The following is a 137,663-nucleotide window of genomic DNA, read 5'->3' as shown; positions in this document are numbered from 1 at the left end:
ACACACATTGCCACAATTTTTAAGCATTTTAGCACCATCCATTTGCTGCTTGAACGTGAATATCTGTAGTACCCCGCAATATTTTCGATTATAATGCAATTGAATGCAAAGGTGCAACGAGCTGGACAAGCATGACGAAAATAATCCCCGGAGAAGGGAAACGAGAGGGACAAATGTCCCTTTTGTTCCGCTTGAACATCTGCATTTAATTGCAATATAATCATAACCTTCAAATGCAAGCGTTTCACCCTTGTTGGTGTTAGACTGGTGGCAGCTGATAAAACCTGTTCGCTCTACTGACGTCTAACCTCTGGTTAGCTCAGTTGGTAGAGCGCTACACTGGAAATGGGGAGGTCCCGCGTTGGATACCCGGACCAGGCGGATTTTTTCGGTCGCGCACCAGTAACCTAACTGTGTTTTGAGATTTGCGTTTGTCCTTTGACCCTCTTGTTCCCCTCCTCGAGGGATTATTTCCGTCATATTTTCGATGCCCCTATAAGCGGGGAACCGCTCTTTGTATATTTAAAAACAGCGCGTTGGAGGACGGCCGAAGAAAGGGTAGATGTGGCGGCATCTGGTACCTAGAGACTGAACTAAACTCTATCGCAAAGGATGGTTTGTGCACTTCTTGGCAGACGGCGCTACGAGCCGAAGTCACCTCCCATTGCGGGTATCTGCCTCAGGCTATACTCAGGCGCCGTGATACTCTAGGGTGCTGGCGCTGCATGTTAGCGCGTCGGCAACGGCGCTGATTTGGTCGCCATATGCCCCAAACTCTGGCAGCGCCTTAGTACCTTTAAAGGCCCTTAATCACCTAAATTCAATCATTGATTGCGCTGCTATTTTGTCAAGATTAAAAAAATTAATAAATGCTCTGTTGAAATTTCCTAACTCACCGGATTGTATGGAACTGCTATTCCGAATAATGTAGTAAACAAACGCGATAAAAAAAAAAATCTTAGTTTACTAGAATTTTAAAATAATATAAACCTGACACAAAGGAACATGAAGTCTTACGGAAAACCTAACACAGGAGAAATGTAGCTGAAATACAAGAAGCGGTGCTGAAGTAATGCATCCAATTTCATTGCACATGAAGCACAGCGTATTTATTATTGACATAAGAATGAATTATTGATACATATTTTTGCAATCAATTTACAGTAATGCCTCTATTGTTATCTATTTTTAGTCATCGCTGTCTAACATGCGATGAATTGTTCCGGTCTCGTTGCAATGCTGTATTATACATCGGCCATTGTCGCGTAAAGTGTCAGCTCGTCGTCGTTCGAAAAATGTCACTTTTATTCGGACCGTTGCGGACGCAGTCACAATAAAATAAAAATACGATTTGTTTATTAAACTGGAGTTCTTATGCCAGCATGTAGCTTCGTGTAAGTTTGTAAATTACCTATAGATTTTTTTTTTTACAGCTGTGATGCTTGGTTTACAAAAAGCGCATTCCTACACACATAAAAAAAAAGAGCGAAGTGCCCAGCCAGTCAGTATCTGAGAACAACATGTCGTGGTTTTGAAGGCTTCACCCTCGCCTGAGAGCAGACGTGGTTCCGTGGAGGGTGTCATGCTCAGAAGAGGCAATCATGTCATAAAGCCACGTAACATAGCAATCACAAAAGAGGTGAACCAAAATAACGTCGTCCTTTATTACGAAACTCGGTATTTCACACATTAAAATAAAAAAGCTCATACCATAAACAAATTTTTGCTGTTGTTGTCAATTTGTAGCGAGCATTGATTATATTTGACGGGAGCCCATAAAAACTTTTATGTTTTGCTCGTTTTTTTTTTTTTCTTATTGCAGCGCGCGTCAAACAGTTCATAAAATATCACTTTTTTTTTTCGTTTATATCAAGAAATCCAAACTCCCGAAGGCATACATAAACCTGTTTGTAGCTGTCTTCGTTATAGACCTCATACCTCGTTTTTTAAGGGATGGTTCGTCGGCGCTGCGTGCCCGTTGACAACGCGTAGTTTGAAGCAATAACGCCGAAATAAGCCACCACTTGCGGCTATTTTTAAAGTCATACAGGCGCACGTAAATTGTCATTCCCAGATTTTTTTTTTTTGAGGGGGGGGGGGGGGGGGCAAGGTGCGCCGTAATGACCAGTGCTCGTAATTGTTTTCCTCTTTTGTTTTTTTTATGGTTTTACACGCGAGCATCCTTCCTTATGCAGTGAGCAAATTTTCAAGAAGAAAATGTCAAACCATGCTTTCCTAAGAAAATGTAAGGCTTCACGTGTCGTCATGTTTGCGAGTTTAACGACCTCCCTGGAAATACTGCAGTCCTTAAAAACATTTTTTTTTCTGTCTAACTTGTAGAAAAAACCCAGACGCAAACGGCAAGATGGCAAACATTTGTGCTGTTTTTGTTGCGCCCTCCCCCTCCCCCCCCCCCCCCCCCAGACCTAGGCTTTAATCGGTACTAACCTGACGACGCGCTATAAAAAAAAGTGTATGCTATTAGTGGAGGTGCACATCGTGGTAATAACTGCTGTGTTCAACAGCATATTTAATAAAAAAACACGCATCATCTGCAAAAAAACAACAACAACATAGAGTTTCCTAATGACAAAGCGTGATAGGAACAAAATGTAAAACATAGAGCTCCGCTGAGACAATTATTCGCATCTGTCCGGCCAGTGTCACGTTACAACTACATCCAAATAATATCACCAAAACCTCATTTATTCGTACCGATTTATTCTCACCCGTCTCGAAATCTCCCAGATTTCTGTAGCTTGTGCATTTGACCACTGAAAAACAAGGGCTTCAAATCCTTACATCTAGTGATTCTAGCCTTCACGACCGTTTACGAGAAACGTGACGTTGATGTCAAAAATACGGCCCATGATTTTATTCGACGCATTGCGAGAGTCATATCAACGACGGAACGAAAAACTGGCCCGTCTCAGATCAGTTGAAACGGTGCCTGGCCGTGCTTAGAAATATAACCCTAACACTTCTTGGCATGTATCTCGCGTATTTTTTCCTTTTTTTTCTTTTTATGGGCGATTTTATTTTTGCATGGTTATGTTAAGAGAGAATTACCTCTAACATTTTATGCAATCTACATGTAAATTTTCATGAAAAATAAATACGGCCAAAATGTTAGGAAATAAACCCCGATGAAATGAGTGCCAAGACCAGCCAACAGATGGCACGAGCGATCTTACTGGCGGGCATAACAGCGAATTCTATCCAAAGAGCTCGTGCCCTGGCGGTAATAGTGTCCGGTGACACAGGCTGCTACCCTAAGAGCCATGCGGGTTCCCAACGTATTACGACCATTTCGGCAGACGCTGGGAAAAACCATCTTGCTCCAGACCGAAACGTATCTTAACCATTCTTAAGAAACGGCACTTTGACATTTTTTTCAAAGATTCTTAGATAAACTTTGTATGTTTCCCACAGCTTTCTTCTCACCTTCATTATATTGAAGAAATAGTAATATAATACTTAAACACAAAGTCTAGAAAAGCATAGTAGTTCTAATAGTAATTCAGTGTCTTGGTAACAGCTCTTAAACTCCACCACCCTAAAGTACCCTGCGATAACATTAAGGCGAGAAAAAAAAATTATACTGATAGACAGATATATGAAAAGCTGCAGCCCTTCTTTTTTAAGGCACATTGCGTAGGCGCTATAAAAAATCGCTGCCAGTTCTCTTATCCCAGTTATCTCAACAAGACGGCATGCTAGCAACGTTACTTTGATCTCGTAAGAGGTGTACACTTTTATTTTGCCGGTTTAACTGTTAAGCCATGCGATGCATCAATGTACCACTAGCAAGGCAAAACATCTGCCCTTTCCTCGTCATAGACTAAACAGTGTTTGGTACAGAGTTAGATTGTATGAAAAAAAGTGCGACAATTTTTACCGAAATAACGAAAATACTTTTTTTTCTCTCTCAAATAATTTTGAAAAGACTTTCCTTGTTTGGAATCGTACTTGTCTACGTGAACGAGCTTCCTTATAAAGTCAACAGAGGAAACATTTCTTCCGCGTATATGGCCAAAAATATATTCACCAAACTATACTGCACAAATTTGAGACAGATCGGTTTGGTTGGGCTCGAACCAGACACAATACCAAACAGAACTAAGAATCCAGAAATAAAAAGATGCAAGGAATTGAAAGCAGAGTCCTCCAGAGTTCCCTCTCCAACGCCGTTGCGGTCATCCCGGAGCCCCTGACATCTTGTTCAAAAGGCAGATCCTCCACTGCCCAGGTACGCAAGGACCACCCGCGCGGAAAGGACGCTCGTTCGGAAACAAGAACCGGCGTCGTCATCTTGCTGGCGTCCCGTTCCCGTCGCTGCCTTCATTCATCCAGTACAAGCACGCGGTAAAAGAAAGAAAAAACAGCCAAACGTGGCGTTTCCCAAGAAACCAGACAAATCCCAGAGAAGAAGGACGGGTAGAGAGGCTGCCCTCTCTAGAATCGAGAGAGTGAAACGAAAGAGAAATTCAGCGCCTAAACATAGCTCCGGGTAGACGCCAAAGTGGGTCAGGCGGTCCCCTGGTTCTACGTGCCTCTGGACAACGAGGAAGGCAGGTCCTCGCCGCTTCCCTTCCCGGTGAGTCTCGCCCTCCGATCGCACCCCCCTCCCCTCCGGGCGACTGATAAGCGCCGCTATCAGGAAGCCCGAGATGCATACACGCGTATATAGACACTCGCGCACGCACACACAGACGCTTCCCATTCCTTCTGCCCCCCCCCCCCCCCTCCCCTCTTCACAGCCCCCGGCGCGTGTGCCTTTGGATGTGGTACAACAGCGCCAAATTAAAGAGCGCGCCGGGAAGTGCGCGTCCCCGTGTAGACAGCGGCGCAGGCAAGGTCCCCTTCCCGTCCTCCGCTGAGCTTTCTTGCCCGTTTTACTTTCTACGCCGACGCTTTGTGTCCACGAGCGGGTTCGGACGGCGGCAGGTCCGTGCACGCGCCCGAATGGCTTCCGTTTTTGCTGGCGTAAAGTCGATGACGAGGTGCTGGTCACCCTGGCGTTGTTCAATACTTTAGGAAAATATGCTGAATCACGGCCGTCCTCAGTCTCTAGTTCGGCGTTGGTATATCCCCGCAGGCTCAAAAAAATTAGCAAAAAGATACTGTAGTGATCATCTTAGATCGCTTTTTTTTTTATATATAAGTTTAGACATTTCTGAAGTATTTTGTGTTTTATATACGCTGCCGTGGCCTTTGCCACGTACACACGGGTTTATTCGCAGCGCATCTGTCGCTGCATAATATACTGAACGCATTGTATACGTAACAAATTTCAATTCATCTTTTTTTTTTTAAGGAAAGTTGGAAACATCTAAGGTTTTATATTTACGATTTGTGCCCTTCTGCAATTCTAGTATTACATTTCTAGGGATCTGCGTGTTTTAACCGAAGTTATTTAATTCAAAGACATTAAAATATTACCAAGCGAAGGAGTGTGCATATTCTCACCCTTTTAATTTGGACATTCAAGTCGTGTCTGAGCCTACATTGGGCTGTTTGTACAATCGGATAATCACACAACCTTCTCAGTCTTATTTACGATGGTCTATGACTATGTCTTTCCCAAACTGTAAAAGACGGGGATGTATTGAATATCCACATAATGAGTAATTAAACCTAGTAGCGAACTCTGCAGAATGACCTTCTAAATTTTTATCCATTGAATCTAAGCGTATTTTGTAGTTTGTATATGTGTTTCCCTTTCAAAGTAACCTCTAGGGTATAGGAGTTATGATTTCCATGCTCTGATGCTATAAATACACAAGACGAATTCTACCGGTCACGATCCCCCCCCGTACGAAGACATTTCCGGGTACGCTCGTGATATACGAAGAGACGGGAAACTCACAGTTAATGTTATGTAAGTAATGACCGGTATAATTGAATCAAACCTGTATTTTTGTTGAAAAAATGCGAACTTTTCTGGCGAAACTTTAACCTGCAACATATTTCACATGCTTAGGTCTGCCGACCTAAGCATGTGATGTCAGGTGTAGTAGCACCATTCACATCCTGCGCGCTTAGAAAAAACAAAACCAAAAAGGTTTATATACAGACCTTTACTTCTACTTTACTACATTCAGAATACGCATATACTGTATTTTACACCCTTCCAATAAACTACTAAATTGTTTTTGGTAGAACCCCATAGGACTGATTATTTCGCGATAAATGAAAGAACGGGTCAGCATCCATAACATTGAAAGTGAAAATAATGTTTAGAATTCGAATCTTTTCATATCTTACATGCACTGCCAGAACCAAAATGTATTTATAGCTGAAATAGCTGACTCATATACCCACCTGCTGAATAAGATTATTTTTGATAAAGCTTACTTTTTTTTCTTTAAAGGCAATGTATTGCAGCAGCAAATAAGTTAACCAAAATCATATACTTGAAAACAAACAATCAGGGGTTTTAAATTTGCAGATAAAGTTCATTTATTTCTTAAAGTTTAAGAAAAGAACCACGTTTGACTGCGTTAGCATCTGCAATATTCAGAGCCCAGGTATAAATACAGATATAGATTTAAAACGTTATTCATATCAGAAAAATTCCATTTTCTATCATGTTTGAAGTTATGGTGCTATCTCTGAGATCAATGATGGATTTAAGGTTCGTCATTTACTGAATCAGTCCCAGCACATTCGTATTCAATCAAAAGAGTACGTATAAAAGCTATCTTTATGTGCGATTACCCCAGGGTACCATAACTGAACATTTTATGACTGCCTTTTGGGAAATATATTTAATATACGAACAATCTTAGTTCTGTCATGCATATTTCAACGGAACATTCTCATAGGAAAAAAGATCGGGTACCGCATGGCGACTTTAATTATTCTGCAGCCTTATTCAACGTTTTGGAGTACTTTTGAGTATACACGGTATGTCACCTAGTACAGTACAATGCAGGGCTCGGCAATATGAAAAATCCTGAAGTAGTCTTTCAAGTAATTAGGTATAATCTAAGCTATTTATCCTTCAAGAAAAGCTTGTAATGCTTAGTAATAAAAATACAGAGTACAGCTTAATATTTAAAAAATGAAATGCTCATTGAAGGTTTTAATTAGTTGCTTTTGACACTCAAGGAAATTAGACGTTCATGATATTTATATATTTTACCAAGGTTAATATTGCATTTTTCAGGTTGTGAATGTACTGGGAGAGTAGTCTGAAATGGCTTTCAATAGCACCTTGCTTTTTGGTCAAACTGGACTTCATAGGACATTTAACTTCAAATTCTTCTAAAATGTGACAGCAAAGACGATCCTGGCTGCATGCGAACACTTTGAGTTACCGCAGAAAGGACGTTCTCGAAGCATTACAGGCGCCATGCGGGGCCAACTTCGAGGATTTACAGATGGGGTGTCCCGGGCAATCCTACAAGCAAACACAAGGCAATCCAGATGCGTGGAACCCATCATTTTGTGGAATCCTGCTGGTAATGAAGGCACTAAAAATAAAAGTAAAAATAAAAAAAAGAACTTTGAATCCGGTGGTCGGGAGTGCGTACTTCAGACATTCACTGGACTCGTGGGCTCAAAACTACTCAGACGTTCCAGCCGCATTCCTTTCCCTCTCCTGGTCATCTCTTGAAACAAGTTCTCTCCCCTCCTTCCCTTTCCCTCGTGAGCCCAGACCAAGACTGCTCTCCGAATCTAGGAAACTAGGTCGAGGAATTGGGGTCAACTTTGCCAACCTCTCCACAGCTTTCCCTTTCAATGCCTTCTCTCTCTCTCTCTCTTTCTCTCTTCTCTCGTCTTTCCCTTTGTCTTATTATTTTCATCTTTCCATTTTTTGCTATCCAATGTCTTGGCGAAGGTCTATGATCTGTGGAAATTCTTGACGCTTTCTACTCTTTGGAATTTTTCTTCGTTTGCTGCGCCGCCTCTTTCCTACCGTTTGCGTAGCACCGATTGGTTCGGCCACAACATCAGCCACTGCCGCCTCTCCCCCTCCTAAGCCGCCGCTCTCTCAGCAACCTCCGTCGCCGATGTTCCCTCGGGCACTTTCTCTTGTTCTTGGCGTCTACCGCTGAGCAGGCATCTTTCTTTTCTTGGTTGCCTGGGTGCACTTGTGCACCACCGCGTGTTCGCGGCGTCTCGCTTTGCCGGAGAGAAAGCGAGCTGCGAAAATTTCATCGGTTGGCTGATTTTTGAGTCTCTTCTCTCTCTTTAGGTTTCTTTTGGGTTGCATGGTCACTCTGTGACTTCGCAGTCTAGCAGTCTACCTGTCTTCCTTCCTGCCTTTTTTTTGTTTTGCTTATTATTGTTGCAGTGTTAGCGCTTGTCTTCTTCTTCCTGTGCTTAACCGTGTTTCATGGGTTGACGTCGCTTTGCGTTGTAGCCCACGACGTGTCCAGGAAAATTTGTATGAGGACCTGTATAAATTTTGATGCTTTGTGGCAAAGGGCATAGTATATGAGGTGTCTTAAACTGGGTAAAGAATGGTCCTTTTTGTTTTTATCCAGACTTACCCCCCCCCCCCCCCCAAATATACTTCTGCTGTGAATTTCTAGCTTCCATGCCTTGTGAATTGTTTCATGACGATATTTATCAAGGAGGTCTGTTTTATAACCACTTATGGTACTTATGGTAGTTTTGTATTGACCATAACCACTTATGGTAATTGTAAAAAAATTAACTACGTAAATATTCACTGAAAACATTTTCCCCGTGAAACGCTTAACGCAACTCATAGGCGGTTTGAGTCATCATCGCCAGCTTTCCATCGCTAGATGATTCCAAACAGTATGCTGCACCTCGTGAAGAAACAAACAGTATTTCTGAATGTCAGGAGTCTTGTTATGGGGGGACAGCTTACTATAAGGACTGATCTTACCCCTGATTTATTTTAACTGAGCAATTTATGGTATTTAAATGCTAGCGTTTCAATGATGTGTTATTTGACCCAGTAGAATTTTATGGTGACATAACGTTAAGCTACAACTCCAGGCCACAATATTAAAAATCGAATATCTCAAAAGCGATGTGCCTGCACATAATTAAAGATATTCCCGCAAATGTTTTAAATTAAACGACTTATAAGCATCCCAGGTGGTATTGTTGTTGTGCATTCAATTTGAAATATGAAGGGGAAAAAAAAGTCGCTCCTTGCCGTACTAGCGTGGGAAAGGCAGTGGTAACATATAATGCGATGTGTTAGCGTGGATAAACTGCATACATGCGGAGACTGGATGGCACGAAGCGGCCATGTATCGTGCCAGGTAAGCGCGTGAGCGCTCCGTGGACATCTTACTTGTGGACGACATTTTCTGTGGTTGCAGTATAATTGCGACTTTCTCAGAGCCTGTTGCAGTGTGAGACGCAGTAGACGGAGCGTGCGGAAGACAGAACAATTTTAACGCAGCAACGCGGAGCAGAGCCCTGGTACCAGCTTCAGGCAAAAGAGAACCAAACCCACGGAACTACCTCAACCCGTTGCGGTAGAAATCTGCCGTTTTTGTTTTTCTGTCTTTTTTTTTTCAATTTTGTGTTGCGCTTTTTCTTTGGGGAAGTCCGGAGCGCGTTCGTTTCACAGAGCAGAGCGGCGCAGTATGTCTGAACGCGTGATGTTTTACCCCCGTCGGGAGTAACACGGAGGCACTCGAGGAGGAGGTTCGTCCGGCACTGGTCTCCAATCAGAGAGGAGACGAGCTTTACGTCAGGATTCGGCTGGCCGTCGGCTTCCGTTGCTGGCACCTAACCGGATATGGTTAGGTGCCAGTCATATACCACAATTCTGTGTTAGAAACAACGTAACCCTATGCCGTGGCATTGCCATCTACTGCCCATATTGTATATATTGGGAATCTAGCGACAGGGCTAAGTCCAAAGCAAAGGCTTCAGTCGTATTCCTGGTAGGCCTGCACTTGCCGTATGCTCTATAGCTATTCGCAACTCCAACTCCCTTTAGATGGCGGGCGGGAATTCCAAGATGGCGGAATAGACGGGGATAGATTCTCCAGGCTTTCCCGTGCGCCTGCTCACTGACGCTGGTCTGTACGCTAAAAATAATGCATTTGTCTACAAATGCATGCGGCCGGGGTAGAAGCACATTACAGGTGACGGAGATGTTGATGTGCGTTAGAAAAACCAGTATGTGGATATCAAAACCATTCGGGAACCTCATCTTGCGAAGCTTTGTGCAGGGCGAGCGCGTTTTGGACACCGGCCACGTCACTGTTTGTGGCAAATTATTTTTGAGGGTGACACAGATATTATGGTGTTTGCGCTTTGCCTGGCCATTGGTGTTCTGAAAAGTAAGTCAGGCACGGTGACCGTCATGCTCCAGAAGAGCAGCGTTCTCGATATTGATGTCTTCGTGTCACATGGTTCATAACTCGCTGCTCACTGTTACGGTTTTAAGCCGGGGCCACGCTGCTCGTACATCATACAAAAGACAGTCCGCAAACACAAGTCACCGCAATGTCCGTGGTTCGAATGCCGCGTGTCAAGCCTCCTCCTTGAACTCATTGTCATACGGCATTCGAAGCAGGGATTCGCAGTGACTCGGTGCCCTTTGTATGATGTGTAAGCAGTGTGACCCCGGCTTTAGTGTATGGCAACATGTGATCAAACTACGTTATGGCTATTAATATGAAGTTTTAAGATAGCGTGATTGCAGACTACCGTACAGTGTAGCATTGCACCCGGAAGCTCACGCTGGGGATTTGGAGTATAATCTTCAGCGCGCGACAAGAGCTTTGCCGTGCTCACGGTAGCCTGCGGTGACGCTATGCTAAAACTGTCTATTAACGTGATCGGCGTGTTTACCTGGTTTTATATAATGCTATACCAAGAATGAATATTTTATTATACCAAACATTCGTGTATACCATGTTATTTGCAACGTTGCGGCCCGCTTCGCCAAAACTACCAGTTCTGAGCTCTCGTCACGAACGGCTGGCTAACATAGACGCAATAAAAGGCTTCGAGCAATTTTTTATTTGTTTTTGTAACTACCTGAAAGCAAGTACGCGTATTCTGTCTTTTGAAATTGTTTGGAGCAAACGGTCATGTTCCTTGTAACGGCCTTAAAACGCGAAACCACTTCCGATGTCTATTGTTCGACACACCGTTGCGCGACCAGTTTTTCCCTACTTAGGGCAAAGAATAGATTTTCGTAGACTGTACGCGCTAGAGATCTACATCACTAGCGGGAGCATTGGCCGTCACGTCGAGTGCAGCTTGAGCTGGCGACCACAAGACTAGAAATCCGCGGCTTATGCGATACGCGAAGAGTCCCTAATGAAATTAGACATCCCAGTCCCTTCGTGCAACGCTGTTACGAGGCGAAACAGAATCCTTATTCTCCTGTTTTCGTTGAAATTTCTTCGCGCACGGCGACCAGAACCATGCGGTGATAGAAGCAGCAAGGCACTAAGGACTCTGCCACCGTCTCCGCGCCGCCGCCGCCAGTGTCGCCACTGTCCCTGCTTCTCTGGTTCTCCGTTAGTCCGAAAGGGGGCGAGCGGCGGGCTGGAGTTGCGAAACATTGGGAGACATGTGCGTACAGTGCAAGGGCCGCCTAAAATGTTTATGAAATTCAACCGAAAGGTTTCAGAAGTACAACCTGCCCCCCCCCCCCCCCCCATTTTTTTTTTTTAACGACAAAATTAATTTACTAATTCCCGAAGGCTTACTTTCTTCCCAAAGAAAGAAATTAGCAGTCCGAACCGGATGCCACAGTTTTGAAAGTAACCGTTATGTTATTCAAAAGTTATAAGTTATTTTCAAAAAAGTTTCAATGAAGTAATGTTGCCCATTTTCGGTAACTGATGTCATTCAACTCAATGTATTCGGGAGCTCCGTCGGCTGCGATTTTCCCATTAAACATTTCAGAAAATCACTCACAACGTTTAAATGCGGTAACAGTTGGCTGTGGAACTTTGGCATCTCGATCGCTATCGCTTTATTTTGGTGGAGAATGTGCACTCGGCAATACGTAGTTTATCTTTGCGGTAAAGATAAAAACACTATTTTTTTTAGGCACTCTGTACTGATTCAGATGCCCAATATGCCTCGAAGCAACTATCCATCCGGGATTTACGCGAACGCACTCCTGCTCTTCCAAACATCAAGGCATCTTTACTTTACAGTTGTCGCTCAACGAGTCCTGTCGAAGCTGGGGAGGACACCACGTACCAAAAACAAAAAGCCTTCCTTAATATTTTTTTTCGCCCATTCCTTACATCAGTGGTTCTTAAATGGGGGTCCGGTGACCCTTTGGGGTCCGCGACAGTATTCTGGGGATCTGGGAAGCCCAGCCTCGTCAGTCAAGCCCGTCAGTAAAAGTTGAATTTGTTTTAGATTGAGAGGAAAAATTCCAATTTTCGAGTAAGTTTTCTCGTGTGCATGTCAATGAGAGAAGTCTACCGCGCACTAGCCCTTAATTATATTCATTTATTAAATAATTATTATATGCATATGTATATATTCCTGACGAAGACGTGCCTCAAGTCGAAACGTCGATTAAAATCCACCTGGTTTGTTTTCTAGCGTCACCCTGCATCTCTCTCTCTCTATATATATATATATCTTCCCCTCAAAACACACGGGGTGGTCCATCATCTCCGCCGATCCAGAAGTATTCCGCGAATCGTCAATGGTTAGGAACCACTCCACTGCCTTACATGGTTGTAAATTCCGGTCTACGCCTTTCGCATTCTCCCCCCCCCCCCCCTTTTTTTTTTCTTTCTTCTTCTTCTTTTACAGCGGCTATTGTCGCCATTTAATCAAGCGATGGGAACACGCGAAAATATGCTCTGCAAACCATGCTCCTCTTTGTTTCTTTCTCAGGCCCGAGAAAGGAGCACGGAACGACTGAGCACGCGCACTGGGCTAATCGCGTGTGTTTCGGCTTCCTACGCGACCGCTTCCTCATTTTGCGAGTGTGACGAAAGCCAGGAAACTGAGTCGCAACTTCCGAATTAGTTCTCCATTAGTCTTTTCGGACGTCCCCCGTTTCGGCCGGCGCATACTTGAAGCGGGCCGAGTATTTTAGGAGGCACTTTCAGGATGAGTGCATCGGTTCGGGTGACGTGACCCATAAAGCCATCCGCGCGACCATGTGACGACATCCAGTTCACGAACCGCCACCGCAGCTTCGAAAGCAAATATTTTCGTCTTTGAACGTGGCCATAGGTAAGGTAAATGTTTCCGTATGCAATTTTTTTTTAATTTTTTAGGGGGGGGGGGGGGGGGGGCGTTTAAATTTATTGACACGGCGCAGTATAAGACGCTATTGTGAAACTACGTTTGTGCACTCCATTTTTTGCTGTCAATTGTCTTGTATCGGGGTATTAGAGGTTTACTAATTATTCGTTTCTTGCATTCTAGGACTTTATATCGCTAAGCCAGTGCGGAGAATATGGAAATTTCACTAAATGGTTAAGATATGACTTTCTGTGGAATAGTTTTAGGGTATTGGTAATTTGCATATATTTTGCAGGCACGTGTTGCGAGAATAAACAAGGCTCTAACACTAGCTTCATAATACATATGTTTTCTAACTCAGTGGTATGGTTATAAGGTGGTGTATCAACACCAGGAGACATTTGAACATGATATTCGACTAGGACATGTATTCGGCTTTACAGTGATTCACTGAGGGGTGGCGTTTCTTCATCCTTATTGAAATATTCTGGAAGCAAAAATTGGTTTTGGAGATTCACGACTGTTTCGGCGATTCTTAAGGTGTTTACACTTGCAAGATTGCGCGGCCTTTTTTTTTTTCTAAGAAATAACAAAGTTTAATGAGAAATAGTAAATTTTAATTTAGATGTTTGTTATATATGATACCCACGCTATCACGAATCTCAGAAATGTTAAGCTATTGATTATGATGGTCAGAAACTCAAAATGTTGCATAGGTGGCTAAAAGCAGTCAATGCAAAAAACAGGAAAAAAAAATATTTCCACTGTAGGAATAAGTATGCACTTCTGAGGCTCGAACTGGAATAATTAATACTGTATTATATTCATCTATAGTGCTTTTAATAAGCCTAACGATTTTTAGAGTTCTTCGGCTGAAACAATGTTTACAGTGTTTTGCTAGAACAATCGGGAGATGTGCCGCAAGTGTCGAATACCTTAGTATTTTGGGAATAAGCAGTCAGGTATATTTAAACTCACGTGGTCCTGCAGATGTCTTTTAGAGAAACGACTATAACAATGGCCTCCCCATAAAATCTTGCAACATTGAATGTAGGAATACAAAAACGTGAATTCAAACTAGGAGAACGTTGCGTATGTTGGTTGCATAATTTGTCTTGCAACATTCCTTTAGACTACGGCAGTGTATCGCAGTAGCGAAATCCAATGCCATTTATAATTGGAAGTATATGATGTAGTCTTTTTACATTACTAGAGAAAACACAGGTCATTCAGGATATTATTGACGATTCCTATGAGAGAATCTATTAAGAAGTTACCGTTTCGTGTGCATTTCACATACGATGCGCATTAAGTAGAATCGCACAGAAAGGACGTCATGGTATAATGATTCGATTGCGATACTTCCCCGCTTCCTCCTCTTCCCCTTCTACCCAGTCCATCGTTGCCTGTTTCCTCCTCCCCTAGGGTGTGGAGGATCTTCTGCCTTGCAGAATTTTGTGTCTGTTCGTAGGCCTTTAAGTAGAATCGCGCAGGAAGGACGTCATGACAAAATGATTCGATTGCGATACTCCTAGTGCAATCTCATGTTGCGTATAGTTGCCTCTGTGCATCGGCCTATTTGACTGGACGCCGAATATTCACAAAAGCTGCATGGCCTTCGAACATCTGGAAACATTCTTTCAGACTGTGACTTATCAAAGATGCTGACACAAAGGCAGAGCCTGCAAATGTAGATATTACTTAAGCTGCAGCAGGCTCAAACAAGCTGCACGCGTCACTCAGCACCATCTCTAGTTCCGCAACTTTCTAAGCATTGTTGAAATAAGCATGATTTGTCTCGCTAATATGCAAGCTTATAAGAATTAAACTATTAGAAGCATCGAATCAAAACAAATAGATTGATATCATAAGTGAACGTTGTTAAGCCTTTACTGGGTATCGTCAGTTCATTGAACTTTCATATAGGTCATTGGAGAGCAATCTTAAAAATCTCATCGCATAATGTAATCGTGTGATCATGATGATATTCTTTAGTTTACAAATAAAACAATACAAACGAATCATTTTGGGTGATCCCAACATCCGCTCGTCAACCGGTCGGGGTGAAACAATGCGGTGATCGTAACATGATATGTAAAAAAATATATAATTATAAATTGAAAAAAAACAACAACAAAACAAAGAAAAAACGAAAAAAAAAAACGCCCAAGTAAAACGACCGGATAGCATTGCGAGTGCGCACCGAATGTTTCTGAGGAAGCTGTGTCCGGAACTGGCGTTATCATTACCTGCGCAGTACCAGCGGAACATTTGAGCATTCGAATTGAGAAGGCGTCAAAGCGATGTATTTTTTTCCAGTTTTCGCTCGCTTCCGTTAAGGGGGCCTAAAAACAGAAAAAAAATAACAAGAAAGAAACAATGAAGCAAAAGCGAAAGGGGTCTGGAAAACACCCGAAGTAGCGCGAAAGCGCCGTTGACCCACATAGCCGGGAATCGGAACCGAGCGCAGAACGCGGAAGTGCATGACCTCCATATGATGTCAGCTGAATCACAAGACGCTAACCAGAAGAAAACCGGCAGGAATACAGCCGCCCAGGAACAAAAAGAAAAATCCCAACAAATCACCGCTGAGTCAGATCGACGACACCGACAGAAGGAACGGCCCTTTATTTGGCACGAGTTTGCTTCCACCAACGAATCCCCGTCGCGGTTGTGATCTTGACCTCAAGATACAGTGCATATAATCCGGACCGTCTTAGTTGTATTGTATTTAATATTATTACATATTTTCAAGTGTCGTATAAGATGAGACCCATATAGGGATAACACGGATCCTGAGCAGGACCCTACGAAACCTATGTTTTGTGCTGTACTTGACTAGATGATGTAAGGCGCAATTACCAAATGCTTTTAATTGGAGAAGTTATAATGTGCGTGCGAAAATGAATGTTGACCATGATTCGAGATATTATTAGCAATATAATAGATGAACTAAACACAGCGCCTTCGGGTTTTAAAATATGTCTGATTTATGTTTAATCGAAAGATACTAGTTATAATAACACAAGAAAGCCAAGGGAGAGATATAGGTACAGTATACACACCCACTACAGACCTTTAAATTTTACAGGGTTGTTCTTGTTGGCCTCGTTGTTCTTGCAGGACTAGAACGCCTATACGCCGATCCTAAGCAGAGCCAAGAGATTGTCCTAACAGTGCCTGTAGCGTAATTGAGTCATGGAGGATTCCTAGAGAAGTAACGCGTGGGGCCGTCGTGACTTGTGCTCAGCGCAACAAGTGTGCCTGCTTTTTTTAGCAGATCCAACACGTTGACTGCTATAAAAGACTATGCGGAGTGCAAGTTCGTCTGCTTCGAGCTCAGGAGTTGCGGTAACGTCAGGTCGACGCCGAGCTCTTATTGGCTGACTGAAAAAAATATAGTGCGTAGATCTCTTGGCATGTAGCACTAAGGTTTACCCAGCAGGCACGTAGCCAGAGGGGGGGGGGGGGGGGGCATGGGGCCCGGGCCCCCCTTCCTCCCGAAATCTTTAATTTCGCTGGGACCTCCTCTCCCCCCTCCCTCTCATATAGCATATTGTCACGGGCGGCCCCTCCCCCTCCCCCCCCCCCCCCCCCTTACCTCCCGAAACAAAATCCTGGTTACGTGCCTGCTACCCAGTATCCTTTCAATCAAAGGCAATCCGAGTTTGGCATCGTTCTGACGTCACCAAAACTTCTGCGCAAAAAGCAGACGACTTGCTGTCCACATAAGGTCGCCGAGGGTATTGCGCACCTAAATCTTCGGACTGGGTCTTCGCTAACACAATATCTACCAAAAAACAAAGAGCTACGCAGGACACTCGTAAAGAAGCAGCAATTACGCAAAGATATTTCGGACACTCCGTTGAATAGGGGTAAGCCGTTTGACCCGCGCGAGACCCCACTTTACCTTCAAACGGAAAACGTTTATTTTCTTTACACGAGACGTTATCATATCGCGACCTGAATGTACTGTAAGTACCTGACCGGCCCGATGAGTATACGATGTGGAATTCATCGCGTGCCTTTCCGCTTAGAATTATTGTGTGAAAAAGGGGCCTTTCGCTCGATAGACAGCGCCCCTACAGGATGGTTTCACGCGACATACTCTCTGCTCACATCCTCGCCAGACGCCATGCTGATGCACTTTAGCCGTATGTTTTTTTTTTTTTTTCCAACTGGGTCGGATTTTCTGGTGTCATAATCGACAGCGTCTGCCGAAGTTGTCGGCGGCGCAAAACAGGAGTATCTGACACTCCAGTTTCATTTATACTGGTTTTTATTTGGACTTAAGATGGCGATCGAGAAGACGACCGGTCGGCGGTCACAAAGACTCTAGTATGGATGCTGCCCGAGCGACCCTGAAACAAAACAAATGGCAATAATCTTGAATTTATGCAACCCAAATACGTCCCCGAATGTATTTACGAGTTTTGACTTCGACGGAGCCACTTACCATGCTGTAACTTTTTGCCAACACCAAAAATGACGCCTATAACTAAGTGTCTGCGTAAACGAACATGGCGGAAGGAGGTTTACCTTTAGGGAAAAGGTGTTTCGTCGTATCGCTTTGTGATGAAGCTAAAACTGAAAATGAACGCACTAAAACAAAGGGTGCACACGCGAGACGACACGAGATGTACTGCGCGATGTCTGTCCTCGTATTTGAGGATTGTGGGATTTTCATAGTGATTAACGCATACCAACTCACTCGACCTTTTTCTCTGTAGTGGCTGCAAAGTTCCAATTCTCGCCTTCCAATGTAAAGACATCAAACCAAAGAGGCTTCATTTTTCGAACGCTGGGCTGTGATGTTTAATTATTTGTAATCTCTTTTATCCTGAGCAATTTAGAGATGTTCTACAAGCTAGTGACATGATGCTAAAGAAATCAGGTTTTCATAGTAATAAAGGAGGATTTTACATCATATATTCATATTAAGCTAGACGTATTTTAAATAAAGCATTTATTTACGGAAAACGCGGTGCTAACGCAAGCCAAACAAATGTATGCAAATCCTCAGGCTCTTCAGATATTATGCGCTCAATCCCCACTCGTGCCACTTTCGGTGCGTGGGAGCATTTTATATGGACATATCCATTCGTATAATTACTGCTACCTTTAGCACGTGTAAGACCCCGGGGTAATCGACGCACTTCTCGAGCCAAATATTTCCTCTAGAGCGGCGCAAAAACTGAACCTAATCTCAGGGACACTGACCTTTTTGTGTTAATCAAGGTAATCGCGCCTTAGAAATGGAGGTCACCCAAAAACACAACAATGTCTTGAACTCATTTCACGGCGAAATATGAATAGTAGATGTTTCGCCTAAAATAGATTCAACATATTAATGGCCATATTCGACTTAGTAATCCGAAATTACTGCACATAACTTTTTTTTTCTTCTAGAAGTTATAAAATTTTCAAACTTAGAGTTCTCCGTTTGTTCCGTTTTTTTCCCCTTGTAATGTGAGGGGTTTTACGGGCAACTGTGTAAACACGACGCCAGATGTTGTAATTCAGTAGAGCCCGTTCCCGGCGGGATATTATAAGCTTGAGGGTGTGAAGTTAATGCTAAACATGCTAGCCCCAGAAGAACGAATAAAAATGCCCAGTATGCTGCTCTTGTTTCTTTCTTGTATTTTTTTTTAATGCCTGCTTGATGTGCAAGTTTTAAAACGTTTCGCGCGTACCTGCGCGAAACCGGGTTGCATGCCTACCTATAATCTTTACTTCCCTAACCCTATCCCCCTTTCCTGATGCCCCGTGGCAAAACTGACGCAATAAAAAAAAAAAAAAAGTGAGACATTACCCCTCTAGAAAATGCGGGAAAATTTGAACATTGGTCTTGGCATATCCTTCATTTGCCGTTTATTTTTGAATTTCGCGATAATAAACAGGGCGCCGAAAGTCCGAAATTTTGTTCTTATATTGGGGACCTGGAAAAACCGTCAGAGACCGCAGAGTAGCTACAAGCTGTCCTGTATTCATTATCCCATCAACAGTGCGCTAATCCGTGACATCTTGTCCCTCCAAAACAAGTTCGCGCCACACTCCGTTTTATACCAAGTCCGACAGCAACCGATGCTATGCGGAGGGCAAGTCGTCTGCTTCTTGCGAAGGGGCTGAGTTGAAGTCAGAACGAAGCGGAGTTCGGATTGGCTTTGATTGAAAGGATAGTGGGTAGACCTCTATGCTAGATGCCTTGAGATCTACCCACTATTTTTTTTTTTCTTTTTGATCAGCCACTAAATGTTTGGCGTGGTGACGTCATCGCAACCGCCGTGCAAGAAGCAGACGAACTTGCGCTCCGTATATGGAGCGCAAGTTCGTCTGCTTCTATGGATCGGATGGAGGCAATCAAACGGCTCCAAAGGTGCATTGTCACGAGATTCGTCCCATCCATGCGTTTGCTGTCATCGGCTGGACCAATCACGTACAGTGAATTCTCACTAATCCATCGTTCTGTTTTTTCATGCATGATTGGTTTGATCGGTGATAGGAAATGCACAAAGACAACGAGTGTCTTGACAATGCATTTTTTGCCGCTGTTTGATTTGCTCCATACGGTCGCATACGTCGCGCTTGGACTTCGTGTGAAACCAGGTATAAAGGTATCCCGCGTTGTCGTAATCAGCCACGCGACGGACGCTCGCGCCAACAAATCTGGGCGGCCGATTCCTCCAAGAAGTTCGTCCACCGTGACGTCGTCCACTGTGCGTCGCCGTTGCCGCCCGTCGTGGTCGTTGTCGTTGGCCGGCAGCGTTCGCTCGCTCACGGGCACGACGACAGTCCCGTCCGGCCAAGTGTTCTTTCCGCGCTCCAGTTGCAGCGGCGAGCTGCTGCACCGTCTGCCTGGTTTACCGACGTCACGTAGAAAGGGAAGAAGGCGACCGGACTGCCGACAGTCTCGCCGGTCAGCCCACCGCTGGCTCGGGGGACGAAGCGGGTCAGGCAGTCGGAACAAGATAGTCAAGTTCAATTTCAGGGACGCCGGCCTGCTTTCTGTGGGCCGCCATTGACACCGCTTGGACGGACAAGGAGGACTGGTATTAGCTTCGGTTCCTTACCTCCAATCGCGATAACGAGTAGCGATAAGAATACGATGATATGGATTAACTCTATAACTATTCTAGTGCTTTTTTTATAGGTTCGTACGCGGAATGGGTGTAAGAGTTCAGAGAAACAAGACTGCGAAATGTTTCCTTAGCCTCAGATTTTATCAAATGAAGAAGTAGACTGGTGTACAAGCAATAACATATGTTGGTTAAAGAATGAAGGAACCGGAGGCAGTTGATTTAGGGCTTTCGATAATACATTAATCTTGTAATGCAGGGAAGGAGAGTGAGATATTATTTGTGTAAAAGTCTGCAGAACACAATAGTTTTTTAAAGGAATCTTTTTCTTTTTTAGTTAACGGGGAATTGCACAAAACTGAGCCAAGTGTGGTTAGTTTCACGACCGAACTCAAATTTCTTTCACTGGTTTCTTCGTTGGCTGAGAACTGAACGGCGCTTTCAAATCCGAATTATAGACTTGACGAATTTAAGCCTTTTTGTATTGGCAATTCAAGCACATTTTCCTTACTTTGCTGAGTACTGTCTGAATTGAATTCCACGAAATTAACGAGCAAGCACAAAACTGTTTTTATACCAAGCAAAATTGCACGCATTGTTAGCCGCTGGTACACCTACATAACCAATTTTGAATTAGTGAATACAATTTCAGGTAAACACAAGATAACTAAGGATGATCTCCCTTCGAAGGCTTAAAGTGTTAGTTCAAAATTTTGCAAAAAGCAAAAGCAAAGAGCGTTAATCCATTTAACTGTACGATGATTAAGGTGCGTGAAGTCTTTTATTCGTATTAATGTATTCACTTATAATATAATGGCAGACGACCTAAGACTCGCCGCATCCTAAAAGTTGTATAAAGGACTCATACAACCCTGAATGCAGATCGTCATTTGCAGCCTTATGCATTCTAACCGCAGAGCAGATTAAAAATTGGGAAGACTAATGAAGTCTGGTGGTTTGCTACATGACATGATGATGTAACTAGTACTTATTGACAAGCCACTACTGATTTTGTGACGCCTGAAAACTTTCATGGGCCCGTAGATGGGGCGTTTTTTCTATAAGTCTTTAAGCTTAATTGAAAAGACACAAAAACAAAACAAAAATATATAGGTATTGTCCACAGCGTGAAAGATGTTTTGTATTGATGAATAAAGATGAGGAAAAATCCTTTACAACGAGGTCGACGACATGTTACAGAAAAATAACCGATGATTTTAAACAACAGCAACGTCGAAACGATTATAAAGGAGTTATTAATAATGTTTGAAAGGATTCATGAAGGGTCTAACAGTAGGACGTTAATAACCTGTCAATATGTTTAATTGCGATTACCTTTTTGGACATACAAATGTTTTCTGCAAAAGATATGCAATGTTCGGATGATCGTTTTATTTTATGGTTACTTGGAAACATATAAGTTTTCAATCAATCACCGTTTTAGAATGAGCACTAATTGTAAAACAAATCCACCTTGTTGATTTTGCTGACGTAGTCAACATTAAAATGAGTTTGTATATTCTTTTAGCGTCGGTAACTTGATAAACCATTAATATACTCTAAAACCTTTCGACCGATGAATAAGAACTTCTCGGTGTAGCGTAAACAAAAATATATATTTTTAATTGAAAGCATTAAGCAGGTTCTGTAGATAATAAACTGAAAATAAACTCAAAGAAATCTTTAAAGTAAATGAACTTTTTATTGGTCCTAACCACTGGAATTGTCACGTTCTTTGTCGTATGATGACGTCTTATTCAATTTGTTTTTATCGAAGAATGTCTGTTAGCGGCATATGTAAGCAAAAAAGGAAGAAAAGAAAACTGAGGAACAAAAGAAGGTGGGAAGAAGTTAGAGATGCAAAGTCACGCGACATAAGCGCCTGAGGTTTTGGTAGTCCTCTCCCGGCATATGGCTACTGCATACGCTCCAATCTAAACAGAGCAAAATTTGAATAATGACGAAAAATGCAATAAAGATCAAATAAAACAGCTGCGCGAACGTAGATTATAATATCGACAACAAGAAAAAGAAACAAAAGCACATATAGGGGGAAAAGAATAACTTTGGCATAAGCCTTCCATGGGCCCACCTGCAGCTACTAAGCTACCAGAACAAAATGTTTTTCGAGAAATTCAATAGATAAAAAAGGGCCGATTGACGATGACATTTAAAAACGAGAAATGTGGGTACCGTTTCAGCCTTCCCATGCTATCTCGCATCAGTCGATCTCCCTGGACTACTAGCTCTGGCAGCATTTTTATATGCTTAATTGCATAACAATAACTGATGTTTTTTTAGAGCATGAGAAGTACTGCAATTTAATGGTTACAAAATGCCTTGCGTATTTCAAATCTATCTCCGCGTTGCGCCTTAAAGTCAACAATAGTTTTAGAAAGTCGAGCTCGTTTTGCCACGCTTTCAGGGCTAAAAATTTAACGCTCGGGTTTTTCCTTTTATTAATATATTAGCTTTATAGGATGTTCAACCCGCTTCGAGCAACACCCGAGGCGATAACATGCAACACATACAAACTAGAAATAGACGGAAGTTGCGTGGAAGTTATGAATCCCTCCACGGTCTTGGTGGGTTGCTTGCGACAGGGCCGGAGGCTTGGGGGCGGGGGGAGACTAAGAGCGTCCAAAACGTTTTACGACATAGGCGCGTGGGACCACGTCATGAACTTCCGTGAGCGGCAGCGAAACCCGATTTAGACCGGAGGAACTTTTTTACTATTGTCGTTTTCATCCAGTTCTCTCTCTATTTTTTTTACTTGTTCACTTCTTTTATTTGGCCGCCCGGGGATACATACACACTCGCACGAACACACTCACACACATATGCACTCACGCACGCACATAGACACGCACACAAGCTCATTGAGCACGAATACGCACGCACAAACCTACACACATGCACAGACATGAAGACAAATGCACACACACGCGCACTGAACATAGACACGCACACACACACGAGCCGACACATACACTCTGGCAAGATGGCACCTGAAGGGGAAGCGTCGGGCATGGGCTGAGGAAATTACGAACCCACAGCGTATACGCCTGCGCTGAAGGCATTCTGAAATGAGGAAACGTTCGGCGTCCTGCTGCTACTCGGACGACGCTGAAATATTTGTTATGTTGACCCCGTCGCCGCCTTCCATCGGATGTTCACATCTTAAGTTCAAGGGGCGGTCACTTGTTTCCCCTCTTTGAATAGGCTGCGTTGATGAAGAGTATATTGTGTGAAACAAACGATTGCGTCGCTGGATATCACTCGGATCAGGGCGCCGCTTGTTTCTTGTTACTAAGGGAAGTGGCACCGAAATAGAAAGAAATGCTGGCTCTCTTATGTTCACGGTTGTTCAAAAGCTACAGATAAGACTCTTCTCTTTTGTAAGCAAATTTTATAACCTATGAACGACAATCACACTTCACTGTAAATATATAAAATATTTCTTCGAAATCTGAATAGAAAATAAAATAGCACACGAGTGAAAATATATAAATTTGCATCGCCATTAAATGGTTACATTTTACAGCGATGAAAATGACAACGAAAATGCCTATAAGCTTTAGCATATGTACCGTGGGTTGCACATTTTACTGTAAATTACCGCTGTTATCCCGACGTTTTATCGTCTCCGAGAAATGTAATGGGGAATTTGCCAAAACCCTAGAATAAACATTTCCAGTTCTTTCCAATCGAGAAAGACCCCCTTTTTCCATGCGATTTGTTGAGAAAATAAAAATAAAAAAGACACCGGTACACTTTAATTTTTTTCCATTTAATTGTTTCAAAACTATGGCAATTACGGTCGTAAACATAAGTATACAATAAAATTATTTTGGAGCATTTGGAAAACTTGTTTACTCTATTATCTCTTGGTAAGCATTCTAAAAAAACTCCCGTGCGTGTACTCTCTCATCGAACACTCGAAGCGCCGACAACTGAGGTCTGCCCAGGCGATGAAGGGACCAAATGCGCTTAGTTCCACAATTGATGTCTGTGACTGTCACAGTGAATATTGAAATGTTTACTGTCACAGTGAACATTTCAAAAAGCATACGCGAATATTTGTGAAAATATGAGCATACAAATCGAAAGGCACGTCCAATCGTTCTGGCTTTTCCGCTAACACTGAGATGCCAATAAGTTTTGTTTGGTCGCGATCATGAGCGATTTCCAAGGACTTGAATAAAAATTGTTCAGTTGTCACAGCAATACGATATATTATAACGCACATCGTCTTCAACCGCTACTGACTTGTCGACATCAAGTTTCAGCATGACACGAATCATGCAAAAAGACGATGACTGAGATTTACACAGTGAGACCAGCGAAAACGAGGCACTTATATCGTTCTAACATAAAAACGTTACCTGAGCTGCGACACAGATCCCGACGTTTCCCACGAACAAAAATCTAATAGAAGTCAAAGTTTGGGAATGAAACATTTTCCGTATTCCTTTCTTTGTAAGGCTCTTCTATACACATTTTTTCGTTTACTTTTATCCACAGCCCCCTGGTAGACATATATGGCATGGGCGATGAAAAAAAGAAAGAATACATCATTTTAACTTGGTAAAAGCATAGAGGTGAGGCAAAACAAAAATGTGTGAGTGTTACCTTTATAGTTATCCTGGATGTCTTCTATGAGCGTGGCGACGGCAAAACTTTGTTTTAGCCGATACTGAAAGTAACGGCATTCAAGATGGCTGCGCCCTTTTGGAAAAGTTGTATACATCGCAACAATGAGTTCTACGCAAAGCATATGTGAAAATATAAGTGCCGCTTTTTCCCTAGGTAGCCAGTAAGTAAAGAAAGTATATAAGGCAACCGCAAGCACCTCTACTTTTTGGAATCTTTGTGGCCGTAAGACTTTTCTCTTTAGGTTTTCGATGTGGTTCTTTGGTGCGAGATTTTTAAAGCGATAAGATTAGGGAGCTCGTGTCGCGCCGACCTCAATGGCGTGCCAGAGAAGCTGGTGGCGTCACAGAAAAGTTGCGAAAAGTCTGATTGGTCGATAGAGTCACGACGTCACAGCCACATGACCTAGCTAATCGGTCAGGCAATGATTTGTCTATCAAAATATTTATGTCATATTTGTAGAATTACCCGAGTCTTTGGTGTCATTTTTCTGTCGTCACCGTAGACTCGGGTAATTCTACAATCATGAACTTACACCAGCTCACGTGCGGCCTCACGTTTGGTTTGTTAAGTCATATCTTGGACAGAAATGTTCATCTCCTGTACAGAGCGTAGCGTTATGGGCTACACAACCTAAAGTAATTGGTGTTGTCAACTCACTACAGTAGTTCTGAGGCTAGTGTTCTCTCGTGATAGAGCGTTTTGAATACTTTCTGCAGATCGGCTAAGTGAAGGCGTTACCGTAAAGAAGAAAAATAAATAAACTAATAAACGATTGACTGCCAGAGCCTCCGTGACCCGATTGTGCGAAACAAGAAAAAAATAAAAATAAAAATTTCTTTTCGAGCGATACGGCCTAATCCATTCCAATCGCCAAAGGTTTCCTCCATTGCGTCAATGCCAGCGTGTTGCAAAACGAAGACAAAGAAAAGGGGCGAACGTTCTCTGGGCTACCAGAATACCGGAGTGCGCTCCACCAGAAAGAACAAAACCTTGCCGACCAACCAAAGTCGGTAGTCCCACATACACCCGGAAAGAGCGAGAGAGAGGGCCTGGACTTTGGCGGGAAGCGAATAACGGCCTTCCTGTCGCCTGAGCAACAAGAGCGCGGTCCACAACATCATCAACAGTAACACGCTACCGAGGGACGGAAACGACCCGCGAACAGCGAACACCTTTGTATTTCCGAACGCCCAAACCTCGGCGTGTTTACTTGTTCCTTTTACGAAGCCGTCCTGCTGGCCATAGAAATGGAACAAAGATTATACGCCCCCGTCCCGACAGGCATGAGTGACTAGGTAAAGCTACCAGAAGAATGTCTAGCGCCGCTGCCGGCATCCCTCGGTTGAAAAGGACAACTGCTAATGCGGCTGTTGATGGCGCTTTCGTAGCTCAGTCCCTTGCATGAGGTCGCGGAGGAGGTCTGACCAAAGCGGGGCGGACTAAGAAAGATCTCCGGAGAAAAAAAAAAAAAAAAAGACGAATTGAGGAGGACTAAGTTTCGTCACGAATTCTCGATTTCGGTTAAACAATTAGGAATATTATACGTATCAATGAACGATCAAAAGGATTAAGTGTTTGACTATGCGGAGCAAGATTAGCTCTATGTTTATAGATATTGGGATGGATATCAAGTTAGAAATAAAACTTTCATTTCTCCTTTTAGACTCATAGAACGATATTTTATGCCTCTGGAAGCCATGTTTCAAATGTTATATGTGTGCCCGTTACATGTCTTACGCAATCGCGCAAAATATCTATTCTGTGTTATAAGGAAACCTTTCCTTGAGTAGAACGAGGAAGGAATCACTTCTCATTGACATTGCGGTTGAACGAGGGGAAAAAATCAAAAGTCTTAATTATGAACGTTTTTGCACAGATCTTTTAAGTATAGTCACTTGTATTCAGATGTTATTCTATGGGGGAAAATATTCAGAATTACTTATGAACGGTTTCTAGAGCTGGTAGTGTAAGCCACTCGTGCTGTTTGACAAAATAAAAAGGAAACAAAATGAAAACCTAGCCATCTCAAAAATTCCCAAAAGCATGGGTATCCGGCAACATTCGAAACGATATCAAGAAAAGATAAGTTTAGTCAAAATAAAGGTAGGCTGAATGTTGCCCGGAAAAAGGAACGATAAAAAGCATGTAGTTTAAAACACGCCGTTGCCTAAGAAGAAATTGTAGCTAAGCCGGTTGACTGATCATTAGCTCACGGAACGAAATCGTGAGAGGCAAATTCGTCGTCACGTCTTCGTTCTATCGCCTTTGTATTTGTTAGTATTTTTCGAACGTTCCTCGGGGATGCTGCAAGATCGACGTGGCGAAAAAGAAGACCGCGAAGGACGAACGAGATGGAGCTCACGTACGCATCTTCACAACGTAAGAGTTCCTCTTTATTTTATTTTCTTTCTTTTATTTCATATCGTTGTCTCTCGTCGTCGCTTCCCTCAGTCTCGCGTGTGAAGATAAACAAACAAAAATTCTTATGGGCGTAGGTGATCTAAGCAACAGAGAGGGAGGAGGAGACTAAAGGGAGAGGGCGAGAGTTGCAGGCCCGGAAAATGTAAACCAAGTTGAAATAAAGCTTGGAGGAGGAAGCTGAAATATTCCGAACTTTGGAAGCGAGAGACCCCCTAAGCCAGGTGTAAAAAGGTATAAAAAAAAAAAAAAAAAAAGAGAACGAAAGCAACGTGTGCTACGGAGCGAAGATTGCAATAAAAAATAAATCCGAGGAGAAAGTGAGAGAAAGTGAACGAGCGGCAGGAGGGAAGGGGACGATAATCATGGTGGCCTACAGCCCGAGGAAAGAAACTCGCCGTTGCTAACTTTCTATTTTAGGCGAGTTCCCAGCGGCGAAAAAAAGAAAAAAAAACCACCAGCAACGAAAACTTTCTCCGGCTTTCTCCTTCTCGCCGCCATCTTGCATTTTCTCCTTTCTCGGTTTCGTTTCGGGCGAAACTTCTCGCTAACGGGACGCCGAGAGACGGCGGCGAGAGTCAATGAGGAAGCCGAAAGGGCCTATCGAGAGTCGTGGGGGAGGGGGTCGCCTTCGGCAGTGACGTCACGCCCTGTCGACCGTATTGGCCGTCGAGCAGTCACGTGCCACGTGTGCGTCTCGGACAGACAGTGGTGCTGCTCCCGTTTGGAGGATTACATCAATGCTTTTAGTACGGTCCACAGTGCGTTTCCTCAGGGTGGTGGCGGAGTAGCCCCGACGACTCGGCGGAACGTTGTCTCGGGGGGGGGTCGCACATCCGAGGCCACGAACATTGCGCACACCACGCAAGCTGCCAGGAACCCGGAGACTTCCTGTGCGCATGTCTCCTCCAAGCTGTCCCTTGCCCAACCGGGGTCCGCGATCGCCGGCCACTGCCTGCCGAACAAGTTGCACTGTCTGCCATTCGGTTTCCTCCAGGTGTTAGATTGGCGTTCCGGCCAACACGTGCACCCCTGACCGGATTCCGGATATCTGGATCTTCGCCGAGTTGGACTTCACCGCGCGGTGCCAGCGAACTTGCCTAGGCGGGACGCCGCCGGTTCTGGAGCTGGATCAGCAGTGAGGGTCGATGCAATGTGCCGAGGAGTTCCAGCTCTGCCTGAATGGCCACCAGCGTCCGCCGTGTCCACGGACGTGCGGCGTCGTACGCAGCTGCTGAGCGGACCCGTGGTCGTCTTCGGCCCAGTTTTCTTCTCACCGGGCACACTGCAGGAACTCGACAGTAGGACGGCGCCCATGTGACTCCCAGTCGGCTCTTCGGTCTCTAGTGTGTTTCGTCGGGTACTACCGTTGTGTGCGTCGGTCTAGCCGCAGTTACGGCCGACGATGTGTGTGCCCGTCCGGTTGGCGTTCCCGGGATAACATTGCGCGGCGCTTAGGAGGTCGCGCTCGAGTCGTCGACCACGGACAATCGGCCGACGGGCGGGGCGCCCGCCCTGACCAGACACTGCCCAGCCATGTCGGTGGGCGGCGAGGCGACTCTGTTCCCCATGACCTTGACAGGGTTCCTACCCTTCTCGTCGCACAGGGTCTTGTGGTCCCTGACCCTACTACTCTCGTGTATCGTGCCAGTGGCTGTGCACATCGCGCGGCGGCGCCGCATCGCCGAGCTCATCTCCAAGATCCCGGGGCCCACGGCGGCGCATCCTATCCTCGGCAACTTGGACGTGCTGTACGAGCTCAAAAAGTACAGGCACCTTCTGGCTCCGCACATACGTAAGTAGGCTTAGCGGCCACGGGCTGCGGGACCTTCTCGTTAGTGTTACTAACCTGTGTCTTGACTCGCGTTGTGTGTCCTGTTTGGCACGACGTCCCGTGGGTGGCATCAGAACCTTGTGTGGAAGAAAGTATGGTTCTGTGGATACCTCGTGGAATTTAGTAAGACTTGTCCCTAACCCACTTGAAATACTTCAGAGTTCTCTCCTTGAACAGAGACGTGTGCTGTGAGCAACAAGAGGGATTCATCTTCACGTTGAATTTCTTTGAGGCTTGAGCGTGCCATCTAGGTATTTTCCCAAAACCATATACTTTAAAGCTTTCAAACTATTGAATTCCAGCCTTCATCTACGACGTTTTGGTAGGGTCACGTGTTATTCGATGGAAAGTTGAACCTGCACTGACACGACAGGTCCCGCCAAACTCTAGGAACACAACCCGGTAGGGAAGTCGGCCACGACTTCCCCAAGAAGAGCCGAACGTCCGAACAGAGCTCACGCTTTCGTCGATTCCGTCAGCGGGCACGTCTCGCCAGCTACGTGCGCTCGATGGCGATCGCACAGTCAACAAAACCGAGACGACATAAAAAGGCGTCAAACCCTTTCCTTCGAGCCAAAGCTAAAAGGGCTCCAGCGCGCAGCGGCAGCAGCAGCCAAGAGCGTTTGCCGCGCTCTCCCTTCCTCGTGGATACCCGCGGTGTCCCGGTTTCGTAGGCACAGCGGCAGCCACCCAGTTGTCTTTGGGTCCTACGCATGACGGTCGGCGGCTGCTGCGAAGCGGCCAGCCGAGCAGAGGATCCGTTCGCAGCAAGAAAAAGCAGGAAGCGGCGGCTCTCCCCGCTCTCTTGCGAGTGCCTGCAGTGGCCTGATGCCGGGGAGCAAAGCTTTATCTACTGTTCCTGTACCGAGTTGCTCGGTCGGTCCACCCGTTCCTCGGGCGCTGCAGCGAAGCGCTCTGAGCGAGGCAGCCCAAAACGAGTTCCTTCTGTGCACGGCTCGAGAAGAGTGCAATGCGCTCGACTGCTTTACTGGCGCTCTGCGTGGGAAGCTCGGTGTGCGCTCATATTGGCCGTTCGACCTGGGACAAAGGTCGTGAACTGGCGCGGTAGGCCTTCGTTTTTCTTGTGGCTGTGGAGAGGTCGCTGCGCTGCAGCAGAAAGAGGCGCATAATGAGTGACAAACGAACAAATGCAAAAGAAACCGCGTTAAAATGCTTTTAATAACACAGCGACAAAGTACCTAGGTAGTAGGTATTCAGTATTTTGTAGTTACTCCTAATGGGCATTTGAACATGGTGCTCTTTGGAGGCGGCAGAAGATAACACTTGGATGTTAAAAGGGTCAATAAGTGGTTGATCGAAATGTCTTCACAAATCGGTTAAGGCAGAAAGGAACCTGCTAAGAAATCAATCATGAACTTAGCTGAAGGCAATAGTGCTTAGTTCTCAACAATTGGGGGGATACTGTCCATAAAATATTTCGAACATGGGATTGGAGGAAACGAAACAAAATTATTCTTTCGTAAGAATATATCTTTTTTTATATTCGATCACCAAGAAAGATCACTAAGATAAGAAAAAATAACATAAGTCAAAGACAACACCTATAATAACGTAAGGGAGTTATCTCATCATCCTTTTCAGTTATGTATTAGCCTTTCGCAAATATGTAATAGTTGAAGACTGCGTTGTGTTCGGCTATAAATATTCCACATAACTGTTCTTTGGCAATCTATTGTCGTGCTCTTATAGCGTTACGAAAAACCCTGGAACCGATATTAGATAAAAGTTTATTTCGCTGGTGTTTTTTTATGGATGATATAAAAGAAACATATATTCTTGAAATGTATTATTTCGTTTAATTAAAAAGTTAAAAATAAGCCACAAACTTCATGCAAGCAGATTAAGCGCCCAATATTCTTCTATTGTGCAGTCTCACGAAGTTTCATTTTGACATGTCTGGTAAAAGTGGTATGCGTTAACGTGCATTTCTTTAGGATTGTGCACTCATCCGAGTATACAGTCATACGATGTACAAAAATGTACACCATATTGCGTATACTTTGATTATAGACTATTTCTAGTTCATTGGTGAAAGTACACTTGAACATTAAACCTTTGTTTCCTTGGAAAAGATGTAAAATGTTTTCCATTGTACTAATTTTGAAAGACAAGTAGAGGATTTAACAAGAAACTAATATGTACACACAGCTCATTTATGTTTTGGCAGGCACAAAAACGACACTTTTGCGACATTCATTGACTTTTGAGAAACTGAGTTTAAAAAGTTTATTAAGTCTGCAAAAATGAATGATATGTTCAATTGTGACTGCTTTTTATTCATATTTCTTATATTTAAACTATCGAACTTTGTGTACAACAGCACGCAAGGTGGCGTATGTAAGTCCTAAAGAAATAAATTTGTATCTTAATTTTTTTTTTCTTGTATCATAACAACCAAAACAACTGTAGTCACACTGGTCGGGCTAATTTCCTGCCTTCGGGGCTACGTGCTATTTCCCCAAAAGCGCGTACCTTTGATTTCATCCATCGTCTTGGCCATTCGAAATACGCCCTAATATTTTAAGCATACAGAACATAACAGCGGTGCCTTTCTACAACAGGTTTACATAAAACTACATTGACTCGTAAAAGAAAGGTCACATAAGTACATAAAATGATCTGAATTGATAACCTTCTTGGTTGGGGTGTCTTGTTGTTTAAGAGAGCTAAGAATACCACTTCCAGGGTCAACGGAAGGAACTCTTAACCGACTTGGTGCTCAAAAGCTGATATTATAGCATCGGTGTTGGCAAAAGCTTGCATCTCATTTAATTATTACTAGTTTAGCAACAGTGAAATATATTATCAGGCACAAACGTATCCCTGATAATGCTTTATATTATTCGAGCGTTTGCAAAGATGATAACCTATATACGTATATTAGAGATCCTGCACGAAGCATAATGCTGTAGCGTGAAAAGATCGTGACAATGCAGCAGGAAACTACCTTGACTGCTGTCATTAACCGTTCAAGTTGAGCAGGCCAAATAAGTCGGGGATGACGCAAATGGTTGTTGAGAACGCTGCCTCTATTCCTAGGAAGCCCCAGTACCTATCAGTGATAAAAAGTTATCACTCAAGGCGTTTGTCCTCCACATAAGTTATTTAATGTTATTTGTTCCCTTAGATAACCCAGCAACTTGTGAAAGGGCTAGCCGCTTTTGCAGTTGTAGATTACAGGTGAAACTGTTACTGATCAATGTGCCAAACAATAGGGCGAAAAAGAGAACAGTACTTTTCGGAAACACCACCGCGCGGTAAGCATAAGTACAAATCAACACACCTGTAGCCGCGACTAATGTAATTTACTTAAACAAATTCCTAATGTCTTCACCTTTTTTTTTTTTGCTTTGTCATCAAAGATTTTTTGCATATAGCTTACTGCATGAAAACGTTTATACGTTGACGCTTTCAGAAATCTTGAGATTCTAAACGCCAAGACTGTCGTTACTGTGATGAACCAGTATACTGGCGATCATTAACTCACAAAATATGCGTTGATAGGAATGACATCCTGATGTCCATAAGAAAATCACCTCCAATATGTTCATATTGATATGGTAAATATCTTCACGCAGTCATACCTCAAGGTGTGGGAGCGCCTGCGCGCTTCCGCAGCTTGAGTGTTGACCAGGAGGTATTTGCGTCCGCGTCCTTCTCTTTTCAAAATGCCACAAGAAAAACGTGAATCGCATGTTAGATGTTTTGATTTAGTGACCTTGATCTGCCAGATAATGAAGAGACTGTTGCACGTGATCGATAAAACTTTTACCTGTACGGTACTAATGTTAGTCTTAGCGTTACCAGGAAAAGTAAACAGCTGGTGAATTTGGCTCATTTCTTAATATGACTGAGAGCGGGGAGTAGAACCTTGGCCTCCAACGAAAACTTTCTAGATTTGATAACGCTTCGGCGTCTTCTGAGCATGCGCGGCTAAAGCACGATGGTAGGCAACGAACGCGGACTGGAGGCGGAGCGCTAGGTACACAAACCATTGGCGACGTGCTCTACCAAAAGCGTCGCAATGGTCGACTTCCTAAGATTTTCGAAAAACTCGCTGCGATTTCTTAAAATAAGACTGCCGCAATTGGCGGCATTGGTTTAAGAAGGCGATGATTCCAAGAATCCATCTTGCTTTCTAGGCACACCATCGAACTTTACATTCGCCCCTGAAGCCAAATAGTCATTGTCACAACTCGTGATGACACGGCGAGGCAAATTCTGGTAGTGACGTCACAGATGGGAACCGTAAAAAAGCCGCACCGAAACATCTCAACGTTAATACGTAATTGCTTCTAGGTTATTCCTTTTCAGTGTTACATTACGGGGTGGCACGTGTCCGTTTTAAGGATCCAGGATTAAAAATAAGATCTAGAGCTGCACAGTTTCTTTTTTTTCCGCGCAGCTCATTTTTCACTTGAGTCAATAGCTGTAACGACAGAAGCCGAGCGAAGGAACTGCGTGCGGCTGTCTTCCTGCATCCGCAAGCTGGCGGCTAGGCGAGAGCAAGAGCGAGATTGCCGACAGCAGTGGTTCGTGAGTTGTGTGTCAGAAACGGTTGTTTGCTCCCACTGGCCTACTTGGGCCCGCGGAGCACTGCTGCCCGAACTGTGTGCATCCGGGTGCACGGTGATGCAGAAAGACCGGCCAAGGCAAGCGGAGCTGTTTGGTTTCGCTTAAAGATACCCTTGCGTTGATGGGAACATTAAATATTATGAGGCTCGTTACGCCCAAAAGGAATTTGGACGAGATTCTGATTTCCTTATCTCAATCCTCTCAATGACCGCGACTATACTCTCTTTTATTTTGCGATGTACCACGACGGACTGTACGAGATATCGGAGCAAATCCACAGCACGGAACGTGTCACGTGACTTAGCGCTCCCTGTATCGCTCCGCCCAACCAGAAGGCCACGTAACACCCTTCGAGCTGTGGATTGGTTCCGATGGATCGTGGAGTCCGCTGCAGTCCATCCCAAGGTGAACCGGACTATAGATATACTGATACTCCGTTATCTACATCGCCTTGGAAAGGATTCGGCGCAACATTGATACTGCAGATTTTGATATCCTAGTTTAAAGCTCGAGAGATTATGCAACCTTCCAAGCTACGCAACCGTGTGAACGAAACGCGAGAAATCGTTGCTCAGGATATCTCTGTCTCTTCACTTGCTTACTTTTAAAAGGAGCCTTATATTGAGTTTTTATATTGCAATTTTTTTTTCGTTGTTGTTGTAGTATAGTTCTGCTCTCGTCCCGAAGTGTCTTTCGAGACTTCTGTGACACTTCAGACATTTTGAATAAACTTTTATGCTGCGGTTGAATATTCTGCAGTTATATATATATAACTTGATCTTTTCAATGCAAGGACCTTCTAAGGGGCTTGTTAAGAACCAAACCCTGATTTCAAATTATCTAAAGCTAGAATACTATAAGCGACTTGTCAGTGGTGACTAAAGCGTGCCATAATGATTAAGGCTACTTTGCGTTAAGGTTTGCTAAAAGGTTGCAGGGTGGTGTCAATTCAGAAGAGGTGACATGGCTGAACTGAAGTTTTGTTTTCGTTTATTTATCTACGCGCACACCCATACTTCATATGTTGTTCAACACACTCACGTGGAAAGTTTACAATATGATCGTGTACACCCTCCCATGAGGTCAGGTGGAACGTCATGGTGTGTAGTGGTTTTTCTTAAACGTTGGTAGTGATATACTTTAATAATCATCTGAGATAAAGAAGGGTGTAAATCAATTATTTTGCATCCTTCTTTATCATATTCACTAACGCGTCATTTCTTATTTATGTTTGTTATGTTGTGTTCTTAATCGTTACTTTTCAATACTTTCCATGTAGACCTACAATTATTAGGAAGTTGAACAATTTACACCTAGCTAGTTACTTTCGGTCCTTGACATTCTAACCCGAAATCCGAGAACAATTTTGCTGACGTGTGAGTGACTGTCGTTGTCAATGTGATGTGGGATTTTCGACGTCAGCGGAACGACACTCAAAATTGTAACCATAACCAGGTTACTGTTGCATGGGCTACCGATTTCCACATGGTGACGGAAGAGTTGATCATCAACCTTATGTTGAAATGCATGTCAAAGGCTTGTTGTTGATTGGGATATCTGCAACTTTTCTCAAATGCCGAAGTCAAAATTACGTCCGCCAGATGCTGGCTGTTATACGTTTGTCATGCAGCAAAGGGAAAATAATATGACGAGGGCCTTCAGACCTTCTTCCGTTGACTGGGTATCAGCATGCCAGGTCATTCTTCCAAATCGTTTATTGTTAATCAAGTCAATTGACAACTTCATTGTAAATTGATACAAATGCGTGATCAATAAAGAAAACAAGTTTAAAGGTGATCGCTCATAATACAGCCGGTTAAACATATCCTGTGGGAGTGCTGCCTCCGATCGAGTTCCTACGTGATGTTTATCTTACAGAACTTAGTCGCTTTTCACATCAGTTTATGGTGCAAACATTAGTGATCCTTCGCAGAAAAAAATGGACTATTTTTCTCGTAGAAGCAAGACAATTAATGTCTAAAAACCAATGTAAGAAAAGGCCTAAGCCTTACAGAGTTGCGGGATGCAATTGATACATCCTAAACATATTTCGCCACTGAAATACAACTACTTTTTTTCAAATTTAGTACCTAGATTCAGAAATACAGCTTACCGAATGTTTATCTATGACGTGAGGCGCTTTACCAGCAGTGTATGTAAACGGGCGTCGCCATTTTTGTGAAAGAAGTAGATCGAGAAATGCGTCACATCCTTGAAAGAAGAAGACCAAAAAAAAAAGCCGCTCCTCAACGGCCAGAGTCGCCTCTGACGAAGAACCAAGTAGGTTCGAAACGTGTAGGGCTCCGACTGATTTAGGACTTGGTTAGTTGCCGTACTTTAATTATATCCATGACGCTATTGCTAAACATTCGTGATGCATCTGTATGGCGACAGTTTCGAAATAGTGTTGTAGAGGTACCTTTGAGTACGTGTATTGCAAAATATAGTTCCATTTCAAAAACAGTACATATATGTAAGTGTTTGAATTGCTTCTATTGCATTCTGTACAGTTTTTTGTTTTTCGTTCCATCCAGCTTTGTATCAGAGCACTGGTCAGACACGGAATGTTACTTTAGGTTGAAGATTGCTAGAACGACACAGAACACAAAGTATCCCTTTCACTGGTTGTTTTAAACACTCAGTGTTTTGTGAAAAGATTCAGATAAAAAATACTCTTCATCTAAACGAACTCTCTAAATAACAGTCCAGATTCCTACACCGGCGGCAATGCACTCTTTAAAAAAAACAAAAAACGACGCCCTTAAGTAAAGCGAATTGGAACAATGTCCGGTCACTGCAACGACGGAACTCTCCGTCCGCAACGATTCCTGCATCTGAAACAGCGAAGGCCTTCCACTTCATTCTTTGCAAGGACGAAGCTGGAGACGAGAAACCGGTCGCCATTATTGAGAACGAGTGTTTTTCTTTGTTTTGTACGTCCAATCCGGTTGGTTCTTTTTTCTTTCTTTTGTTTTTGCTTTCACCTTTTCCTAGCATCTGTCTTGGGAAAGGGAAGCGGCATCAGCAATTCTCGGTCGCTGCCGTGGTTTCCCCTGCCTATTGTCCTAGGTCGGGAAGTGAGTGGTGTCTGTCGAGCTTCCGTGGGAGTACTTCTTTCCGAGACCCGTGTTTTTTCTTTCTTTTGTTTTTTTATGTTTTGTTTCGCGAGAACTGCCAAACCAAGAAACACGCAGATGGGTACAGCACAAACAATGGCAAACTTTCAAGGGTTGCATTTGCTCGTTCTTAAAATAAACAATTACCCACAAGCCGGAGGACACTTCATTCTCCCTGGACTGTGTTTGTCTTACACGGATATACCAAACAAATACATTTCGTCGGCATCTCACATGTTAAGTTCTCGTTTTATACACCCCGCTAGCTGGCACGGAATTGGTCTGATTGTAACGGCAATTTTAAATGAACGGCGTGTTTACTAATCTGGGGTTTAAAGTGCCCGAAGCCTTCTTCAAAAGGAGGGAGTGCGACATTGTTGACTGAGAGAATGCATAGCTCGATCCCAATCGCGGTTCATATGAAGGTGCATACGCAATTCTCGACCACTCTGCACCGGCAGGTTTATGAAGCTGAGGCCATGGCGGCGAGTGCGGTTTGTGATTCAAGTATTGCAAGGTGCCAGAGAATGCGCGAAAGCCGCCACACTCGCTGCTTCATGCTGTTGCCAGTACTGTGCGGTCGACGATCGCCTTTTTGCCTTCCGATGGGTGGCTGCTCTAACTGGACAGAAGACACGTCTTTTGGTATGACGCGTGCACAATACCGGCCCCTCACAACTTCTTGACCTAATTTGATTTCGATATTCTTCCAAGGATAATGTGTAAGAAGAAGCTGCTATAGAGAGGGCAGCAAGCGAAATAAATGAGTGTGATTTATCAGCCTTCAACTATATTGGAAGAGAAGCACTTTAAAACATATAATAAGAAACAAAAATGTTTGGCATGTTTTAGACAGAGGTAAAAATTCTTGCTGCTTACACAGCTTTTGGAGTGACCCAATCAACCAGTCTTCGCTGAAAGCAAAAAAAAAAAAAAATAATAATAATAAAAAAAAAGAAGTTTGCAGTCGTATGCTTGATCGTTAATCAAATATACGGATTACCTACAAGTTATCGCTAAGAGCTGGACTGGACAAAACGAGTTAAATCCTTGAGGAGTTTTCCAAACGAAAAAAATCAAACATAATCAACTCTCAGAGGCATGATGAGAAATACGCCTCCTCCTCCAAAAAAAAAAAGAAAGAACGAGGATAGAGGAGAGAGGCACACAGGACCGGGCGTAACTTGCAACTGAATTTTAATAAAACGCACACATAAAAAAATTAAAACCGCACATGCGAACAAAGGATCCATTTAGATTTTAAAAAGCCAGAAGCCAGACGTCACTGGTGGCAGTCTGAAGCTTGACTGATAAAGGCCTGCTCCTTATCAGAGAAGGCGATAGAGGGAGTGCAGACACAAAGATTCGAACCATGGGCCCTTATCATGAAGGCCTTGTGTATTTCACGCTCCCCAGCTGCGTCTTGAATCTTCCCGCAAACTTATTTCTATGGAACTCCGGCTGGCATTCACAACTTTCGCCGTGCATAGCCAAATGTCTCGAAGCCTTGTCTCTTTAGCTCCATGGCTGTGTGCACGAAGTAGAATAGAATAGTCAAGCGATTTCGCGACGACTATCGACAATTTGTTTGACCGTATACTAAGGTTAAGGGACTGAGACCCTTAACCTTAACCCTAAGCACTTTAGCTCGAAAGATACTTCTATTCTTTTTTTTAATGAATGGGGGAGGGATTTACGAATCTTTTCAGTATTATAATTAGGGAATATCGGTAAATTCCGAAAATTAACCCCCGATTTTGTTTTATCAAAATCGGGCAAAACCGAAAAAATCTGCCCCCATAAAGAGAAATCCAAGCTTCACGGAAAGGAAGCCTTTATTTAAAGCTTTATGTTGTTTTGAGCGAAAACACAGCCTACACTAAACTGCACGGGGGCTGCTTTTTCCTTTGGAACCACACCCCTCATCTCGTTTCCGTCTTTTCTTGGTACCGGGAGGTTTTCAAAGTATTCAGGTCATGCGAATGTTCCCTGAAGGTTTGGTAATCGCATGCCCGTGTCCTATTCTCTTCCTTATAAGCCCCGATAAATATTGATTTGTTATTGCCCAACACCGAATATTGACACCGAAAAACACAGAATCTATAGAAGAAAACAGAACCCGAAAAAACACCCTCGAATTAACAAAAAAAGAAGGAAAACGCGGTACACGTGTTTTCGGGGTTTATTACGACATCAAAACATAAAAGTTCCGTCATCTACTGTAACCTACAAACGAAAAATTGCGCATTGTTGCATTTCTCCCATACAACATCGTGAGAGGGACAGGACACAGACTCTGCTCTTTACACACACTTTGTTCTTTGAGTTTGACCAAATGTCAAAGGTGAAGGAAGCGATGGCTTTTAATAGTGAAAATCGGTAGCCAGGCAGCACCATATTTGACAAAAAGCCGCAAAACTGGATTCTTCATGATTGTACTTAAGGAAGGAAAGCAACAAATTTAATAATTGCATCATAAAATGTTCAGTGCATAAAATATTCAACGGCACTAACTGGAGACACCTGGTGTGTGCGTCGGGTTTCAGTCGGCTGTTTGGGTGAACTTGGATATAATCAACGCTTTGTAATGTCATATTTGATTTGCATATCACCTAAATTACTGCCGCGCTATTGTACTGTGCAAAATGGCATCGATTTAGCTATTAAAAGTTAGCATGCCATTAAACGCAGTTCGCGGGGATGTGTGTTGTCATTTACATAGATGATAGTACTATTGGCAGGTCGGTGCATCTTTTCAAGCGTTAATAGGGACAAAGGTAATTGAGTCAACAAAAAATAAAATAAGTTTACATGTATTCTTTATAATAGAATAACTTGCTTCTCTTACCACTTTATTGGCGTCAGTCACACGATCAGTTCAATGAACCCAATATAAACAGAGTTAGTTAAAAAAAATGTGATCACGCAGGCGCCACCATCATGTGATTCCAACTTTCAGATTTACAGCCGAAATGTTTCTGTGACGTAAATGTTCTACGTTTAAGTTTCCTTTTCACACTACAGTCTAGGGTTAAGTTGCAGCATGGTAAAAACGTAGTTTTCTTGATAAATGAACATGGCAATGACCGCACTAAAACCGGCTTCAACTATAGATGGTAGATTGCTTGACTTGTCGCAACACTCAAGTATCTCTAGAGGGTTAAGTGTTACTTTACCTCGATGAAAAAATTACAGGAAGATCCACTGGTGGAATCTTAGAGAATGTGTTAGTTCAACCCTTGGAAAGGCCAAGCACGTCCCCCTTTGGGAAACGCTAACATTGACTTCTTCACCTTTCTCTTTTGGCTTTCTCTTTTGCTTCTTCTATTTTTTGCTGCCTCTTTCTGGCCTCGTTACGGGGTCATTGTTAGCGCTGTTCAAAGAGGGACGTGTGTGGCGTTTCTCAAGGGTCATGCTAACGTATCCCCTTAGAGTCCACCAATAGATCTTGCTGTAATTTTGTTCACCCCTCTTCTGTACTTTGTCTGTCAGAGTACATCGGCGCCCTTGGATACGGTCATCCATGTCACTGTTGGAAAGAACCAAATACATACTACTCGTGGAAGGGACCAATTCTATATCACTCCTGGAGGTAACCGCATCCATTGTTTTAACTACACACACAGATCACAGCCTACCCACCGCTTCTGCGGAAACCCAGAGCGAAGAACAACCGGTTACGGCAGAGCGTCAACTGAGCACGCACGCCTGCATTCCACTGCACCGCGGAGCAACACCTCCTAGATAACAAAGCCGTAGTGCTGTATGAGATGGCATCATCAGAGAAGGCCAGCGCTGGGCACACATTGGACACGACGATTGCGGCAACGTTGGGCTCAAACTAGACTCAAAGCCGAGCGCTGACCCAGCACTCGTTTCCAATCTCTGCCCAGAGGTGGCCATCTCTGATGACGCCATATCATTCAGCACTACGGCTTTGTTATCTAAGAGGTGTTGCGAGACGCCTCCTCCTCTCTGGCAATTTGCCAGCTGTGCGCGTGACTTTGACGAAAACGAAAGTTCTCGTTTTGACGAAAGCCCGGCGCTGTCCGTCAATTTTTCAGCGCCGGGGAGAGAGGGAGAGAGTGACGCGTGCTGACGTCAGCGCTTCGGACCGATGGGAGCGTCACAGGCATCACCCTTTTTCCCTCCTCTTCCCTTTGTCATGGTGTCTAGCAACCGGGAAAACCGGGAAAACCCGGAATTGTCAGGGGAATTTTAATTACTGGGAAAAATCAGCGAATAGTCAGGCATATTGTCAAAAAACGAACGCAATCAGGGAAACTGAGCCGGAAACGCCATCGATTGCCCTCAGCAAAGACTTGAAGACTTGGAGGCAGAAAAATATGCAATGAATTCTGCTTAGAGCGGAGCGCGAGCTCTGCTCACCCGATGTAGAATGTGCTACTTGATGCAAAGGGAAGAGCCGACAAATTCAGCCCAAGCCTTGGATTGGGTCGGATTGGATTGAGGGCACGACACTAGGCTTGATCGAGTTAGAGCTAAGATTTAGCAAGAAATGGGAAAGCCGCAGACTCCAATCCAATCCAATCATTGAGCCGAAAGTATCCGAAAGTGTGCATCTGGCGGCCATGCGCCATGCTGCCATTCGGTTACTGATGCGTGTGGTTGAGCGTCGTGTTTTCATTGTGTTTCCGGAAGTGGCCTCTTCACTGACGTTGTCGGCGGCAAGAAAGTGTTCGTTTAATCCGGACTGGACGAACACGAATATTTCGGAATATGCAAGTTGGATTAAGGAGGGAGGCTGGTCTTAAACTTTTTTGTTTTTTTATTGTTCATTTATCGTGCTGAAATTTAGTATACTGATTTATTTCTTAGCGGTGATTTCAAATGCGCAATTAGTTTTCGAATAGCTTTACTAGATCCTGAGTTATCAATAAATTTGTCATTTTAATGAGGTCCTCTTTACGGGTCGTTAGCGTAAGAGTTTTCAGAATATATCAGGAATTTTTATAGAATTGCATTCACCAAGACATGTTTTGTGCGATGATGCTATTTTTGTTGCTTTATATATCATACAATAATTTTAATTAATTAGTCTCAAAGAGAGATAGCCTCCCGTTTTATGCAACTTGATTGCAAATGTTTTTTTACGAATGTAATATCATTAAATCAGTCTTAAAATAGCATCACCGCAGAAAACATGTCTTGGTGAATGCAATTCTGTAAACATTTCCAATATATTTTGAACAATTTTATGGTAACGGCCCGTAAGGAGGACCTAATTAAAATTACAAATGTATTAATACCTCAACATCTAGTGGAGCTATCTGAAAACAAATTGCGTATTTGAAATCACCACAGAGAAGTACATCAGTATACTAAATTTCAGCACGATAAATGGAAAATAAAAAAACAAAAGTTAAAGACCAGCCTCCCCCTAAGCCCGTGCTCAATGATGCTCAGAGTGCTCAATGCTCATGCCTTGTGTTGTAATGGTCTTATATGTTTAACCGCCTCCAAAGTGGTCAGGGAATGTAATCTGAAATTGTCAGAAAAAACTGGAAAAATCAGGGAATGTCAAAATAATAATTTGCTAGACACCCTGCTTTTTCCCTGGCGCTGACAAACGAAAGACACCGCAGGGGTTTCGTCAAAACGAGCGTACCAATGCTGACGCATTAAAATCTCCCCCGAAGCGAGCATAACGACGGCTCAAATCTGTTAAAGCCATCGGGCATAGATGGATATTTGAAGCTGTAGATATATATGTGCACCTTATCAAGTCAACATATAGGGTCGATGCTATTCGTTGGATCTCGGAAGAATATTCGTACTCGAAGAAGAGTAACGGCAGACACACTAATGCTAGCACTAAAGGGACACCAGACACTATCGCTCACGCTTTGCCTTCTTTGCTTAGGAAGCAAAACCTGGAAGGAAACCACATTTTGAGGGAAGCTTTCTTTCTTCAACTCTTAAGATCAGGAGTACAGAAAAAAGTGCCTTATTTTTGTTCTTATTGAAGGTCATAATTTAGACAGTAGAGTAGCCGTGAAGAAAATTGTAGGTCATAATTTAGACAGTAGAGTAGCCGCAGGAAACCCCCCCCCCCCCCCGGCGGAACTCAGCCTGCCCCCCCCCCCCCCCCGGGGAAAATGGAAAGTCTACCTCGCTGGTTTCCTTCATGAACTTGATGTGCATGCACTTCTTAACATTTGCATTCTTCTTCCAGGTATCACACCATAGAGACATTTTGTCTAGGTCACTTCGTAAATTTATAACATCGCTCAAATTGGTAGTTAAACTATAAAAGAATGCAATCCTCTGTAAATAACATTATATTTGATTGTATGTCAATAATGATGTCGTTCACAGTATAGATTAGGACTGCAGAGAACCTAGCACAGAGCCCTGGGGGACACCAGACTCAATTTCCACGTTTTCAAATTTTTTACCACCAAGTGCGACACACTACTTTCGTTCACTTAAGTAGTCCTTATTCTAAGCCAAAGCGTCGTTACATATTAAGAATAAGCTAGGTTTATAAAATAACAAGTCATAATCTACCAGGTCAAACCCTTTCCTAAAATCTAGAAAAAAAAATAAAACAGTCCACTTCGTCTCCAGCAAGAAAATATAAAACGCCAACCAGTACGGTGCTACAGAATACTCGAGTCCGAAATACATGTTGATCCCGAATGAGAAATGTATCAATGCTCAAATGAGCAATGAGGTTATTATAAATAATATGTTCTATAATTTTTCAGTATAGGAATGATAAAGAAATGTCTATATTTTTCTACGGAGTTTTTAGCACCAGACTTGTGTATGGGCACACCTTTTGTCATTTTACGATCCACCGGAAGTTTTGATCTATTAGTGACTTATTAAAAATAACACATAAGTAATTCGCCTACTCTTGAAATTAGTTTTTCAATATTACCGGGGATATGTTGCCTGGCTCTATTGTTTTCTGCAAATCAAGTTTTCGCAACAGCAGGGCTATTCTATTGTACGTTATATCAATGGGTGACATATCATGCCTCATTGTCTGCTGCACGTTTGGGTAGCAGAATGACGTACTAGGTTTAGAAAATAAACATAATTGAAATAACTATTAAGGTACATAGCATTTTCTTCTTCATCTTTATTAAGTTTGTCGTTTATTAAAAGAGGTGGAACAGATGTATCGCACTTTTTATTTGATTTTACATACTTCCCGAATTCTATAGGGACCTATTCTAAATAACACTTCAGCCCTGATCTGTTATAGGACCCCCTCAGCCCTTCAAACCCATTCAGCCAATCAAACTCCCCAGCCCTTCAAAACTCTTCAGCCCTTCAAACTCCTTCAGCCCTTCAACCCCATCGGCCCTTCAACCCTTTAGACACCCAATTGAGTGTGAACCTTAGACAAAAAAAATCAGTTTAAAATGTTAAGTTTATTTTGGACATTGAGTTTTACATGCATGTTGTAGCCAACGTGTTATCAAACCTGGGCGCAAGCAGCTCTAGGCAAGAGATAACAGAGTAAATAGAAACAACCTAATTCTTGGAAGCAAAAAAAAATATATATATATCTTTTGAGGTACTCGCAACCAGGGTACAAAAAAAACAATTAAAAACAAGAACACACCGCATCAGTTTCGATCACGCTTCTCGCGCATGATCGTGGGAGGCCAATAAAACTTGGCGGCGTACTTACGATGAGCGACCGCGAACTCCAAATCAAGGTGTCACACGGCACAATTACAAGCTAAACCTTTGGAACTACTCAAACGGACTCGAAAGCGCTTCAAACAAACAGCGATATGTGTTCGAAAGGACACTCCCGCTGATCGCGAGCCACGAACTGGAGGTCAGCCCGAATCTCCCGCACATAAAAGGGAGCACGCCCGGAAGTCGACGAACTCGGTGAAGTTCGCCGGCCGTGCTGTCTGGAACGGAGCGGGTGACCGGGATCGACGGAGTCGACAGCGCACAGCTCCATCGAGTTCGCTCGAGACGGAGCTGGCGGCAGAGATTGACCCTTGTTTCTAGATCGGAGATACGCTATTTTCTTTCGTTTGATAATCTGTTTCACCTCTTTAGAAACCCAAAGCTGGTTCTTAGTTTGTGAGGAATGAATTCCGTACCTAAAATGTTGGTCAACTAAATCGTGCATTTTTCATTTGAGTATATTCCAAAGTACATCAATACTAATTTTATTAAAGTGTTCTAGAAAAAAAAACTGCAAGTTCGCTTCGTATCTTATCATATTGTCCGGTATGTAATAAAATACTTTTCTTGCTTGACACTTCGGTTGGTTGGTTTTTGGTAGAACCAAATCAGCTGTCACAATCTTATGATAACATATTCCTCGTATCACGCAGACATTGTTTATGACTTCCGGTAAGTTGCATAACAACAAATCCAGTATATTTAACGGCCTTGTACCCTCCATGACTTATTGTGTTAGTGCAAACGTTTACTGAATGAAAGTAAATTTACTATGAAGCGTGTTTCCCGAGCGGATTGCCCCCCCCCCTTCCCCCCCCCCCCCCCCCAAAAAAAAATGATATACTTTTTTGAGGCCGAGAATTGTGTCTGCTGTTTATCCAAGCCGTCACTGTTTTCGTTTGGAGGACGATAATAAACGCCAAAAGAAAATTGTTTACCATTCAAGCACATCTGGCATCATGCTGTCTGTCTGCATATTAACGTCTGGTATTAGCAATGGTGTTGTCGGTATGATTTTGTCGACAAGGTTGAATACGCCTCCAACGTGCAAGTTTCTATCCTTTCTGTAGACTGCATAATAATTTGGAAATTCTTTGATTGATCCTATGGTGTCGTCTAGCCATGATTCCGTACCCTAGACCATCGTTGGTTGGACGGTACATCTAAGAATTCATCTACCTTATTTTTAATATTTTGACAGTTAATTACCATAACAATGCCCACATTCGGTGTTCTCGTGGTCATAGTTTTTGTTTGCTCCCTGTTTATCACAAGTACTGGCATTAGTGGGGCGTGCAAAACGATTTACTGAGTTCTATGATACGTTTAAGCCTCATTGGATAGATGCCTGTTCTGATGTCGATGGAATGTCGATAAGTTCACTAGATTTTATTTCGTCAACCTCGTGTACGTTTCCAGATTGATGATCGAACATGAATCACTTTCCATTAATGTGCAGTTGGTCCATTCGTAACTGGAACCGACAATCCTGAGCTTTCACCTATTTAACCAGCTTCCTCCGTGCCAGCTCAACTGGCTTAGAAAAATTCTCACTAACCGCGAGGCCACTTTATTTAAGCCTATATCCGGAAGATAGCACTGACCCCTTGTGCTTAAAGAAGTAAAACTTTACTACGGTGGGCCCTTTCTCAGCTTTGTTGTATGCAGCAATGCGTTGAGCCCTATTATTATTAAAGCTGAATGCTGGGCTAGATGGTATTGGTCTTGGGTTGCCAAAGGCATGGTAGCGCTTTTTGGACGAGGACAAAAGAAAGAAAGACAAGACAGACACGAGAGCTGTCTTTTCTTTCTTTCTTTTGTCCTCGTCCAAAAAAGCGCTACCATGCCTTTGGCAAGCCAAGACTATTATTAATGTCAGGGTTTTTCTTTATTTACATTCTTTTTGCCGCAAGCATTGATAATGAGGGATTCCGATTCAGCTCACGTTTTCTTATCTTTATCTTGCAGTCCAAAACAGACCAGCTTCGATCTACGTGAACGATGTTTTGCATTATTCCAACGCGATGTTAGGAGAGCGAGTTCAGCATGCGCCCTCTCTATTTTAATATAGTTATTTTGTGCAATTTGTAAATCCGTCTGCGATGTTTTAAGCTGTTTTTCTAAGCGTACACGCTCGTTCTGCCATCTCTGATTTTTTTTTTTTTTGCTGCAGCGTTACGCTTTACCAGAAGTTCCCTAACATTCTGGGCCAACTCATCACACCCAGTCTGCAACTGTGTCACAACAAACTATAGCGCAGTTATCAATACGTTCAATTCCGCGTTTGTCGGACCTGGATTCTATTCAAAATCTCGATAGATCATGAAAATATCTATAAAACGCTTCAAAACTGCTTATGGGCACGGCAGCACCATCAGACATAGGTTGTTGTTGTTTTTTTACAAAGGAATGCTGGATTTTAGTACCAAACTGGACAGCAAAGAGGAATAGCATGCAAGTGGACCGCATCGTGGCAGTGCAACCGTACCCACTGGTCCAGTGCAGAGGTGTTGCCCTCCTTATAGGATAAAGCTGAGTTGATCTCGATATCCTTTGGCCTTCGTCGCCGTAGAGCGTGTAGTCTTGAAGATTTTGTCATGCCGTGTTCTTTCCGCCGGAGCCTGCGTCAGCCCGTGCTTGTCCACGGTGCTCGAAGTGGCTCGCATTTTCCTCGGCCGCTGAGATGACGAATGACATGCTCTAGGAATCTGGGACGTCATCGAGCAGAAGCAGGAGCTGGATAGCAAAGAGGAACGGCATGTAAGTGGACTGCATCGTGGCGGTGCAGCCGTACGTACTGAAAAAAACTTCAACGTGCATTCAAATTTGACGTCAATGCGAGCACATCAAACCAAAACTGTTAACAAAAAACATGACTTTTCTCAGTTTTATGATATTCTGAGTCCATCATCGTCGAATTCGTTTGTTAAAATTTTACCAGTCTCGGCGTTTGCCACATTTTCTGGTTAAATGCTTGCGATTGGCTCTTCAAGTGATCTGCGGGATAGTAAGCGCAGGAGTTGATTTGTTAAACAAATACGGTGTGAATGCTTTGTGGTGAAAAGTTTTAGTAGTCTGTATCACTTCGGTTCAATTAAATTTTATAAAATATCTGGCATCCTTTCTTTTAGTCCCACTGCCACAACGCCAAAAAAACAGATCCCGTGCTACGAGTCGACGACTTTAGTGTTTTTTTACTGGAAACTGCGTAGGATGCCAGATATTCTCTCATTTTAGCCAAAGGAATCATGTCTTTTCCCCCTAAATTTTGGTTGTACTCAAAACAGATCTGAAGGGAAAGTTTTCATCCAGGCCTTTTATGGGACGTTTATATTCTGCCACAACAAGTTGAATATTATAAGTTATTTTTCGTTGTTTCTTTAAGTTAGGCCTCTTGACTGCATGAAGATGACAATAAATACGTGCTCTCTCTATAGCTGAACCTCAAACTAATAAAAATTTATACAAATTTACAGGGTACTTGATTGAGACTGATACCAGCTTAAAAATATCGTGTACGTGGCAGATAAAAGAAAGCGATTCTGAACAAATATTAAGCTTGCTTTCGTAGATTTTAGTGCCCAATACATCGCGATCTTCGACTATAAAAATATAATATTTTCATGTTCCAGAGAAATGTCCAAGTTTGAGCTATGCACCCACTTCTGCAGCAAACAGCGACTATAACGCTGTGCGCATAACATGATTAAGTTAAACTAGCGGGTACATGTAATTAAATGAAGGTCAGCTTGAAAATTATACAAACACAAAGAAAAATGACCAGAAAGGCAACGAATAACAGCCTAGAGTTGAGTTAGTTGGCACAGGTCATTAAAGAGAGGCCAGCTTGGATATGAATTTTGATATGAAAAAAGACGAAGATGAATATGGATAAAGGCGAAGTATTAAGGTCACAGTTATGGTGAACGGTGTGTATTCTGGTTCCCTCTCTTTATGTTTGTCTAATGTTCAAGCCGACCTCTCTTTAATAAAGTCGTGTCCGTCATTGCGGGCATCTGATTAAATTTGAAATGAAGTATTTCAGATAGGAGAGTTTGGAAATCTGCACATATACTGGGTCCGTGAGAGAAAGTGAAACAATGTTTTTCGGCCCGCTTAAAGAAACTACGGATTCGAGAAAGCTGAACTCCCCTGAGATAGTAACACTTGTGGTGGCACCGAAATCTGGACAGGACAGATATTGACACGGAGCACCGCACCTGACGCAGGCGAAGTGCGTGTAAAACGTGTCATTTGGTTTGGCCTTAAGAACACGACGTTTGCTGGATCAAAATATTATACAGTAAAGCTAAATTTCGCTGTGAGCCGACGCCCACCGAAGCGTAATATTCGTGAAACCGAGAAATGACATGGTCAGCGCCTGTAACCTTTAGTTCAATGAAAAAAAATATTCAACAAGAAAGACAACATTTTTCCAGCTGGCAAGTTGTTTTCACTGAAAAAGTGAAACAGGTGCCCGAAATTAAATTTTTTGGTATGACGAGCTGAGATGGACGGCGGTTCGTAGTAGAATTTCGTTTCTCTGTCTTATATTTTGATCCAGGTAACCGGGAAGTCTTAAACTTTCGCAGTTTTATCACCACCGCCAGCGTCATAGTCTCACGGAGATTCCGCTTTCTTGTGAAGATCTTTCTTTTCGGATTTGAAGTGATTTTACAGCACTTTTTGTTGGTATCTTCTTGAGCGTGCAAGCGAGCTCGCATTTACCGCACTGTTGAATTCCAGAACCACCAAGGTTCTGGAGCAATTCCCTGTCAGATACGCAGCTTATTTGTGTGGGATGGAAAGCACGATTCGTTTCCTCCAACGGTCTCTATAGTTTGCGTTCGCTAACATTTACGGTTTGCCTTCTAATTTATAACCAAGCTACAATCATAACAAACCGAATTCAATAAGACAAAATCTAATCTTCAATATTCCCGTTAATGCAAGTGCAGACACAAACGCGTTATAATGTTTTCTCAGTTACCTTCATTCTTAAAACATTAAACCATAAATATATATGGCTGTATGGCTGTTTGTTAATACCATAGATCAGGGGTGGCCAGGCTGACCCGGACTGAGAGCCGCAAACGAAACCACGAAGCTTCTAAGAGCCGCGGGGGGGGGGGGGGGGGCAAATTTAAATTTTCTTCGGAATCTGACTGCACGTATGAGTGCACAAGGCTGTACGACAGTACGTATGGGGGTACAAGGTGGCGAAACCGCGAGCCGTTCTTTCATCTGCCTGGAATCCCTTCTTTTATTCCTGGGAAAACGCGGAAAGGGGCGTGGGGGGGGGGGGGGGTCCACTTACGAGGGATCCGCGAGCCGCACTTGGACCAGCAAAGAGCCGCATGCGGCTCGCGAGCCGCGGTTTGGCCACCCCTGCCATAGATGGTTTGTAATTTACGATAACGAAAGAGGGACATTGAAGACTGTGGTGGACTAGTTCACGCTCGCAGGTGTGTGACACAGAGAGACGGAACACGAAGACAATGTGGTTGGATACGATAAATATGATTAAAGATTTAAGACATTATATACAGATTATTACAAAAACCGCACAAACGAATGTCACTGACAGTATGAAATAAGAGTGTTACAGGCCTTGCCGGGGAGCGATGCGACAGTGTTCGAAGCCTGGTGAGCGTTGCAGCGATGGCTTGGTTGGATGTCTCAACCCGTCTGTTGACGTGTGGCTAGGAGGCGGCGTCTTCGTAGTCGGGTCTTGCGTGTAGCTGCAAGACTCCGTCGACCTGTCCCAGCTTTTAGGGCACTCCTGACACATCCGGCGTATCATTTGCTTCAACGTACCATTAAAGCGTTCTACAAGGCCATTGGCCATAGGATGGTACGGTGTGGTCGGCAGCTGTCTGAACGAGAGCAGACGACTGAACTCCTTCATGAGTCCAGACAGGAACGATCTGCCACGATCGCTAATGATTTCGCGCGGAAACCCCACGCGTGAGAACATTTCGAGGAGAGCTTCGGCTACCTTCTCGGTCTCAATGCTTGGCAGAGCAATGGCGTCAGGGTAACGTGTCGCGAAGTCCACCATGGTGAGGACATAGCGGTTTCCCTTCTCTGAGATTGGTGCTAGTGGGCCCACAATATCGATGGCTACCCGCTGAAAAGGTGTAGCAATGACTGGCATGTTTCCGAGAGGCACACGGCCTACTAAGTGCTTTGGCACAGTTCGCAGGGAGATGTCACAAAGACAAACAGACAACACAGACTTTCGATGAGGTCGGAAGCCTGTGTTGTCTATTTGTTTTCAATGTCCCCCTTTCGTTATCGTAAATTGTTAATAGCTTTTTGGTCTTGAGAGACAGAGCCCTAATAATAAATCGATATGTATAAAAATGTCTCAAGGACAGTGGCGCATAATTCCAGCATTCTTGAAATACCTGAGCCGTTCAATAGACTCAGCCGTTTTTTTTTTCAGCCTTAACGCAACCTTGTTATGTCCTACTAGTCGCAATGAGCCTAATGAATGGTATACCTAACGCTAAGTCACAAACGAAGATTTCTTTGAAAATATTTGATAGTGATATTGATATTTATTTTAGCTCAGGGGAAAGACAAGTCGCCTGGACCATGTACCATGTGCAATGAAGGCCTCCGGCGGCGCGTGTAATTACGATGCAATTGCGTTGTACAGGTGACAGAGAAATGGTGATGATGGTTCAAGTAAAGCTTGCGGCTTAGCGCGAAGGGTTGATGTTGTGCGTGGCACCAGTTTTGATTTTGGTCATTGCTGCGGCTGGTTGTGGCACGGTCTTGAGGAGTAACCAGGGGTACGGCGCATTGGTGACCGCAGCTTGCGATTAGTGCTTATTTTGAAGTCAACATACATGCCTGTCACCAGCCTAATTTCACGAAAATGTGCAACGTTTTACTGTGATCAAAAACCGATGACGAAAAGTGTTACGTTCACTAAAGTGACACAACATTTATAAGCCTTTAGGAACCACCTTGAGATAGTTACCCAAGTTGACTGAATTATCGAGGAAGTTTGCTCTCGCATGCACGAAGCTGGTGTTCACGCTACCTACATATAAAAAGAAAGGAGCATAGCGTCTCCACCCCAGGTATGTAAGACGCGGCGCAGGGGAGTTTTCCTGGTTTCGCTATGGACATGGTAGCAGTATAAAGGTCGGAACACAACCAGAAGAAGGGTCCGAATGTCCTCTTGGTTTCGCACATCTCCCGACGGGGCACTGGCGGATCGAAACTTGGCGCGCCGGCGCGATTGCACGCCGCGCGGCCCCCGGGATCTTGAAAACGTTTGACCAAGTAAGGACGTTTCCTTGAGCTCCTGTCATGCTGCGCCATCTCGCGGCGTTTTTCAACAGAGGGAGCGGATCTTTGACACACTTGCTCCGTGACGAGTTGACCCCGTTCAGACACCTCTACCTTCTTCCACTGTGGGCATGGTTCCTGTAAAGCAGAGAGCCGCAGAACGTACGCGACCTCATCGGGAATGTAAGAAACGGCAGAAGCAGAGGAAAAGCCTTCACCGTAACCCCCGTAGACAAACTCGAATCAATGTAAGGTCTATTACACATTCAATCCTTACGAGTCTTTGTCAGCATTTTAGTTGTACTCCTCACTGCAGCTTCTTCCACTCTTCCTTTTTTCCATGAAACAGGGGGTGTCACAGGCTGCAAGCAGTGTAACCGATCTTTGGTAATACACTGTGTACGGTGTGTGCCCTTCTATAATTTTCAGAAAACACGAAGCTCGGAAGTGGAAATACGTGGTTTTGGACGCATACCTCGCGTTTATAAATTGGTAATATGCGGTGTTTCCATATCAGACCGTACGATGATGAACCGGCCGGGTCATATATTTTTCATTTAAATTTGTATAAAGTATGTAGTACTATTGTGACACTTTGATATAGTCGACGACTCGAGCTTCGACATTTCAAATCTCCTGAAGAAAATTTGCTACTGTTTGCTTCAAACATAGTTTTTCGCATAAATATTAAAAAAAAGAAAAATGACCCAGACTAATATTGTACGATCTGACGTAGAAATACCCTATAGTTTTTTTTAATTGTTGCTATAGTTTCACTAAACAGAAGATAATATGTAAAATCATGATTATATTATATTGGTATGGTGAATTTACAAGTCGGGAATTCAACCTCGTTATTTGCCATTATACCCATGCCTATATTTAAATCCCTCAAGCATATCGCCGGCAACATCTTCACTATGTGATAATCACGACAAGGTTCTTGTTTTTTACAATAAAAATATCTGCGCTAGGGGAAAATATTTTATTTTATTTGCAAAATCCTGGTGTTTACAACATACGTACCTAAACAACCAGGAAATATTTTATAGGCAAAATATCGTGCTGTACAGGTAGAACATCACTCACTATCAGATAATTTAACCAAAGGCATAACCAAGGATATAGAAAGCAAAACGTACACTGGTACCAGGATCTTAAAAGCAAGAATAACTTGGGCAAATATTTAACGAAATATGAAAACAGCGGACTACAGCGACGGAAAGATGTCTCGCGTACACAGGAAGAAAGTAACTTAATGGAAACCTGTCTTTGTGGTATGCAGGGGGAAAATGCACAATCAAGGCGCTGGACAAAAAAACAACAACAAAAAACGAATGCATTGAGGAGGAAACTCCCGGACCAATCAGGCTGCGAAAGAAAAGCGAAAATTCTTTCAGCAGCCACGAGAACCTGTCTGTCCTCAAATTAGTCGGGAACCGCGAGAGGCAAGTGGAATTCCCTCGGGCACGTCGCGTGACCTTTGACCTCTACCTTTTTTCTTGCTAACGCAGACGGGCTGTAATGAAAGCGACCTCGATTCGTTCTCAGATAGGCCACTGGTAAAACAAAAGCTTATCTTTCTTTTTTACCTGCGGCCGAGGAGCCCGATCGGGTTCTTGGGCGGCTTTCCTGTTCGGCGTTGCAGGAAGGGCCGCTGGACATTTCGGTCGGGCGTTTCTATGACCGGTTCCGGGGATACCTTTCGTTGCCGTGCGCGTCAGGCACCGCCGCCAATGCTACCCGCGCTTACGCTGCCGTTTTCCCATGGAGCCACCCGGTGGAGCCAAAGATGTATTGGAGCCGCCCCGCAGCGTGAGCGCAGGGAAATTGGCTGCCGAAGAAAGCCGACTTCCTTTGGCTCCCCGAGGCTGGAGATAGCAATTTGGATTACTGGTGACGAAACTGCCGACATTGGTTGCGGAATCGGCACCCTGGAAGCATTCGAGGGTAGCGGTTGCGCATGTACGAGAGTTGAATAATAGGACCGCTCCTAGGGGGGACCAAACATTTTAGTTGTTATACGATGACGATTAGAATTCTTTAATGTAACCATGGTTTCGCGGAGCTCGGAGTTTGGATAACATGGAGCAGGTTCCATTCTCCGCACATTTAGTTGCCTTGCGACCAATGCGGTTCTTTGTTACCCTGAGTCAATTGATCGTACCATGCATTTATAAAATAATCTTGTCTGCGTATTATTCTCGTTGAACACGACGCCTTTCTTGGGAAGTTTGTAAATCGTTTTGTTCAATAATACAATAAGCCTTTTCTAAAGTTACGAGGCAGTGTTTCGTGTGCTTGTATCTATATTAAAAAACTCGTTTTTGTTTCTACTTGCGTGTTTCCATTCAAATGCCGTATGAATACTTATTTCAATATATATTTTCCGAGTACCGGTGGAACCACTGGAATCACTTGTTGACGGTAGATGACATCAAACGGTCAAAAACACTAAAACCAAAAAGGTAAAAAATTTAAGTTTCAAACATACGGTTAAAAATATTTCATGAAGATGACATAACATCCGCTGAGCCAAGAGTCAGGTATGAACTGCGACAACGTCAATATAGTTTTGCAATACTCTGCTGCATAAAAGCACAGGCGTTTGGGCAACGATGATAATGCTACTCACGAAAACATTTTGGAGCATGCTGCTTGGCAGCCAGGAAATGTGAATCTTTTGAATTTCGGGCTTGAGATGACGGAACACTAACTTCCCGGAAAAACAAACAAACAAAAAAAAAAACCTCACATATCTTTTTAGAAATTAGCATGCAAGCTTACCTCTTAAATAGTACATTGGGACAAATGGTCATAATATTATATCGTGTATTTGAACACGGTTTGTATATCATTCTCCTAAATTCGCTCCGAGAGGTAGATTAATCCAAGTAAGCCTCATAAGCTACAAGGGTAAATTTTCCATATGCTTTGCACGATGATCGAGATTGGCACATAAGCAATTATTATATTCCCTATTCTTCTGTAATCTGGACTTAGTACTTATAATATAAGAAACGCACTTTCTCTTTATCACTTTGACATTTGATACCGGACCGGCAGGGAATGTGAGGTAAGACGACATATGCGTATAATTTTACTTCAACCTAGCTTCTTGTTGTTTTTGTTTGTTTATTTACTTGGCGCTTTCTCAACATGAGGTGACCGGTCATTTTTTGCCCATATTCTAGAGATAAAGACCAACAACTCTGGAAGGGTTGCACGAACACAACCCAGAAATTGTCTTTGTTTGATCCCACCCCGGCCCGTTTCTGTCTACACGAGCATCGTATCGGCATGCGGTTGACTAATCACTACTGTGGGATGTAGGTTAAAGGCCCCAGTATAGCTGTGATCTTTAATATGCCTGCTCTGACTAAGGGGCTCATGTGTAGCGTGGACCAGTGTTACCATGTCTCAGGGGCAGCTCGACCCCTCGTTGTATACACATACAATGCCTAATATGCTTTTGCTTTGTGTCACAGACGTTACTGTTGTATTCGCAACATTTTCTTAAGAGTTTATCAATATCAAAAACGAATAAAATTTAAAAAAGTGAAAGTGTAGTTTTGAACAGCTGCAGTTAGTTATCTCGGGTTTAGGTCAAGGCTTCTATCTCTTTTTAAGAAGAGCTAAGTCAAAGCTTAGGGAAATGAGTATATGTATCTGCGATTTCAGGATCTCATAAAGAAGCATCTACATGTTTTAATATATGAAGATTGAATTAAAATTAATGCCTCTGTGAGCATTACTCCAGGTTGAAAGGGTATATTTAAAAAAAATTGGATTGCAGAATTAATTTTTGGTTTTTGCCCTTCGAGACACTAGAATGATTTTTCAATGTAGTCCCCGGATATCTGAACACACATCTGCATACGATAAACAAATTTTGTAAAGCCGTCAAAAAAAATTTGCATTTGTCAAAATTAGTTTTTCCACTTTGCTGCATTTGTCAGAATTAGTTTTTCACATCACTTCTTCATTTGATGCATAGTAACGTCCACGGAAGTCTCCCTTAAGTTTCAAGAAAAGGCGGAAGTCACAGGGCGTCAAAAGCTAGGCTCTATGCTGAATGCTGCAGTTTGGTAAGGTTCATACACACGTTTGTTTCCTACTGGTGGTCCTTCATGTTTGTGCCTTGACATTGTCATGTCGCATAAAAGCTGTCATGTCGCCTAAAAAGTCGACTTCGCTGAAGGTGGCATGAAAGACTGAATCACATTCTTCTAGGGGAATAATGAATATTGAATTTTTAATGTGAGGCTTTAAGCGACCACTTAGCGTGTTGTAGGTAAAAACGTAAACGTCCATGGTTCATGGAATGTTTTATGAATATCAGAACCTGCGATAAAAGAGGTTAGAAAAAACGACATCTTCCACTATAAATACAAATTTTAAAAGAAATTACATGTGCGAACTATGAGTAATTTATTGCGTGTGAATCCAGAGCAAATGAAGACAAATTCAGTTATTACAGGCTAAAAATAGAAGTCCCTTTGAAGTCAATTAAGAAAGAAGACTGAAGGCTTATTAATTTTAGTTTTAGATTTAATAATTTGTATTAAATAAAAGCTGTACATAACTGTCTTCCTAGCACGGTACTTGAGAAAGGAGGCTCGTTATCTCTCCAGCGCAATTCACTGTGCTGACTTTCTTTTTAGCCTCTTCTGCCCTCCTAGAGGTTCTAAGTAATATTATAGGTGCAGTAGTGAGCTGCAAGCCTCAACTGAAGCTCAGCTGCCGTGTGATGCGTGACAGAGGAAAAGAGAAAACGCTGTGAAGGAATCCAAACTTCCGACTTTGCTGTCAAGCATACCCAGAAAAAAAAGGAACAGAAGGCGCACTTGTCGTAGATATAGGTTTTGCCACGTCTTGTTATAAGTCCACTCCTATTGTGTTTAAGCCAAGCAAAGCTGGTTCGTGAAGTGCAGCGAATCGTTGCAACTGCGCGAGCACAATGGCGGGCCCCGTCTTGCGGCGCGACACAAAGAGCGAAGCAACATTAAAAGCGGACAGTTTTTTTGTTTTTTTTTTATGTTAAGAAACATCGTTTCAAAGTTGCTTTCGTGGCAGTAGCTCCGTGACTGACTTGACAGGCGTGAGAATTTAGGCCGTACTAAGCCATTTTCCAGCAGATGGGGATACTTTTTGGTGGATCGCGATATTAAAGATAACCTATTTTTTTGGTACGTGGTTCTTAAATCCACAGATTTTTTAACTGGTTTGAAATTTGCGCTGAACCGGACCTCATCGAACGTAGGAATGTGGATGAAAAATGTTTTTCCTGATATTCAAATTATTTAGGATGTTCTAAAAGAATGAAAATTAAAAAAAAAGCAATCCATTTTGCTCAGTGACACAATCGGGAAAAAAACTATAATTGGAGGGTATACAGCAAAGCGGCTGGCCAATATACCATATGCAGCCTTGTACGCGTTACTTTAAAAAAGTAACCGATTACAATTACGATTCCTTTATTGAAAAATGTAACTGATTACACTGATCAATTATTGGATTCCAAAAGTAACTGAAGAATTACCAAAAAGTAATTGATTACCTTTCACGTTACTCTTTCTAACTTTACTCCGAAATCAAAAATGCATAAATACGTTAAAAATGGTTACATTTTGTTTCTATTTGTCCTTTCCTCCAGATGGAAACGGGGGGGTGGAGGGGTGCGGGTGGCGGTTCGTGGCTAGATGAGATAATTGCAGAACACAGTCGTCTATGCCGCTGCAAACATGGATCGTAACAACCCGTACACTAGGAAACGAGGGACTCTCGACAAATCGACAGTCAAAACCTCGCTGAGCGCGTTGACATTCTAATCCTTTTGGGACCTTGGGATCTTGTTTTAGTTGTCTGGAGTAAAAAAAAATATATCCAGCGTTGGTGCAAACTGAAACGAGTGACACACGGGCAGACAGAGCGATTTTTTTTACGTAAAGAAAACAAAACTGAAGAATTTCACCTTTTGGAAACATATATTTGATTACTTGTAATTGATTACAGGAAAATTGTAGTTGAATTACAGCGGACGTTACCGCAGAAAAAAAAAGTAATTCAAGCACAAAAAAGTTTAAATAAATCGTAATTGGTTGCAAAAATTACAGGAAGACGCTTAAGACTGCTTACGTGAAGGAATGCGAAAGCATTCCTTCACGCAGCGCATTCCTACAATCAACGCGCAAAGTCCTCCTATCGCACACGGCGCTCCGGCGCAGACGTCACGCTCCCCCACTGCGCAGGCGCGGCCAACCCCGCCGGCTCCACGCCTTCCGTGACGATGCATCTGCGCCGCTTTTCTTTTGTTTGTGTTTTATTTCTGAGGCGCCTACGCTTTGGCCTTGAGCGCCCGGCCGGCTTCCGCGACGAAGCATCTACGTTGCTGTGCTTTTGGCCGACGGGAGTTTAACTACTCTTTCGCTGTTACAGACGGTTTCAAACAACGCCGGCTTCGCTGCAAGGGACAGTTAATCCCATCCCATTAATAATCAGTTACTTACTTGTAACTCATTACGTATAAGTCTGCCCATATACGAAATTGTTCGAACGTCTGGCAGCACTCTCTGCGCTGCCATCTTTGTCGCCTCGAGATTCCGCTGCTGTTCCTCAATTGCGTAGCGTTGTCGGTAACAATGAAGCCCTGCCGCTCACCTTTATCGATCCTCACCCATACCTGCGAGCTAAGGGTTGGTATTGTTTTACGCTCTTCTTGAGCATGTATGTGCTCGTCGCCTCGCCGGTCGCTGGTTTCTCACTGTAACCAACATGGCGAATCTACAATTCAGATGAAAATTTGGCTTTGAGGACCGGCAAAGGCACGGACGCGGGCGCCTGGTGACACAACACACTCTTTTTCCACCAGATGTTTAGCTGTTTGCATGATCAAAAAAAAAATGTTGTGCGCTAATATTTTGTGGATTGTACATGTTCCCTGAGTATACCGATCCACAAATAAAGTAATGACGTAGATACGTCAGAAGCTCAAATGTCATTGAGGGCTCCTTTAAGGTCCAATTTCGGCACATACAAGCCACCTAATTAGCATAAATGATTACTGCGTAAATTTTAGCTTGTAATTCTGAGGTTGTAAATATATTTTGGCATTATTGAAGTAAAACTACGCATGTAACTTTACATCTGTAGACAAATAGGAATCTTCGTTGACATAACCACAGATATGGTGACCGCAACTCAAATTTATGGTAAAGCAATTTTTTATACGCCAATCCTGATGGTAAATTAAGGTACCGAGTTCTCGCAGGATCCTTCTAAGTCAGCACATGACCACATATTTTTCTATCCGTGGTTATATCCACATAACAAAAAATTAATTTAGCAAAAAATGTCTTTATTGTTCGAGATGTTTTTTGAAGGGGACTGGTTAAAATTTATCGTCACCTGTATACTGTTTAATTAAAAAATGCAATGTCATGTCACAGTTGCTTAATTCTACAAGGTTTGGGACCAACATCGCAAAGTGGCTGCTGTCAATCTACTAAGTCACCAAGTTCTCAATTGTAAGTAACAACTTGAAACATAAAGATTCCGCTGGCCACATCATGAAAAAACGGCCAGAAAGAAAAGGCGGACGTAGTGGATAGCCTACCCGACCGTGTGTTGGAAGACCCGGAGTTTGAATCCCAACTCCGCCAAAGTGTTTGCCTTTTGGAGGCTTCGTAACCTTTCTTCCATTCGATCAAGTACGGTTCATTCATCTGCATATTTTCAAAAATTTTCTTCTTGCACTGCACGTAAGATAATATTGAAAGCTCCCTTGATATATAATGAACATATATACGTGTTGATTAAATTGAATGCTCTACTTCTCTCAAAATGACATTTTACTGAACTGGTATGCCTAACGAAATATTCACGTTCTATTCCAAAACTGCAAGTAATCTCGGTGTAATCTTCAATAAGTATATACGATAGATTGATTATATTCATTGCGCTTACCTGTTATATATCTCCGGGTCTTAAAAATACATTATTACATAATTTTTGTCCGAAGGAAATTTTATTTTATACCTTTGATTTTGCGCCAATAGTGTTCATGCGTGTGGGAAGCATGATGTCCGATACATGTCCAGCATGCCATTACAACATGCCAGTGTTTGCTGAACGCTCCTTAGAGGTTTCACTGCGCATTACAGTGCTGTTATATAAGTAACATGTGGTAGCAAAATTGTCTTCAGATTTGAATATCAGCAGGACAGTTTCATCTAACTTTGAGATTCAATATCAAAGGAACCGCTACTAGTTACATCTTGTGAGTAAAAGGTTGTAATCGATAAGGAAAGATGTTATGAAAACACAGACGAGACCTAGAAGGTCAAAAATTTGTATTTTTAAAAGAACATCATTACCGAGAAAAAAAAAACTAGCAAACGGAATATCTACAAAGTGCAGTCGGGTTTTGTTCAGTCCGGGTCAGTTCGAGGATTCAAGGCAACGGGGCGTCGTCGTCATCTTGGTCACCGCGAGGTCGTATCCGAGTGAAGTGATGATGGAAGTTGCACCGTGGTGGGGCATCGGGGGGCAGGCGCTTTTGGTTTCCTCTCGGTCCGGAACCGAACAGAGGCTCCGTGCATGCCATCGACTTGACTCACGGATTGGATAGTAGCTCTGAGAACGTAGGTAAGGCTGCGCCCTTGTAGCCGGCCACCTGGCAGCCTAGTCCTGAATTCAGGCGTGTCCCAAGTGCCCGGTCCTGGCTGCTGGCTTCTTCATTTTACGTCCTGACTCTGCTCGTGCGCACGTGTCTTCAGGGCTAACCAACAAAGGTCAAAACAAGGACAGTACCTTTTTAAGGAGCCAGCCTTCTGGCGGACGAAAGAATCCTCTTCGAACTTCCTCTGAAGCTTCAGATGAATGAGTTGATCATAAGTCCATTAATCTATTCAGGAAAACCCAGGGGAGCGAGAATCTCTGAAACATTTCAAGGCGAAGACAACAGAGGATTACACGTACTTCCATGTTCACCAAGCAATTACATCTGCACCATTGTTTCTCTTCAATCAAGATAAGCGTTCAGAACATACCTCAGCACGCAGACACAGTCCCTGACCGCGACGATGCAAGGCTGAAGAGCAGCAATACACGGTCGACGACGTACAAGGGTCAGCTTCAAATTGAGGAAAGCGCAGCGCCCGCACGAGCGTATCGCTTCCCTGTCAAAGCATTGTGCCGGTATGCGTAAAAGGGTTCCCCCAGAGGGTGGTCGGGTCGAACGGCTGAGGGTCACGGCGCCGTCACTTCGGGACTTTCCGAGGTCGCCCCAGACTACTTATGACAGCACGAACTTTCCTCCAACCTGTTCAGGTTCTGAAACTTTCGACCTTCGTGCCCTTTTCTTTTTGATCTCTGCTGCTGCGTAGGAGGTTGGGCTGTGCCTCGTCCTGCTTCCGCGCTTTCGAGGTCCTGGCCTTGGAAGCTGGCGTTGGGAGACCGTACCCTGTCAGTCTTTGCAGCAAGGAAACATAAGAGGATAGCTATAAAGAAACTATAAGTGGTTGTTAGGATGGAAGTAGGAAGTTGCCCGCCAAGTGCACAGTCTAATTCGGGAGTTTGTGTTTTGGATGTCGGGTGCATTATGTAGATTTTGAGATGATCCGCCTTTTGACAGTTACATTGCAACGCTTTGTTCTATCATAGAAAAAATTGCCACACACAATGCTTGAACACTGGAAAGTTCCAGCGAAACATATAATCAATGTATGATTCTTTTTGATAGCTAGGCTTCTTAAACTAATAGGCTCAAGTTATTTTAAAACGCATATCACGATTCATATCACAGGTGTGGAAGCAAACTAGAAAATCTAAAACGCTTAAGTTCTTTGCTGATATTAACTCATTTATCTATGTGCGAACTAAACTTTCACGGGACATATGGCTGTTTTTCTCGGTCAGTGTACGTGGGCGCGTCCGCGAGCCGCGACCATCTGATGCTGGCAAAGATTGACACCTTAGCACTCGCAAGACACGATCCTAAATGCGGCAATGCTGCATCATACCAGGCACAAGCCACGGTCGTCTTTCAGCGCCCGTCCTACCGCGCTAACATTGCACTTGAAAAATAAAAAGCAACAAATTATGTGTGCAGCTCGAGGCTTCAGTGTTTTATCAAAACGATAAGATTTTAAATATTTGAACTTTTTTACCCATTTTTTTATTGCGTCTCTAAGCAACGTGTAAGAGCTCAATTATGCATAACCGAAACGCAACTAAGAATATTTAATTATCCTCGTCAGAAGCGCTGCTCCAAACTTCAAAGCAACATGTCTATTCGGAAGTATTAAACCCAGCGGAAAAGTTGCTACTGTTAATTCTGTAAAATAAGTTCGTTCAACTAAAGAGTAGCTACAATCAACGCGGGGAGTTGTATAAAAATATTCACTTTTCAAAAGCTGTGAAGGAGGTACAGTCTAGACATTTACCAGATAACTCTCTAAAATGGCGCAATGATTCAAGACAATTAAAACAATTATTGATACACGCGTCATTTTCGGAAAATTTTATTAAATGACCCCTGTTTAAATCAACAAGTTGTCGTCTATTTTTGTGTTCAGAAGTGGCCGATAAAGGGTAGACATCAAGGTTATCTTTTAAAAATAGTCTTAATGCAAGAAAAAGCAAGCAAACATATCGATCATAAAAAAATAGTCTGGATAAATTTTCACCTCGATAATCTAAAACGGTATGTCGTGGTAGACAGTATTATAATGCGACTAGTGCCAAAGCAGACAGATTTAGAGCTCAGACACGATTCATCGCAATTGCCTTCTGTTCTTGTCGTTTTTTTTTTTTTGTTTTGTTTTTTTTTTTCCTAGGGGCAGTGTTTCTTTTCTACACCCTAACTTTCTCTTTAGCCCAGAAGTGCGGAGCTATTAAGCTCGAATTGCTAGGCTCAGCACAAAAACACGCGTTTGTTTCGTCTGTTAATATGATTGAAAGTATAAACCAAAACGGGTGCCACAGAAAGTGTCACCCGTAGCAGTTCCTTGTTTCTGGAGTAGATTAATGAAGAAAAATTTAACACAATATTATCTTAGAGACAACATACCTGGGTGTTTGTCATCACGGTTAACCTTCGCCAGCTATATTGCGCCATAATACATTTCTTACCTTGTGTTGCTGCGCCTGTGAAAAAAAAGATTAAAAAAAATGTGGCGCGAAGAAAGCAGTCAATCTCGCAATCTATAGAGAGATGTCAAAAGTTACGCAAACATGAGTTTTTTTGTTTTTTTTAATTTTAACATAGGGTTCGCCATGAGAACAAAGCAGGCTTGTAGGCCTTGTAAAAGTGCAAGCTCACCTAAGTAATAAAAAATCCATCAAGAAACCCACACACATTTTCACTTTTTACTGCATCCGTAGATAGGCAGTTCCATTCATCCATACATTTAACAAAAATAGTTTCTAAAAAAGTCAGTGGTGAAGCTGTGGTTATGTTTGTTATGTTTCGTTCTAGTTGCGTCATTGAAATTCGCATATGCAAAATATTTATGAATATATAGGATGAATACAGTAATCTACCAGTAGCAATTTAAAAAAAAAATTAACTCTAGTCGATAATTATCTTGGTTCTTATAGGCAGAAGGTTCGCATCGGACTTCAGCAGGGAGACCGAGTCTGTGAATCGATAGTGGTTAAAAATACATTGGAGAGTTTTACTTTGTATGCGTTCTCTTGTGTGAATGTTTTGCTCTGTGAACGGTTCCCAAACTGGGCTTGCATAATCAATCATCGGTAATATCAGTGACTTATATGTTGTTAATTTGAGCTCTAAGTCGGTCATTTCTAACGTCCGTCCAAGTGTCCAAAGTTGTCTTAGCGCTTTATTGGAAACATTTTACACTATCTGTAGATTTCGGTTCAGATTCGATTTAAAAAAAAAAGCCTATGTATTTGTATTTTTTTACATATTTAAGGCTATCGCCCCTGTGCTGTGCTGGAACTTTCTTTCGCGTTATGTCTGTATACCGTTTTGTTTTTGTTAACTTCCATTTGCAATTCGTCACACCAGCTCGTCAAATTCTGTATGTGCTCATTGAATGTATTCTGATGATATGAAGTTTGTATTTCTGAGTAGATAATTGTACCATCGGCAAAAGTTCTAATTTTAACACCAGCTTGAAATCCTCGGCTCATGTCACTGATATATAGATTAATAACAGCGGCCCAAGAAGAGACTTCTGAGCATGGGCGTACCGACCCGGGGGGGGGGGGGAGGGGGGGGGGCAAGGGGGGCGCTTGCCCCCCCAGTTTTCAGAGGGGGGGGGGCAAGGCATGTGTTTTGCCCCCCACCCCCTGAAACAGCCGCCACTGGGCAGGGCAAACACGGGCCGGCGGGGCCGAAGGGATACCAAGAGCACCGTCCCCCGGCCCATGGGGGGAGGGGGGTTCTGGTTTGCCCCCCCCCCACACACACACACACACTCAAAAACAAGTTGGTACGCCTCTGCCCCTGAGGCACTCCTGATATCAAGAATACGCTGTATGGCATTGTACTATATAACTGGACAAACTGCTCTCTACCAAAAGGATAAGCTTCAAGCCAGGTCAGATGGTGATAATTGTTAGAAATATACTTGAGTTTATGAGGCTGCTTCGGGTGAGAAAAATAATCAAATGCCTTCACAAAATCTAAGCACACCACATCTATCGGTCAGTCCTTGTCGAGGCATGCATTTAAGTCGTGGGTTACTTCTAGTAGTTGTGTGACTGTTAAGCGTCCTCGCCAAAACCATACTGATAATTCCCTAGATGGTTACTATCCTCAACTGAAGTTATAGCGTGTTTTGCGCTAGAATGTTCAAGGATTTTACAACTTCTACTTGTCAGTTAGATTGGACGATAGTTTTGTTTAATTGTTCTTTCCCCAACTTTGATATTGGAACTATTTTTTTTTTAAACTTCCCGCCAGGTGGAAGACCCCCTAAAGATAGTGATTTTTCTTGTATAGTGGCTAAGTAAGGAGTGCACCACTATGCATATTTTTTAAAGAATGTGTTTGGGATTCCATCGGCGCCAGTCGATTCTTTTTAGCATCCAAGTTTAGAATCAAATCAAAAATGTCATTTTGACCAATCCGAATAGCATCAATACCTCCAATCGGTAATGTATGCATTTGATTATGTGGAATGATCCCATTATCAGGTGTAAAAACTGACTGGAAGTAACTACGAAACAATGGGCCGATTTTGCCAAAATCGCTGACCAACAAGGATCAACAAGGCTAGAACGCTTTTGCTTTTTTTTTTTTGTCGCGGACGTGTAATTACGAAACTTATTGAGGGATAATTTTATAGAATTGTGAAGAGTAACATTTATGTATGTTTTGTTTTTACCGTTTATTGCATTCTTATTTCAGCGGCCTGACCGGGTGATTCATTCAAACGCAGGCGTTTTCTTCGTCCTTTTATGCGGTGTTTCAGCTGTGTTATACTTCTGGTGATCCAAAGGTCTTGTCTAGTAATCGTTTTGACACGAAGCGGAACAAATCAAGCTATGGAGGTCTCTGCCAGTGGTTTAAACGAAGTCCATGCTTATTCTGCCGTTGTGGTGTCTAACAGAACATATACTGTTTGAAGTCTGTAAAGTGTAAATATGAAATGTCGAGTATACCTTCATCATTGGTTCGAGTTAAATCTGGAAATATGGTCTTCACTGATGGTGGCGAAATTTCACCATCTGAAAGACTACGATGTCATGGTGCGAGATGCCATCTGCTACTTCGAATAAATTGTTCTGCCCAGCAAGTAGTTTACTTGTGAAAATTAAGTTAAGCACTGATTCTAAATTACTGTCTTCTAGTAGTATCACCTATAACTTGCGTGAGTTTGTGAGAAAAAACTACAGTGACCTCGACCGCTTCCTTCGCGCATATCTTTCCAGTCTAATGGTGGAAGATTAAAATATCTAGCGATAATTACCCAGGCTTTTTTTTTGTATATCTATACAAGTAGTCATCAAGAGCAGCAAGATATTGCGCTCCTGATCCAGGCTGACGATACACGGCGAAGATGATAAGGTCTACATTTGCAGATCTAATTTTACAAAACAAGCACTCAACACTTCCAACAGGAGACATCGGAATACACTTTATACCCTTACTAACTATGATGGCGATGCCCCCGCCCCGTGACGCACGATCTGTACAAAAAAAATATCGAAGATTGGTGGAACAAATTCGGAATCTGTAACTAAATCGTTAAGTAATGCACACAACATCAGGATCGCGTCCTAATAAAATGGCTTCTAGTTCGACAGTTTTCTTCTTTTTTTTTTTTTATCACACTTTGAGAATTGAAGTAAGGTAAAAACACTCGGGGGATGGCTGCTTGGTGGGGACTGATGCTATGAGCGCTGTATCGAAGGAAACGCGGAATGAACACTGCACAGACGCCGTGTGCCAGATGCCTCGACTGTGGCGCTTCCCATCGGAAGCACTACACTCGCAATCAAATAGTTATTAAGAATAACTACAGTATCATCAAATACTTGTTAATTTAGTGTCAGGTTAATTCTATAGTAAAGGGTCGCTCTCTCGGGTCTCTGACTATCGCGATACGTCAACAAGGCTTCACCGTAGAAAGTTCAATTCTCAACACTTCCCATGAAAAGAGGGTGAGTTAACAACTCACGAACTCATTGCCCATCTCCACTTTCTTAAATGAAAATTTGCGTAAAAGTAGCAATAGCCTTTTACAGTGTGAGCGAAAAATCTCTCCTGAATATAAAAAAGGAAACATATATTTAAATTTATGAAAGTAAAAACTCGGATGTTGTGGTCGTTGCTTAAATGGGTACTGCAGTGAAATTCTAGTGCCACCTTGATGTCAATCATGTACTGGCCGCACCACAGAAACACCAATGTTTCTGCTCGAAGAGACACCGAAACATTATTTAAAACTAATAAACCGAAGGTCGTTACGTGGCACTCCTCATCAAAGCGTCGCCGCTCTGCTGACGTACGGCCACGGTGAGTAGGGCGGCAAGCTGCGTGCGCGCAAGCCCTGTAGAGCTTGGCCGAACCGCATTTCCCTGCGCTCCAGCGCCTATTCAACTCCTGTGTGGAACGAGGAGAGGGCATCCTAAAAAGGTCAGGATGCAGCGCGTTGAAGCCACCAAGAGGAGAGGCTCACAACCACACCAGCATCCCTGGAGTACTGCCCGCGAAGGTAAACGTGACGTCACGAACCCGCTGGGGCGTCGGATCTCCCGAGTCGCATCGTGCTCTCCGATGGCTGCTCTTCCACCGCTCGCTACAATCTACCTTCTGAAGCAAAACAAAAAAGACATCTGTCTAAAGTCAAAACGTGCTTTTGTCATTAGCAAAAAATTTAAATATGTATCTCACGCTCAGATATTACATAAACACGATCAACGGACTGATCATGTTTAAGCCACTTCTGAACGTGAGAAGTATATTTCAATTTGCTGATTGTTTTTTATGTTTGTTTTCTTACACGTGGTTTTGCGATCGCCTGCTTCACCATGGCGGTGTCAATGAAGGAGAAAGCGTAGTGTGATGTGTGGTGTCGCGAAAGAAAATAGCCGTTTACAGTTTAGTGATGGTTCAGAGATAAGTATAGATTAAATTTACCAGATGTTAAATGTATAAAAGCATGGCATGCAACATTCAAAGAGATGTTAATCTCAGACATTTTGTATCGGTTGAACATTCTCAGGGCAACAAGCAGGAGCACACATTGAAGTATACCCGTAGGTAAAAAAAGATTCAGTTTGTGACATATCTAAAAAAACACGCCTCTACCTAGCCTAATAATAGTGTAATAAACGTCTAAACTCAAGAGACATTTAATGGGGAATACCACACTGCATTTTATCCTTCATTAATAATATCTGGGAAGAGGTGATCGCATTGCCACCTCTAACAAAAACACTTGGTGATTTGGACAACGTTATGCCACAACTATATGTAACAGTTTTAAGCAAAGATTTTTGATAGTCAGTAAAATACTTCCTGCTTACACTTTAGCTTCACTCAACAACTTGTCATATTTTTAAAATTCACGATGATAAATAATCCTACTTATGACTATCGAACGCTGGATGCTTCTGTTTCCTTTCCCTATACCATGGTTTGAACAGTCCAAACGTCAATAAACTCACAAGAAAGATAGATACACGTCATGTATACCTCAATGCCATTAAACTATAATTTAGTGAGCGATTTAAAATTCTCGGACACACTATGTCATACAGGCAAATTTTTAATATATATTACATTTACGAACTTCATGTCTCAGCTATTATGTAAAAATAAAGAAGAAAGACGTTTACAATTTCCTATAACGCCGAATTAGAGCGCAGCGCTTGAGGAGGAGGAGGGAAGGGTATGCCTCACCTCCTCCTCGTTCCCTCTCGTTCTCCCGTCCTCCTCCCCCTCCTTTCGTCCCCCCTCGTGGCGTCCCTCCTGACCCTCATGACGTCACGTGTGACGTCATTATGGAAAGCGTTCCATGATGCAACGCGCGGGTCACGAAAGTCCCGCGCGTTGCCTCATGGGACTTTTCTCATAATGCAATGCGCGGGACCCTCGTGACGTCACACGTGACGTTACGTGTGACGTCATTATAAGAAACGTCCCATAATGCAACGCGCCGGTCACGAGTGAGACCCGCGCGCTGCATTATGGGAGGTTTCCCATAATGCAACGCGCGGTTACGCCGACGGTGACGCCGCTCAAGCCAGAAACGGGCGCCTAAGAGCTGCGCTCTAAAATACTGAAACCGTGTTGTTTCTTGTGTCATTTAGTTTCCGTCTTGCCTGTACATGACATCAGAAGTTGTACGTGCTCCGTGTCGCTCTAAACAGTAGAAGCGTATGCACTTGGGCTAGTTGGTGATCCATGTTTGTGAGGGTAAAAGCGCTAAAAACAACGGACAAGTAAAAGAAACGTACAACACAGAGCGCTACTTGCAACTGAAGTTTATTCTCAGGAAACACACATATATATGCACCGTGAAATCGCGACATGTACTTTAGAAATGCGACATCACCCAATCAGTGTTCGTCTGTTCGCTATCTACTTTATGAAAGATTTCAAAAACGCCACCTCAGCGCCAAACAGGGCTATCCCTGTTTGGCGCTGAGGTGGCGTTTTTGAAATCGCTCTAAACAGTTTATCTGAATCATTCGTGGAGCGATGCGAGAGGCACGGATTAAACCTATATAAAAATACTTTTGCATGGCTAATCTTCAGTTATTTCTGAGTCATGGGCCGAACATATTAAGACCTTTCGTGTAATATCTTTTGAACACATAGCTTGGAATGTTCACGCAACATATATTTATAAAACATTTTTACACTCGCAGTAAACATTATGAAAGTAATTTGCAAGTCTCTTTTTATAGACTTCTTTACTGCCCCCACGTAGTGTGGTGAAAGCCGACAAAAATTAATTTAGGCAAGTGGCGACTACCAGTGAAAATATGAACTCAGGATTATTGAAAGTATGTTTCGCAACAATTATTGTTTTTTTATATATAAATGAAACAAACTTAATGAAACAGACCATGCATGTATTCCTGCAAATTCATTGTTGCTTGCCTACAATCTGAAAAAAAGCTTACAAATATTTTAGATCTTGCCAAATTGAAATATAAGTTAATTAGCCTACCAACGGCTACTAAAGCGTCCCCTTCTCCAGGACGCATGTTGTCTCTCAAAAATGGAGGTACACATAACCGTTTTCTTAAACACAGTATTCTAGCAATACTGTCGTACAGGGTGCAGCAGTGTGAGTTAGTCCATCAGTAAGCCAGTCGGAGTGGTACCAATGCCGAATCGGCCGCCGCAGGCACAATTGTTGAACAGCGCACTCGCTGGTAACTTTCTACACCGCTCTTTACGCGCATTGGACTACGGTCAGTGCAGAGCCTATACCTATAAGGTTGGATGTTTATGTAAGTATAAATTATTTTCGTAATACATTTTTGAGATGGACCAGAATTATCATGCGGATACAGCTGGTGTTATCTAGCGCCCTTAGGTTGGCTAGCGAAGCGATTGAAAATATCGGCGTGGCTGGAGGGCTCTTTGGGCTGTCTGTTGCGGCTGTTTTACCCGCGAGCTTGAAGGGATACTGAACCGAAATTTCGAGCTCACTAAACAAGGCCGGGCGGATAGGCGGGGAGCTGCAAAACCAAAAAATATCACTCATATGGCGATATATCAAACAGATCACCGTGTTCTTTCGAAAAAAAAATGCGCGATTGAACCCAACCGACGAGGCCGACGAGACAAGGCACGTCACGAATGCCATTCTCTCCCCTCCTCGCGACGTCCCGTGAAGCTGGTGAGCCGAAGCGAGGAGGAGAGAAGCGAGGCCGCTTTTCCTCATTCTCAAATTCTCCCGGAGCACAGTTACGTCAAAGAACTCGCTTGATCGCGCCCTTCTTTTCCAAAAGTACGGCCATCCGTTTGAGATATCGATGATATACGAGTGATGTTTTGGAGTTCGTAGCGTCCCGTTCAACACTTCTGCAGCCTTACTTTGCGAAATCCAAATTTCGGTTCAGTATCCTTTTAAAGTATGCACTTCGCTAGTGGTTTTGCATCAGTCTTAAAATAAACAAATAAAAAAAATAAAGATTTTTTTTTTATTAGGCAGACGTCTGTTTACAGCAACAACTTACCAGAAGCACACATCCAACGAAGGCTACGAAAAAGTGACCGACCCACTTGCTTGGCCATCTGCGGCTTTTTCTTTTGTATCTGAAGTCGTGAAACTTCTATAGTCAATTTCACTTTGCGATGGACTAGGGGGGCGCTGTGAATCATCCCAACCAATCCTGCGCTGTGAACATAACACCCACACGAAGTGGCATTACCTTTAATGTCTTCTAGGGTCCTCTGTGGTCCATCTTAAGCTGAAATGAATTTTAGGCGGATACCGCAGTCAGTCTTGCGCTTACTATGAAAAAGACAGTGAGTGCGCAGGCGAGCTGCTGGTATACTCTGTTTCATACGAAGTCTGAGCGCCAACGATGCTGCGACGTGATAGAGCCAATCAAATAGTGTCATTCTCTTTGACTCTACATTTAGTTATTTTCTTTGGTTTGTCTTTTAGTTTTGATCGATATAATTACTTTAGAAGTCTCTCCACCTAAGTAGCACAGTTTTTCGGGCGTAACGCTTGGTTTTTGTTTATTTAATTAGAGCCATGAACGCCCAAAATAGCCACGCTACAGGCATGATATGCTTTGGCCAGGACCTGGGTATTTTTTGGCTCTAAATTGCCAAAGGGCAAGGGTTATGCTTCACAGCCTGGTGGTTTGGGTGTCTCCTAGTTACCTTGGGCCCAAGTTTCAGAGCGAATATCAGAAAAAGGCTTGACGTCCGGTTCTTCGGTTTTCCTCCGGCATCTTCGGGCCCGAATTCGCCACAGAACCTTCAAAGTTAAGCTTCACTGTTCGGTTGTATGGTTGGATCATCTGGCATCTTTGCGCCTCAATTCTTCAGGAAATGCAAGAATTAGGTTTCACTGCTGGATGTTTGGTTGTCACGTGGCATTTCTTTTTTTTTTTTTTTTTGGCTTATGCCTGGCACTTCAGCAATTATCCGGCAAACCACAGATAAACTAGATGTTGCATACCTCTACTTAGTTAGGGTAAAAAAAAAGTACTTCTATCATAATTAATGGCTTGAAGCTAAACCTCATTAGGCCCAAGTTCGTCTCCTAGGATTGCCGAACATGGGCAATGTTAAGCGTTTCTCTGGCGGGATACTTGGGTTAAGGCAAAACGCTGATCGCCGGCCGGCCACGAATTCAGGCTAAGAGAAAATGAAAATAACACGCAACGAGATGAACTGCACGAACTTGACGTACAGGGCCATATGTGAGATCCCATTTATGCTGCTGAAAAACAAAATTGTAATTAGCTCTTGCGCCTTAGAGATTAGTGAAAACCTCCGAAAAAGCTTCAAATGGCAGTCAGCATTGCGCTGAGGCATCTTTTTTCTTCGAGATCACTTTATCTTCTATCACATTTATACTTTCTTAAGAATCTATGAGGCTACGAAACGAGTACTGACTTATTCTGTCAGACATCATCATGCATCTACTCTCGCATTCCCTTTAGCGACGCAGTGACGGTCCTTTTACTTTGGTGGGTGTAGCAGATACGATGTACACATAGACCGCGCAACATTGAAGATTAAAAGAACAAACAAAGACTAGGATGCTCCTCGCAATCGCCAACGGATACCAGGACTGCCCAATCCTCCTTAGTTTTTCCCGTGACGGAACCTCCGGGTGATTGACTCTGAAGAGTCGCGGGGGTCGTTGAGGACTATAAAGCAATCACGGCTAGGCGAACAGCTTTCCGGGCGCTTCGACAGCATCCGTTAAAAATAGCGGGGCAGCGGACTCCCTCCACTCGCCGCATCCCGACCTAGATAGGCCGACTCCGCCACGGTCGGCCCTTAAGACCTGCACCCGTCATGGCGGTCTTGATGGGCCTCGAGGATTGGGAACAGACAAGCATCCTCACGCCTTCCGCGAGCTGGACCCGCAACTTGTCGGGCCTGACAGCCCTTTTTTGACGAGAATGGAAGAGTTGCCTTCCCTCCCAGAAAACACAAGCAACGTCTTCGACTCTTAGTACTCGTTTTCTGGATTTCTAGATGCCACCAAAATTCTGTGCAGGTGTAAGTGTGTGTGCACGTGTGTGTGTTCAAGGCGTGTTCGATGGTTGTTACACTGGACGCGCCGGATAGAGTTCGGAGGTGAGCCAAAAAAAACACTCAGGAAGAATGTATTTGTGTGTTTATTTTTTCTAAATCTGAACGCAGCAGCACGAGTTCGGCATTTTGCAACCCATGATTTGTGTATGATGAGGCACGTGGAAGAGTGTAATTGATTTACAGAGACACCATAAGGAATGAATACCGCAAATTCGTGTTTCTTTCATCACAACATTTATGTTCTGTAAGACGCATAACATACCTATCAATATTTCTATCTTAAATCACCACCAAGCCAATGTATTTTCAGTCTCTTGGTGCATAATAGAAGAGAAAACTAAAGACGACCTTTCGAATCATTGCAAAGCTCAAATATAGCAAGGCGGGGTACACATTACAATAATGTTAATGCCTGCTGTTGTCTCAGCATTTATCATATACGTTCTCCCTCATACACGACGATGCAGGTGACACCCAACTTCGGAGCCATCTGAAAATATTGCGACTGCCTGCCGCCTCCCATTTAAAACTCTTGATATGCACTTTCTTCCTCTTTCCTGCACCATCTAGTCTCTCTCCCTCTTTCTCTTTCTCTCTCGAACTTATTTTCCCCTAAGTGGTTTTACACTTCAGATTCCAATAGTCACAAGTGGCCTTCTTTGTACACATAACAGCAGCAAAAATGTCCTTCAAGATCGCTTCCGTATATATCGTCTGGATTAATCTTTAGAGTGTTCATGATTTTAGCCCTGTATACATCGTTTTGACGTTGCTTTGGAAGCGACACTAGCTATGGCCCCGGAATTGGAACAATGGAGCGTATATAACATAACAGTTCTCCATAGAAGGAATGCATCTAGAATAGATGGTATTTTGTCAAGTGACTTGCCACGATGCTGTGATTGACACGTCAGGGCCTCAGCGTTGGCCCTTTGCCAAGTGTATGCGAAGTATTGTGTGCATTTCCTTATCCCAAAGACCAGCCGCCAGGATTAACAGCTAGGCTTTTTCTGCTGCAATTTTTGACACCACAATTTCTGGCACCTTAGCTTTTGTTACCAGGTAAGGGAGTCGATATATGTTCAGGGTGGGGCACAAGTGACCTAAACACAAAATAAGCAATGCTTTAAATTTTTTTTTCATTTAATTGTAATGTCTTCATTTGCGCCAAAAAAATGGATGATAACGTATTGTGCTCGACGGTACTAAAACTAAAAAAAAGTTTCATAGAGAGTTTTTTTTTTGTGTGTGTTTGCTTTTTTCAGTAGATCGTTTGCTGCGTAAGGCGGGCCCAGCGGACGCGTGCCCAATCCATGCTTCGTTGTAACGAAGCTCCTGCTAGCAAAGCGAAGCTCTAGCAAACGGTCTACTAAGAAGACCCTAAATCTCGTGTCGGGACGAATGAATAAGATGGTGCGAACAAGTCCGAGTCAAAATGAAAGGGTTCTGCCTTGATTTAGTGACTCGCTCTTTCAGGTGCTTGCCAAACCAACGGCCTACAGAGCGCGCAATCGGCTCATGCTATCGGAAGGCAAATCTTTTTTTTTTCTTTCTGTCGGGGACGCCTAAGCGCGTATTATCATGTCGTATTCGAGCTAACCTTGACAGTCCATAGAAGTTTCTAGATGCAGTCACTATAGTCAATTACAACATAGTATCTGCAAAATATAATCTCTCTTCAGCACGAGATAGTTGCCATCTGGCGTGATTTGACTGCAAGAGTGCCTACGTTTTATCGGAATTGAGGAGCTCACAATGGTGGCTAAGCCTCTGCTGCCTATCTCATGTTACACCAAACAATATTTGTTTTTGTTGTGCAGTAACTGAACAAATTACCTGAGAGCGAGTTAAGAAACCCATGCACACACACACACATACACACACACATACTCACCAAAATAGTAATCGGTATACCTTTCTATCAATTTGTTTATTCTGCGAAATCAGTACAAAGTAGTTAAATAAGAAAACTATGGAAGCAAAAAAATTGAATACAACCAAGGACTTATAACTTGTACGATTATAAGTGCCTTGCAGTGCTGTACAGAACGGCGTTCCTAAAACGCGTTTTTTTTTTTGTTTGTTTTTTTGCGGGGGAACGAAGGAATGCCGCCGTTCCATTTTGCACCTGTGCATTGGAACGGGAACTCGTTCCATTTTTTACTGGAACGGAAAAAGGAACACCGTTTTTTTTTCCGTTCAGTGGGGTAATTTTTATTTTATTTCTAAGAAAATTCTAAAAGTATAAAAAAACAATATATTGGCGAAGAGCAGGATCTCGTTAACATTTTGGTTGCTTATCTTAGGGTTTATTTTGTGTGGGACTCGTTTGGTAACAGTCCTGTGCAGGAGAGCCATGGGACATTCATTCTTTTTTGAGTGCCCGAGACTGCGGTACAAAAAGCAAAACTTTTAGTCGAAGGAAAAGACAGAAAAAGAGAGGCGTTTCAAATTCAGCTACTTAGCTTGCTTCCACGAATCCTCATACACCCAAAAAGCTAAAGCCGATTACAGGCATCACTAAACTTCAACAAAAGACCTACAGTTACAACAAAAGAAGAGGTTACCAGACATCAAACCCTCCCTTGTATCCTGAACATTGGTCACTTAAAATATGCAGATAAATTAAACTTTATTGCTTCTTCCCTTGTCTCCCCACCTTCAAACTGAACCACGAATCCAACCTTCACGAAGAAGGACTTGTAATTTTCAAGACTGACTTTACAAAATCCCTACTCTCTTTTTCACCTGCTCATCTTGGGGACAGCAACATCAAGAAGCAAACTGTTGTTAAGTTCAAACAAGGGACTTTGTTAGATTGAAACGCGTGAGGGTGTTGTTAATCTCTCGTGCAATGTGGGATAACAGTATGTTTGGCTCGTCTGAATTGTCCACCACAAACGGAACGAGTTCCGTTTGTGGTGGACAATTGCAACGGGAACGAGTTCCTTTTCACAGATGAACTTGTAAAGGGAACGCGTTTTAAAAAGTCAGAAGGAACGAGGAATGAGCTTTCGTTCCTTTTTTTATTTTTGAGGAATGTGTACAACACTAGTGTCTCGTTTATCAAAAGTTATGACAAAGCGCGAACATTCCTTGCCTTACAATATCTGTAATTATAAATGAGTGGATGTTTGCTCTTTTTCGTGAATTTTGCTTTGTTCAGAAAGAGATCGAAGCGAGAAATGACTGTTTTCCTCTGATTTGACGGCTACACATGTGAACGTGTCTTTGGTTAACAAAGTATTCATTCAAAAATGATTTCCTTTCATGCTAGAATCATCTGTCAGAGCAATCTAAGAAAAATTGTGTAGTCTTACAGTCTTTGTACCGTGTATTACACACCAAAAATTTAATTAAACGCACAGCGCACTGATGTCAAATTGACGGCTCCAACGTCAACCAGGAGCTTGACAAAGGTTGGATATAACATATTGAAGAGCTAAAGTACGCATCAAAGACTAAACAAAAAACACAAAAAAAACACTGAGGTTTAGCAGTAAGGCCGAGAAAACCCCAATTATTATATCTTTTTTTGTAAGCAGTAAAACGCAGATTGGCTACTTTAATAAGTTGTACCCCTCGGCTATCAAGCCGCACGTGAAATTTGGTACCGTCGGATCGACGTCAGTGCGCTGTACGTCGACCTGAATGTTTGTGGTGTATTATATAAGACAAAGGGTGTAAGACTATACCTTTTTGTTTTCTTCTGAGAGTGGGGGTACAGTTGCTGTCGTACGGGGAATGTCTTTATCACACGAAAATAAAAATTATCTCGAGGTTCCGTGGAAAATAATTTACACGTTCTAAAATAAGAGGCACCCAGCTATAAAGATTTCGACTGTTTGGAGGTAAGAGGCCCTAAGAAGGACAAAGGGAAGACGCTGTGTACTCTGCAGTGCTCAGAGAGAAGGAACAAAAAAGCTTTCAGCCTTTCCACTCTGGTGAAGATGCAAGAGCAGCGGAGAAGTAGCTTCTGTTCTCCGCGGTGGCTTTCCAGCCGAGCGATCTGCTCTTCTTTCGCAATGAAATCTGAAGCGTCCGACGCAGTCGAAATTTAGACGATAGTGGCCTCGCAACGGTTGCGAAACCATTCGCGCTGCTGGGCACATCGCCGCTCGTTCCGTTCCCGCTCTTCTCCCTCCGAAGAAATGTTGCCGCGCTCTATGAGCGACGGTGGCGAGCAGACAACCGGCAAACACAACACCCTGGACAGCTACCGCCATCTATGAGCGACGGCGGCAAGCAGAGTGTTGCATCGGCCACGGGTGTCGACATTTGTTTGGTACCGAACACGATCCTGGCGAAACTAGCCCTTAACAGATCCGCTGTGGAATGAATCACTACGTAGTCCCGCGAGGCGTCTATCTTGTCTGGCATCTTCCATACGACTACAAAAAGGAGTACGTGTAGCAAAAACTGACGCTGCCACCCCAAGTTCATAAAAATCTGTCGCAGGTAGCACAGAAAATCTTTCGCACTGGACCTTTTTTCAAGAAGAGTTCTGTAGATGCCCAGGCCTTTTTCACGCAGTAGCGAAATGTTGAACTACGAATGTCACTTCGAGGGCGACTTGTGATACCTCTTCCGCCACATCCGGAAGGGGAACGCGTTTTCTGAAGTCATCTCGGTACGAAAAAAACAAACCCGGAAACAATGTCGATGTGTTTAGCAATATCTTTCTTTTTTGTTTTTTGCTATTGTCATTTATGAGTTTTTTAAAGCATAATTATGCGGTAAATAAATAATTTAAGTTATATTTTATAAAGCTGAGTTTTCTTTTGAAACGACACTCGTGTTGCTGCCAGCTCATCTGGCCTATCGATTACATTCGTCATTTCACCTATTTCACGTCCACAAATTCCATGGAGGTAGGAAGCTTCCGGAGACGACATGACTCCACCACCGGTGAAGCCGGGGGAAACTTCCGTTTTGAAGGGACACGCGCTCAAAGATGACCAAAACCAAAAGAGACGCTTTTGGACGGAAAATACCTCTTTTGGCGCCAACAGCTGTTTTGGTCACCCTTAGGAGCGTTACCGACCGCGACTTCTACTTCCGGCTTTATTTTAAACTCTCTCGTTTGACTCGCTTGAGCCGGTATGTCGCCTCCCCTTCTTCCTACCTCCATGAGTAATAGACCATATGCGAAAGGCACAGCGCCATCTATACTCTGTTTCACGATAACTTGGCGGACTGTGGAGGCTGCGGCCCCCGCGACCCAAAAAGAGCGCCGGAGCAACGCTTGAGACAACGCTCCATGGTCGAGGCCACGGAACCTCGTTACAGCCACAGCAACAGCGCCGCCCTCGACAAACAGTAGTTCTAGGCTTCTTTTCTTTTAAAGGCAATTGAAATCGCACGATACCATCTCTAACGAGGAGATATGAAGAATAAATAATAAATATACAACAAATTTAGTTTCAATTATAGTTAAGCTAAAAAAGTGACGCCACATCCGTATCCGCTCCCGATTTTTTTCCTCCTTGTAGCGCGGTGACCTTTGGCGATCGCCGGCGATCGCAGCGGTGCAATCGGCCGTCTCCGCTCAAAACATCGCACTGTGCCCTGGCATTAGCACCCGTCACAGATTCGCGGCTAAATTGAGCTTACGGTTGTCTCACGACCTTTTCCTGAAGTGCTCGCCATTCTAGCGGACGGAAATGTTGCTGCCGTGGACCTTCATCCGAAGTTGGTTGGTTTCGAAGCAGACGACTCTTGGCTAGCAGACGACAGCGGTTCCTCCGGGTCTCGCGCCTCGCATTTGGTGTGGTGACATAAACGCTCCGTGACGTCGGGTTACGTGCCTCGCCCGGACGCTCTTATTGGGTTTCGGGGCCCTAGCCTACACAGTTCGCCAAGTTAGCGTAAAACGGAGTATAGTGGGGCGCCGAAGAACTCGCTCCGTCTCACCAATTGGCTTCGGCGCTGGCAAAGGTCAGGGCACAAAAGCCGAGGTTCTGAAAAATCATTTGCTCGCACAAGCACTCCCGCACAGAAAGCGCTTTCGAAAACCAGGCGCCTGCGCCCGCGCCTTTGCCGGCACTCAAGGACGAATTTCGAACTGAAGCGTGCGTCCACTATGTCGGTTGCGGCGAGAAACCAGCGACCGGCGGGGCGACGAGCAGGTATACGTGCGCAAGAAGAGCGCAAAACAATACTAACCCTTAGCTCGCAGGTGTGAGTGAAGAAAGATAGACCACGGTGAGCAGTAGGCCTCGACTGTTACCGACAACGCTACGAAATTGACAAACGGCAAAGGAATCTTGACGGAACAAAAATGGCAGCACACAGTGTTGCCAGACGCTCGAACAATTTTGCATGTTGTCTATTCCAACTGATTCCAACGAGTTTCAGTTGAATAATTGGGGGCTTGGGCAGGCTTCAGTTCGAGCCTTCGAGTACGAGAATCTGGACCGGGTTTGCTCGGGGTCCCACTGCTCAATGCGGACAACGCGAGAATGTGTTTAGCTTTGCTAGTGCGTTGAATGGGAGCCACTCAGCTGTGAAACCGTGAGATAAAAGTGGTCATGCAAAGTGTTCCTTTAACAGCTACAATTTTGCCAAATAACAAATAATTGTCGTGCCTGCCATAAGCAGGGTCAGTTTGTTTACTGCAACGAGGGGTATTGGGTACACGTAAGAGAGCATTGAAACTTTACAGTTCTCTGTTTAAGCATGAACTGGTATTTTGATATTAATGTTATGTCTTTGCTTAAGCCTTTCAGAAATTGGTATTTTAATATCAAAATATCAAATATCAAGCAATATCAAATATCAAATAATGTCAAAATACCAGAAACAGGTATTTTGATATTAATGTTATGTCTTTGCCTAAGCCTTTCAGAAATGCACATTTATCACTTCCATCTCTATTTCTCCGGTGCACTGCATCCTTTATATTTTAGAGATAGTACCGTGTGAAGTAAATAATTGGTATTTTTTTCAAGAAAGACTGCCGAGTCGTTATGTAGTGACCCGTTAATAACCGGTTGAAATGCGTCCGAAGAAACCCAGATGCCAGCTACAGGATATGCCTCCAGAAAGACAGCCTTGCTCTTTGGAGAAATGTTTATGCAGGTAGAAACTTTAATCTACAATAGAGATCGTAAACTCGCAGGTCGCACATGCCAGGTCCCACGCACCACGTGAGCATAGCGCACGAAGTCAACACAAGGCAGGCCTATGTGTGTAGGTTGTGTAGATGTCAAAGTAAACAATTAAAAAAACTATTAAGCCAGTTCATGCATTTTTTTTTTATAAATTTAAAGTAAAAAATCAAACCGCCTTTGAATTCAGAGGGGGAAAAAAAACTTTCACCAGCAACGTTAACAACAATGCCGTTTTTATTTTCCTTTTTTTGCATATTTGTGCGGCGTTTCAAAACGCGCTTTCCTTCGGGAAAGGCTGGAGAGGTTGCGCTGTTCACCTTCCGGACACCAAACGGACTTTGAGCTTTCGCCGCTTGGTGCCGTCTTTTTGTAAAAAAAAGGTCCATCAACGCATGGGTACTAAAAACTTCGTTGCCTTCAAGTGATCGCGTAATCTGTTCTGCGCTTTTATCATCAGTCTTCCTTGGAGCACATTCAGAGCTGGGCATTTTTAAAGGGGCCCTGCAATCATATTTAAGCGTCTACCTTTTATGCGGTTTCCACGTCTCTTGGGGTTCGGGCAAGCCAGCGGGCACGGAAAAAGTAGCTAAATATCAGTGCGCCATATTTTAACCGGACGACACGGAAACCTCCTCCACCGACGAGGGCGACCCGCGGTACCGAAAGCGCGCAAAATGTGACGTCTTTGGTCCTGGGCTTACAACTGGTGAGAGCCACTAAAAACTTATTTTTGGTAGAAAAATACAAAATATAAGTGGAGCGAACCGTTTCAATTATTTATAAAAGTAGTTTTTGTTCGCTATTATCGATGAAAAAAGAAAGAAATGCAGTTTATAAGGTACGGAAACAAGAAATGACCCGTCAACATGCCCGCCGCCAAGCGGTGGAAAAGGCGGCGCATACTAGAAAGGAGTAATGGGATAAGGCGCCGACACGGAAAAATCCCGGATGTACGCGGTGGCGCTGCAGTCGTATGGACAGGAGGATCCGACCGGCTCCGAGCGTTCCGAAGGCCTTCGGCGAGAGGCTTTGTCTTGCGGTTTGGCCGTTTCGCGGTATGGCAGCGCGAAGTGGCTCCCATTCTGAACTGATCTTTACCCCGTGTTTGCTGTCGTTTGTGGCCAATGAAGTGTCATGCCGAATTAGTGTTTAATCGCGCAGCAAACGCAATGAAAGCCGCTTTGGCTGCCCGCAGCATACAGCCTATCCAGAACATGCTTTAGTGGCGCCCTCTGGCGCCGTCGACACGGAGTGCGGCGGCCGTGAGCGCTCGATGAGCTCACTATTCCTCCTCTAGTTCACGGCCACTCAAGCCAGGACCTATGACGTCATGAAGGAGGTTATTTTCTGCTTGTTTTTGTAGTTCTAAATTGCCTATAACTTTTAAAATAAAGCGAATTTTGCGAAAAGAAAAGTTTCACTAAGTTACTACGTTCAGTGCGCTCAGGTTCGGTGCAAATTAAAAAAAAAACAGTAAAAAGTCCTTGCAGGGCCCCTTTAAGGTCGTACGATGCACGCTGCATATGTGGCCTTGACATTGATTATGCATCCGTCATTAAACTAAAATACCACCATTACTCGTGAACCGCCATACCAGCCAGTGTCTACAAGCGGTTCAAGTCCTAACTTACGGGGAAACATACAATAACCAAAATTCCGTGCACCTCTCAGGGCAAATTCTCCAGGTTTGGTAAAATCTAGGTCTCTGTTTGCTCATCCCGTACCCTCCGTGCAACACCATAGTTCCGCGTGTCGTACGTCACGCAAGACACTCGGAAGAGTGCGATATCCTGAAACCGCTCGGAAGCCATCTTTTCTGGTAGAATCGTGCACCCGGGGTGCACACACACACACACACACACACACAAACGCCCGTAGAGATAGCACTCTGACGATCAGATTGGGGCTTACGCGACAACCAATACGGCCCGTACGTATAGTGCGCCGCGCGACACAGCGCACCAGGCGGAGCAATCCAGGATCCGGCAGGCCCCCGCCGCGCCGCTTGGCTGGACTCGCCGCGGAGGCTCGCAGCCACAGCAGGTAGGAGGCGATGGAATCTCAGCCGAGGTGTCTGGTCTGCCGGGAGGCCGACCCAGTTTTCCTCGGGACGCACTTTCCCTCTCTTTCCCCTGAGGTCAGTGTTACGTGCGCGTGCTTTTTGCCCCCTTCTCCGGCGGAGGCTGCCGTGCCAGCGGTGGCCACGTAACTGTCCTTCCTGCCTCGCGGTGCACCCGAAATAGCAGCCGGGAAATAGGCGAAAGCGGGGTGGAAATAGCGGCGCTCTAGGAAACACGCCGGCTGAGCGAATGGGCGAGAGCGGGACAGCTTTTAGCTGCGCTCCGTCGTGTGCGAGGAGAGTTGTTTTTTTTTTGCTTTTTGCAGGGTGTATGCATGTGCTGCCTCGTCGACACGCTGGCAAGCGTGTCCAGTTGGCTTCTGGAACGCGGAGGGATACTTTATAAGCAGCGCGGCAGCGAAGCCTCGAAATGACACCCGAGTTTTCGGAAGTCATGATGGTTGGGGCGGCGTTTGGCCATAAGCAAGCTGTTCTGCCGGAGGCGATCACTATGCATTTTTCTTTTTCTTTTTTGTCACGAAGAATAAATATTGATGATTTCTTATTGGGATATTATTTAGCTAGAGGTTTATGCTTTGGGGATACCTATATGGGTTCCTGTTGCGATGATGACAGAAGTGGCACGTTCACTCTGGGCACGGCGTAAGAAACACCGTTCTGACACCACGCGCAGAGAAAACAATGTTGTGCGAAATTCGTTTCTTTTGCGCAGCATCTTTTTTCTTTTGGGGGGGGAGATCGAACAGGTCACGCCACTAGTGGCATGCTGCAGCTGTGTGGACAACAAATCTAATTTTATTGTTTGTTGTTGATCAGAGAAATCGAAGATCACGATTCGAAGGCCGCTCCTCGTGCGTCCAAAGCACTGGTCAAAGCGAAGCGCTCGTGCCCAGACCGTGCTAGGCGAGGTTCAATTTCTTTGCTTTTCTGTGGTAGTAAACACCGCGCTGTGTTGACAACAAGCTCGATAAAGCGCCCCCTATAGTTCCATATCCTGCCCAATAGAATCAAGCCCAAAAATATGCGGCGTCTGCTGTGTGAAGCTTATAACGCAGCCTCTGGCGCGCCATCTGTCGAGAGAGACAAAAAGTGCGTAGGCAGATTCAAGGACGTCGGCTGTTGTTTACTAGTGCAGACCAAGCACGTTCATAGCGCAGACGTCATTGCACGCAGGTCTTTCGTGATCCGAAGAACCGCGGTTCAATCCGAGTAGCATGGACGTTTCGCAGGACGTTCCTATTTTTCAAAACGCCATACAGTTTCAGTCACAAAAGGTGTGGTTGCCTTCTTGACCGTTTTAAGACCATGAAATTACAATATTGTTCGTGCTCCTCAGCGTCTCTGCTTACTTCAACCGCTACTCCGCTCCACATTTTCGGAATTGAGAGAACGGAGCAGTTTTCTTTAGTATCCCTATGCGGAGAGCAGGTCGTCTGCTTCTTGCTCAGGAGTTACGGTGACGTCAGAACGGCGCCTACATCTGATTGGCTATGATTAAAGGGATAGCGGGTAGACCTCTATGCTAGATGTCTTCAAGTCTACCCACTTTTCTGTTTTCAATCAGCCAATCAGTCTCGGCGTTCTGATATCATCGCATCCCCTGTGCAAAAAGCAGACAAACTTTCGCTCAGCAGTGTGCCTGAACGCGCCTTCGACTGGTATGTGTTTAGCGCCCCATGCGGACAGGAACTGAGGTAGAGGAGTAAACGAGAGCAGACTACCGAGCTCTCATTGGAACTGCTAGAGGGCAGAGGCAAAGCTAACGGCCTTCGTTTCCACTGCACTCGTCGAACGCGTTCGAACGTGAACGCCAAAAACCGGAAGCCGGCGTTTCGCGTTCTAAGGTGCTCGACGAGCGCAGTGGAGACACATGCCACTAGCTTAGCCTCTACCTTCCAATCCTTCCAATCAGAGCTCGACATTCTGCTCTCGTTTACTCCTCTCCCTCAGTTTCAGTCCACATACCGCCCATGCATCGAAGGTAATCCCGAAGTTCCAAGGAATGACGTCATTCTAACCGACCTGTTACTCTGTCTAAGGCCGCAACCCCGGCGGTCGGTTGTAAAAGTACCGGCGAAGAGTGCATCAAATGCGAGTATCGCTATCCTTGTGGCTTCCCAACTTGTGGCTGCTCTAGTTTCCGTGTACTGTAAAGCTGAAAAGCGATTTACAACAGAACAGTCGCCTGCTCTATACATCCACTGCGCTGCCACCGCCAGGATAACGGCAGGCAGCTGCATGACAATTGTATTACGTCATAGGGAGGAATTCGAGTGTCCGCAAATGATGACTCAGCAAACATACGACTCAAAGACGGGTACCAGTCCCCACATAGCACGTAGACAGACCAAGTACCAAACACTACGACGTAATTTTGCCTAAACGTAAATCCAACAAAATTTAAGATGCACCAAGCAGGGGCGGATCCAAGGGGGGGGGGGGGGGCCGACGGGAACGGCCGCCCCCCCCCCTCCCAAATTAAGTCGACACCCCCTTCCCCCCTTTTTGGAGGGCAACTTGACATGGGTGGACACGACACTGGGACACGAAAGAATGGGAGAATAGTATCCTCACAAATTTTCCGCCCCCCCCCCCCCAAAAGAAAAAAACAAAAACAAAAAAATACGGAGTTTTGGATCCGCCCTTGGCACCAAGTCACGAAAATTCGCGATTTCTAGCGAACAAAGTGTGGCTAAGTCAACAGTGCAATCGACAGCGCCGCGTTGGCTCCTCACGAACATTCCGATATTTAGCTTATTTTGTACTTTTCCTGACAAGCTTCAGACTGCACTGGCAGCGCGCACGAGTAGATGCACTGGTGTGCACTCGTGCCCTGCTCCCTTTGTTTCTCTGTTGTGAACGAAATGCCCAGCCTTCCCCATCCCGGTAAAAGCCTGTTTTGTTTACACAGTACCCGTCGTGCCCAATTACTCGTAGATGCGACGGCTGGCAAACCAAGCAGAGGACCTTCAAGTTCTATTCTTAACTTTGGTAACTATCGGTTGTGCAGCCCATGAGATCTACTTCATCAGTTCCCTCGCGACAGTGCACTTTGGACCTTTTGGACAGACACCATGTGCCGATGGGGCTATGGGAAGCTATTGTCGCCAGATGACTGGACTGTTCACATCAGTACTTACTATAATGTGCTTCGAGCAAAATTTCCATTTTTTAGGCTATGTATGGCTTCTAGACGAAGCATTCATGTCTAAACGCAGACGTGTCTGAATCAGGACATCTATGATGGACGTGAAACATCAGTATAAATTAAAGTGTCTGCGTGTATGTTCTTAAATCTCTCCATGCTGCATTGTGGATGATACGATTATAACTGTTCTCAATATAATTCTTTTTTTTTTCATAATGCGCCTTGATCAAAAAGGTGTCTGATTACCTGCATCAGATATATGGACTGTGTGTTTGAAGGCTTGCTTCTTTCGTATTTGTTTTTCATGATTCAATGTAGCTAAGTTATCTCTTTCCAAATGCTGCAATACATTTTATAGTGACTGAATAATTTTTGCTTAGTTACAACGTTTAAATTATGCAATGTACCTTTCCTATTTTATGCATGTGCTTTCACGAGCGATTTTTTTTTGTGTGTGTGAGCTGCGTATTCTTTAATTTACTTTTTTGTATACGTCATACTAGCACTCCAATAAAGCGCTAGCTATATCAATCAGTGAATTGAAAAAAAAAGTAATTTCGCACTTTATTCGTGGTCTGAAATCTGTTGAGCAAGTCTACTGCTTATGGGTTATGCGCATTGGCTTATCCAGATGTCTCCAACCAGTTTGATGTTATCCTTTAACCAAACAAATACGTATGAAAATTTCGGTTACGTCAGAAAACTTCGCAAAGACACTGAAGACTGCTTACGTGTAAGAAATCAAGAGCACTCTTACACGCAACGCATTTTTACAAGCAGCACGCCACGTCTTCCTTTTTCACATGGCGATCCGGCGGTGACATTATGCTCCCCCACTGCGCAGGCGCGGCGCGCCCGCCGGCTCCACGGCTTCCGTGACAATGCATATGCATTGCTGTGTTTTTCTTTGTGTTTTATTGAGAATGGGAGTTTAGGTGCCGTTTCGCTCAGCCAATGCGAATTTATGTGCCGTTTTTCGCTGCTACAGACAACGGCTACAGACACCGCCGGCTTCGCTCCATGAGACAGTTAATGCTTTTGCATTAAAAAACCCAAACTGGCGTGGACACCCATCGATCACCTATCGTAAGATCTCGACGCAAACTGAAATCTTTTTTTTTCCTCTGTGTGATTGGTTTAGCCGCTGATAGCATACCACAAAGACAACGAGCGCTGTGACAATGCACCTTTGGCGCTACTTGACTGGCTCAGTCGGATCATAGGATCAGCTGCGCTCGGACTTACTGTAAAACGGAGTATTGGTGACTCCAGCGAAATCGGCGCCATATAGAGGCTACAGCAGAAACCTGTGGCAGCAGGTTCACTTGACAGTTTTCTCGAGCTTTTTACGGATTCGTAAAAGACGAATCCGTGAAAAGTAGGTTCAAAGGAACGCGATTAAAATTGCCAATCTAGAGCGAGCCCCGACTAAACTGGGAGAATTTCCGAGCTGTTTTTTTTTTTTGTTTTTTTTTTTAATGTTTGAGCTGTCACGATGTTTTTCGAGATGTTCAAATGATGTTTAGAGTCCCTTTCTCTCCAAAGCCCTACAGTAGCCGCCGCACACGACCGTCGAATAGTCAATATTGGCGCGAAGGCGTACATCATCTGGCGTACATTTGATCTCAGGTTCGTCATGTGTCATTAACGTGGATAGTCGTTCGCAAGAAAACGCCATAGAAGGAACGTTGTCCTAAGAAATAACAAATGCAGTACGCTGTTGACCGCGCTAAACTTCCTTTGTTTCAGCGGAAATTGAGCACGACAAGCTTCTTCGTGCGTGGCGCTACATAATTACAAAGGGCTTACTAGATCTCTCCCTCTACTAATGTGTACCAAACATGCCTTATAGAAAACTTGCCATTTTCTTCGTTTAAAACGTCTCGTCGGGCGCAGCGGAGTCTGCGGAAAGGAGCGTACCACACGTGCGCCCTTGCACGGAGCGCCCGTGCGCCCGGTCGCGCGGTACATTACATCGTTGTTTGTACCATGTGTTTGACCACGCGGGACATTTGAGTGAAGTTGCCCTTCAAGAAACATTAATTTCTTGTGTTGGTGAGCAGTACCGTGTAGGCACAATTTGAATGTTCGGTATATCTTCTTGTCATGGCTTTTGCGCCGGCCAAGGTATTTACGTGGACCACGCGGATTACCTCGGGTTCTAAATCTCGTTTATTTATAATCACAATTAGTTACATTACACGCTGACTCAGCACTAGTAACCAGCCTGTGCCCGCGCGCGCTAGCATCTTCTGCGTGACTTGGAAACATCAGGATTATACGGCGTTGCTGCTTAGGAGGTGTTGGAACATTGCCTGTACACTAGTTTGAAGCAGCGGGACAAGAGTGCCTGTACACTGGTTTCAAGCAACACGTCAAGACAAGGACAAAGACCAAAGACGAGGACAAGTACACCGGGCTGAGAGACAGGCCCACTAAAATTAAAAAGCTCAGCCGTCTTGCACGATAAAGGAATATACATTTTATTTTTGCTCATTTTACATCCGGAGTAGGCCGCGATACGACTGAAACGCTGTACCCACTTATTCAAGTCAAGGCCACTCTTCTGATGTACGGCCGCAGAGAAATACATTAGAGAGGGTGTGCCTCAGAGACTTTAGCACCATGAGTCGAGAGTAAAAGTGCTTTGTAGATTTCGAGGCAAGATATCACGTAAAACAAAGCAAAAATATAAAAGGAACGGTGAGAAGGTCAAGGCAAGCAGGATCAGCCGCTGGAATTACCTGGTGAGCACCCTTGATGGCCCCTTGAATCAGGACTTTCTCCAGAGGGCAGGGTGACCTAGTTCCCACACTAATGTCCCCACGCACCTGCTAGAAGTTTGAATGCGTCGTTATTCAGCCTTCGGTGTGTTACGCCGCGCCCCCTTCGCCAGAGACCCACTAAATAAGGCAAGAAGATCCAGCCTCACTTAATTACTTTTAGTCTTCGTATGTTTGGTAATATTATCCGGCTTGATGTGCGCTGATTTCTCTTGAGAGAAGCCGAGCACTTAGTAAGTTTGCAGGGGCCCGTGCAACACGGGAGAAGAGGAGAGATATCGCTAAGTCCCTTCGCAAGTTTTTGTTCGCTTGGCGGGGTGCTTTCTTTTTCTTATTTTTGCAGGCTGAAGTTTCTCGAGGGGAGCAAATTTTATATGTTAGATACTTTACTGTCAGTGAGGATACAACAAAACCCATTTTCTTAGTATTTTGAGTCATATATTAAAGTATAATTCCCAAATTATTGTGAGAAACGTTTGTAGTCATTGACCTACAGGGGGCCCCTTAAAGATGTAAAGAATTTTCTTACCACAAAAATAAACTACGCATCTTCGAACGCTTATTCTCCGCGCAAAGGCAGCGTTTGAGGCCCGAACCAGGTGTCAAAGTTTCAGAACTAACAGATATCTTATTCAAAAGTTATAAGTGATTTGCTGAAATTTTCAATAGGAAAATGTGGCCCATTTTAGCCCGTTTTCGGTTTCTGGCACCATAGAGCCCCAAGCATTGTAGAGCTCTGTCGGCCATAATTTTCCCATCGACTTTTTAAGAAAAGTATTTATAACTTTTGAATAACATATCGGTTCGTGCTAATACTTTGACATCTGCTTCTGACCATAGCGCTACTTTTGGGCGGAGAATGAGCTTTGAGCGATGCCTTTTTTTTGTTGTTTTTTTCGTGGTGAAAAAAAATCCATTAACATTTTTGTTTGGGGGAGGGGGGGGCACACCCTGTATTGTGTTTTATACAAAAGTCGGTCATTAGATGCTTTAAAAAAAAAAGAAGTTCTATTTAAGGATTATTTGTGTGGCCAGACAACCAGTTACGGATTAAGATGGCTCAAGTGTTTTCTTTCCAACCGTTATCTTTATCATCTTAATACATGTATATAGTCATTTCTAAAATTAAGAATATCATGCCCTCACCTCCCACTCTACTCTACGGTATTTTGCTAGAAATACTCATGTTGATCTATCGGAGAGTTCCAGAGAGCATATGAACATTGAGTTTGCCGTGTTTGTATTTATGATACCGTTTGTAGTGAAGCAAATATAAACTAAATAATGTAAACCGGCCAGCCTAAATAACAAGAATAATTTCTTTTTTTTTTTTTTGTAATTTCAACGAGTACTTCAAATACCCCTTGAACTTGAACTCACAGACACATCTAAATATTATAGCGTGCTAAAAACAAATTGGCTTCAAAATAATATGAGATAATGTACCCGCACTGTTCATTGAGTCCTGCGACCTTAACCGGTTCATACATTGGTTTTTAATGTTTAGTTTCACGCAGTCCATTGTGTCTTGGTGCTCCACCGAATCTTTCGTCAAGTGTCAAACAGCGGGGGGACCTTGAAAATCAACAATAGTAGATATTCATTTACATAATTAAGTGACAAATAGAATAAAATTAAACTTGAACTTTGAGTAATTGTGCCTTGAATGTTTTGCAATGTACAATACATCATAAAAATGGGGTAAGTAAAATTCCTTGCTGGTGCCTTGTTCTAGGTTCGAAAGACTAATTATTTCTGGATAGCTCGCGTACTATTTTTCGCCAGTAAATGCTGACGAAGGTGTTTATTAAATATTTCCCTGAAATGTAAGTTGTCGACTGTTTCAAACGAGAGTAGTGTAACAGAATATTACAATGGGAGAGGTACGTGTTACATTGACATAACTACGGTGTTGTTAATATTCTTAGCATAATAGTAAAATTTACAATTTCAGGAAGAGCTTGCGCCATAGGTTAAGCTCTAAATAGGCGCGAAAATTGGCAGCGTGTTTGTGTTCTTCATTACTCTTATTACAGTGTTGTACTGAATATCCTTATCATGTACAGTGCTTTAGGCTTGTTTTGCCAAAACATTCGAAAACCTTAGGTGGTATTTATGTGATATTGTTTTGGTTCTTCCACTAAGAACTCGACTGAATAAGATGGCCATTGCGGAGGCCCCAGTTGTTTTTCAAATATTCAGACAAGTTTTCCAAACGGGAAATAGAAGTGAGGGACCTCTTGCAAAAACGCCCTTTAGCCTCGGGACGAGCTCCAATTTTCGAAATTGCAACAATCTTCAATTTGAATAAACAATGAAAAAAAAATGCGGTTCAAGCCAGAATTGTAAAATTAAAATACAAATATCTATTAGAAATATGAACATACGATAAAGTTCGTGTGAATGGGCACCATAGGAAGCGCGTAAAGAGGACCACACCAGGAAATAAATTAGCACTATTAAGACGAATGGACGTCTTTTTTAAGAGAAAACGTTGCTGCGCTACATGTAACTCTTAGCACCGCTGAGAAGAGAGCTGCAGTGACCCGAATACGTTTTCCGGACATTGTGGATCCGACAAAACTAAACCGGAAGACCGTGCAGCAAAATGTACGTTTGTCATGCGGACCACCAAGTGTATGGAAGGAAGTCCTGGTCGTTTTTCCCTGGCCAAGCACGTTTAGCGTGAAGTGTTGGAAGTCTTGTAATCGTCTTGAGAAACTCTAGCGTGCCACCATTCACCTAAATGTTTCCACGGTTGTCACAACTGGAACAGATTGCTTACTCACGTTTAATTGCTGTTAGTTTTAACACATTCCTTTCAAATAGGAGAAAAAAATTGGCAATATCCTGGAGTTTATTATGTTCATTGCATCAGAATGAAGCCACTATTATAACTATGTCGCGATTCTTGTTATGCTAATTAATTGTGTTTTTTTTCTCTCGAGCCTTTAAACATATTTTAGAGGTTTTGATTTGCGCAACCAGAAACACTGTGTTGGGTAAAGTAAGCGGTGTCTCAATCTGCGGCTAGGCTCTTTAAATCGACCGGAAAAAATCGGTTTCTGAACCTATCGTGCTACGATCTTGTGCAGCGTTGCCCACAGGTGGCACATTCCTTCTATACGATTTGCAAAGAGCGAACTTACCTGAGCAAAAAGTAAAAAAAAAAAAGGCTCAACTTCTATGGAAACGCAGCGAAACCACGGGTCTTCAAACAGTAGGGCGCCGTCGGGCACGGGACACTAGAAATGGCGCAAGCGGTCGCGACGCCAACTGCCGCCAACGGAGGAGCAATCGGTGCCAAGAGCCGGCGTCAAATAGCAGACGATATTATCGACTGAAAAGCGGCGCGAGCTTTTTCGATGTCAGTTGCAAATGCATGATTTCATCATCTTTACTAATAAAACACATTGAATGGGCACATAAGCGATTAAAAAATAGTTTGTCGGGTTATTTTGACCTTTTTTGGGGGTTACTTATGTCGTCTACTTCGCAGTTCATTGTTTCCGCGCCTGTTTTTGGTTCTGAGATTGTCGCCGCCTGCGGAACGTGTGCCACTTTTGAGTCGAAAAGATCGTCTACTAATGACGCCGGCTCTCGGCGCCGTATGCTCGTTCGTTGGTGGCAGTTGGCGTCGCGACCGCTTGCGCCATCTCTTGTCTCCCGTGCCAAACGGCGCAATATTATTTGAAGACCAGTGGCTTCGCTGGGTTTCCATAAGAGTTAAGCCTTTTTCTTTTTTACTTTTCCGAGATAGGTTCACTCTTTACAAATTTTATAAAAAAAATTCACCACCTGTGGGCAACGTTGCACAAAATTTTAGCGCGATAGGTTAAGAAACCGTATTTTTTGGTCAATTTAAAGCGCCCGGCCGCTGTTTGAGACACCCTGTTGAACAAATGTGTGCGTATAAACCAGTCGGACGTGTTAGACAAAGTGAGGCTGATTCTCCTCTGACTAAAAGGGGAGGGCAAAGGCTGGTGGAACATAACACATGGCGACGATGTACAAAAAAGTTGACGTAATCAGCCATCTAAAAATACCGAAAACATTTGTTTTACGCTGACTAAAGTTCCTTTATTAGGTGGAATGTCCAACTCTATTACATATAAAAACAAACATGCGAATATGTCGTGTGTGTCAGTCACACAAACAATAAGTGTATTAGATATGATAACAAACAAAATATGTGAGTTGTAAATGTGTGTTCAATGACGAAAAGCGACATTGTGCTAGAAAAATTGTAATTCCTTTAGAAAAATGCAGATTATGTTTTTATTATATCTATTTCCAAAAGGGAGTACACTCCAAACACGGAGTCGTTTCACACCCAATTTCCCTTAAGAGAAACTAACTACAACTTAAGACGTGTGGATTATGCTAGAGGTCACACACGCACGAGCTATGGTGAACAAACATTAACACAGCAAATTCCCCAACTTCTAAACATGCATCCTCAAATTTTGGAAATAGCTGAAGCAGTAAATTCAATAGATACGTTCAAAAAAAGAATAAAGGATTATATTTTGAAGCTTGAATAATATATTGGATACAAATGTGTAAACAACCTTGTTTTTTTGTGTTGTATTTTTTTTTGTTTGTTTTTGTTTTTTATTGTTTTTATCTGTGTTGCCGCTCTGAAACCTGTATGGGGCTCGGGACCTTGGTCAGGTGCTATTAAGCACCTTTTGTCCCTGCTACCCCACTTCAAAATGGTTAATAAATGAAATGAAATGAACAAAGCCCGTGGTCTACTTTCCCGCACAACACTCAGAGAGCCAATCAGCACAACTTACGGAGGTAGCTCAGCGAATGACGATGCCGAAACATGTTTAGACCTAAAAACGCACTCTGAGCTGCGACATTAAGCACTGCAAAACGTCACGCTTGCATTGCTTAATATCTCAACTCAGACTGTGTTTTTTGGTCTAAACATATGTTTCGGCATCGTCATTCTCTGAGCTGCTTCCGTAAGTTGCGCCGATTGGCTCTCCAAAAGTTGTGCGGGAGAGTAGACGCATAGGCTTTTTTAGAGTACGGTTATTTCAGGAAAATCGAAGAAAGTGCTGGCTCTTACATTTTAAAATAAAATGATTAATTGTTCATATAATCACTTGAATCCAGTTTAGCAATATTCTACAACTTTTAAGACAATCTTCAATAACAATCAAGTTGTTTGATTTTTTTTTATGTTTCTTGTATTACAGTGCTGCTGCAGACAATGTGTGGCTTAGCCCAGATTCACGACAAAGACAGAATCTTCAGGTTCTGGCTGGGGTTCAGACCTGTCGTGGCTTTCTTCAAGGCAGAAACAGTAGAGGTGAGTGAATATTAACTATATAGACCTGAGTAGTATAATAAAAAAAAACGGACAGAATATTTATTAGCCTCCTCGGCTTTTTCTTTTTTATATTACCTTTCTTCACAGAAACAACACCCTTTAAGATCGTAAATAGGAACATAAAACTGCAGCTATCTGTTTGTCAATTGGGCCAGTTGCATCTCACATGAGAAGTGTCGTATATAAAGAAGTTCCTATTTCAACAATATTGGGCGACGGGTATTAACATAAAAACAAAAATTAAAACTCAATTTTGAAGTATTTATACAGCGACTCGATGGTTAAGTTATTGCCACGATACCCAATGTTTGGCTCCATTCTATGGTACTAAATTTATAAATATATCTTTAGAATATTTTACGATAGAAACATACTAGAAGTTCCTTGAAGGCAAGCATCCCGCAGAAATTTTATTTGCACGTTCAGTGCACTGCACTGAGGGGCGAGGTAAGGGTACGCTAAAAAAAGGCCGTGCGTTTACTTTCCTGCACAACACTCGGAGAGCCAATTACCGCAACTTACGGAGGCAACTCAGCCAGTGACGATGTGGAAACATATGTTTAGACCAAAAAACGCAGCCTGAGTTGGACATTAAGCAATGCAAAAAGCCACGCTTGCATTGCTTAATGTCACAACTCAGGCTGCATTTTTTTTTTTTTTTGGTCTAAACCAACGTTATTAAAACACTCAGTTGGGAAACTCGCCGTCGAAACCTGGGCCGCTGGCGTCCACCGAGACCGAGCTAAATACGACAACAGCGCCACTCTTTGTCATTTCTCTGTACTGTGGTCACCTTGAGCTTTTTAAAAGCCTGTTTTTGCGTAAAAACAAACGGAAAAGACTCGTTTTGTATGAAATTTATTGGAGTTTAGTACAAAAAGAGGGGCGCCTTATGTTTTTAAAATCTTTAGTTCGCAGGCTTTTGCGGCACAATTAATATTGTTTTTATACAACCATGCCTCAGCGGGGCTTTCAATAGCGCGCCCCGACCTAGGTGCATTTGAACTTCGGTAGTTCGACGCGGCGCGTCCGCCGGGGAGACGGGGGTGGCACCGCTGTAACCTCTTTCGTTGTATCTGTTCTTAGAGCCAAAATAGAAGTCACGTACAGTTCCTCGAGTGGCCGCTGCGGGAGAAATGGTGGCGTTGTGTTCGTCATTAGCTTGGTGCTCGGAGACAGATTGGGGCTACTTTTTCAAAGCTGTCTCTACGGGAGTTTCCCAAATGAGTGTTTTAGTAACGTTGGTCTAAACATACGTTTCGACATCGTCATTCGCTGGGCTGCCTCTGTAAGTTGCGGGGATTGGCTCTCCAAGAGTTGTGAGAAAAAGTAGACGCAAAGGCTTTTTATAAAGTGTAGTTTGTAGAATGTCGTACAGCATGAATGTCATTTTCTAAGACAATCGTTATTTTTATGCTCGGGTGTTTTCATGAGAGCAAGGTTTTCAGTTGTATTCACAATATACGTTATGAAGTCTTAGCCGAAGAACTTTCAGTGTGAAAAATTTCCTCCGTGAACTCTTCGCGAGTTTGACAGCATGCTCATTATAGCTTATCGTTTACACTTTAATAAAAACACTATTAAAGGCAAGCTGAAGAGGTCCTTGAATTCGAAGAGTAAAAGTTGTAATGTTGCAGACACCTTAAAAATGATCTTACTTAAGTTTTCTTTCGATATCATTAGTAGGAGTGTCGTATTAGCCAATCAAAATTTAGATGTAGACCCGCCCGTTGCGGCTCGGCGACGGTAGCGAATCGCGAGAATGGAGAGACAAAAACTAGCAAAAGTGACGTCATAATCGGGGTCACATGACCATTGCTCGCCACTAAGCTGACTCGGGGGTTCTGACGATGACGGCCCGACGCTCCGGACAAATAACAGGCGGCAGAGAGGATCGCCGCATGCCCGGTGGCAATCGCTGCACGTATTTTTCAAAATAAATGCGGTTTAAGTTTACTACTGCCCAGGAGAAGTGCGATAACTAAATTCACCTGACAAAAAGCTATAGAAGTCCTCTCCTAACTCAAGTTTGTTTGAAAAGTGATTCAGCTTCCCTTTATGTAAAATTCAATGCAGAAGAGTTGAGGCAGCGGCCTACAAGTATCCCTTTTACGGGTTTTAAAATTTGCAATGCTGACAATAGGGAATGGTTAGCGCGAGCCACTCTATTGGTAGTTTTAGGATAGGCAAAAAGTACAGATTATCAAATGCTTTCTGATTGCCAATTAGGTGCATAAATATCACTCTCAAAACAATTTCTAGATCAAATATATTTTTGTTCTTCTTTTGTGCCTTTAATTTTAATGTCTTGTTCTTTAATAATAAGTTGAATTTTTTTGTAATATGCAAAGTGTGAAATTTTAAATCTAAAATATTTAAAAAACGGGATAAGAGTGATAAAGATGCTGTCTTCGCCATGTGCTTATCAGGCATGGGCGGATGTTTGATGTGGGAATAATCGTCATGTTAAATTGGAAAATTAACTAATATGGGTTATTAACTTTTCGATCAAAGGTTTTAGAGGTTTGGTTGCAACTGCTGCACTGATGGCGATTGATATTAAAGGCAAGGCGAATTACAAGAATTTGTGAAAATGTAATAGTATGAATGTTTTATGTTTTAGTCCAATTTAAAAATTCCGTGCAAAAGAAGCGCCCCAAGTCCTGCCCGCAATGATATTTAAAAGAGTGACGTGGTCGTTTCTGTCACGTCTTTACTTGACGTCAGCGCACCCATTAAGAACATGCCGTTAACGTTAGTAGATTAGCTTGGTTCTGGAACTCTCGCGGAGGGGAACCCCCCCTCCCTTTCAGTACGCCTCCGGTTGTTTTGAAGCGCCATCTAGATTTTCGTTTCAAAACTGTGTATTGTATATAGTACGGTCGAAATCCATCTAGAAGCTGTAAAAACATATGTAATTCATAGATAACACTGCAGTTACCATAGCAGCCGACCCCAAAATGGTGGTGCGTCGAACGACGGGAGGCGGGCGATGGGGTTAGAGGGGGGAGGGGGGGGGGGGTTAATGCTTGTGGTAGCAGCAGCGTCTATGGACAGTTCCGTAACTGAGGTAATCTATAATCCTTTTCAGCATAAGTCCAGATATGTCAAGGTGGGGTGGAGAGAAGGTATTGTATAGTGACTGAATCCGTGGGAGAGGTAAGGTATTACATGGCGAGCGAATGGAATATGAAAGTTAACTTTCGCAAGGAGTTGCGCCGAATCAACGACGCCGTTTGCCACCTTGTGCAGAAAAGTTAAATCTCGAACAGTCTTACTTTATGTTTGGTCAGCAATTATAGAAGACGTACAGTGCTAATCACACTTGTCTATAACGCGCGAGCGTGCGGCTTTCTCCGGGGAGCGCTAGACTGGTGGCATTCGCGGAAACTAAGCTAGTCACGTGGCGCAACATGGAACGGCCTGCTCCAGGGGTGTCCCGCCCACTCTATCAGCTTGATAAGCGATAAAGGTAACGTGCTTTACGATATATTTTTGTTTTTTGATGACGACATCGTTGATACGCCTTCATGCTTTAGTGTGTTTATTGTTCGAGCCATGATGTTTGTAAAAAGCGTGCGAGCGGCCTTCCGCGTTCGCCGCCAGCTGATAGAGTGGGCAGGACACCCCTCGAGCGGGCCCGTTCCATGTTGCGCCACGTGACTACCTTAGTTTCCGCGAATGCCACCAGTCTAGCGCTCCCTGGAGAAAGCCGCACGCTCGCGCGTTATAGACAAGTGTGATTAGCACTGTACAAAAACATGACGAGCATGTTATGCTTTTCACGCGGTATGATTGTTCCCATCAGGTCGTAGTGTCGGCTGCGTGTTTACTTATGGTGAAACCAAGTATAGTAGCATTGCACGCTGTCGACATAGTGGTGACATTATTCAAACGATTATGTCACTTACTCTTCCAAGCGTCATTGTGGGGCAAGTCTCGCGGAGCTTTTGCGCGTAATTTATAAATCGAACTGAAAAATGTCAAAATTTATAAATATATATCTAAAACACTATCACATTTTTTTTCAAATTAGTTTCGTTGGTCTGACCCCTAATAGCCATTGCCGTCGATGATGTAAGTGCAACGTGACCCCTAAAATCAATTATTAAAATCCTAATTAGCGAGTTTATTATTCAACTGACCATGACGATTATCAACTCATCCAATGTCCACCGAGCCTAATAAACACACAATAAAGACAGCTCCAGCCCCCTTTCTGTATATGTGACGAGTGAACACTCTGGATATGTGACGAGTTATTACTGTTTCCTTCCCAAGTCAAGTGCTGAATTTATTTTCATCAGGTTATACATCAACAAAACGTCATTTAATGGGATATTGCGAAAATAGAGCGTGTTTATGTTATTCCCTGCGTGGTGCCGACTGAGCACTACTAAACACAGAAATATACTACCACTGGAATATACTCCAGCGGTAGTATAGTTTTGTGTTTATTAGTGCTCAGCTGGCACCACCCAAAAATATGAACTTACTAGCTCAGCTCCGACCAGTAGTAGTTTCTGAGTAAATTTATAAACATATTTATCGAATCATTCTCTTCCCACTCTTCGCACAAATATTCACTCCATGGAGTTTGCAAAAGATGGAAATACAAACAAATTATTCCAAAACAAGACGTCCCAAAACAAGCTTTTTTAAATTTATAAGTGCATTGTCAACTATGATCTCTCAATAACATTAAGAGAATGATTTAAGATAAGGTTGCACCAGAGAGAGTAAATGTTTTTCACTTATAAACTGAGCATCGCACCTTAAAAACAAAAACACTCGAATAGAAATTTCATGGTTAATCACTGGGAAAACTATTTTAAAATATTACGGCATATTGTTCCGCTACTAAGCAACAATTTGGCAAGCATAGTACTCCAAATAATTAAACAAAAGGCATCCGAAACAAAATTTGTCATATAAGTATGAGCAATGGGCACTGAACTCTTCATATTCGTGTTGCAATGCGAAATTTAGTTGCATGATGTGCGGAGCTTTGGTGGCCGAGTACCGGCTTGTACTTATAATGTGTTTCTTTTTCAGTGAATGTGCACATGTGTATATTGACCCGATGTATTTTTACCCTTGCAGGTCATATTAAGTAGTAATACAGTTTTAGACAAGTCTTTCGACTACACATTATTACACCCCTGGTTGGGCACCGGTTTATTAACGAGGTGAGACGAATGCTTTATAGTCATACCTTCTTTAATATTATCTTTGTGAAATATTTGAGTTAACAATGATCACACCCTGACGAGAGAATGTTTATTGCGCTTTGTGTCGTTTTCAGTGATGTGATTGGCCCGAGTCACTTTGTAGCACCTTTTGGAGCAGCCAAAGGTCCATTATGGAGCAGCAAGAAGTACTTTTGAAGCACAAGCACACGCTTCATTTTTATTCATACCACTGTGAATGTTATAAGTTAAGATTCGTGTGGTGGCTTATCCAACTAAACAAAACGCCTAATTTGCACGCTTCTGTGCAACGACAGGTTTGATTCCCTTAAACACAGAACCAGCTGTTTAGTTGCACATAGTAGTGTAACGGGAGCGTGCTCTACCAGTCAGCCAACCTTGTGTCTGGCAACCGGGTGCCAGCAGAATCTATACAAGTCGCCATAATAAAAGGCGAGGCCTAGTTGACCTCTCGGAACCCAGCTGTGCGAACCTTCTTCACGCGCTGATACAAGAAGCACTAGGTATGGCAACACGATGCTGATCAATGAAGGGCACTTGGACCGCAGTGAATATCACTTTAGGTACGAAATGAAATGTAGACCAAATAGTATATTCCACTGAAATAATGTTACAAAAATATTGAGCCCACAACGAGATGTTTTCTTCTTTTTTTTCAAATTCTAACGATTCTAATAAAAAGATATTAATTCAGATTTAAAATAAAAAAGGTTTTGTAACTGAATTTTAAACATCAATGACATTTTGTGTGCATAACTTCATAATAACAAAAATCGGCATGTTAACTGTAGGCATGCCTTTTTACAACGATCCAGCCAATGTCGTTATGGTTATTCCCAATCTTCCTGCCACTTCTTCAACTAATTTAGTCGTAAATAATTCTATTGACTGTACTATCGTGGACACTGTTAGCTATAACACGGCAGCGGCGGCCGTCCCGTACCCCCCGCACCTCTTAGCAGGCGCCGTCCGAAACCCCGCGCATGCGCCGTGTGGCGGACTCGCTCTTCCCGCCTGCGAGCACACCCTCACTTTGTCGTCTGCTAGGCACAGAGCAGGCGACGCCACAGTACTTGCCAATTTTCCCTGAACACGGTTCAGCAAACCACCGCGTAAGAGGTGTCCGCGGTTGATTCCCTGACTCCGCTGGCTAAGGATAATCATCGCCCCTAATTGTAATATCACGGTAGACTACTTTTTTCTTTTTCTTAGGACAAACTTGCAGTTATACTCCGTTTCACTTTAGGTCGAAGCGCAGCGAACGTTACGAGACGATAGGGCCAACCAAAAGCAACAAAAGCTCACTTTTTGCACCTTATTGTGTCCCCCGGTGATGCACTTCGTGAGATTGCACCTTTGCGCTATTTGATTGGCTATGTCGTGTTGCAGCGTACGCTGCATTCGGACTTTAGGTGAAACGGAGTATAAGTCTATTTCTGTATCACACCTGCTGCGATCATACTGGTTTGCGAGCGCATATTGTGAAAGATGCATTGCAAAATCCTGTTCCTGAAAAAGCAAAAAAACAAACAAAAAACATAGACAGGGGTATAGCCCCAATGACTCTGCAATCTCCCCCAATCGAAATCGCTGGTTTAAAATAAGTTTGAGACCAGTTCGCAAGGGCCAGGGTACCAGACGAGCAGCACTGTGGCATCGCCTGCTCTGCGCCTAGCAGACGACAAAGCGAGGGTGTGCTCGCAAACGGGAAAAGCGAGTCCGCCACACGGCGCATGCGCGGAGTTTCGGACGGCGCCTGCTATGAGGCGCTGGGGGTACGGGACGGCCGCTGCTGCGGTGTTATAGCTAACAGTGTCCATGATAGTACCTGGAACGCAAAAAACAAACCATATAAAGATGACAACTAAACAAGAGAGTTAACATTAAGATAGACCTATAGAGCAGTTCATATAAATCTTCTGCGAGTACCCTTGCTAAATCTTGAAGTTCAAAAAAGGATATTTCCAGAATACTGGAGTCTACCATAAGGATTAGCCGCAGTTTTATTGATACATTTTTACTCTAGGTGCTGTTACATTAACACTCACAAAGTTCCTTTCTTAAAATATATATATATATATATATACACCCGACGTCTCTCTCGGGTGCGCAGCCGCGAAGCAAAATAAGCAAAATCGGGATGCTTACTTCGTGGTTCTCACTTCACTGCAATACAAAAATAGAGCGGAGAGAAGCGCACTCAACACAGGAAACTTACCCGCCAGAGCAGACTACGAACATAAGAAGTATCGCGAAAATTCCGAGTACTGTCAGTGTTTGACACTGACAGAGAGAACAAATAGGTTAGTACGTTATTAGCGGCTATAATAGGAAGTGCTTAAAATTCGCACATGCCTACCATAACGATCCGGATGTGTAGCGCGGCCTGAGCCATTGTGTTTACAGTATTATTAAAGGGACACTGACAGGGTATTTATGCTCGCCGAGGTTTTTAGTTGTACGTGACATATGAGAGCTCAACTACCCAGAACAGAATTTGCGGCTCGAAATTCGGTTTCTTTCCGCCCGAAAACTGCCGATCAAGAACTGGCCGGTTCGAGTCTCGCTCACTCTCTTTTCCGCGGTCACGGGCCGTTTTCTAAGGTATCGATGCGACCACCAAATTTAATCAAAGTCGTAGGTCACTGAAGGCACACACTCAATATTAAAAATATAAAAAAATATAAAACCCATTTTTTGTGGCTTCTAAAAAGCTGCAAATACGTTGATTGAAAAAAAAGTTCCACAGACAACCGGAAGCATTCTGTGCGTGCGTCGTTTCGCGTATCGTGGGACTCGCAGGGACGGCGATGGCAGCGGACGACGGGCGTGGGACCTCTATTTCAGAACTGTCGTTCGCGGTACCGGCGAATTTTGTCTGCCTTTAAAAGAGAAATTTGGGACTGGTCAAAAGAATTGGTATTTATCCCGTACGACACGCCCGACCACCAAGCCGATTTGCACGAAGACGTCGCCGAGCCGTCGCTCCCTTCTCGTGGCTGAAGACATCGCTCGCGCAAACGTCAAGCGCGACGTGTCTACTTCGAGTGGAATATGCACGCGTACGATTTCTTTACTAGGTGAGAATGTCGCGAATGCGTGGTGCATCCCGACTTCGACCCGGGAGTGCTTTTGCTAGAGGAAAATCGGCAGCAAACTTTTCAACTTACAGTTTATCGGCTAAATTATTACTAAGGAAAGAGATACCCCATTTCGATATGCCCCAGTAGCTCAGTGGGAAAGATGTCCCCTTCACACGCGGTAGAGCCTGGTTCGATCCCCCGTGAAACCCTTTTTTTTTTTTTTTTCTCTCTCTAAATACTTTTGATGTCTACATTTCTTTTTTTTTTTTTTTTTTACAATTATTACTGAAGAAACAAAAACAAAAAATAAGAAACACATTTTGTGGACGACACGTCGCTGAATTAAATGGTATGGGATTTCCTTTTTGACACCTGCGAACTCAATGTAATCACTTTCCACAAAATGCAAGGAGCATATAAATCAGGTACCGTCCGCTTCCCGAGGTGCCCGTAAATGGTCTACAGGAATTGCAGCCAGCCATTGGTCCCGATCCCGTTGATCTTTCGGAAACTCTGTCGCACAATGCCACTTCTGTTTCGGACGCGGGACATGTGAGCCAGCTCTTCACGCAACACCTTGGGTGTATTCTTTTCGGAGCCGATCAAAATTCACCACGGGCACTCACTACTCATCTCCAACTCCTCAATGTACAAAACAACTCATCTTGGAGTACAGAACAACGAGCGGAACAAACATAACTGCAAAAGAATCCCACGGCGAGCAGTTCCCATACGCCGCATGTCGTCTGCTACCGGGAAGGAGAAAAAAAAAACAGAAAAAAAAAAACACACGGTCGGGTGCAGCCACGTGACTTCCGCCACTCCACTCTCTTCTCTCCACTTCTCCGACCTCCGTCAGGTTTCGGTTTCGAGCAGTTGCGTCTTTTGGCTTTATTAAAAAAATACGGTACTCTGTTGCAAAATATTAATTGGGTAGTCCTCCGACACCATAATGAAGCGCCTGGCAAAAAATTAAAAATAAATATTGGGGGGTGTCAGTGTCCCTTTAAGTGAAATCAAGTTTTGGCGCAAGAAGGTTCGCACAAATTCCTCACATTTGGGCTAAAAGCAGCAGGATGTAGCAGAGTAAGCCCTTTGGCGCAGTTTGAAGTGGATGGCGCAGAAATCACATTACTGCGTTTCACTAGAACCATTTTGGTAGCTTGAGAGTTCTGAAGCCCTACCCGATACTACCCTATCACAAGTACTAAAATAGTTTTGGTAAATATCAATATGTTTTTTTGACTATTAATCAAATGCAAGCACCGTACTTTTTGATTGCAAATAAGCGTAACATAAATACGTGGTAATATACTACAAATCTGTTGACTAAAATGAAAAAGAAAAAGGCCAACTGACACCATTTTTCAAATCGAAATATGTGGTTACGAAGTAATCTTCTCTCTCAGTTAATCATGGTGCACTTCTGTTTTTTGTAAGCTTGAAAAATTACAAGCACAAATGTAGTCGAGTCATAAAATTAATAATTAACTCCTCCACAATCCTTGACTGATTTTCCATGCTCCCAGTTCAGGCAACAAATGGCGGCGGAGAAGAAAGATGCTCACCCCTGCATTCCACTTTCGGATACTCGAAGATTTTATTCCGGTCTTCAACGAACAAGCAGTCATCTTCGTCAGGAACCTCAAAGAACATGTGCACAAGAAGTACATCGACATTGTGCCTCTGGTCACGCTATGCACGCTCGACATCATATGTGGTGAGGAAAAGCGAGTCTGGGTGATTTCTTCTATTAGGTCGATGCAACGAGCCACTTTGCAAGTTATCTTATATTTGGGGTTTTGTAGTCTGGATCAGCATGGTCGTCATTTCTTCTCAGAATTAAATCTGGCTTTTACGTCACCAATTCAATCACTGAAACTTCCTGTCATATGTGCTTATTATTTTCCAACAGAAGCTAAGGTTTGGTGTGTGTGTGTGTGTTTTATTGCAGAGTTTCCTAATGTAAAATGGACGCAGATGACCAAAAGTATTTTCAAAGTCATAAACCACTAAGATTACCCGATATATCGATGATTATAAAGAGTAATTGTTAAATTTACAGTTTACAAGTGTTTCGAAGGTAGATTACTGCAGCTCACACGCTAATGCTGGTAATACAATTTATGCAAAGGTGCAAGCGAATTGGACAAGAATGTCGATAAGAATCCCTGGAGAACGGGAAGAATGGCGACAAGGGACAAACACAAATCTCCAAACGAAGCTGTCTTTGGAGTTTTGTGTTTGTCCTTTTTCCCCCTTGTTCCACTTCTCCAGGCATTATTATCCTCACACGTAAAGATTTCATTAGAACGTGGTGGTGTTTAATAGGCCAAACACATGGAGACAACCACATTTTATTCAATAAAAAACGAACATACCTTTTGATGATAATGACCAGCTTTTGTTTTGCGTAGAATTAATATATTTAGAAAATAAATTTCAGTACTTCATGTATCAACTAAATTAACAGCGATAAAATGATATCCTAACCACATGGTGTAGAGGTTTACAAGCTTGCGCATCAGTTGCGTTAAAAATATAATCACCTAAAATAGTGTAGCCGTGTGAGCTGTGTTAGAAAACCATCTAAAACATTGTAACTTTCAGAAGGAAGTACTTCGCAGAATATACGATTAGGTGGTAAGAAATCTTCACTGAAGTCAACTAATTCAAGGCTGGACAGAGGGATGGTGTCGTGGCTCTAAAGAACCTGTCGTGTAGTGCATTGGAGGATTGATTACGCAATGTTTATTCTCGCTAAACTATGCAACACTGTGTCTTGCGTATTGTTTCATCCTCACAAGAAATTATTTATTTCTTCAAATAAACCAACTTTAACGACGGTCCTCAGCTCTTTCTTTAGTAGCGTGATTTAACCAAAGGCTCCGCCAGGAGAAAAACCTTTTTCTTGACCCACTAAATTTATTTCATCATTTCCAGAAATCTATCAATATAAAGGCGCCTTATTATTTAGTTCTTACAGTGAAAACTATCTTTCAGGCCCAACACGTCGTTTTCCCCTTTCCTGTTTTAATTCATCATTCACACCTTTCTAAGGCCAGGAAGAAACTGCAACATTTTTCAGCATTGTTACTGATGCGTTCTCGCCTTCGCGGGAGACCCTTCGCCAGTAGCATTTCCAAGCTCAGCATTCCTCCCTACCTTGTCCCGACAACATGAAATGGCGATGGCGTAAATCGTACGCCACAAACACTGTGATAAGCCTACTTTGTTTACTTTTCTTTGTTTTTGTTTTGCAGAAACCGCAATGGGAGTCAAGGTAGATGCTCAATTAAATAGCAACTCGCACTACGTCAGGTCGTTGTACGAGTAAGTATTGCTAGTTCATTCCTTTCATCTTGTATTCTCACCTTGAGTTTATTTTTCAGTTTATCTTTCAGTTTAGGTAAACATTTAGTTGTTAAAATAATTTCAAAATTATTACAAGATCCTTACTGTCATCGTTATTTAGGTAATCTATATTTGTTTCGCAATGGTTTAGCAGTCATGAGGGTAGCGCCGAACACAACTTTTAGATGGCTTAATCAAAAGGAAAAATGTTTAACCTAAAAAAATCTAAAAATTTTCGGAATCCAAAATGCATTCTTTCTGGCTGATCAAAGCCATCTTGATGAAATCGGGGTTTCCTCGTAAAAAGAAACGTTGTCCAGAACGTTGTATCAGATACAAGGCAACTCTAGTAAATGTACTAATTTAATAAGAAAAAAAATTAAAACAAAGTAACCTTCAAATGCTTTTTTGTTTTGTTTTTTTTAATATAAACCCAAACATGAGCTTTCATAACCTCCTAAAATTCTGAGTTTAGGTCAGTATACATCAAAATATTGGTTCAATTAGACACTATGTGGCGACTTCGAAGATGTTAAAGAATTTGTTGTAATAACTGCACTTAAACGTTTGTGTATTACATAGCAAGGTGTTCTCTGTGATTCTGATTTTTATCATTCCTTAGCTGCCTTATCAATGCTATTACTAGTGCTATTCATGTTAAGAACGTTACCTTCATTAGCATGTGGTTAGATATCTAACCCCAGTCATACAAACAGTATATTGCTCATTTCATAATCAATGACAGGTTAAGAGGCGGAGAGACTGACTTACTTATGTTTACGTATCTTGCTTCCTGTTTTGTTCTTCCACGTCCTGATTGGTTGATGCCTTAACCGCATTGGCTGTGGAGCAGTAACAAGGTGCATGAGGTTAACCATACCCTCCGTTTTTTATGCTCTTAGCGACTTTAGCCTTGTATCTCTCGCAGCCTTCCCATTAGGCTGCTGGGAAAGGCCATCTTGTTTTTATACTATGGACGTTATCAAGATTTAAAAAAAAAACATTGCTTTATTCAGACAAACATCTAGAAGGATAGGGCAAAAGGTGACCCATGTCGCCTAAATAGTACCCATCCCTCTGTACAGTTCAGCAGCACGGCAGGAGAAAACAAGAAAATTGAGGGGAAAAAAGGTCTAAAACGTTCGGCTGAATATAATCTATAAGAGATATAAATTGTACAGGACGTTTGATTTTCGTACGAACATATTAAACAAATAGGCGGAGAGTTCGTCGAGTCCTGTCTTCAACATGTATTTACGAGGTTCGTCGAGGGGATAATCGTCACGGCAAGTTGAATCATTAACTAAAATCTCCCAATTAACTTTTTGATTATTGATTTTGAGGTTATGGTTAAATTGCAATAATGACTGCAATTACAATTGGAAGCGAGACCAATAAAAACAAACTTGCGAAAAGGTAATGCTTTTATAGATATCAAACGATCAATTGTCGCGCTTTTTTCGCACGATTTAAAAACTGCGCTCAAAAATGGCGTCGTAGGCCTCGCCCACGATGACGCTTGGAAGAATGATGTCGTTGTTTCAATAATGTCATTACTATCTCGGTAGCGTGCCTTCTGTGGGTGCTCCGACGCCAGAAGTGACGACGTAACTTTAATGACTACGTCACTGTTCAAAGCATCATTGCCAGCAGGGCTTGATGCACTCTTTTTGCGCGTATGCTTTAGATCGGGCGAAAAAACACTAATATGCATCAATTAATATCTTACAAACTATAATCTTTTGCAAATTATTTAAATTTGTCTGGCGTTTTATAATAATCTTCGTTAACACTTCAATTTCAACATCGCCTCTAAACCAATCATTAAAAAGTTAGCAAATTTTAGTTAATTTGTCAACTTACATAGCCTGACGATTATTCGCTAATAGAAATCCGCCGAGCCTGATAAATACATGGTGAAGACGGCACCCGTCTAACACTCACCCTCTTCTTTTTGTTTTTAATTGTTCAAATTAAAAATAAAACTCCTTGTATATACATAAATTCAAAAACTACAAAGTGTTACTGAAGTGAATTCGCTATTTGCAAACCTGCATTCTTTGTCCTCAATCCCTCTGTGACGGTGCGTCGTAGCACTGGCGTCATGGCTTAAGGAACAAATATTTCGGTCTCACAAAGTAGACCCTGCTTGAGATATCAAGGTGTGACCACAGATCTCCTTGCTGTCCTTCCTTTATTCCTTCAAGAGTGGGCGAGACCTTTATGGCAAGAGTCATGCGACCCTGGCTTTGGCCCAACTACGTCTTCTACATGTCATCATTCGGGAAGAAGTTCAAGGACAACCTTGCGCAGCTGCACAATTTCACGAGAAAGGTGGGTATATGTTTTAGAAAAACAAAAAACAATTTCATACGAAAAAGTGTGTTTTAGGATGTAGTAGACGTCTTATGTAACTAAAGAATATCTGACAGAGCCGTTAGACGATGTTACATAAAAGGACTCACAATAGTTCTTCCAGAATCGTCCATCGTATGATGAGGAAACCTGCCATATTAGCTACCTTAAACGAGTTTTGTCAGCGTTTTTTTTTTTATATCTGTCTATTCATTCACAGTTAGTACTACGCATACTGACTTATGCCTTTCTAGAGGTTGCACAAATTGGCCGAAATATAGCAACGTAATGCATAGGTTTCTTAAACACATACCCTTTGGCTTTCACCTATATAATATTTATTTTCCTGTAATTCAGTAGTAATATTTTTGAACGCTTGGAATGACATATTGTTAGCGAAACTAAGTAAATGCATTCCAAACTAGGACTGTTAAGTTTGTCCTGCGATGACAAAATCCAGACAACTCTAATGAAATTAAAAAGTTGGAAACTGGATTTCTTTTCTAAGAAACAATACCGATGAAGGTTTTAGGCTTTTTTTATACAATAAATAACCTAGTTAAGCACTAAAATAACTTTGATGAAATTATCTCATTTAAAATTTTATCCGCAATTATCAGATGACAAACCAGGGAATAAATGACAATCCAAAAGCAGACAGAAAATACCCTTAAGCAAAATATATGCCGTGAAATTGGCTTTCCAAAAGCCAAGTCCACTTTTCAAACAAGTCTAGTTTCTTTCGCAACCGGACCTCCCCATTGCCCCGCGCGTAACAGTAGTCCTGAAAGAAAGTGTGGGGTAATCTGTTTTAAATTAGTTAATCTAAGTACTGGTAGTACAAATTCCTTTTATTAGCCCAAACACAACGACTCAGTATGTCATAAGTTCAGCAGAAGTAAAAATATATGTGATAACGGCTAAGGAATATGCCAATTAATAACATGTTTATAGAGCCGCATTAATCAGACTTTAGCTTTGAACAATCTATTTATTACAACATATGAATGCTGCCACGATTATATCGTGCGTGTTCAATGCTCAGATCGCTTCTAAAAAAAACACATCGAATCATAGTCTTGTCGATAATAAACCTCGTCAAAATTTTACTTAACTCAAGGCACCACTATCTCATGAATGTTCATGAATGCTGCTAAGAATATAGCTAGATCTGCGTTTTAACTGCACAAACTTTGGGGTAGACATTACGACTCAAAGCTGATATCTTCAAGGTATCTACTGGATAACATCTGAAAACAGGAGGTGTTCGGAGGCATACGAATCAAACAGGTGCTGTCACGGGTTTCATAATTAGACGAAGACCTCAACTGGCGACGGCTTTTATGGAATACGCACAGAGTGGTGGAGGCGCCCGCACATAAAATCGATCCAAATTTACTTTTGCGGGTTGAAGATCAACCTCCACAGGTTTTATTTACCACTCCCGTTAATGTCACGAGTGGGATATTTGCACCACACTTCTTGTCCCACCCAGAATAGCATCCCTTTTACCGTGATGGGAGTACGAAATAATAGGCAGTCGCGTGTTAAAGGCCTTGCGTGTTTGGCATATTTGCCTTCCACACCGTACGTGAATTGGCAGTAGACCTAATTTCCCCAACCGGTCATGTCACTAGTCGCCTTTTCAAACATAAACCGCAACGTCGATCGTGGTCATATTGAGGCCAACGGCATCCAATTTGAACTGACAGCTGAGGGGACAATTCGGTTCCTCTTACCACTACGCGTTTCATTATATCGTAGTTGGAAACCTTCATTTAGTGCGCGAAAATTCACCCAACATTAATTCCGCAGGTCATACGGGAAAGAAAAGCCGAGCTCCTGGAGCAGAAGGTCATCGATGGGCTTACTATCGGGGATCAGGTGATCGGGCAGAAGAGGCGACAGGCATTCCTGGATCTCCTTCTCAGTCACCACATCCAAGATAGCAGTCTCACCGAGGAAGACATCCGGGAGGAAGTGGATACCTTTATGTTTGAGGTAAGCAGATCTGCTCCTAATTTACAACTTTGGTGTCACTCTGGTTTCCCCAAACAAAAAAAACGTGGTTCATAATAGTCATTAAAACTAACTTTCAAGTATTTTTATTACATTAATCCCCGTTTAAATAGCTCCTGCAATACATTTAGGTATGTCGAAACTTGGCACTGAAGCTAATATTTTTGAAGTTTAATACTCCACCACACAGGTGTGAACTTCGTATCATCGGCTTATTCGTGGACGTTTATGTGAAGGTCTCGCGGAGCACCAGGAAGAGAAATAAAATAAAAACACTGCACTAAAATAGGCACAAATTGTTCTTCAGAAAGGACGATTAACCGCATATTGAGCTAATTTTTGTGGGATTTTAACTTTTAGGGTGAACGAGCAGCTACTGCATGCAATAATGAAATATCATATACACACTTCTTATAGAATAAGCTTGAACAAAAGGCGCCCGTAAGTTATCGCCTAAAAAGCAGATATTAAAAGAAAACTACCGTTTATTGATTATCTTAGCTGGTATTGATTCTGTTTGGCTTGTGCAAGCAAATTTGAATATGTGAATTGTAAGCTTGATCCTCAACTTTGCTCTCCAACTTTCCTATTTAACTTTGTTATTCAAAATTTGCTATCCGACTTTGCTTTTGAACTTTACCCTTCAACTTTCCCCATCTAACAGAACCTTGTACTCCTGGCACAGAAACACAAAACACTCAATGTCCAAGTATGTGTTGTTTCCCAGGGTCACGACACGACAGCCATGGGCATATCGTGGGCGATGTACTTGATCGGGCTTCACGCAGACGTCCAGCAGAAGATTCACGAGGAACTCGACGGGATCTTCGGCGAGGACAGGGAGCGCCCCATTTCGCCAGATGACCTCAAGGAAATGAAGTACCTCGAGTGCGCCCTGAAGGTGTGTTACAGGGACCCAAACCAGTGCGCCATAAATTAAACGCAAAACTATCACGGGTCCGACAGCGTTAAAAGTTACCATTGGCGAAACTGCAGGTTGTTAAAGTTAGTCTTCCTGTTCTAGATATAGGTAACACAGTGCACAAAAATGCCGGGATATCTTTTTTCCTTGAGGGCGCTCCGAAAACTGACCTTCAAGATCTATGGAAATGTGGAAAAATACTAAAAAATGACGAGGCAGGGAAGAAAAAAATTTTGTTTTAAAATAAAGGCTTCGATCTGATACAATGACGATCAGCTAGCGTCGCATGTAGCACGCTACATTTTTCAGTGAAACGTTTTTTCCTGCCTCGCAATTCGCCGAGCTTTATCTGTTGATCTGAGTGCCCATGGGAGTGATTGACTTTCTCATAGATATCTACGTATGTCGGGATTTTTCGAAACGAGCTCAAAGAAAAACTTAAAAAAAGACTATTCACTCTTAAAAAAGTCTGTACGTCTACTTTCTTGCAAAACACTCGGAGAGCCAATCACCGCGGCTAACGGAGGCAACTCGGCAAATGGCAATACCGAAACATATGTTTAGACCAAAAAACGCAGTCTCAGCTCTGAGATTAGGCAATGCAATCGTGACGTTTAGCATTGCTTAATGACACAACTCAAGAGCGTTTTTTGGTCCAAGCATATGTTTTGGGCATCGCCATTCGCAGAGCTGTGTCCATAAGTTGCGGTGATTACCTCTCCGAGTATTGCGCGTGAAAGTAGACGCACAGACTTTTTTTAGAGTGCAGTCCCTAAGAGTCTCAAAAATGCAGGGAGTGGCGAATCTCGAGCATGCTATTATTGTTCGGCAACCAATGAGTCAGCGGTATTAGCTGTTAAGTTCGCCGAAAAACGAATCATAAAGCAAGAAACGTGAACTTCATCCACGCTCTGTGTTCCTTAAGCCGCCAGTTACTTTAGTATCTACTGTTTTTTACTAACGAAACTGTAAATTAACTTAGTTTTTGTAGCTGCCGCAAAAAAAAAAAAAGACGTAACATCCACTGAGTGTAAACTTACGATTGGCTTTCCTGTGTCTAAAATTGTTTTAAGTTTTTTTTAATAGATAGTTTAGCAGGTAAACTAGCGTTGCCAAGTAATTTAGACGCCCCGTAAAAATCAATTTTTCAACCTGTAGTGCTGTAATTTACTATAGAGGTGCAAGCAGGTGGTGGAAGTTTACAGTGAAAAACTTAGTGAATGAACTTACCTCGTTCAAAAGAAGAAAAAAAACAGTTCTGGGCAATCTACGCCACCGGCTCGCAGACGATGCACGTGTAGAGAAAAGTGTTGCCGACAGATGGCGTACGCCGCGTCGAGGGAGTGCCGGCCTATTTTTGTTCGTTTGCGAGATCCTCTGCTATCGACCCGAATCGGCTGGCGTTCCTTCGACGCTGCGTACGCCATCTGTCGGCAACATTTTTCTCTACACGTTCATCGTCTGCGAAAAGGCGGCGTAGATTGCCGAGAACAGATTTTTCTTTGGTAGGGGCGAAGCTCCTTAAGGTCTAGCCTTGTCCGTCCGTTCGTCCGTCCGCCCGGACGGCGTCCGTGCTCACATAAAAAGAAAAGATGTTTGCGCAGTCGACAGGATTCGAACCTGTGCGGGGAGACCCCAATGGATTTCTAGTCCATCACCTTAACCACTCGGCCACGACTGCGGTAGTAACTCAAGAGCTGGGGTTTCTGTCATGGGTGAAACGTTGCATGTAGCCGCTCAACGTCTATACAGGAGAAGGCGCTGCGGTCAAATGCGTACGTAATCGCGTTAAACTTTGCATGCAGTGGCTCAACGTTTATAGACGAGAGGGCGCTGCGATCAAATGTTCAAATGCGTATATAACCACGTTCCATACCACACATTTTCTTTCTGGCATGGACCGTTGACTTAAACGGTGGAGATGCGTTCCCACGGCTTCTAGCGGATCCAGGCTGATCCGCTCGAAGTACGGATCAGCTCTGCATTTCACCGACCATAAAGCAGTAATAATGAAGTCGAAACGCAACCCGGAACTCAGCACTACCTATGAGCAATAAAAAAATCAGCACCATCAGCACTATCTATGAACAATAAAATCAGTATCATCAGCACCACCAGAACTTCGCCCCAATCAACATTATTCACCACGTGGAGATGCGGTCATTTTTTCATAAACGAGGTAGGTTCATTCCTTGATTTTTTCGCTGTAAACTTCCTCTACATGCTTGCACTTCTCTAGTATATTGCAGCGCAATAAGTTGAAAAACTGATTTTTTCGAGCCGTCTACAATGCCTTAGAAGCGTTAGTTTACATGCCGTAGAATTGCGGGGATTTTTTTTTGCCGCACAAAACAACTAACCTGAGAAACCTTAGTGGTAAGGCTACCCTCAAGACTGGTTTGTTTTCTACCGGTAGCGATAAAATTCTGAGAATTTTATTTCAACTGATACAAATTTTTAGCATTAAATCATCCAGTTAGCGAAGCTAATCACAACCTTGATCTAATGCAATGTTTTTATTGAATGCAATGCAAGACATAGCTTAAACTACGTTTAATCACATAATATGCAGCCGTCGTGGTGGCAAATGATACACACTTTTGAAAAACGTGTAAACGCCGGACGAAAAAGTTGAAACGTTCTTTGTCCCCTTTTTTCGGCCGTCTTCGGTTTTAAAAATAGTGCCACATAAACCAGCTTGCCTGTGTACTTATTCTATCTTCAGTGGCAAATGAATTCGTGAGCTAGGCTGACACAATACTTGTATTGCTTTTTTTCAGGCTTTCGTGTAGTCTTGTGTGGTTTTTCTCTGCAGAGGGGTCACCTTTCTAACAGTCCATGTTTCAAGACGCTTCAGGGATTTATATTTTCTTCAAGTGCATGTATTATACACAGTTCACTGATGGAGTAAAGCACGAACGAGACGATCGTCTTTGCTTGATTGAGGTATTTCAGAACACGGGACATTCTCTAACATATTGAGGCCTCAGTTACGAACAAAAATAATGTATGTGTTTAATTACCACCAACTTCATCCCAACCCTAAGAAGAGCAATAAGGATCGCAAATATGTACGCCTCGCATTCTATTATTTCTGTTCTTCCTCCTGTTTTTTGTTTTGTGGTGTATCTTCAAAAGGTAAGTATTACAGGAAAGCGTACGATATATGTTTTATTACGGCAGCTTCAAAAGCAGCCCAGTTATTACCGTCAGCAAAAGAAAGACTGGTCGCCTATCGTGCCTGCTAAACGTTACTTTTGATTTTCGAATAACAACCTACCTCAGGAGGTAAATTGTGGCGCGATGCGGAAAAGTGCTGGACGTTATATTTCTTATACGTGTTTTAAAGTAGACTGCGCACGTAGGTCAAGTGAGACCGCGCAGTTTGCTGCAGGAGGAATAGGTAAATTACACAAGCATCATTGCAGCCTGCAGGGATACCTCGAAGAAATCAACACTCTGGTAATTGTACTCTGGATTGACATATTTATATTAACTTATTAAGGCGAAAGTCTTACTTGTCCCATTACGCGAAAAAGCGGCGTCGTTGTGCCCGAAAGATGGCCATAAAAATACGTCATCAAGCACGTTCAAGGGCGGGAGCGTGACGTCACCGCCGGCGTGCCGTGTGCAAATGATGCGCTTCGGACTTCATCTGTGCTAGTTGTGTGCTTCATGCGATGGACTGTGATGCGGCCGCGTCTGCATCTACGGCCTCGACATCGGCAGCAGCGTCTACATCTGCGGCGGCTTCCACAGGCAAAAGTGGCCGCCCACGCAAATACGCCACAGCCTCCTTAAGTGTCCTCCTCTGGGCGTCGTTCCCGACGTCGTCCTAGACGTTCCCCTTAAGGTCGTCCCAGTGGTCGTCTTACCAGTCGTCCTAGACTTCGTTCTTGACGTCGTCCTCTAGGACGTCATCCTCAATGTCACCCTAGACGCTGTTCTTGATGTCCTCTTAGACGTCGTCCTTGAGGTCGCCGGAAAGGTCGTCCTCGGCATCGTCCCAGACGCCGTCCTTGACGTCGCCCTCGACGTCGTCCTCGAGATCGTCTTAGACGCCGTACTTGGCGTCGATCTCCAGGATGTCGTCCTCGACGTCGTCCTATGCGTCGTCCTATAGGGCGTCCTAGAGGTCATCGCAGACGTCGTTATTGACGTCGTCCTCGACGTCCTCCTAGACCAGACTTGTGCCCGTTACTCCAAAAAAGTAATTAATTACAATTAAAATTACTTGGCCTAAAATGTAGTGGATTACCGTTACAAATTACTACCCGTCAAAAGTCACTCATTAATTACTTCGTTACTTTACTCAATTACTTTTGCGTTACTTTAAAGAAACACGCAAAATACCTGCAATATCTACTGCGTGTTTGTGGGGGGAATTTCGGGCCCCATCAAAAATAAAACAGATTCGGTACTATATCTACCGATTATTATAGGATTATAATTTTACGACAATGGATCTATAAAGCTTTGAAGGACTGCAACAGGTGTTCGATATAAACGAATCTAGCACTGTCCACCCGGGACAGAACTGAATCCCATGAACATGCGACGAATGCACATGGGTGGCGGAGGCACGCACACCATTCGAAATATGGCAACGGCAAACTTTAGAACACGACTCTCCTGAAGATGTCGTTGTTCTACGGTTGCTATATATTGCCTAAATAGGGGCTGGTTTAGCCACTAAAACCAACTGGCTGTAAGACGTACATGCGGTAGTTGCGTTTGGGCAGATTTCAGAGTACCGCTTGTTGAAAGTTGTTATCCGGCCTTGATCCACTTGATCTTTTTTCTTGGTCATCAAACTAATCAAAACTAAAACTTCACACGAAATATTCATCCACAATCTTTCAACTAAGCTGATTTTTCGGTTTAGAAAATATTAAAATAAGCACAATTTTCAGTGAACAGCAGGCTTCGATGTATCTCACGCGTTTACAGCCGCCTTGCGCTGCCTTAACTCCTGTGGAGGCACCCTACTGTGTCCAAGTCAGCCACTGTTTATTCTCAGAAAACTCGGGCTGGTGTTCCCTTTCCCTAAAATGTCGGAGTAAGTTCAAGTAGGCACAATCCGCTGACGAGAGCCCCAGCGTTCGCGTTTTATGAATATGGGTTCAGCTTCGAAGTCCCAAGCCATTTTGGCTGTGCTCCCCGGCCACCTTATCGCCTGCTGTCTAAAGTTAGTGTTTGAACTGACAGTAGTGTTGATGCTACATTTTTTTCTGTTCCAATGAGCTTCTGCCATCGCTTCCCTTTTGTTTGTGTCTTACGCATCCGCTAGTGCGAAGTCAAGTGACAGAAATCACAAAGCTTGTTGGTCCAGCCAGTATTTAGCTTTCACAGCGCTGTCAAAGATGAACAGGGTCAAGATCCCGATACAATTCTTTTTTTGTCTGCGGGGTGTGTGTGTGTAGGCAGAATATCGACAAGCAAAGGACGGTCTCGTGTGACAAAAAAAAAATGCTGATTGGTTTTTGGGGGACAAAACGCAGGGGGTGGGGCGGAAAGGAAGGGGGCGAGCGGACATCTGCACCACAGTCACAGTGTCCACGTTCGTACTCATCACGATACCACTCGATGGTTTTATGGGCCATTAGTTCTTTGCTCTTTTGTGCGCTCCAAGCTGTCCGTTCGTTTTCCAAGAAGTCGAAGCTTGTTGCCTTCATGTAGACAGTCGAATCCTCCCAGCCTGACTGACCGTACGAACAAGTCCAGAAGCGGGCTCTGGCTGGGCTGTCGCGGTTTTTGTGAATTCCTTTCCTTCGCCAGCACTAGCTCTCTTCGTTAGCGAACCCCCGTCTTGTTTTACCATGCTAAAAGCGCGAAGGCCGTTGCATCGCCCTTCTTCCTCTCTATTTTTCCCTTTGACGGGGCGGAAGATTTGTAACGAGTAACTTCAGTAACGCGTTACTGAAAAAGTAATGAAATTAAATTACGAATTACATTTTCAAAAAGTAACGGATTAATTACAAAATTACTAGAAAAGTAATTAATTACAAGTAATCTCGTTACTTGTAACGGATTACTTCCAAGTCTGTCCTAGACGCCGTCCTTGACGTTGTCCTCGATATGTGCACGGCAACGCAGATGCTTTCGCACTCCTACACATGAGCAGGCTTAAGTGCCTTCCTGTGGTTTTTAAACACTTTGTGCTAAATTCGTAATAGATACAGCTGAGGGAAGTTTGGTAACGGAGGTACAGCGCCTGAAACTTGTCCCCGGCTGACCTGTTTAGCTTCATAAATATTATATCGACCATTATTCATTGAGCTGTCCACCAAGCGGAAACAAAATATGTTATAGGAGCCGGCGTGTCATGCGACGCCTAGTCGTAGCCCTGGCAGTTTGTTCTAGAAGCGTCTGGGAGGAAGGAGAGCCGACGCAAGTGGCACAACCCTGGAATAGAGGGGCTTCCATATACTGATCTGCGGCAGACCAAGGTGCAGAAGAACAGACGTCAGCCGTGTCCGCGTTCACTGCTGTACCACCACCAGAATTGCCGGCTTACAGCAACAAAGCCCATATATGATTTCAGTAGACAAAAATTGATAGGGCTGAACATATAGACGCGGTAGACACACTGCACTCCGGTCGCTTTGATGCCCGAAGAGCAACGAGTGGTTTTAACGAAATATTACGGGTCCTTGAAGTGATTTCTGAGAAAGTTACCTCAAGCTAAATAGGCGCATTTTGAAGGCAAGAAGCAAGGGCTAGCTCATACCAGTCGCATTTTCACTCACGTAAACGTAAGAAGACACTTAACTATTTTTAAACGATCGGGGCAGGATATGTAAGTCACACACCTCCGTCCCCCCCCCCCCCCCCCCCCCCAAAAAAAAAAAGAATAAATAAAATAATTGGAGCAAAATTTACACAAAGAGACGCAACTGAGAGCCTGCCGTGGATGCGGCGTACGGGCTATGTTCTGTTTTATTACCACACCTTCCTACGCGCACCTTAAGGCCAAGAGTATTATATTTTGACTTATCTTTGACGTTCGCCTCGGAGGTAAAGCAAATCCTGAAACAGCGTGTGCGTGCCGACGATATCGTCCCGAACTTAAAATGTGCCTCGCGAAGTAACTATAAAGTTAATGTTTTATTCTGAAAAAGTGCATGTCGTGACAGACGTGTCTCGTCTAGGCAGTCAAAACTGAGTTTATGGGAGAGATGTGTGCCCATATATTTGATCGGAGCATAGCAGTAGACGGCTTATATGTGTATATCGCAGAGGGAGCTAACATTCTTAAGCTTATCAGTGAGGGGAGATAAAGCACGCGCTTCAGACATCAACATTATGAGTTAAAATAACACTTCAATTGTTTTTAATGAAGTAGGGTTATACTTGTATGCATTTGTGCAGTCGCTGGTGAGGCGTATTGAAGACCTCAAATTACTGGCTGTGCTGTAGTAACTGCGCTGCCCCTTCAAAGTAAAACACTAGTTGCCCCATGTCAAGGCTCACCAACTTTTCGCTGTCCAGACATCAGTGCGACTAATTTGACTTCGACTTGGATATAACTTGATGTGCTGTCACTTGAGTCATCATGATCCTGTCTCAAACGCACTGCGTACATAAGTTACAGCACGTTTTGCGTGCAGCTTTGTGTACCTGGCGCGTGTACAGTGTTGATTGTGTTCGCCAATACTTCAGCATGAATGCATAAGTAGTCCTTTAAAAAAAATAATAAAAGACGCTTACAACCCCCGGTAACACCGAATCAGAGTGCAGCTCTTGAGAAGGAGGAGGGGAAGGTACGGAGCGGAGGGTACGCCTCTCCTCCTCATCCGTACCCTCCCCTCCTCCTTTCCGTCTCCCCTCCCATTCAGCGGGAAATTTTCGCTCAATTTCTCGCTAAATTAGCGGGAAATTTTTTGTTCGCTAAACCTAGCGGGGAAATTTTTCCGCTAAATTTAGCGGGAAATTTTTTGCACTAAATTTAGCACGTAATTTTTTCTGCTAAATTTAGCTGGGAATTTTGCCCGTCAATATAGAGGGAAATTTTTCTGTTAAATTCAGCGGGGGATTTTTCCGCTAAATTTAGGGGGGAATTTTTCCCGCTGAATTTAGCGGGGAAAATTTATCGCTAAATTTAGCGGGGAATGTATTCCGCTCAATTTAGCGGGAAATTTTTACGCTAAATTTAGCGGGTAAGTTTTTCGTTAGGTTTAGTGGGAAATTTTTTTCGCTAAATTTTCCACTTCATACTGCGGGGATTTTTTTCCGATAAATTTGGCGGAGACATTTTTCCGCTAAATTTAGCAAAACACTTTCCCCGCTAAATTGAGCGAAGAACCTTTTCCACTAAATTTAGTGGGAAATATTCTCCAATAAATTTAGCGGAGAAATTTACCCATGATGCAACGCAAGTGACGTCGCATGTGTCATTATGGGAAACGTCCCATAATGCAACGCGCGGTTACGCCGACAGCGACGCCGCTTAAGCCGGAATTGGGCTCCTAAGAGCTGCGCTCAAAAATATGGATCAATATCAAGCTGCGCGAAATTGTTATTGCCAAAAGGTTTCGCCACCAGGTGTTGGCAAATCCTAAAAAAGACAATTATTACTTGGAACATAAACATCCCGTAGTTTCATCCCGGCCCCTCGCTCTGACACCCTTAATAAGTGGTCAGATGAATGTAAAATGCAGGTTGTGCCGACTTTGAAATCATTGAGTTCTATGCAGCCTTTAGTCTACCAATTACAAGTTGTGAAGGATACGCGTTTCAGCACACTTATGTGTTCAAGCAAACTTGCCTTCTACGTCCCAGCAAAAAAAACAAAAAACTAATACTACAGAGAAGAAGGCGGCTAATAATATTAAAATGTTTCAACAAAATATGTTTATAATTTTCAGTTTACCATGCCAGACTGTTCATCACCAAGGAAAATATATGAGTTAACGGGCGCCTTGATTTAAAAACCTTCAATTGATGTCAAAGAATTCCGAGTGTACATCATGTCAATTTCACCTTCTCTGTTTTGCGTTGTTTCTAGGAGTCCCAGCGGCTATTTCCATCGGTGCCATTCATCGGAAGAGAACTCATGGAAGACGTGGTAGTGAGTGAGTAAAACCTAAATTTCATCAGCAGGAAGTTCACATTTTTCAGCTAGTGAAAAACGTAACGTTTTTAAGAACGTAAGTTTTCCTCAGCTTTTGTTTGCTGATGGATAAATGAAGCAGTGCCAAGATAAACGTTTACGATCTATTATCTTCTCTAACGCGATAGCGTTAGGAAGCTCGTGGCGCGCCCGCCTCGGTTCCGTGCCAGAAAAAACGGCGTGACGCGAAAATCCTGATTGGTTAATAGGGTCGCGACGTCACACCCACATTACCTAGGCTCGTCTGTCTGAAGGAGCGTACAGTTCCCATCCGTTTCGAAGGAGCTGAAAGTTCTCGTCCGTCGCCGAGTCCGACTAGTAGCGCTGCGATCCTGCCGTGATCGTTCGTTTGTGAAGAACCCCGCCGCGGAGTCACCGTAGGCCGCCGGGAAAGAACACGTGTTCGATGGATGCGGTGCCGTTCTCCCGTGCAGGGCGCTGTTCTGAGTCGTCATCTTCTACGAATGGAGATGCCGCATCTACGACTGCTCCTGCTCGGCGACGGGGTCGACCACGTAAGACTGAAGCCGAGAAGGCGGAGACTAAGGCTAGGCGTGCAGAGGCGATGCGCCACAAGCGGGCCGAGAATTCACTAACGCTATCGCGTTTTACTTTTAAAGGCGAAGCTTAAGCGTCCTCCGACTTTTTTTTTCTAAAAACTAGGTGTGGAAGAGCTTGCTGTCTTGAAAGATAAAAGGGGGCGAAGGTACTTCTGATACGAATTTCGAAATTTCTTTCCAACGAATGGTAAATAAACCAGGAGATACTCAGAGAACTTTATGGTGCAATGTCGCGTTGACCTACAACAGAGCCGGATAATTATAAAATATTTAAGCTAAATGATTCTATATATTTATACATTTGAATTATATGGGTAGCGAACAAGCAATGGATTTTTGAGACACAAAATCAACGCATTGACGACTTAATAGGGTGGACCAGATGGTGTCTTATTGAAGTTTTAGGGTCGTGGACAAAGTAGTTTTGGGAACCCGTGGAAAATGTCCAATCTTTCTCCTTGCACGTCGTAACTACATCACTATTTGATTATTTTACTAGAGTTACCAAGTCTTACCTTCTCCGTATTGCTGAATACATGAAGTTCATAAATGCACTGTCCTTCACCGTCCTTGTTCCATTCAAGCTGCTTCTGAACGAGGAGCGCGTGTCGAGCGAATAATGTAGTATTGGCTGGTAGCAAAAAATGGTCAAATATCTTAAAAATAATAGCTGGGGAGTGACTGGGCAGATGAATCCGAAGTAGTAAAGGCATTTACTCAGCACCTACTATAGACGAACATCGTATTTCCTTATATATATCATCAGTGCGGGAACCGCTTCTGCTCTTCAAGTGAAAGGCCTGTAGCCGTGTAGTAATAATGAGTCGTTGAAAGGTTACTTAGCGCACAGGCACAATACACAAACTGCCCTTGCTGCAAAGCTGCCCTGAAACAGGCTTCACTGTGAATGACAGTTTGGCACTACTGTCAACCAAACCTCTCAAATGGCGCTTTGTACTTCCTCTCCGAGGTTTACAATTTTCATATTTAAAGACATGCTTCCAATAAAATTTCCTCTGTTATGAGTTTTCAATTGAAGATACAAAATTACCGAGTATAAATATTCAAAGTTACTCCTTATTCAATTTACTGTCTATTACCTGGTTGACCTGTTTGGCGATCCATTCAAGTGCTTCAAATCAGAAAAGCTTTCTGGTCAAAGTCATCTCCTCGAAAACAGATACGATCGAACTAATTTCAGGTCTAGATAAAAGACTTTCTTCCCAAGGCTGTGAACAATTCAACGGTGACCGTTGAATATGGAAGAAAAATGTGCCCCTGAAAAAAGAGCTTAGAATATAATTTTTGTAAGAGCCTTAAAAATAATCTATGTCGTAGATATTTCATTTTCCTCACGCAACAGAAGAAACTTGAATCATCGGAATATTTTTGTTCCACAGACGGATACACGGTCCCCAGGGGCACAACGTGTTTCCTCTTCACCTTTATGCTTCATCGGGACAAGGAGATCTTCCCGAACCCTGAGGTGTTCGATCCGGAAAGGTTTCGTCCAGAGAACTGCGTCGGGAGGCATCCATTTGCCTACGTTCCCTTCTCCGCTGGCCCTCGCAACTGCATTGGTAAGGACATGTCTGATTCACTTCTTTCGCATGCCTACGCGTTATTTTTAGTGAACCGCACACTGCAGGCTGTAGGGTAGCATAAAAATCTGGGATTACGTGTCTGGCTTAAGCAAGGACTGCTGTGACCGAAAGCGTTGGGGTGTGGTTGAGCGATGCGTACAACAAATATCGTTAGTGTCTGCATAGGCAGAGTTTTATACATTAGTCATTTACTTTTTTAAAAAAGAAATATATAACTGAAGATCAAGGTCTACGCGACGATCTGTTGTGTAAAGTTACGTCCCAGAAGTAGAACTGGAATTGTGGTTTCTTTAGAAGCTATGCCCATGAGCAAACGTTATTCACCACGGTTCTCCAACCACGACGAACAATATTACAGTCATAGTTTCTGTTACAAAATATCCTTAATAAAAGTAATGTAAAAATTGCTAAAGCATGGATCGAAGCAGAAAGAATAATGTTTAGGGTCTTCTCGTGGAAAGCAAAAAAAAAAAAAAAAAACATTGCACTTTTAAAAAAATAAAAGAAGCAGAAGAAAAATTCATGAAACCATAAATTCACGCTTGAAATACAACTGCACATTATCGAAAGAAGGCACCTCTATAACTATTGAAGTCAAAATAAAGCAGAAACTTAGTAAGGACTCCTGAACTGGCACCACAGACTCATATTTAGAAAACTATGATTCCAGTTGAAAATTGAAATACAAGTTCCAGTTTCCAAGGTATTTTGTGTAATCAACCATTCTCTTTCTTTTTTTCTTTTTTTTGCGACGTCTTTTGTTTCGAGACAATCTGTGCTTTTACTGTATGTGATTTCTTGTCTTCAAAGCGAACAGTTTCAGTGAATAATCTAATCATGAACCTCGTTAAAAAGCTTTGTTATTTGTTCGTTTTATATTTGCTTTAGTGTAAATTTACGTAAGGTATAAGGATAACATTTTTATTTTATTTTACAGCACGTTTTTTTTTTTATAATGTTATATTGTGATCAGAATGCAGAAATTTGTCCCGAGAGCATTCTCCTGCTGACTCTGCCACGAGATGATGCGAAATGTGTTTCCAGCCGACGCCCACTAATAAGAGCAACTAAAAATACGAACATCTGTGATAAAATATCAAAATTACGACTGCTGTGAGTTTGGTCCGGAAGTCATATATCTCTAATCAAACGGCTTTATAAACTAGTGCTCGACGTACGTGCCCTCTTACAAAATGTTGTCATGTAAATATTACTTGAGCATCGGGGTGCATTTTGCATTGAGGTGCTCGTAACAACACTCTAATAAAACGCGTGCTTTGTAAATAATCGTGGTGTGTATGAACACGAAAGTTTTCTTGTTCTTACTAAAGCAGTATGCAGTGACAAGCAGGTTACGTTCGTGCGATGTACTTGCATGACCTGACCATGACAGCTTGCTCTTTAAGAAAAGCAGAGCCAAGAAAACTTCAAACATTCGCGAGAAATAACGGCGCACCATCTCTTTTCCTGTGTTTTTAGGCCAGAAGTTTGCCATGATGGAAGAGAAGGTGGTCCTGTGCTCAGTGCTGCGGAACTTCTATATTCACGCCGTGGACTTCAGGGACAAAATCCACCTTGTGGCCGAACTGGTCACGCGGTCCAAACACGGGCTCAGGATACGGTTAAAACCTCGTTAGATGCTTGTGTTCCACCATTGCCTAGCTACGGGCCCAGCGGGGACGCCAGTCCACTGTCCCAACAAGTCATGGGATCGTGACGACCGGCTCCGAGCCCCACATGTTCCCCTGAACAAGAGACAGCGCTCCGGCGCGTTCCTTTTCAGGCGAACGGGAAAGGGACTCATGCACAGGCTTCAGGCAAGGCGTCGACCGCAGGATGCTGTGAAGGCCTCTGGAAAAGTGTCTGCGACTTCGCCAGTGTCACATTCATCCTATAGCTTAAGTCGGACCTCAGCGGGTCTCGCTCTGGGTTCTTGCAAGCGGCTGACGGGCCTTGCTGGTGTCAGCCAAAGTGATCGAGAATTCCTGGAAGCAATGTTGATAACCTCAGTCTATGTTGGATCCCTAATCTTTGTCCCTTGATTTTCCCTTCCCCTGTAAATAAGTTCACCTCTATTTGAGTGCCAGCCCGTCGTGGACACGTGGAGGACATGCAGCCAGTGTGGTTCAGTCTTCACCGCCAGATGAAGAAATTACTTTGCACGCCTCGTGCGTATGTAAACTAACACCTTGCCACGTTCGGGCTGTCGTCGTGTGATTGTCGTGAGGAAGCGTGCATGAATGTGTGAGTGCGTGTACTCGTGCGAAATGGTGTGCCGATGGAGTGAGTTCTGCAATCGGTGCTCTTGTGCCTCGTGACAAACAACTTTTTTTGCGCGCGCGACGAAGAGCTTAAGACGTGTCCCTCTGATTGCGACAAAGCAGCAGAATCTGATCGGCAGAGGCTTCTGTTTTGTTGTTATTTTAAAATTTTTTTTTACTGATTCCTCTGCCTTTTTTGTAGTGTGCCAACACGTCCTCTCGTTTACGATGACAATTGCTCCTGCATGACCTCGAAAGACTATACGCCTTTTAACACGAGTAACAATATTTCGGCACACAAGAGAAACGACCCAAGCGTTGTACCTTTTTTGCCTTTATACTAGTCCACTTTTGTTAATGAACCTTGTTGTTTGTTTCATTTCGAGGTGTGGTTCTTTGGAAAGCAACGGCAGTTTCTTTAAAACATGTGACCAGCCTGTCACCCTATTGAGGACAAGGAAAAAAACAAAGAAACAGTGTGTGTCGTGGGCATGGAATTAGGGTCTATGCAGAAGGCGTACTCAAATTCTTTAGAAGAAGCTGCCGCTGAAACGATATCCGAAACGCAAGCATGCAGAGTCGCCGGTTCGGGACCACGTGTTTTGTCTACCAAAGATGATTCAAGCAGACAGACTCGAGTTGCCAAGTTACTGTATTACACTTGACTGCCCAACACATGAGGAGTGGACAAACTCGGGATCTTGTTCGCCACGATAAGTAGGACGAAAAAGGCCGTCACTTCCTCTAAACGACAGCCGTGATATTTGCCGCAGCAGATGTTTAATGCGGAGTGCTAACTACTGTCTGTCGCATCGACAGCGAGCTTTTCATTTGGACTTGAAATCTGACTAACTAACCTTCTGCGCGTAAATTCGCGCCCTATTTCACTGAACAAAAACTCTTTCTTCCATTTTTTTTACGTTCCCTTATTTGAAACAGAGGTCCAGTCAAACCGGTGTGCTTGTTCGTCTATTTATTTTGTTACGAGGTAGTGCAACTGGTTTCTTGCCTTTCACATAATGAAGTCAAGAAAGTTCTCCCATCATTGCTGTTGAGAATGAAAATAATAACTATTACTCCGAGCGAACAAGCATAAACTAACTATGTGCTGATTGGACAAAGAGAAGAGCCTTCTTAAAAATGTCAAGCCAAGTTTCGAGGTGGCAGAGGTAAATATTATTCACTCAGTTATTGTTGCACTTCATATTCCGATACTGAGGAAAACTAAAACATTATCAGATGGTTCAAATTTGTTTAAAAAATTAACATTCCATTTCAAACCGTCGGCAAGACAACATGAGCAAATAACACAGCAAATTAATAAATTTAGATGCAATCTTCGGGAATAAACTACCAGCTTAGGAGATGTAAAAAAAGAGCATTAACGCTTATTTCTCAATTACTCTCTGCTCCAAACACCTTACCAGGCGTGGAGGGAACCACCTTCCATGATTAAAAATCTAGAGCAAAATTTAGGCTCGTAATTTGGACTATCGAACCAACTTGCTCACAAAACACGCAGCTTCTCGACTTTGTAGAGAAAATGTTCTTGAAGTGAAAATTCAGCAAATATAGTTTTGCGCCATTTACTGGACCATAAGCTGACATTACTAGGTTTAATTTCTTTCTCATGGTCACCTAGTTTTTAATCATGGGCTGCATCGCAAGTACAGCGAAGGGCATTGTCGATCGAAGCGCGTGGCTCCCATCTGCCGCCAATGTCTGAGCCACATGTCACACGAATCACACCTCGTAATAGCGCAGGAAATCAGCATCAAGAGGTATCGACGTTGCTCATTCTGCCTCCTAGTCTGCTGTACATAGACGAGGCACCCGGGGCACTTCGTTTCCTTCCCCAACACTGCGCTCTCGTGTCAAATACCGCAGTCGACAGAGTTACCACAAGACTACAAAATAAATACACTTTCACGTCGAGTCACTGAGGGCTGGAGAAACGCACGGCGGGGACCATTATGTTCATGCTCCTAGCTTCGTCATTGGTTCTTCGATTCTGGTCAGGTAATAATACCTAAATCTCACTGGTAGCGGTACGATAACAAGGTGCCCAGGATTCGCCTCGCCTTCGCGTTTCTTGAGCTGGCAGTGACTCGAGCTTTAGCTTACGGGAAATGAAGGCTCTTGCTTCAAACGCGTCTGGGAGTGCGAGGTTCGCTGCGGGAAATAGGAAGTAAGAAAGAAGAAAAATAAACACATGCGCGGACATTTGTGAATGTATCTTTTGTGTGCATGTGAGAACGTTCGTGCGAGTGTGTGCGTGTAAAATAAGTACAATTTAATAAATTGTGACGTGGATATTTATATAACGACCAACTATGTCGCATGTTTGTGTCTCGATTCTCGTGAACCGGAGCCACGGTATGGGAGGGCACGTTGCGATTTGAACGAGCCGAGTGCTACAGACCCTTTGGCTGTTTACAAACATGAACTGCCGCTTGCGTACCAAGCGACTTCCGGTCACAGCGCCTTTCATGAAGCCTGTTGAGCTTGCTTATGTCACCAGTGCTAGAAAGCATAAAGGCTACAGGGATAACAAAGTTAGAGATTTAACCAGGACCTTCAGTTGTACAATAATACATCTTGGAGCAGGCCAGTTGGTTTAGAACGGTACTCGAAACATTTTAACAGATCTCGCACTCCTTCGTTCTTTTGGCGTTCACCTGGAGAATTGGTGGTTTAACGTTTCATCTACATTTCAAGCAGCGGTGGTAAGGTGGGCTTTGTTTATTCTTTTCATAAACCGGATGTTCCCTGCGACGTCAAAGACTGGAGCACCACCTGGTGGCGTTTGCCATAAAAAGGGTCTATTCCAAAAACTGATGCCAGGAGTCAGAATGGACATAAAAATATATATACATTTTTTTGTTATTGTCAGGTAGCATCCGCTCATTAGTGTTTTCCATTTCTTGTGGTCTTATACGACAGGCAAGAACGCCGAATAAATCAGCGACCATGGGTTGGGTAGGAGCGGTGTTTGAAATGAGGACTGAACTGAGCCGTTCGAAGACAATAGTGAAAGAAGCAGACGATGTTTCAAATAACCGCTGGTCTTGCGAGCTGTGGAAGCCGTCTGCATCAAAACCTGCAGATATTTTTAATTTCTTGTTTTCCTCCTTAATTTTAATTTATATAGATTATGTTTGGAGATAATATCATTTGAAAGTAAGTGGCGGAGCCCTCCTAGGTATTAAGCAAAGGCCTAATGTTTTGCCTGATCAAGTAGATTGCGGCACAGGACGCAAACGCTATAACGTTTCAATATAATGCGTAATACAGTTATTGTTTTCACAGGAATTTTTGTATTAGAAATCATTCAGCAAGTCTTGTAGTTGGAGCTTTCTAATTTTTTATTCTGTCCAGAAAACAATTTAATGCTTATTGCCTATTACTACACATCTTAGAAGGACAAAACTCACCAAATCAATCTAGATTAGTTTATCGCAATAAAACACATTAAAGCTTTGCGTGAGAAAATTTCCGATTGTCTGTAAGCATCTTACTTTTTACAGCTGTTTTTTTTTACACTTGTGAAAATATTGTTTCAGGAATGAATTAACAGTAAACACCATCAAAATGACTATATTTCTAAAGTGTTTTAGACGAAAATAGTTTAATGAAGCACTTGACGGACGTCAACGAAAGCTACGAGAAGTCAGATTTTAGAAATATTTATTGAGAATGCAGCGTATTATTGATTTATTTCAATACCCCAAGAGCCTAGAGGCTAGGCAAGAAAGAGGAGACAGGGCGTACATATTATCACGGAAATATATTGAAGAAACAATAAATCTATCAGAGAGCATTAGTCCGGCAAAAGATTATAAAATACCCTTACTTAAGGCCGCTCTAATTGCATTGATAGATAGTATATTTTCTAAATGCGCGGAAAATTGGTTTCATTTAAACTACCTTCTCCGCAAAAAAAAAGTAAATTATAAGCTGGCATCTTAAAATGAGGTATGCTGACTTTAAACCAAAAATCGACACGCACAGAAGCCTAAAAATGGCTAAAAATGCTTTCGTTTTATGCGAAGCGTTAGGACAATTTATTTTAAGAAAGGTACGACCAATGAAGTTTTTGTATAGTCAAGGAGGATCCAAAGACAAAGTCATCTTTAGAGATAAGTTAGAAGCGATGTGGTGACTGCTGCAGTATATTCAACGCACACCCGCCGGCAATATGAAGGTGAACGCCGGACCGTCGACCGGTGCGTGCTATCAGCGCCATCACGCGGCTGCCGTGGCGCTGATAGCACGGACCGGTCGACGGTCCAGCGTTCACCTCCATATCGCCGGCGAGTGTACACCGCGATTTTGCAGAGCTTTCGGGCTAGATCATGCGCTGCGTGGAGGGGATTCAAATTACAGTGGCACATCCCAACTTATGACTAGTTTGTTTTTCCAAATATAATTTTAAGAACACAGAAATGGAAAATATTTATCCGTACATACCTAAGCAGGTAATTAGCGTTAGAAATAACATGATCACTATAAGTTTTCCGTGGCATGTTAGGAGTAGTAATGCGTACACAAAGAAGTCACAATATGTGGTCCATGATTGCAAACTGGCAATGGGGACCTGTTCTGACGAGAAATCTAGATAAGTTTAAGTTCGGTTGTGTTATGAGTCACTTTCCATAGGTTACACAATTAGAGTTAGACTGCCGCACACAAGTCATCTTGAAGACGTTTGGCATCAGGTGACGGTAGGCTACGCAGTCATCGGCAACGATACTAATTGAAGGTAATGCACACGTTGGGTAAGTTGTCTACTTATATAAAAAGGTAAGGAAGGAGCCTTAAAGGGGCGATGAAACGAATTTCAGGTTGGGATGAATGATTTTAAATTGGGACTTTACTAATCGCATATCGTTTAGTTGGCCAAAAGAAAGAGGCTAGAAAGTCAAAGCCAGCTTTTCGGTACGAGCATTTGAAAATATAGCGGACTATTTTGTACCTTCTTGCCTTCAAAAGCTCTCCGCATTTTCACTATGATACATCCGCGGTTCCAAAAGCGCGTCACCGGCGCCAAACTGACGTCAGCAGGGCCCAGCTCACGCGTTGGACACGAGAACTGCGTCACTCGGACGTACGCGCTCGTCCACAATCAATCCGTCGACGTCGACGTTCGTGGCGAATGAGTGTCCTGGCGGAACGCTATGGTGTGCATAAAAAGCACGGTGGAACCTAGGAGTCATCGCACCGGTGCCGAAGGAATGTCACGACCACGTGATTTCACAATTCGCATTTGAGTTGAGGATTAAAGCTAAGGAGGAAAAGGTAGGAAAATCGTTTCATGACCCCTTTAAGACAGACTCATCAAGAACACGAAACAGCAGGCCTAAAGGAAGAATTACCTCCATTAAACGTAACGAGCTGGGACTAATCAGTTGAAAAATATTTCTTCGGGGACAAAACTTAACTATTCGTGTCAAGTTTGCGCATTCTCAACGTCAAGGCTTGCCAAAAATTATATCAAAAGGTTCGCAAAATATAGGAATAAAGCAGTAAATCTGGAAACCATGATCAGGAATGAACGATAGATCTTTAGTGAAAGTCAGAGGCTGATTTTTGGAAGAATGGAAATTTTCAGAAACCTTGTTTTGACGATGCAAACGTCTCACCAAAGCATACAAAACTTAATGCATCGCCCAGTTGTTCTTTTTTTGTTTTCTGGCAGTTGAATTTAGGATGCAGCCATTAGTACAATTCCTAGTGTGAATTGCATTTGTTTAATGGCAATAAGCAACAACTAAACAACTAAAAATGCTCTTTAAAAACTCGGAGGTACGCGGAGTTTTACGCGCACCTCCGACTTTTTAAAGCGCATTTTTAGTTGTTTCTAATGATACGAATGAAACTTTTTAAGCAATATTTTTATTTTCAAAAAGTTAAAAAAGTATAAAAAATTATTACTCCCGTAATTATCACAAATCCTTTGCCTATTCCTAAATTACACATTTCGCAGTTCGTTTGCAGTTTTTCCTTAGTGCTATACATGCTTTTTGTTTTTTTAAATTGTGGATTATTTTAGCCGGTAAACGGTGAATAAAACATTAATTGCTTATTTCGAAAATAAAGCTGTACAAGATCCACAGGTCACTTATTAATAAAGTTAACACTTCTATAAAAACTCATGCATGCATTAAAATGCTGAAAGTGCTAAAAATATGCAGGCCAAACCTTTATTTTTTACCAAATTCTTTGTTGACGTATGAATACACAATAATTTGCGTATTCAGAAACAAATAAAAATGCACTCTTGTAAGAAAAAATGCAAGTGAAAATCACATACTACTTTGGAGTACAAATATGGATGTAAAACTATTTTTAGGGCAGGTGTAGAAAGACATTCTGCACGCACTGCACGTAGCTTAATGAGAGACAGTACTAAGTTTACTCCGTCACAGTGCTTTTGCCATCCAAAATCGGTGTATCATGTAGAAGCGGATATCAGCCACTATTACAGGGGAAAACGTCGCTTTGGAGCTGCTTGTCTGATTCAGTTCAAAGTTCGTTTTTTTTTTTTTTTAAGTATAGAATTTTTAGCGTGTACTTAGTAATTGGCAGCGAGTACCGGTGGTACACCCTTATACTTTCAAAACAAAACATGCGATTTGAACACTGCTATAATGAAAGTTCAAAGAACATTGAAATGTGGATGTGCTACGTCATTTCTGCTACCTCTACGTTTTTTAATATCCCTAAAACTCTCAAAGTCATCTTTTGTAGGTGACATAAGATTCTTGTACAAGTCCACCATCCTTTTGAAAGGCGAGAGGTTCGAATGTCTACGAACATAAAGAAAAACGTTCATACCTCAAGACGCGAGACGGTACACAAATGCTTACGTCTGTTAGCAAACCTGGGAAAGCTACTGCGCCGTTCAATAGTTTGTGCAAAAACAGCATGTGGTGGCTAAGCAAGGAAAGGAACCAAACACGACGAAGCTCGGGCCAAGGCTATTTTTTTATCACCGTCACGCGCTTGTCGCCTTTTAGCCTGCGCACCCGCATCCGATAGACGTCTTTCTCTTTGATGCTTTGTCATCACATGACTCCCCTCCCAACAGACGGAGTCGCCCCAACGAACAGTTTTGTGTTGAAGTCGTGGAGGAAAAGTCGATGGATAGCCGGAAGCTGCCTGCCTCGATGAGCACTGTGTTTCGGCCTCGAAACACAATGTTGGAATTGCGTCGAAGTAGGCTGGTTTGACGCGGTCCGTGGCAACGACTTCTTCTCGTCCGTTAATCTTGATGGTGAAATTTTTTTTTCATTTCTCGCCAGGACAAGATGGGGTCCGGTGTAGGGTGGCTGAAGAGAGCGACCGCGTCGGTCCTGAGACAAGCATGTCTTGTTTCACGAAGGTCTTTGCTGATAAATGGTTTGGTTGTCGTTTTTGCCCGGGTGAATATTGGCCTGATCTCTGTGAAGATTTTCTGTAGTCTCTTGACGTATGTCTCGATCTTGGGAGGTGCTGCTGTAGGGTGCAAGGGGGTTGCCCACTCGGTCGGCAAACGAAGTGAAGTGCCCTAGACGAGTTGGGCTGGGCAACAAGCTAGGTCTTCTTTGACAGCAGCCCGAAGACCAAGAAGAATGATGGGGAAGAGTTCTAACCAACGAGTTGGATTTTGGTGAGCCAATAGAAGCTTTCAGTTAACGGTGAAATCTCTCAACAAGTCCATTGGCTTGCGGATGATAGGCAGTTGTCCGTATGTGTGCGGTTCCTAGTAGCTCAGAGAGGCATCTGAAAAAGGCCAATTCACGCCCCCTGTCTGTGTCGACCTCGATAGGTGTTTCGAAGCGCGCGACCCGGGGTTTGATTCAACTGTCTCGGCTGTGATATCTGAATTCGTGTTGCTTCCGGCCAACGAATGAAGCTGTCAACAATCGTGAGGAGGCATCGGTAGTCTTGGCAGGGTGGTAGAGGTCCGACGAAATCAATGTGGACTTTTCCAAAACGGCTGTCGGGAGGCAGAAACTTGACAAGTGGAGTTACGGTGTGCCGTTGCGTTTTTGCTCGCTGGCATGGCGAACAGGCTCTTGCCCATTGTCGGACGTCGCTGTTCATGCCCGGCAGGACGTAGCGTTCCGCGATCCGTTTTTGAGATGCTCTAACTCCAGGGTGAGCGAGAGAATGAAGAGAGTCGAAAACTCGCCGACGTAACTCGGCAGGGACGAACGGGCGTTGCCTGCTTCTGGAAGTGTCACAAACAACGGTGATGTCTGACGAAAAATGAGGAGCGTCCGTGAGGTGTAGGGAGGTTGAGGAGTGGCGTAGGTCCCTAAGCTCTTCGTCCTGTTGCTGCAGTCTAGCGAACGTTTTCCACGACAAATCGGAGGCGTTGACTGAAGCAATGTGACTAAGTGTGTCTGCGGGGATATTTTTCGTGCCTTTGACATGTCGTATGTCTGTGGAATATTCTGCCAAAAAAGCAAGGTGCCTGACCTCTCTTGGAGAGTAACTGATACTGGCAGCTTGGAAAGCATGAGTCAACGGCTTGTGGTCCGTGAATATGATGAATTGGCGCCCTTCTAGAATATATCGGAAATGTGTCACAGCCAGGGAGGCTGCTAATAGCTCTCGCCCAAAAGCGCTGTACCGTTTCTCGCTGCTGTCAATTTCTTTGAGAGAAAAACCGAGCGATTTCCATGCTCCACCAAGGTACAGCTGTACCACAGCGCCGACGGCAACTCCGGAAGCGTCTACCATTGTGCTTGTAAGAGCATCGTGCTGGAGATGCTCCAACAGTGCCGCTTGGGCTAAACTATTCTTGGCAGCGGAGAAAGCGTTGTCTGCTTCTTGATTTCAAGAGAGTGCAGCTGCTGGAGACTTGGATTGCGTGAGCATTGCTTCAAGACGTCGGAGTATAGGCGCGCAATGTGGTATAAAAAGGTGGTAAAAGTTTACCGACCCCAGAAAATGACGCAGTTGGCGGAAGGATTCAGGGCGAGGAAACTCGGAGATGGCCTTTACTTTTGTTGTTAGTGGTCTAGTGCCTGGTTTGTCCACCATTTGTCCTAAAACGTCTAACGAAGGAACTCCGAACTCAGACTTGTCAACGTTTATGATGAGGTTGTAGTCTTGTAGGATTTCGAATAGGAGCCGGAGATGATAGAGATCCTCCTCTGGTGATGTGTTTTCGAGTTGTGCAGAGAAGCCCGTAGTGGCGCAACCTCCATGATTTTGACGGCGTGCAGTGCCAGAGCAGGCAGGGTTAAATCTGCTGCCGTGGTAAGTAGCATCTGGACAGTGAAAGGAAGTTGTTGAAGAAAAAGGTATTTTAGTAATGTCGTATCAAACGTCGCTGCGCGCTCGCCAAGAAGGGCCTGCATGTGACAAAGTAACTGTGAAAGTCGCCAATCTTCAAACTCTTCTGCTGCCAGCAGCTGCTGTAGGCGCTTGCGTTCCGAAACCGTCGTTCGTTCTAGGATTGCCGCTTTTAGCGTGTCGTACGGTGCAGCGGTGGGCGGATTGAAGAAGATGTCATAAACTTCCAATGCTACTTCGTTGGGAAGGGCAGCTACGAGGTGGCCAAAACGAGTCGTTTATGACGTGACGTTCGAAACGCCGAACCTGTAGAAACCAGATTTCCGGGTGCTGTGGGAGGCGTACTGTGTAGTGGTTGACGGTATGGGGAGGCTTACCCGTACTATCACGTCGAGGTCACCAGTGTGGTGGCGAAGCAAAAAAAGGAACCGAACAGGACGAAGCTCGGGCCAAGACTATTTTTTATCCCCGTCACGCGCTTGTCGGCTTTTAGCCCTGCGCACCAGCATCCGATGGACGTCTTTTTCTTTGATGCTCTGTCACCACAAACATATTCATATTATTTCTTTTCTCTGCAAGTGTGATCATTTGAAATTTACAAAGTAACCACTTATAATAATAATAATATTTCTCACCAAGCTTGTGGCCGCAAACCAAACGAATAACACGTCTCTGCGCTTCTTCAATTTTTTTCTAAACTCGACAAAGTCAATGAATTCCACGAAGTTGATGCAAATTCTAATCTCCGGGAAACGAAATAGTTATACAACTCTATTACAGTTTCCGGGTCTTTAAGGTTCCGTGTAATTCTGGACACCAGATCAAGCATCCTCATGATGAAGCAACTACAGCATTCACCTGTGCTTCAATTCGAAAGGTGGAATCCCGTATGATGCAAGATCTCAGATTTCAGACTTGTGTTCTATTTAACATGTTCAGCATGTAATTATGCTTATATCCTATATTTTTGGGCTAAATGTAATGACGTTCATATTTAGCTCGTTTTTTTTTTTCAATTTAACATAAGATTATTACTTCAACACCACATACTGATTATAAGGGAATTAAATGTAAAGTTGCAAGCGAATTGGACAAGAATGACGAAAATAATCCCAGGAGGAGGGGAGCAAGAGGGGCAAAGGACAAACAGAAATCTCCAGACACAGCTAGGTGACTGGTGCGCGACCGAAAAAATTCGCTTGGTTCGGGCATGGAGAGGGCTCGGGTTCGATACCCGGACCAGGCGGAGGTTTTCGGTCGCGCACCAGTCACCTAGCTGTGTTTGGAGATTTGTGTTTGTCCTTTGTCCCTCTTGTTCCCCTTCTCCATGGGATTATTTTCGACCACATACTGACCGCAATAATATCTCTTGAATTTCATGCAAACTCTAGGATTTCAATTTTATGGATTATGTTTTGCGTCATCTGCATACCGCAACATTTGAGAAAACTTCATACAGTCAAAAAGATCATTGGAAAAAATGATGCAAAAAAGGGGACCCAGATTTGATCCATTAGGTGCCCCAGAAGTAGCGACGTATGGGGCAGACATGACTCCCTGAATGGGTGCAAGGGTTTCGGGCTCCAACAAGTCACTTTAGAACCTCACTGTGAATCTCTCGGTTACTCCATATTCAGATATCTTAACTAAAAGTAATTCCCCGTTAACCATATTGAAAGCTTTCGTTATATCTATATAAATTACATTAAATAGTTTTTTTTTTAATATTTGAAGCGCGAAACTGCATAAACTGGAAAATATTTGTTTCTACCGATCGGCCCTTAATCAAACCATGCATGCTGAGCAGGGTTGGTCTGTGTTCAAAAAGAGGATACAATCGTCTACATACCACCATGTAAAACCTTTCGACATATCAGATAACAATAAAACCGGCCTATATTTTTAATCGGTTGGATTTCCTGATTTAAAAACAGGTACAATAACAGCGCCTTGCCGCATGGTAGGAAATCACTGATTTTAAAGACAAATCAAAGATGTGTTTTAAAACGGGTGTGATTATGCTACAACAACCTTTTAGAATAAAACTGGGACTTCCAGCGAGTCCCGCAGTTAACCTTGGCTTAAGTTTCCCCACTGTATTTATTATTTAAGAAATGTCGACTTCATCCGCTACCGTCCTAATCACTGCAACTGCAGGGTCTGTGGAAGGTGACATCATTGAATGATTCAGTTTAAATTGATAAACTAAAACATTCACAAACCTTCCGAGCGACATCTGGCGGGGAGTGATAATTACAACTTCTTCGTTCAAAGTAATTTGTTATCAAGGTTCTTTGTGTATTTCTTCGGGAATTACCAAAAAATATCTAGAACGAGTCATTTTATTTCCTTCAACTCTTCTTTTTGGCCTCATGTCATTTTGCTAATATAACTTCTCCAGTTAAGTTCTACACACAGAGTATTTGTCATACCAATACTTTAAGCTAGTCAGCTTGTACTGCTTGTGGTAATGAAGTTTTCTACAACAATTCCGTCTTAGTTCCGATAAAAACCAAAAAGGAAACTTTCAAGACTATACTGTACCCTCGGGAGTGAACATACAGATTCCATCCAAAACAGTTCCTATAAAACGCTCTGTCGCAGTGTCAACATTGTTTAATGTTGTTACCAACGGCCAATCTAGATTATCGTAATATCTGAACACATCATAATAATCTCTCCTAGTATAAGGAAAAGAAGGACAGCTATTTGTTTGAGGCCTGAGAAAACTCATTGAAACAAAGAGCTCAATAAAGGGGGGGGGGGGGGGGGGGGTACTTGTCTACCCTTACCAACGGAGCATAGACAACATTGACTTTGGGAAACTGGCCATTTAAGACGACTAAATTCAACACGTTATTAGCCGCATTGACCATGTTTTATGTTGTGCGAAATCATTGGTGTGCAGAATCAAACAAACGAAACGTTCTACTTTCACTTTTTTTAGATTAGCACAATTCACTGTTCCAGATTGCCACTTTACACTTTGGAGATTAAACTTGTCATATTCGCCTCAAGATTGAACAGATTCGCCACCACGTGGCCAATGCTGGAAACTCTCCTAGTGTGGATACCGCCGCACGTCGTCTGCCCTCGGCGCAGGTTGAAACATGGATCCTCGCGACTATGAAGGCTTGTTTTTGGGTAAACTGCGCTATTTACGTTGTGAATGCTTGTTTATTTGAAAAGAATGTATCGTTCCACGAGACTGGAAACACGCGAAGGCAAGGAATGCCAAGCCGGATGCTTAAATAATGTTTCTACTGTGGTTGTTGTTGTGATACGGTCATTTGTTTCAGTTTAAGTGCCATTCCATACTATTAAGGAGTACATTTCCAACGGAAAGCGGTGCCTTGTCTAAGGCGAACAACTTGAGAATATCGGGCACATTATTGAATGCGGCGCTGTGGCCCCAACGATCACGTCGACGAGCGTACAAGTGCGGAGTTACGTACTGCAGTCGTCGGCTCTCAGCAAGGATGCCCACACTGTGGATCTGAAACTGACGAACGATGCCACGATTGATGAACTTTCGTGCACTCGCCCTGCCGAATAACTATTGTTTGTAACTCCAACGGCCGGATACGTCTTTGAGAGAATCGTACGATTTGTCCTTTCGATCGTCATAACCGCGCTGCATACGTAAAACCCTTTATTTTTGCGATCCCAATTATTCGCAATTTCGGCATAGGAACTTATTCGCCACCGCTAATTTTCGCGAATTCTAAAGACTTGAATTCAGGCCTTAAAACAAGAGGGGTATTCGCATGCCTCTATTTTTCGCTAATTTTGTAATTCTCAAAAATATTAGGCTCGCGAATGGCTTTGCAGTAGGCGGTGCAGTCACTTCGGAAAAAGAATGGCTCGAGCTTCGTACCCATGTCCTCTAGTGAGCTGTTAACCTTAGATGTAATCTTGCCATTTTCAATGCAACGTGATTTGCCGTTGAAAATTTGTTTTTCAAGCGAAGTGGCACAAAACCTTCGTCGCGCGGAGGATAAGCAAGATTCATGGAGTATAAAAAAGTAACTGATTAGGCTTGATATTCCCTGTTGCTCCTTCGGTAGATTGACCAGTTGCCATCAGCCCTATTTACCACATACTTCCTACCGAACTTCAAGAAAATTGATCAGGTCCGTCCGAAGCACACGCAGGCACTGAGCGAGTCACTTCCACTGCAGTCGATGCCTCCTTTAGGGTGGCATTGTGTGTGTGTGGGGGGAGAGGGGGCGGGGGGGGGAGGAGGGGCTCGTAGGAGTGACAATTCTACAATGCTTCGAATGTCGAATTCTTGCGCAGTAATAAGTTCGGGGCCTTCGCCTCCTCTCTAAAAACACTGCAGCGAGAGAACTTACACAAGGACGACCACACTGACCAGCAGCGAGCAAGTATCAACGCCCACGCTTCACGCGTACTATACTCAGGGCCACTCTTGACAGTTACGTAAACAGTCTTATTTTTCCACTTACCTTCGTTGCCATGAATCGTTGGTTTGAAGACTTCGGCGGTGACATGTTTAGAGCAAATCATCGCGTGAATCGTATCTTAACTTCGAGAGCCTCTCTTCCCTCTGCGCGCCGGCCGCTGGATATCGGTAAAAACTGACCCCCACCTCGGTGAGTATGTATTGAACTGAGGCAATGGGCCGTATGGGACCATTTTCTGTTGAAATTGCTTTCACAATGATAATGTACGAGGCAATAAACGCGATATTCTGCAGGTTCTTGGCCGCGACCGCAGATAGCCTATGGGGCAGCCATCTTCCTATCCACACAGTGATGATGATGATAACAGCGCAACAGTAGCGCAACCTTTAGTTCGATCTCGAGACGAATAC

The 137,663-nt window shown here is 43.3% G+C and overlaps 1 protein-coding gene and 1 non-coding gene across 2 annotated transcripts; one reads left to right on the top strand and one right to left on the bottom strand.

The window, feature by feature from the left end:
• Positions 1 to 27,974: 27,974 nt before the first annotated feature.
• On the top strand, positions 27,975 to 125,869 carry LOC8038895 (cytochrome P450 4c3). Its single transcript, XM_029994680.4, has 11 exons — positions 27,975 to 29,127; positions 92,925 to 93,037; positions 98,162 to 98,247; positions 102,881 to 103,071; positions 104,615 to 104,684; positions 106,913 to 107,039; positions 108,876 to 109,061; positions 109,807 to 109,980; positions 119,009 to 119,075; positions 121,074 to 121,253; positions 122,757 to 125,869. The coding sequence occupies exons 1-11, from the start codon at positions 28,869 to 28,871 to the stop codon at positions 122,912 to 122,914; spliced, it is 1,611 nt and encodes a 536-aa protein (XP_029850540.2). The 5' UTR covers positions 27,975 to 28,868; the 3' UTR covers positions 122,915 to 125,869.
• On the bottom strand, positions 111,601 to 111,682 carry Trnas-aga. Its single transcript has one exon. It is a non-coding gene; the product is annotated as a tRNA-Ser (tRNA).
• Positions 125,870 to 137,663: the final 11,794 nt, after the last annotated feature.

The sequence above is a fragment of the Ixodes scapularis genome, unplaced genomic scaffold (assembly GCF_016920785.2).
Source record: "Ixodes scapularis isolate PalLabHiFi unplaced genomic scaffold, ASM1692078v2 PGA_scaffold3__209_contigs__length_174095766, whole genome shotgun sequence".
Taxonomy (NCBI): Eukaryota; Metazoa; Arthropoda; class Arachnida; order Ixodida; family Ixodidae; genus Ixodes; species Ixodes scapularis.
This window is presented reverse-complemented; position numbering and strand designations above follow the sequence as displayed.

Excerpts from the sequence above, each read along its gene's own strand:
- LOC8038895 (XM_029994680.4), top strand. The coding sequence starts at position 28,869 with ATGTCGGTGGGCGGCGAGGCGACTCTGTTCCCCATGACCTTGACAGGG. Across the intron at positions 107,040-108,875 it reads TGCACAATTTCACGAGAAAG|GTCATACGGGAAAGAAAAGC; the intron begins GTGGGTATATGT and ends TTAATTCCGCAG. Across the intron at positions 121,254-122,756 it reads TGGCCCTCGCAACTGCATTG|GCCAGAAGTTTGCCATGATG; the intron begins GTAAGGACATGT and ends CTGTGTTTTTAG.